Raw genomic sequence first — 121,896 nt, 5'->3', positions numbered from 1 at the left:
AAGATGGGCAACTTGATGACACCCTGTATCAAAGTTTCACAAAAATTAAAAAGAGGGCTGAGGGTAGGGCTTAGCAGTAGATCATTTGCCTAGTGTGCACAATGCCCTAAGTTTAATCCCTGGTACTAATAAAAACAACAATAAAAAAACTTTCAGACCGACCCCATAGCCCCAAACAGCATTCTGATTTGATTCAGTCCCTTCTGTTGCTCAGTGTCCAGGTTCTGCTGCTGGATAAGGAAAGGCCTTGAATCCTGAACTCAAGGTAGAGGGCATTCTTTTCTTCTCTGGTTGATAAAGTATGGTAAATAGCTTGACTCTGCTTTTCATCACCAGCCTCCTCTAGCGCCGCCCCCCTGTCCTTCAGCCCGCGCCCTGTGTCTCCCGCGCCTTGTCTTTCTCTCGGATGTTGCTTCCTTTCGTTTCTGATTAGAAGGCACTTGGGCTGGCCATGCAGAAGTTTATTTCTCGACACTTGTCTTTAAAATCTTCATGTATATGTGTGTTATTATATGGGGGGCATGGGTGGGTTGAAGTGTGAATGTGGGGGTTCAGGACAACCTCAGGGTCAGTCCTCATCTTGTACCTTGTTGAGATGGCTTTTGGGGATTCTCCTGTCCCCACTTCCCATCTGGTTGGAGTGCATAGGAGTTACAGACACATGTGCTACAGTGTCTGGCTTTCCCATGGCTTCTGGGGATTCGAACTCAGGTCATCAAGCTTGTGTGGCAAGGGCATTACCCACTGAGGCATCTCTCCAACCCTCCACCCTATCACTTTTTGAGACAGAACTTCACTGTGTAGCCCAGCTGTCTCAAGCTTGCTGTCTTCCTGCCCCAGCCCCTAAGTCCTGGGGTTACGCATGCTCCATGACACTGGTCTTTGCTTTTCTATTGGACATCTCTTGGAGTTTAGTCAGGACTGGATAACAGCCTTGTAAAAACAGCTATTATTTATGGAGTACTTACCATGAATCCAATGCTGTGCAGAGTCCTGGATTTCTCTGTAACATGGACAGTTTGATGTATGGCTATTTCTTTTCCTTGGGGCCCAGGTCTCCATCTAAACCCTGTACTTGACATCATGCACTGTAGTGATCTCAAACCTAACAGATGCTGACACCGAGAAGCAGTGTGAAGGAGCTGAAGCAGCCTGGTGGCCTCAGTGGTGCCTCGTGCCTTCTGAAAGCCAGAGGACTTGCTTCTGCAGCAGGATGTCTCCATTTTCTACCCGAGACACTCGTGATTCCTCCAGACCGGGGCCTCTGTAATGTGGCTTGTACCTTCAGCACCACACAGACACAAAACATGTGTGGGCACTGGCTTGGCAGAGCTAGTTTTGATAGTAGGGAAGTGAGTGTATAGTGTTCCTGGCCCTTCCCGGTACATCTAGGGTCCCTTCCCCACATGGCTGGGAGGGCAGGGTATTTAGGACAGTGCTTGGCACTTTGTTAGCACTCAGTATGTGCTGACTCTCTTTGTTCTAGAAGATTTTGGGTCATGGGTAATCAGGCCAGTAGACACCAGTTTTTTCAGCTCCGCTTGAATCTAGGCCCTGTCCAGAAAACACGAGATGCATCTCTGTTGGGCCCTGTCCAATCCTGTGAATCATACCAACTTTCAAGTTTGAGCTCAGAGGGGACTGGAATTTGAGGCCAAAGAAGGCAAAATATTTCCCTTTCTCGCTCTTGTTAAGTTCTTCAGTGATGGGTAATGGAAACAGATGGTTGTGGGTTCAAATCCAGGTTCTGTCCTTACCCACTCACCTATCTGCCTGTTGGCATCACAGAGGGTTGTTGAGATGGGTAGATGGGCCAGAATCCCCAGCTCTGGGTGGTCATGTTAGTTACACAGTCTGGCAGCGGCCATGCCCTTTGTGTGTTAGAGAAATAGTCTCCTTTGCAGGGCTGTAGCGATTAGAGACTAAGGCATGGAGGTAGAAGCAGATTGCCTGGCAGCGCAGGAGGGAAAGGTCTGGAGCCACTTTACCAGAGCCTTTCAGGGTCTTGGCAATTTAGGTGGCCAAGTGGTCCCACGTTTGATTTATGAACTTCATCCCTCTCAGAGAGCCAGATGAGTCCTGCTCAACGGCTAGAGCACGTTTGAAAGGTTTGTTTCACAGAGGAGGTTCCGAGTAGCACCCAAACCCATCCCACCGCCTTTCCAACCATTGAAGCCCCTGGCTGGCGCTGAACAGTGTTGCTTCAGCTGCTAGTACTTAATGTGCCTTTACTTGGAACATTTTCAGCTCCTGGGAGCAATATGGTGCCGTAAGTGCTCCCTGCTCACCCCCTTGCCTTTCTGTGACTAGTAGGAGCTGTGTGCATGAAGACTCCGGCCCAATTTACCAACCTTCAAGGTTCACCAAGTTGTGGGCCCAGGGCCCGTGGAGTGAGGGCGGATGGTGGGGCGGAAAACTAGGAATTTTGCCGGGAAGGGGTCCAGCATGGTCTTGGCTGGCGCCGCGTTAGCCACAGCCCAGGACCCCAGGGTGGGAGAGGGAACGGAAAGGCACTTGCACCTGGAATGGTTTGCAAAATCCTCTTGGGCATGAGGAAGCCGAGGCAGTGGCTGGAAGGAGCCTTCGGGGCTCCCCTCAGGTGCGGGGGGCCCGGTTGGGGAGCGGCCCCACGGCGCAGGCTGGCTGTCGGTCGTGGTGCGCCGCCGGAGGCACCCCGCCTGGCGGGTGTTGGGGGGCGTGGTGCGGCGGCCCGCCGGGGCGGAGAGGGGCCGGGGCGGCGGCGCGGGCTCCCGGGAAGTGGGGCCTCGCCAAGCCCCGACGCCTTGGGCGCAGGCCCTCCCTCCCTCCTCCCCGCGCCCGGCGGGACCCTGCGCCTGTGTCGGGAGAGGCCGGCGTCCGGCAGATGCACGCGGGGCGGGGGCCGGGGGAGAGGCGGGGAGAGAGAACCCACAACAAAACTTGGCGTCGCCGCGCGCACGGCGCGACTTGAATGACAGCAGCCCGCGCCCGCGGAGCGCAGCCGACCCCCGGGAGCCTGTTCCGCCCACGGCGCGGCGCTCAGCAGCAGGTAGGGGTGAGGGCGGACGGGTGGACCGAGGGACCACGGGCCATGGGCCGCGCCCCCGCAGCCCACTCTGACTTCCCGCAGTGTGCCCACGGCCGCTGCCGGGAACGGTCGCCCCATCCCGCCCTGTCCCCTGGACCCTGCGCAGGAGCACGGTGGGGCGCACACACACACACACACACACACACACACACACACACACACACACAGACACACACACACGGGGCAGGGGAGTGGGGGCGACCCCTGCGAGATCGGGGGCAGGGGGCGCTTTTTCAACTCGATGTTCAGAGGCTGGTTCCCAGCCTTCCAACTCCTCCCGCTGCGCACATCTGGAAAGAATCTGCGCGGGTGGGGAGGGGAGGTGGAGGTACACGGGCGGGTGACAGGGACTGTGGGGGCAGGTGGAACTGGGAAGGGGTCTGGATCTCTGCACTGAGAACTTGGGCCCAGGGCATCCCGCGACTTTCCACGTCAGTTCAGCAAGGGGCACCACCGAGTCCAACAACGACCTCTTCACAGACAGAAACAAGCACAGGAGGCAAAAATCAATCTCTAGGGTGTGTGGACAGGTGAGGGGCATAGATGAGCAAGGGACTTGGCTTCATGTGCCTCGGTGCGGTCTAGCACAGCTCTGTACAATCTGGCCACAACCCCGCCGTCTGTCCAGGCTGCGGCTTCCAGCGGGACAGAAAGGAGCAAGGGGAAAAGCACAGTCGTCTCAGGTTGTGTGTGTCACAGAACCACCATCAGCCTGGGCGGGATGGGGGCGGGGGGGGGGGGCGAGGCATGGCACAGGGCCTGGGGATGTTCGAGTTGAAATACCTGACCTGCAGTCAGGTGGAAGAAGGGGGGGGGGTCGGCTTGGGGCTCCCGAGCTGGGGCCTGGGTTGGGGAGGCAGCTGCAGCCTAAACTGCTGGAGTGTGCAGCAAGGGCTAGTGCCCTGGCTAGGATGCAGGTGCCCAAGAGGTGGCAGGATGGGCATTGGCAACCAGAGCGTTTGCTGGGGAAGGTGAAACTGCGCTCTGCCAGGCACGAAGAGGCACCGGGGGTGTGAACTGGGAGGACCCCTGGCTGGGCCTTTCCACCGCTCTTCCTTTTTCCCTGTGAAAACCAAAATGATCAGATCCCGGGCTCACAGGGCACACACCCCTGGGGAGGGGCTGGGCCGCACTGGGAAACTCATCTATGGCTGGTCTGGGGCTTCTGCATCCTTCTGTATACTCTTGGAGCCCTGGGCCCAGTCGTCTGTGTGCAAGGTAAGAAGTGTCAGATTCACTGACTTTGTGCACCGTGAAAGGGTACTCTTTGTCCCTTCTGTCTGAATCCCGGGTAGGAAGTGGCACCACTAGGCTTGATGGAGTCATACAGAGACTGCTGATCATGACCTACTGGAACCCCCGTGGCTCTCTATCACCAATCCCCTGCCATGGTGACTTGGCAACCCTTGGCAACCCATGTCTCCATCGCTAATTTCTATTCCCCCTTTATCCTGGTTAAACACATCTGCCTCTTTCCTGTCCCAAATTTACACCCTTCCCATGCTTCCCATCTGCCTGGAGGGCTTGCCTTTCCCTCTGTTCACTTGGGGAACTCCTACTCAGCCTTCAAGACCGGCTCAGGGCTATGGGCAGAAGCAAAACATTAGTTCTAGTCTTAAATTTATTTTATCCATCCATCCATCCATCCATCCATCCATCCATCCATCCATCCATCCATCCATCATCTTGTGTGTTTGCATGCACATGCTATAGAGCATGTGTGGAAGTCAGAGGACAACTTGCTAGAATTGGTTGTCTCCTTCTACCCTACCATGTGGGTCCTGGGGTTCCAACTCTCGTCATCAGACTTGGAGGCAGGAGCCTTTACTGGCTGAGCCATCAAGCCCTTGTTTTTCTTCTTCTTTTTTTTAAAGACCCCTCCCCCTAAACGGGGTTTCCCTGTGTAGCCCTGGCTGTCCTGGAACTCCTTCTATAGACCAGGCTGACCTTGAACTCGGACCTACCTGGCTCTGCCTCCTGAGTGCTGGGATTAAAGGCACCTGCCTCTGCCTCCTGGGCATGCGTCACCACTGCCCAGCTATGACTTATTTTTAATTATGTGTCTGTGTGTGCAGGTGGGGCCAGAGGTATCAGAACTCCTGGAGCTGGGTTACAGGTGGTTGTCAGCCATCCCAGTGAGTGCTGGGCTCAGGTCTTCTGCAAGTGGAGTACTGCTCTTAACAAACAGGTGAGCCATCTCCCCAGCTCCTGACTTGTTTAACATACTGTTTCAAGGCAAGGAATCCCAACAGTTGATGGCGCAGGCCTTTCTCTTCTGCCTTTCCATAAATTCATTCAACACCCAGAATCAGGGGAGGCTCAGCCTAACCTTGAAGGACAAAGCTAAGACCTCTGGGGGAGGGCTGCTGGGAAGTCTAAGATTTTGGGGGTGGGCAGCTGTGGGGGGGGCATTTGCACTTGGCTTTCCAGCTTGCAGATTAGGAGCATAGCTTATGCCTGTTCCTGGGCTTTTTCCTGCTCCAGCAAGCGATAGCTCAAAAGAGAGTGGGGACTCAGTGACTATGCGCTGAACCTGAGGGCAGGAGGTGATGCTGGGCTCTGAGCATCAGCTCCCAGCCATACCCATTCTTTCTACCTGGATCTGGAATCTGGTCCTCGCTTTGCATCCCTGCACCAGCACTTCTGCCTCTATCCCTTGCACAGCCTTGCTCACTGCATCAGCTCTTTATCCTCCAGAGACAAGGCTGGTGCTCCACGGCCTGCCCTGCCCCGGGCTGTGGCCATTGTGTCAGCTTGTGTCATTCTCGTCCCACCTGCCATGGACAGTCCAGTGAGCTTTGTGGAGTTTTCCACATGGACTGTCTGGACCCCAGGCCTGCACACACACCGACTCTCTTTTGTTCTTGCCAGATGCTTGGCCATCCAAATGCCTAGTCTGGGCTTCATTTGCTCTAGGAAGACATCGATGACAAGGTTATGCTTCCTCTGAGCTCCTGTGAACTCTCCACCTTACTCTCACATCTGGGTGACTCAGTTTACCTGACTTTAAAGTTTATCATCAGACTCGAAAGCAGCACTGTCTAACAAATTTGACGTGAGCCACAAACGCAATGTTCTAGAAGCCATGTAAGAAAGATAAGAGGCCAGAGAGATGTCTCAGTGAGTAAGAGCACCAGCTGTGCCAGTCCGACAACCTGAGTTCGATCCCCAGATGCACACATCTGTAATCCCAGCACTCCTATGGCAAGGTGGGAGGCAGAATTGTCTGGAAGCTTGATGTCCAGCTAGCATGGAGTATGTAGGGCAGGCTGCAAACAAGAATGGAAGGAGAATATGGCTCCTGACCTCCACACGCTCTCACCCTGGCATGCTCTCACTCTCGCTCTGTCTGTCTCTGTCTCTCTCTTTCTCTGTCTCTGTCTCTGTCTTTCTCTCTCTCTCTGTGTCTCTCTGTCTCTCTGTCTCTGTCTCTCTCTCTCTCTCTCTCTCTCTCTCACACACACACACACACACACATGACTTTTAGTTTTTATATTTATTTTTTGGTTTTTCAAGACTGGGTTTTTCTGTGTAGTCCTGGCTGTCCTGGAACTCACTCTGTAGACCAGGCTGGCCTCAAACTCACAGAGATATGCCTACCCTTACCTCCCAAGGGCTGAGATTAAAGACATGTGCCACCACTGCCTGGCCAATTTTTATTTTTTTAAAGACAGGGTCTTACTGTATATCCCTGCCTGTCCTGGAACTCTCGCTCTGTAGCCCAGGCTGGCCTTGACCTCACGGAACCCTGCCTGCCTCTGCCTACAGAGTGCTGGGATTAAAGGCGTGCACCACCATGCCTAGAACAAATAATTTTTTAAAAGTAAAATAAGACAGGTAAACTTAATTTTGTTTAACCCAATATATTAAGTGTTATTTAACCATTATAAAATTAACGAGGAGTTCTATATCATTAGTATTAATGAGGTGTTTTACATTCTTTTCTGTGGTGCCCTTAAAATCTATACACACACAGTGTGTTCTTTGGAGCATGTCTCAGCGTGGACTAGTGCCATACCTTAAGTGCTCCATAGGCACATATGGCAGTGAGTAGCTGCTGGAGTAGACAGGGCATCGGGAACCTCTTAGCCAGGAGCCTGCCCCAGGCTTCCATGCAGGACTCCAATACTTGGTGTGCCCCCACAAGAGCATCATGGGAAATGCAGAAGCCCTGAAGCTCAGCTCAGCCCCTTAACAGCTGTTACACTAGCTGATCCCAGTGGGCCTCTGCTCTCTGATCTCTAAAGCAGTGAAGAAAACATTTTCAGTTTGGTTCAGAATGTTGATATAAATTATGTATTTGTACAGATAAGCCTGTGGATTTTTATGGAGACAAGCCAAAGGTGAGGGAAGAAAGCCAGCCTGTCCAGTGAGTACCTTGTATATGCTAGGACCAGCTCCTTCCCTGCATCTGCTCCCTGGCCTCCTGCTCTGAGTAAATTTGAGGCTCACTTCCCACTGCCCCCCACCTCCCACCCCCACCCCCCATCCCCAGCTGCTCTGGCCAGAAGACTGTGGAATCAGCTATGGGAGAGGTGGGGCTAATGACCTGCAGAGATATGGCAGGGGAATGGAGGGCCAGGCTGCTGCCCATGTCACTCATTTCTGCTCACTAAGAGCTGGGCGTCTGCAGGGCTCTCTGGCTCTGCAGGACTAGTGGGCTGGGGCTCAAGTCTGCTTAGGCCACGTGGACTGCATGGTCAAGGGACTTGGCTGTTGCCCTCTTCTTCCTACCCTTTCCCTGGGATATCTTGTCTTCCTAGGGACCCTTTATACTGCCGCCTGGGTCTGAGTGGGTAGTGTTTATGGTATCACCTACTCCAGACAGGATAGGCATGTGATCTACCTCACCTCTGTCTTCAGGGTCCAGGGCTGGGTACAAGATGAGGCATCCTAGGCAATAAGAGCACAAAGCAGTACCTAAAATAGTGCAGCATCTTCTACAGCTCATCTAGAGCAGATGGGTTGGGACCAACCAGACCAAGAAGTCTAAGTGGGTTCTAGACATGGTGTCTTAGTGTTTTACTGCTGTGAAGAGACACCATGACTATGGCAGCTCTTATAAAGGAAAACATTTAATTGCCATGGCTTACAGTTTCAGAAGTTTAGTCTATTATCGTCATGACAGCACATGGTGGCCTGCAGGCAGACATGGTGCTGGAGAAGGAGCTGAGAGTTCTTTGTCTTGATCAACAGGCAGCAGGAAGTGAGCTGTGTCACTGGGTATAGCTTGAGCATCTATGAGATCTCAAAGCCCACCCCCACAGTGATACACTTCCTCCTAGGCCATACCCACTCCAACAAGGCCATGCCTCCTAATAGTGCTGCTCTCTGTGGGCCAAGCATTCAAACACATGAGTCTATGGGGCAAAACCTATTCAAACCACCACATATGTGATGGGGTGGAGAGGGGATGCTAGAGTGGGTAATGAGGGGGCTGGGAAGTGGACCATGCTATGGAGCAGGGCAGTGGCTCTCAATCTGTGGGTTGAGACCTCTTTAGGGGGTCAAACAACCCTTTCACAAGGGTCACGTATCAGATATCCTGCATATCAGATATTTTACATTATGATTCGTAACAGTAGCAAAATTACAGTCATGAAGTAGCAACAGAAAAAAATTTATGGTTGAGGGTCACCACAGCATGAGGAACTGTATTAAAGGTCAGAGCATTAGAAAGGTTGAGAACCACTGGAGTATTGGAAGGGAGAAATTCATTCATTTACTCATTTATTTAAATTTATTCATTTATTGAGCATTTAGTGTGTGTACCTCATTGACCTATGGAGTGCCCATGGAGGACACTTCCATTATCATCTCATCAGGTGAGAAACTGAAATTTAGGCTGTTTCAAAGCTTGCCCAGAGTCACACACTGGTGAGAGCCAGAGCAGAGCTCACAGCTCTAGCCATTGGTCTCCACATCTCACCCTTCAGCGTCACTGCCGACGACTTCCCAGGTCCCCTAATCCTGCTGTGACAAGCTCTGGTCAGACCCTTCTAGCTGCTGCTGTCTGGTTGCATTTCCTGAGGGAGTGGTAGGCGAGTCCCAGCCTGGCTTGTGTGCTGTAGACTACTCCATTCTGGAGTGGACCTCAGAGCCTGGACACCCGTCTGTACACCTCTCAGCCACTCAGTGGAACACGCCACTGTGCGGAGTCCTCCAAGTAGCAACAACTGCTCCTGACACCTCATGGGCATCAGATGCTCTATGTCTGTTGTCATACTTGGTCCTGACAGGACTGTGAGTTCAGACAGCACCTGCCTGGTGCAGATGAGGAGGCCGAGGTGCAATGAGGGTGCAGTGAGTTGGGGGAGGTGAGGCTTTCACTGGGGTCTGTGGGTCCTGGGACTACTACCTCTCACTGACGCTGTTGCCTCTCAACACACCCCAGAGACACATCTGAGTCCTTGTGATGCTAAGCCCTGACCTTCGGGACCACTGGGACAATGGTAGCCAAGTATCATTCTTAGCCTGTATCCATCCCTACTGCGCTGGGGATTATCAGCAGGGGCAGTGGTCGAGGGAGCGTGTCAGGTCCTGGTGAGGATAGCTGGGTGACTGAACACCAGGAATGGGACTCCTCATAGGATGGCAGCAGCCTCAGTCACCTCTTTGCCTGGCTTTGGGGTCACTCAGACTGTACTCACATGCAGAGTTCTTCTCAGCTCAGGTACTGTGACTTTTGTTCACAACCCACGTCAACTATGGCTCAGCCTGGGCAACCTCCGACTCTACCCTCCCACACACGCTGTAACACTTGACTTACTTCTTGGAAAGGAAGTTGTTGACCGCACAGGAGAGGGGAAAGGGTGTTTGGGGCAGAAAGAATAGTACGGGCAAAGGCTGGGAGGGAGGGACCGCTAGGTAATCCAGTGTGGCTCAGCCGGTGCCAGGAGAGGGAGGGGAAGAGGGGCAGGGCCCAGTCCTGGGATCCTGCTGGGGAGGGACAAAGGCTTGCCACGCCTTTGTCTATGTCAGGACAGCGGGAGTTTAGCAAATTCCAGGTCCTGCCTTAACTTCCCTTCTGTGAAATAGGGGTGCACATTCCTCAGGGCCCTGGCTGGTGAGAGTTAGAGGTGGTTTTGCAGCCCTGACTCAGGGCTTCAGGGCATTTCCATCACTCCAGAGGATGTCCCTGATGAGAGAGGGTCACGGTCATCTAAGGCAGCCGCTGTCTTACACCTAGGAGGGCCCTCTCATGACTTCGGTCGCCATAACTGCATGCCCGATGCACGTGATCAGTGAATGTCCTGGCGCCGAGGTAGGCCTGAGCCGCTCCCCCCACAGGCACCATGGCCAGCAGCAGGGGCCTGCCGCCGCTGCTGCTGTTGCTGCTACAGCTGCTCCTGGGCCCTGTGCTGGCTGTGAGGACACCTGGGTTTGGCCAAAGCGGCACCCACAGCCTGAGCCCTGAGGAGAATGAATTTGTGGAGGAGGAGCAGCCTGTGCTAGTCCTGAGCCCCGAGGAGCCAGAGCCCGGCCCAGCCACCATCGACTGTCCCCGAGATTGTGCCTGCTCCCAGGAAGGTGTTGTGGACTGCGGTGGCATTGACCTGCGTGAGTTCCCAGGCGACCTGCCCGAGCACACCAACCATCTGTCCCTGCAGGTGAGGTTGATGCTGTTCCAGCAGTTGCCCCAGCTGCTGACGCCAAGCCTTCAACATGGCTGCACAGCTCCCTTCTTTCCCAGAACCTCCAATTTTCACAGCCCCCCCCCCCCTGCAGCCCCTGATTCAGGGTAGCAAGGCAGATCAGCCTCATGAGTCCTGGTTCCACACTTATGGTACCAGTGATGCCCTGTTACAGAGCCCTGAGATGCAGCCTGTTGGTTCATGGAGGAGTCTGGGCTGTTCAGCTTGTAGAGTGGAAATGCCTCACCATGGCCACAGAGTTGCCCAGCAGCTGAATACATAGGTACCATGAACACCATTACAGGACCAGGAAAGCCGGGACAAGGGGACCCAGCTCCAGGAGGCAGTGGGCTCAGAGCATAGTGTGAGAGTCCTGGCGCCTGTGAGGCCCTGCTGACTGGGTGGATGGATCCTGGGGCATCTAGGGCAGTCCTAGGGGAGGGGAGGAACTATTACATCTCTCCTGAGGAAAGTCAGCAAAGGCAGGACCACCCGTGGTCACTGGGCGGGGGGGGGGGGGGGGGTAGGCAGGCCAGTAAGAGGAAAGGACAAATTGAAGACACTTCCTAATAGGCTCATTTTTTCCCCACCCATTCACACACAGACTGTCTCATGTACCTGCTGTGGGCACCTCTGGTTCTTTGCGGGGTATTGGGTGTGTAGGAAGGACATGGTCCCACTCTAACTTAGGTGCTCATAGTACATGGGTGAGACAGACAGACAGGTGAGTAGACAACAAAGTCAAATAGAGATGTAAGGCTTAGCCAGGTAGCAGTGGCCCACACCTTCATCCCAGCACTCGGGAGGCAGAGGCAGGCAGCGCTCTGTGAGTTCAAGGCCAGCCTGGTCTACAGAGTGAGTTCCGGGACAGCAGGGCTACACAGAGAAACTCTGTCTTGAAAACCAGGAGGGAGAGAAGGGAAGAAGGGGAGAGAGAGAGAGAGAGAGAGAGAGAGAGAGAGAGAGAGAGAGAGAGGAGGAGAGGGGGAGAGAGGGAGAGGGAGAGAGAAGGAGAGGGAGAGGGGGAGAGAGAGGGAGAGAGGGGGAACGAGAGAGAGAGAGAGAGAGAGAGAGAGAGAGAGAGAGAGAGAGAGAGAATGAGAATGAGAACTTACACAATGGGCTCCAGATCAGACCCTTCATCCAGACCAGGAGAGCTTTCCAGAGCACATGGTCAGAAGCCTAGTATTCCAAGGGGAGTGGGGACTGCAGGGCCAAAGAAGGGAGCTCATGGCTTCTGTTTAGAGAACAGTCCCAGGTGCTGTCACTTGGTGCAGGTCTGAGCTGTGGGGGATAGCTGCATGTGGATCTTTAAGAGTGGGACTCACAAGCCGGGCGGTGGCGCATGCCTTTAATCCCAGCACTCGGGAGGCAGAGGCAGGCTCATCTCTGTGAGTTCGAGGCCAGCCTGGGCTACTGAGTGAGTTCTAGGAAAGGTACAAAGCTACACAGAGAAACCCTGTCTCGAAAAACAAACAAACAAAAAACAAAACAAACAACCAAGAGCGGGACTCACAGACGCTGGTGCCCACCGCTGAGCACTGTCTGCCTCAGGAGGGAATTCCAAGGCAGGTGCCCAAGAGAAGATGCTGCTAGGGCCAAGGGTAGGTACAGAACCCCTCCTGCACCCACCCCTGAATGGCTGCCGGACCCCCCATCTCCCCTCAGAACAACCAGCTGGAGAAGATCTACCCCGAGGAGCTGGCTCGGCTGCAGCGGCTGGAGACGCTCAACCTTCAGAACAACCGTCTAACTTCCCGAGGTGAGGAGCAGGACACTGGTCCAGGGGCCCGGGACACAGACCTCAGAGGCCTGAGAGGCACAGTGGCCACAGAGAGAACGCACTCTGCAGACCCCGGGGTGAAGGGGAGCCCAGGCTTGGGTTGGGCTGGCAGGGGGGCTCTCTGATGTGGACCTGAGCCTGCTGTGGGTGTCTGAGACCCAGGAGGCAGGGCCTGGGGCATTGAGATCACAAGCTCCCTGGGACCTTGCTTGTTAGGGACTCTCCAATTTGCAAGGGCCCGAAGAATCCAAGAGCAACATTCTTAAGGTTTTTTTTTTTCCCCCTGAAGATGAATATAATACATAATTGGGATAGAACTTTCAGAAAACAAAGTAGAAGGAGGAAAAAAAAACTATAATCCTGCCACTTTGAATTAATCAATATTAAGATTTTGGTATTCTCCCTTGCCCGTTTTAAAAGAAAGCAGCTTTATTGATATGTAATTTATGTGCCCTAAGTGACCCATTTTAAAAGTCCACTCCAATCTGATGTGTTTGGGTGAGTTTATGCAGTGTACAGCCGCCTCTGTGATCTGCAGCCATTCACCTTAGATTTTTAAACCCACAGCTGATCTGCAATCGCTGCAGCGGCCTGCTTTGTTTCACTTAGCAATTTGTTTCTCTTGTTGCTGATGCTAGAGCTCTGTCTGGCTGTCACGTCACACTCCAGAGCAGGGTATTCCATGGAGACACAGCCCACGGTTTATGTAACTGTTCTCTCTCCTTTGACTTGGGCCAGTCCCAGCATCTGGGGGTCCTGGAGCAGGAACTGGATGTCAGAGGCCAGCTCAGGGCTGGAGAGGGGCCAGTCTAACTGGTCTCCTCCCAAGCCAGCTGTCAGAGGGGACCAGGGCCGAGTCTTGCCCTGCACAGAGCCCATCCCAGCTGGGCTGCACCTGCCTGTAGGTGGGGCTGAGATTGAAGAGGGGCCTCTGACCCCCCTGCAGCCATGCCCAGGGGAGCACTCCTTCCTGCCTCAACGGGTTAGGCTAGGTCACTCAGTCCCCAGCAAGCACTTAGCTGCTTGCTTCTCTGCTTGGGCCACGTGAGGAGGAGAGAGAGGTCAGGACGGGACAAAGACTGGAACTGATTGGGAAGGGAGGGGGCTGCCTGGCAAGCGGGTGGTTCGCCTGCTCCCCTGTAGTATTTCCTTCATCTAGGGCTCTGACCTGTCCTTTAAAGGGCTCCCAGAGGAGGCGTTTGAGCATCTGACTAGCCTCAATTACCTGTACCTGGCTAACAACAAGGTGAGGGCCATGGGGGTGGGCGGGCTTCCCTGCCCTCTTGGCTCTGTCTTCCCTTGAGCTCTGTGGTTATTCTCCAGTGCCCTTTCCAGCCTGGCCTCTGGGTCCCTGTTGCCCTGGATGTTGAGAAGGGGGCACACACCATCCCCTGGAACCTAGAGCGTGTCTGATAATGAAGCAGCCAAGGCCTTCAGCATGGATGGGTGGAGGGAGAGCCCCGCCTGTCACACAGGTGCTCCGAAGGCTTCTTGGAGGAGATGATACTTGAGGAAAGCAATAAAGGGCAGATTCCAGCCTGGGTCCAGGGAAAGCCTGTGCCATTGAGGTGGCATGTTTCCATAGTCTCCAGTACTCAGGGCTGAGGTAGGGTCATTTAAGTCTGGGAATTTGAGACAAGCCTGGACACAAGGAGACATGTTTCAAAATGCATAGAGGTAAATAATAAACAGGAAGCTTGCCTTCCCTCCACCCAGAGCAACTTTTCAAATCACACTGTTTCTTCTGACCTCTAACCCTCTTCCCCATGAGCCCAGGAGCTCAGGAGTGTGGAGACAAATCCAGGGGGCTCTGACTGCCAAGCTAAGGGCTGTGGGAGCTGGGCGCATTTTGTTTTATCAAAAGATGGAACAGGTTTCTGCATTAGCAAAGTGGCTTTGGTGTCAGGGAAGAACAGGGAAGGGAAGCCGACTACCACCCAGTGGCAGGGCCCAGAGCTAGCCTCTACTGGTCTTTCTTTCTCTCTTTTCTTTCCAGCTAACATTGGCCCCCCGATTCCTGCCAAACGCCCTGATCAGTGTGGACTTTGCTGCCAATTATCTCACTAAGATCTATGGACTCACCTTTGGCCAAAAGCCAAATCTGAGGTCAGAAGTCAGAGGGGTGATCCTGGGTGTGTGGGAATGTACGTGTGTTGGGTGAGTGTGGAGGATTTGGGGGAAGCAGAAACAAAGAGACACAGGCAGGCCCTGAGAAGGGGCTTGCTGTGCTGTGGGCTATGCTCAGGGGTGGCAGAGGCACACTCAGGGCCTAGAGGAGCTCAGGATCCAGAGGGCTGAGACCTGAGGGATGAGGAGGTCTCCATCCAGTAAATGAGGAAAGAGAACTTATGCATGGGAGTGGTGGGGTCTGGGAGGAGAGAGCGGCTTCCATCAGGTGGGGCTGCCCTTCTGTGAACTTGCTTAAGGAGGTATGACCACTCCCAGAACTCCTCACACTGGACTTCAGATGAAGGAGTCTAGACTGGGGCCAGGAAGTTCTGTTTCTGCCACAAATTTATGTGGTGACTTTCCGGTGCTGAGCCTGCCCCTGCCCCTGCCCCTGCCCATGCCCCTGCCCCTGCCCCTGCCCCTGCCCCGAGAGGGCCTTCTGAAGCTTTTTCACACTGCATCCCTGGGTTAAGATGATGGAAAAGTGCCCTGGGCCCTGTTCTCAGCTTGAGTAAGACTTTGAAGGTACCCAGCAAAGCTGGCCTAGGGCTGGGAAGCCCAGGTGGGGTGAGGACTGTACCTCCATCCTGCAGGTCTGTGTACCTGCACAACAACAAGCTAGCAGATGCCGGGCTGCCGGACAACATGTTCAACGGCTCCAGCAACGTCGAGATCCTCATCCTGTCCAGCAACTTCCTGCGCCACGTGCCCAAACACCTGCCACCTGCCCTGTACAAGTTGCATCTCAAGGTGGGGAGCAGACTCTTGGCCAGACACAGAACTGCTGAGGGAGAAGCATGGCCCAGTTGAGTGTGCGGATGCCGAGTGAGTCTGTGACAGTACATTGCAGGAGTATTAGCTATCCGGGGGAGTAGGCAGACGTCTGGGCACCTTGACCGTCAGTGTGGGTTTGAGGGGGCTATCAGCACACCTAGATGCTGCAGGTCCGACTCCCCTCTTGGAACACCTCATCCCAGGCCTGGATCTTGCCCCTGCCTCTCACTTTGCCCCTCCCTCCCTTTCCTTTTAGAACAACAAGCTGGAGAAGATCCCCCCTGGGGCCTTCAGTGAGCTGAGCAACCTACGTGAGCTGTACTTGCAAAACAACTACCTGACCGACGAAGGCCTGGACAATGAGACCTTCTGGTGGGTCCCTGTGTCACCGCATCCTCCTCATCACCATGGCACCTGGCAGGCTCAGCTGCTCCCAGCTGGGTACAGTCACGTGTCTACTTTCCTTGGCTGCTTTCCCTGGAGAAGAAACTTTGGGGCTTGGGTCATTTGCCATTTCTGTCTCTGGGAAGAAGTCAAAATGTATAGATAAGGCCTGCTGAGATGGCAGATGTGGGATGTGGGCTCCTGCTTAGCATCTCAGTCTTCTCCTTTCTCCAGGAAGCTCTCCAGCCTGGAGTACCTGGACCTGTCCAGCAACAACCTGTCACGGGTCCCCGCTGGCCTTCCCCGCAGCCTGGTCCTGCTGCACCTGGAGAAGAACGTCATCCAGAGCGTAGACGCTGATGTGCTGACACCCATCCGCAGCCTCGAGTATCTGCTGCTGCACAGCAACCAGCTGCGGGCTGAGGGCATCCACCCGCTGGCATTCCAGGGCCTCAAGCGGCTGCACACAGTGCACCTCTACAACAATGCTCTGGAGCGTGTGCCCAGCGGCCTGCCCCGCCGAGTTCGCACCCTCATGATCCTGCACAACCAGATCACAGGCATCGGCCGTGAGGACTTCGCCACCACCTACTTCCTGGAAGAACTCAATCTCAGCTATAACCGCATCACCAGCCCACAGATGCACCGGGATGCCTTCCGCAAGCTGCGCCTCCTGCGCTCCCTTGACCTGTCTGGCAATCGCCTGCAAACCCTGCCTCCGGGCCTGCCTCGAAATGTACATGTGCTGAAGGTCAAGCGCAATGAGTTGGCTGCCCTGGCACGTGGGGCACTAGCTGGCATGGCCCAGCTACGGGAACTCTACCTCACAGGAAACCGACTGCGTAGCCGGGCCCTGGGACCCCGTGCCTGGGTCGACCTTGCTGGTCTTCAGGTACTAAAGGACTGGGCCACTTGGGAGCACAGGGAGGATGGTAGGTCTGCCCTGAGCCTACCTAGCTACTGGGATGAGGGACAGTTGTGCCAGGAGCCAGGTTCCTGTGGGTTAGCCAGACTGAGCTAATTCACAGTTAGAGACCTGCTGTGGAGGCTGACTTTAGGGTAAGAGGGTCGTGACCATGCAGTCCAACCTACCTATGGGGCCAAAGCAAAGGGCAGAGTGAACACAGGAGCCCGTGTTTAGAGTGGCCAGGCCTTGTCACCACAGGCAGACCCAGGCTTGAGAAGGGTGGTGGAGGTTAGAGACAGTCATGGCTGCAGGTCAGGGTCCCTAGTTCAAGGGGACTAGGGGGCAGTTTGGGCAGCATGGGCCCAGTGTCCTGAAGCTCAGAAGTAGGTGCTTGCTGAAGGCTGGACCTTGACATTGGAGGTCAGGGAGTTGTTGATCTTCCCAGTCAGCCGAGGGCCAGGATGGGACAGCTGCTCAAGGCACTCTGGGGCCAACCAATGGGCATGGCTACTATGGCTCTGTGGGGATATCCCCAAGGTCAAACCTCTCTGGGGACAAGAACCTCCCATGTGAGGAGAGCAGTGAGTAGGTGGAATTCATCGGAACACTGAAGAGGGGCTAAGCCTGCCGCAGCAGCTCTGTTCCTTCCCAGAGCTTTTCTTCATGACAGAAGCTGAGGACCCCCATCCTGTCCCTTCTCCCTCAGACCTCCTCGGGGCCTGCTCTAGCCTCTCGGGGCTCTGCTTAGACGCCAGCTCTGAGGTCTTTCTCTGCATTGTTTTCCTTTAGCAGCTGTATCTGCCGGGCCTTGGGGCCCGTGGGTTGTCAGCTGCCAGTTTTCTGGGTAGAAGGAGAGGCCCATGTTTTAGTCTGACGTGCTCACCACTGGCTGTGGTAGTGGGAATTGCCATCAGGACTAGGGTGTCTTCAAAGAATACTGGGGAGAAGCGGGGACAGAGGGAATCCAGGAGGAACCCCGAGTTGGACAGAGTGGGATGGTTGAGACAGCTGGTTCTGCCGTATGGCTGGGGCCTCACGCTGGCCACCCTGCTGAGGGCCACCCCAGAATCCAGCCCCTGTGCTGCCCTCACGCTGTTCCTCGGGAGCTCAGTCTTGGTCCCAAGCTTCCACACCTGCCCCCTCTTGTTACGCTTTCTAACTCACTAAGGGGGAAGGGCCACACCCACCCAGGGACCTTGTAAACTGCCTGGGCATACTTCTTGTCTCTGCTGCCTGCCTCAGGCAGCCTGACAGCTCCTTCCCCAACATCAGCTCTCTATTTAGGTTGCTTATGCCCCAGGCCAAGCCACCCTGTCTGTCTGTCTGTCTGTCTGTCTCTCTCTCTCTCTCTCTCTCTCTCTCTCTCTCTTTCTTTGAGACAGGGTTTCTCTGTGTAGCTTTGCGCCTTTCCTGCAACTCACTCTGTAGCCTAGGCTGGCCTCGAACTCACAGAGATCCACCTGCCTCTGCCTCCCAAGTGTTGGGATTAAAGGTGTGCACCACCACCGCCCAGCAACCACCCTGTTTCTCAACAGGACCTCAGCTTCCTGGGATCTCACCACTCCAGTACTTTACTCTCTCTCTCTCTCTCTCTCTCTCTCTCTCTCTCTCTCTCTCTCTCTCTCTCTCTCCTATATAGTCTTCTCTAGCTCCTGCTTCCTTGAGGTCCCAGGCCAGATTCCCTGCTATGGTTTTCAAGGCTCCCTCTGCTCCTGCTCAGGCACACACTCTACTGGATATACTCTGCCTACTTTGCCTACTGGAGACATCTACTCCTTTGTTCCTTCCTTCATTCTGGAAGAGTCCCCATGTTGTACTAGACACAGTTCCAGAATTGGGGATCCTGCGAGAACTAAGAGGGGGCACCACCCTTGTTAGGGTGTACCTAGAACTCAGCCTGAGTGTCATCTTGCCTAGGAAACATCCGTACCCGTTAGCAGAGTCAGGCAGGTCAGGCTGAGCCTCAGCCTGAGTGTCTGGTGAGCAAGCAGGGATTCTCTCTCACACTGAGGGTCTTTTGACAGGCAACTGCTCCTTCTTCCGAAAATCCACCCTTTGCTATTGTCCTGGAAACCATTTCCCGGCTTGAAGCTGGATAGGGCCTTTCCCTGCTCCCTCTTTACAGCCAACGCCTGCGGCTTGTTTTTTGAGCTCTGGTCCATCTCCACAGCCTGTCTGTCTTCCTGAGAGTGGAGATGGTGTCTCATTGAGTCCATGTCCCCAGCACCCATGGGCACCAACCATCTCTGGAATGAATGAGGGAATGGTAAAGACCAGAGTGGGGAGGGTCCCAATGGCTGTGAGACATCATGGGAAACAAGAAGCCCTGTGGGCAGAGGAGGTAACAGAGTTGGAAATTTGGGGCTCCGCTGCAGACCTGATGCTATGTGAGATCCGGGCAATGACCTGAATCCCAGCCTGCCAGGGCAATGAAGGAGCGCAAAGACCATGTAGTCCTGTCCCATGGCAGCACTAGTGTGGGTTTGGAGAAGGTTCATTGGCACTCTGAGGGACAAGGGTGACCACAGAGCCAGTGTGGGCCAGCTCCCCTACCCCATTTCCCTGGCTATGGCTCCTGGGCTCCAGGCCTGAGGTGGCCTGAGCCTGCCCATCCTGGGACTTGCTTGTGTCAGGATTTCTACAAACCTCGTACCTTCTCTCCAGGCCCCTGTATGTGTGACCTGCACACGTGGATCCTGGCGTATCTAGTCTGATGGAAGTGACAGGAAAATTAAAAAGGAAGTGCTATGACATGCAGGCCGCTTGGCCATGACTCCATGTGCAAAGGCAGAAAGGGCCGGGTAGGCTCTACATCAATGAGAACAAATACTTGGAGTCTGGCACAGCATGTGCTAGCCTCTTAGAGATGGATTAACCCAGCTAAGCAGTTTCCCCACCTGGAAAACATGGATTGTTACCCCCACCCCACTGGGGGTTCTCATTAGAAGTAAATAGACTACGGCTTGGTGGGAGTCTGTAAGCTGTTAAGTGCTGTGCACAGATGGGAGTCCTTGACTGCTCTGCTTGCCTCTGCAGCTGCTGGACATTGCTGGGAACCAGCTCACAGAGATCCCCCAGGGACTCCCCCCGTCGCTTGAGTACCTGTACCTGCAGAATAACAAGATCAGCTCTGTTCCTGCCGCCTCTTTTGACTCTACTCCCAACCTCAAGGGGATCTTTCTCAGGTAGGAAGTCCCTGAAGCCCCACTTGTACCCGCCCCTACATCTAACAATAGAGGGACAGTTGAGACATGGGGACATAGCTTGTAGGTAGCGTGTGAGCACAGCTCTGGCAGGCCTGCGATGGCTCATAGGTTTGCTAGTGGGCATCAGAAGCGTTCACGACTGGTGCAGGGTGTTGTTGAGGTGTAAGTGGTACCAGAGGAGGCCCAGAGAGCATCTTGCTAACCCGCAGCTATGAAGACACAGGTAACTGCTCTGTTCACAGCCAGCCAGGTGGGGCTCAGGGTCAGACCAAGAACGCAGATGCCTAGGTCCCACTGGGCTCTGGGTTAGGACTTCAGGGAACTCAGACCCCACAGACTATGACTTCTTCTCAACCCCTCCCATACCCCACCCCACCTGACCCCCCCAAATCAGAGAGCAGACAGAACAGAAGATAGCAGAAGGCCCAGGGTGGTGACACCGGGGTGGTGTGACTCGGACTTCTGAGCAGAGTTGGGCCTAAAGTCAGGACTGAGTACATCCCTTACCAGCTCAGTCATGGCCTTGCTGTGTGCCAGTCAGATCTTGGGGTTAGTACCAGAAGGCAGCAGAGGCAACTCCCATGGCTGCCCCCTGTGGGTGAAGTAAGAGTGGGCAGAGTGGAGACTTCTCTTGCCCTGTAGATGACAATCGTCTGCTGGTCCCTTCCTCCAAGCTGTCAGTGCCCCAGCAGGTCTGCTTGCCATGGTGTACCATGCTCCTTGGTCCCCCGCCTTTACAACGTGCTGCGCCGTTTCCCAGACACCCACTCCCTGCCCTCTTCCCTTCTGAGCTGGGCAGGCATGAGGGCATCAGCCGGGGCTCCTGACACTGACCCGTGGACCACCACTCAGATTCAACAAGCTGGCCGTGGGCTCCGTGGTGGAAAGCGCCTTCCGGAGGCTGAAACACCTGCAGGTCTTGGACATTGAAGGCAACTTTGAGTTTGGTGGCACTTCCAAGGACCGGGGCCACACAGACGAGGAAGAAGAAGAGGAGGAGGATGAGGATGAAGAAGACGAAACAGGATCATAACAAAGTGATGCAGATCTGACCCAGGTGGGAGGTCTGTGTGGTATGATGCTCGCCTCTCCCCACACTGGCCTTGACCCATCCTCACCCTGTCCTCTAGTCTGTCCCTTCACATTGAACATGTCAGTCTTGCCTGTAGGACTGCACCGTGGGAGAGGTTAGTGTGTGTGGCAGGGCACCCACGGAAGCCAGTTTGTGCCGAGGCATGAATGCTGTACTGGGAGCTACCCAGGGCTGGAGACACCTGAGTCTGGGGCCCAGGGGAGAGGCCTGAGCTAGAGCTGGGGTGTAGCCACTGTAAGCCTTGAGATAGGTATAACCACTGAGGGGCTGGAAGATCTGGTCCAGGGTAGTGAGAGAGAGGGCAGGCCTATGGGCCCCGTACACAGTTCACGTACAGGGACACACAGGCATCTACACATGTGTACATGCATACATACTTTACTCCAGGACACAGTAATAACATGTACATATCTGTGTGAACAAGTATGCATAGAGGTATGTCTATGGGCACCCATTCACACAGGCTTACATGTGGACACACATATACACACATACCTAGTACATGCATGGACTTCTCTAGAAGCAGGGGACTCAAGCTGCTTCAGTGCTAAGAGCCTGAGAGGGAGTGGGCTCTGCCAAGCCTAACTGCATGTGTTTACAGAGTCCCTGTGGATTCTGAGAGAATAGCTGAGGGAGAGATGTGGGGGTGAGGAGAATGACTGGGAAGTCGGGAACATACCTACCTGCTCTGGGGTGGTAAGAGCTGATGGCCGTAGAGGGGAGGCCACGTGAAACTCACGAAGGCCCACTCTGCTTGGTTCCCTTTTGACACAGGTGATGTGGCTGCTCATGGGATATGCTGTGGAGGGAGAGAGTGGGTAGGAATATGCTGTAGGGAATGGCAGGAGCCTGGTGATCGTCCCTCCGTGGAAGGAGGGCCAGGGAGCTGAGTGGCTGCAGTCCCAAGCAGGCTAGTGGCTTTGATGGCTGGATCTGAAGTCACATCAGCCTAAGATCATCTGTCCATGCAGGGGAAGACAGCGGACGTTTGGGTTAGGGAAGACAGGGAACAATGAAATAGGATATATTAACAGTCTCTGTCCTGGGGGGGTGGTTGGGAAGGGGGAGGGCAGGTGGGAGTGTTGGGAGCAGAGATGTGGGGAGGGTGTGGAAACCTGGGCAGGTGACAGGAGGGAGGCAGAGAGCAGTGGCCAGAGGGGATCTCTAAGGTTAGTCAGGACTTCAGAGAATGTGTTAGGGGTCATGAGGTGTGGCCATGCAAGGAGGCTGCTGGTCATGGCCACAGTTAGGATGTTGACTTGAAGTCGGGCCTGGAGCTGAGAGGAACTGGTAGTGGGGGTTGGGGGTGGTGGTGATGGAGGATCACAGCTGTGAGGCTGGATGATGAGGACAAGGTATCCACTAATGATAGAAAGCAGGATGCATGACAGGCATGTGAGCATGGAGGGGCAGGCCCAGCTCCCAGGGCCAGCTATGGAGGTAGTGTCCTTGCCCTAAGGTGCTGTCTTTAAAAGCCAGGGTCAGCAGGAAGGGGTGATTGCTATTCCATGAGGGCTCTCTGGCTCTCAGAGGAAGGGCTGTGGAGCTCTGGGCTTAGGGAGAATCTTCCCCCTTTGTGGAATGTTGGCCATAGTCAAGTGGGATGCTGGGAGAAGTCCCAGAGAGTTCTGGATTCAAGCTGGGCACCTCCTGGTTCGAGACCCCCCAGGGGCACCTCATCTTCCCACTCACAGTAGCCTGGCTTCCAAAACCTGCTCACTTTGAGTCATTTCACCCAGAGCTGCTGGTAGCTAGCCCTGACTCTCCAACATGTTCCACAGGACGATGGACCACCGGACTCCTTTCTGCAGCCCAGGCTTGTGCCCTATGAGCGCCCCCTTCTGACACACCCAGCGCTGAGCCCAAGGGGCATCCGAATGCCAGAGGCTGAACACAGTCTCCTGTCCCACCCCTTCCTGTAATGTGTTACACAAGCAGGCACGTGTGGACACCATCCCCCAGCCTGGCCACACAGACAGCCAGCTGCACATGACCCTCCAAGCTGTCTGTCTGCACAGTCTCACACCAACACATACACACACACACACACACACACAAAATACATACACTCTGACCTCTGAACCCACACTGGCCTGGTATACTCAGGCAGCTACTCTCTCCCCACTTCACACACACACAACAGTAACCTATGCCATCAAAAGCTCTTGCTTCTGGCCAGCTCTGGCCATAGCGGTTGGCCATGTGCCTTGTCCACTGTTCTCTCTCCCTTGGGGACTCGGGGTTGTCTCCTTCCTCCGTGGCCAGGTGCTTTCTACCCTCTGAGACTCACAAAAGCTGACTTTTGTCTTTTGCCTTCCCTCTGGGGATGCGAACCTTCTAACTTCTACCAGGGCCTTGCCCCTTGCCCAGGTGCTGAGGCAGCGCCACCCCAGGAGCTCCTTTGTGTGGTGCTCTGGCAGGTCACAGGCACTTTCTGAGGACAACCCCAAGAGGGAGGGGGGAGGGGAGGAGGCAGCTGTGCGTGGCAGAGGGCGGGGATGGCTGCACGGTCTTCAGTTCTGAGGGAAGTTCTGGGGTACCTTTGGTTTTGTTTAAGGAGAAAAAATATATATAAAGATAAAAATCTCAAAGCTGATTTTTCTTGTTCCAGAAAAACTAATATAAAGCATTACCCCTGCCCTGGCATCCATGTTGTATCTGTGTGTGCTTCCCTCCAGGTGCTGGGCTGGCATCTGATCTAACAAGCAATGCCCCTGACCAGCAAGAATGAGGACCAGTGCCAGGACTGAGGGGCCCCGACAGGGGCAGACAGAGGAGGGATGGGACAGGGCAGCAAGGCAGGAAGCCTTGGTGCAGACACTCTCGGTGGACGGAAGTCTGCTTTTAGGGTCTGACAGGGCACAGGCCTGCACATCACCCCTGCTCCCCCAAGCTGACCCAGGCAGAGGACCCAGCTGAGAGCCACCTCTGCACTGAGGTGGTGTGGCTGATAGTCTGTGCTGTCCAAGTAAGGAAGAGGCAGAAGGCAGGGCCAAGAGCTCGTGCAGAGCTGATGTGGGGACAGTCTCTTGAGGCATTCCCAGGGAAGAGCTGAAGGACATGTCCAATATGCCACCCCAATGTGGGCAGAGCTGGGCTTGGGTTGAAAGCTGAAGGGAGGCCAATTGGGTCTTAATGACTATATAGGGATCTTCCTGACTGGAAGTGTGTGGGTACAAGCCCGTCAAGTTCATCAAAATATAGACCCCTGCCTGTGGCTAGCTGGGCAAGGCCCTTGGATTCCTCAAAGGCCTTAAGAGGTGACTGGGGAAGGTCAAGTGAGCCCATCTACATGAAGGGGACAGCTGATCTCTCCCAGGTGGTTAGGAATCACCCGAGGAAAGACAGTTATGGTGGACCCAGGAGAGGAGTATGGAGAGGGGGAGGGAGGGTCCTGAGGCTGAGGCCCTTCCCAGAGTCTTTGCACTCATTGGAGGAAGGTAGAATTCACAGGTGAGGGTCTGTGCCCTCCTGGCCCTTGAGTGACCTTGGGGAGGCCTGTCTCCCTGGGTCTCAGAATCCTCATGGGCCTGGTATTCTACCCCTCCGGACCCCAGAGTTATACCCCCTACCCCACCTCTAAACCCAATCCCGGCTATAACAGAACGTGTGGCCAGCACCCTTCTCTGTCCCTTAGGCTTCTTGAGCCAGGCCCTTCTTTAAGGCAAAATGTTAACTAACCAACGGCAGGCTTCGGCTGAGATTCCATCCTTTCCTAGGGTCTGATTTCAGGGCCAAAGCCCAGACCAGGCTGATCAAGGTAAGGAGGTCTGTCCATAACAGCTCTGGAAAAGGCCCAGCTACAGTCAGGCCTATTGAGGTGGCCTGGGGTGGGTTTGTTTATACTCTGTCTCCCACATGTGTTAGCTTAGACAGGCCTGTCCTCACCGTGGCCACCAGGACTAGCTGATCTGTGCTCTGTCAGCTTGCATTAGCTAAACAAAGAAGTGCTGCCCAAGAGTGTGCTCTTGACTAGAGAGTGCGGGTCATGCCTTATAATGCAGCATTTGGGAAGGCGGGGGTGGGCTGCAGGAGGATCGCTACTAACAGTCTGCATAGTGGGTGGCTGTCCTGCCAGGTGGTAGTGGCCCACATCTTTAATCCCAGCACTTGGGAGGCAGAGCCAGGCGAATCTCTGTGAGTTTGAGGTCACCTGGGCTACAGAGCGAGATCCAGGACAGGCACCAAAGCTGTCTTTCTTTGAGAAACCCTGTCTCAAAAAACCATAAAACAAACAAACAAACAAACAAACCTGTCCCGAATTACAAAACAAAATGCCACCAGCAGTCTTGTTACATCCACAAGTCTTGAAAAAACAAAGACTTTTATTAGTCACATTGCAAACACAGAAAGGATTAGAAACTCTTATTCCACTTTACCACACAAGCCTTTGTGGAGTTTGGACCCCAAGGTACTGCTAGTCACATGGCCAGAGACTCTCAGGCTAGGCCTCCCTCCTTGTGGCCCATCTTGCCCACCTGTTCTATAGGAGGCTGGCAGGGCTGTACCCACAGGGCCTTCCAGCCTTAGTGGACATGAGTCTCCATATTAGATGAGAGATCTGGAGGACAGAAATGGACCAGGCTGTGGTACATGGAAGGCCTCAGGTCTTGGTCCGGGGATGGGCCAGCCCTTACTGGGACTGTTGTGCTAAACCCACAGTGGAATGGAACAGGGGTTGACCTGACCTGGACACAGCTGGGGCAGAAACAGGGACGCGGTTGTTATATCTCCATGAGTTGGAAGCAGCGGTGGCTGTGGGGACCCTGGAGAGGGCAGAGCCTCTTTGGCTGGTCCTCGCAGGCCGCCTTGTCCGCCAGAAAGGAGTGGCCAAGGCTCCAAAGACATAAATAACATGCTGGCCCTGGTGTTGTTTCCAATGAGCGGTTTTCTCTCTCAGGCCCCAAAACTGTTCCCCTATAGAGGCAAAGACCCCTCCCTGCCAGGTGCTTCTGTGGGCTCATGTGGTATGCACTGTCACAGCTAGGTCTTGGGCCACACGAGCCCATAGTTGCTGGCTGGGGCTCCTGCACACTGTTGCCTCTTTGCTGAGACACTATTTCTCATCAATGGCTGACTAGCCTGTCAGGGTGGAACTTGACCTGGGCTTTGCCAGCTCCTCAGGTGTATTCTGAGTTCGGCTCCTGCCCTTAGCCCCCAAACCCCAGGGTCTGGTCTGGCTCTGCAGCCCTGCGGGCTCACACATTGGTTTCCAGCTCACTAATCTCGATGGTGCAGTGGTCTAGGCTGGCGGTGGCCGGCTCCTCATCCTGCTCTACCTGGACTGGGATGTGGTGGGGACACGTGGGGCCAAGGGTTAGTTCTGAGGCCTCAGCCACACTCTTCACACAGCCATTCTGTTGGGCGGCCACGATCTCCTGCAGAGTCACTGGCTTGGCCTCACAGGGTAGCAGTTTCTGGGGAGGAAGTGGGCCTTGTTAGCACCAGGAGACTGAGGGTAGGTAATGCTGAGCAGTCTCGGGGGTTGGGAGCCACTGAAAGGGGTTTTCCTGTAAACACAGTTGGGTAGCCTTGGTGGGGCACAGGCCTCTCTGGGTACCAGTTTGCAAGCTGCCCTGCCTCCTATTTTGGTGATGAGGGACTCGCCCCACAGGGTCCAGTTGGGGAACAGTAGCTCCTCTACCTGAACCTCACCTTCCTTCCAGTGAAGTGAGTACAGCCACCTACACACCCCCGCAACCTCGGATTCCAGATAGTCCCCAGATGCCTCACAACTCCTGCAGGAGGGACTGGGCTTGTCCGAGGGAAGATGAGCTGTTTTTCCTACAACTTCACTGGCTAGATCTGGGCACTCTGTCAGGTCCTCCATGAAATCTGTAACCCCAGCTGGCTCCATCTCCTAAAGGCTTTCTGGTGGGGGGGAGAACACTGCTCTCACCTCAGTGCCCATGTCCTGAGCAAAATCCTTCCGGCAGATGTGGGCCATGATCCCCGCTGCCAGTGCGTCACCCAGCACATTAATCATGGTACGGAAGCGGTCCCTGGCAAGCCAAGGTGGGCAGTGAGCCGCAACTACCCCAACAGGGAACTGGTAGAGAAAGTGTGAGGCCACTGCGCAGAAACACAGGCAGTGACTGCAGGCAGGGGCGCACCCCACCCACCCTCAGGGGTGCCTAAGCAGCTGGGGAGACCCCTTCATGAACACATGTGTTTAGAGGGGCCAGACTAGGGGTCACGATCTAGTACTTCTTTAGAGAATTCAAGGGGACTCTGTCTTGACTTTTGAACTCTCGAGACCCCAAGTCACACAACTGAGCTGGTGTGGATTATTGGGGCACCCCACTGCGCCATACATGGCAATTCCCCCAGCCCCCTGCCTGGTGCCCTCAGCAAGGGGTGGGGCTGGGTAAGGACTGGAAGGGAGCACTTACAGAGCCCAGTCTACAGCAATGATGAGGTTGATGTCGTCGGTGGGCAGTCCCACAGAGGTGAGCACAATGACCATGGTGACGAGTCCCGCCTGTGGGATGCCAGCCGCCCCAATGCTGGCTGCAGTGGCTGTGATGCTGCAGAGGGAAAAGATGTGGTGAGGATACCGGCCACAGCCCTGGCTCCGAGGGGGACCAGGATGCTAGGGCCTCAGGGCCAGCCAAGGGGGTGGGGCCCGTCATCAATATCACATCAGGGGGTTCATAGAGAAGCATGTGCCTTCTCATAGTCCTTTGGCCCATGGGTCCCCATCCACATCCTTGAGGGAATTGGAATAAGCTAGGAAACTCTGCTGTAGGACAAAGACACGCAGATTCTGGTGGTCTGCCAGCCTCACTCACTCTGGGCCTGGGTCAGAACTGTGTGCTAGGACTGGCCTACATGAGGCCACCTCATGCCCTGCTGTATTGCAGCAGCCTGCGCTAGGCTTAACGCTAGCCTTTCTGGTCCTCAGGCCTGGGCCCTTGCCTCTCTGCTCACCCTGATCCCAGAGATCAGGCTTAGCCTGGCACTAGCCCTGCCTGTGGCTGTCTGGTACCCATGCCCTGGCTGACCCAAGGGCCCTCTGGAGTGTGGGATTAGTACATACCTGATAGTGATGATCTGGCCAAAGTCCAGCTCGTAGTTGTTGACCTGGGCGATAAAGATGGCAGCCACGGCCTCATAGAGTGCGGTGCCATCCATATTGATGGTGGCGCCCACAGGCAGCACAAAGCGAGCGATGCGCCGGTCAATGTGGTTATTCTCCAGGAGGCACTTGAAGGTGATGGGCAGTGTGGCTGAGCTATGGGCAGAGGGGCAGGTGTCTGCCCACCACCCTCCTCCAGGATGGTCTGGGCCTCTGATGTAAGTCACTACGGGAGGGCCAGCTCACTGGTGCCCTGACAGAAATGTGTGGCACACATGTGGGTCAGCTTAGGCTGGTAGGAGTGACCTCAGGAAGAGCACCACTCTGTATTAGGCCCTGGGTTGTCCTTTCCTCCATCTTCCCTGGGGAGGAAGGCCAAGAGTGTCTATAGCAGTGACCCACAGAGGCAATGGCAGAGTGGCTGGGCCTTGAGTCTGGCCTCCCATGGGGCCTCAGCAAGCCATGTAATCTGGGCACCTTGGTCTCTGTTGTACACAATGCCCGGGTCCCAGGGTGATTGCAAGATGAAGCTGTGTGGTGCTTAAAGGAGCGCCTCATGTTAAATCTCTGAGGAGGAGCTTCTGCTGCAGGGGTGGGGTACCTCTGCCAGGGGTGAAACATAGCATTGGCTGGGAGTCTGGGGCCCAGGCAGGAAAGGTGAAGGCTGTGAGAAGCACTATGCCTTTGGCCCAGAAAGACAGGCTTTGGTCCTCACAATTCCTTCCACGTGGGGCTTGCACACTTGATCTCTGGGGAATGTTACACCTCATAGGGCTACATGATCGTGCATGCCTGCTGCATGCACTTCCTCCCTCCTCTAACTATCCCAGGTCCTCTGTACTCAGCTGTGTTAAGTGGTCCCCAAGACCGGGCCTGGGGTCCCTGGTTCTTCGGCTTTATCCCCGTCGGTGGGTTATCCCAGCCCCAGAAGCAATCCTGTGCAGGTACAAATTATTCCAGTCCAGGTATGGGGACACTCAGGCCCAAGAAGGTTAGGTGAGAGCCCACTGTCACACTGGCAGGCTTAACAGAAGCATGACTCCAGCCTTGGCTGTCCAGAAATGCTGCCAAGGTTGAAGAAACGGGTTCTCCAGCCTGGACATCCCACATGGAGTAGACGACAGAGCCCCTGTGGTGTCAAGGGGCTCCCAGACAGGAGCACATGGGCTGTGAAGTAAGGACGGGCCCTCCATGAAGACTGAGAAAGCTTTGGGACCATGGGCAAAGGCAGGTCTCAAGAATGACTAAAGCAGGCAGAGCCTTGAACATTAAGTCCCCATATGGTGATATTACCACGGCAGTATTGCTACCCCCGGGACCTAAGGAGCCACGTTAGCACTTCCTGTGGTTCTGTGGTGTAGATGAATGGTAGCTGGATAGATGGACAGAGTTCTGCTCAGCCTACCCCAGCCCACTCAGGTCTCCATCCCGAGCTACCTGGAGGAGGTGGCCAACGCGATGAGCAGAGCTTGGAGGACTCCACGGATGAAGACAATGGGGTTCTTCCTGGTGATGAGGAAGTAGAGCAGGGGCAGGATGAGGAGGCCGTGGACCACCAACCCGCACACCACGGTCACAGCATAGAAGCCCAGCTTTTTCCCCACTGCCTTGGGGTCATCCATCTCCAGGATCTTCCCGGCGATCAGGAAGACAATGCCAAAGGGGAAATACCTGGGGTGGCAGAGTGGCCTCAGGTTCACTTCCAGGTCCCACACCACCTGGCACCTTGTCACCATGTGATCTCATCTCAAGCCCCTCATGGCTCCTAAAGACTGTAACTGAGGTGCCAGCTGAGAGCTTGGCCTGTGCTGTCACTGGTTCCCCTCAGGTGCCCCAACCCTACACAGCCTGGTTCCTCTTTGTTAGCTCCGTCCATGCCTCTGGGGACTTCAAGAAGCTGCCTTTTAGCTCAGCAATGCCACATCTCCTAGGTGACCATGGGCAGTCCTCTGCATGCCCTTCTGACTAGAAGGCTCCTAAGGTCTGAACTCTTAACCAGAATGGTTACTGGTTCTCACTTCCACTGTGTGCTTTCTCCAAAAGCTGGTCTAAGAAGGCTCCACAACATGGGGAAACTGAGGCCAGGAGAGCAGAAGACTAGGCTTGGTTGTGCTGGGAACCCTGCACATCCAGCTAGCTCTTTTGGCACCAGGTCCAGGCTGAGCCTCCTTGAAGTTTCTGAGCTCCTAAGAGAGCACTGAGAATGGGCCAGTGATGTGTCCAGCACAGGAAGAGGGAGGGGGAAAGAGGACCCTCCCTGCAGGGAACTTACCACCCTGCCACGGCCACGATCTTCATGACGGACTCATTAAGGCATTGGCAGAAGCTGACCAGGGGAGTCCCGCTGTCACCCATGCGGCCTAGCATGATGCCTGCAGGGTCACACAGAGAGTCACAGGTGTGCCAGACCATCGTGCAGGTAGCAAAGCAAGGGCAGATGGGCACACAATGCAGAGTTCAGCCTTTGCTGACACCCCCGCAGCCTCTAGAATCAGTTCGTTCTCCACGCAGCAGTAGACATTCATCCCCTTGTGATAAAATGCTCCTGAACACGTTCTGACGTCCAGTCTGCTTTGACAGTAACCATTTCCCCAGCTTCAGCTGCACTTACCTGACTCCACTGCACCACCCTGCTCTGCCCTTCCTCCCTGGACCCTGGGCCTAGGTAGCAGGTTCTCTGGTGCCTCAGAGTGCTCCCCCAGTTTTCAATGTCTGGACATCTGGCTGTCAGTTCTCTTGGCAAGAACACATGGGGGGACTGTTCCTTGGGGTCAGCTCTGTGACAGTACACCATGCTGCTATTCTGGGAAGCTCCACACTCTGAGACTGTCCTCCAAAAGCTCTGCGTGCTACACAGCAGCTCGGTGACTTGCCCAGCAAGGGAAAGGGTGGACACTGAACCTTGGCATGTGGGACTCCAGAGAAGGGTTCTGTCACCATAGTCCACACACAAGTCACCTTGTGGTGATGGAGTGAAGAAGAGCCTGCCTGTGTAGGCAGGAGAAGCCAGGATTTGAGGTGACCCTGGGCCAGGCCTACTCAGATGGCCTGTGGCATCCTGGCAAATGAGGCAGCTTGAGCTTTCCAGCTCTGTCTGCCTTCTGGCTGTTTCTGCCCCTCCTCACCTTCATTTGGATATCTCCAGGATGAGACTGAACTAATTCAGATCTCGTGTACATGGGACATAGGTGTGACCATGAGGCACCCAGAGGCAAGGTGACCTGAGTACCAGCCACGTCCCCATACCAGGAGAGAGCAGGAAAGGACACAGGGATGAAGGACCAGAGAGACTTGATTGTGCATAATCATATGCATAATCATTGTGCATAATGATATGGATATATAAAGGTGAGGGCACACTAAGTGTGTTCACAGGAGTGGGCACACTAAGTAAGCTGTACAGTTTAGGGGCCTCTTTAAGATCAGGAATGTGGGCTGAGTACACTTACACTTATAATCCCATTTGGCAGATGGAAGCAGGAGGGTCAGGAATTCAAGGCCATCCTCAGCTACAAAGGAGTTTGAGGCCTGCCCAGGCTGCATGAGGCATGGCCTCAAAACAAAACAACAAAGAAAAACAACCTAAACTATAGTCATTGTATACCTGTATGAAATTCCCAAAAGAAAAAACACAAGCAAACCTAAGAATATAAAACTATCTCCACCACACACACACCATCATAAGGTGCATGCCTTCAAAGGTTCACATACAAATAAGGACCCCAAGTCATGCCCTTAGGGGCTTAAGTAGATAAATCATTGTGGTTAGGGGGACTTTGGAGACCCAGAAAATACTTGCAAAGGGAAAGATATGGTCAGGGATGTTACTATGAGCCCCAAGAAACGTCACAAACAGCTCTGGAGACAGAGGTAGCTACAGAAAAGCCCCAATGTGGGTGAAAGTCTTCACAGACAGTGCCAACTCTTCATCAGCTATCCGCTCATGACTTCAGTAAAAAAGTACAAAGACAGGCTGCTGGGGGGGGGGCTGAGGGCTGGAGAGAGATGGGGGGCAGATCCTTGTGTGGGCAGAGCAGCCCTAGGACAGGAATTCTCAGCACGAAGAAGGGCTTGGAGCCACTGAGGTAGAACAGAAAAGAACACCTGGAAGAGTGGAAGGGGCGTCTCTGGGGACAGTGACAGCACGTACCCATGGTGGCCGAGAAGATGACAATGCCTAGCACGTTCATGCCATCGCTGGTGCCAGGCTCGGACTTGTAGACAATCTCAGGTGGGGGGGTCAGGTCCAGGGCAAAGTTCTGCACACGTGAGCCGTTATCTTCCTGGACCCCATAGATGAGGATCCGCTGAGGAGGGGCCTCCTCTGAAGCCCCCTTGGGAGACTTGATAACTGGAGTGGTCTTGGTGCGGTACTGTTGGGGAGCATGCCAACCAGGAGGGAATCAGTACCATGTTATTACAGGAAACATCTCGAAGGCACATTTGGATGCGCTTGTGTTATGTGGATGTCAATGGACTGTCGAGGGAGAGCCTGGTGAGCTGGGATGAACTCACCACAAAGAGAAGTCCTTCATCCAACTACACACTGCCCACAGCTCTCTCCAGCTGTCACCTGACTTGCTCCATCAATCTACCTCCTCTGCCAGAAGCTTCGTCCCCCATCTCACCCCTTCAACCAGGCCACTACCCATGCATCTGACAACCTGAGGCCCTGCTGTCCATTGGAAAAATCCAGAACCTTCTCAGAGAAAGCACCTAGGCCCGGGGCCTCGTTGATGAGAAGGCCAGAAACCCAAGGTCCTCCTCTGCCCACCAAGCCTTTCTAGGGCTCACTCCCTCATCCCTCAGATTCCAGGAGCCCAAACAAGGGGGCAGCTGTCCTTCAAAGAGCATAGCATCAAGACTCTAGGCTTCTTGGGGGAAGAGAGGAATCAGTTCAGAAAATAATGTACGGACCAACAGTGCCTGGCTTTGTGTCCCTCACCTATAAAAGGGGACCACCATTGCGTCTCCCTCACCAGATGAAATGGGGTGCTTCCCACAGCTCCTGGCCTGTGGAAAGCCCCATGTGCGGCTTACTGCTACCAACATCAGCCCGTACAGAACTGAACCAGACACACTTCTGCTCAGGGCCTTGGGGAAGAGAGGCACTAACAAGGAGGGAGGGTTTTGACTTGGGTCTCGAAAGATGAGTAGTTTGTCAGAAGGCAAAGGCTCTACAGTAGAGTACACACACTCTGCAACCTCCAGTAACTCCCCACCACCAGGGCAGAAGGCACACTGCCGCCTAGCTTCCAGGGCCCTGGACCATGGTGGCTGTGTTCCTGGATGAAGATCAAGATGTTGGCGACTTGCTTCGCCCTCACAGCTGCTCCTTGTGGGGTCCCTTACCAGGCCCTTAGCCACCTGCTTTGTGTCCCCAGCCCAACACTCAGCCTTGCCCAGGCAAAGGATTTAGGAAAACACTAGCTGGGTTGCAACCGGCAACCGGCAGACGGGAGAAGGGTAGAGGTCTGGAAGGGAGTGGGAGTGTGGGCAAAATGCTTAGGACATCCTGCGTGGGAGGACAGACAGACAGTACACAAGGGGGCTACCTGGGAGGACAGACAGACAGACAGTACACAAGGGGCTACCTGAGAGGACAGATAGACAGACAGTACACAAGGGGCTACCTGGGAGGACAGACAGACAGACAGTACACAAGGGGCTACCTGAGAGGACAGACAGATAGACAGACAGTACACAAGGGGCTACCTGGGAGGACAGACAGACAGTACACAAAGGGCTACCTGAGAGGACAGACAGACAGACAGTACACAAGGGGCTACCTGGGAGGACAGACAGACAGTACACAAAGGGCTACCTGAGAGGACAGACAGACAGACAGTACACAGGGGCTACCTGGGAGGACAGACAGATAGACAGTACACAAGGGGCTACCTGGGAGGACAGACAGACAGACAGACAGTACACAAGGGGCTACCTGGGAAGACAGACAGACACAGTACACAACGGGCTACCTGGGAGGATGCTCATGACGTGGTGAGCGTGGGGCAGGGAGCAGATGCAAACTGCTTGCCTGCAGATGCTAACATCCATTTCAAAACGTGGTCGAGAGATGCAAAGGCATCTGCTTCCTCTACTTCTAGACCCTGGACCTAACCATTTTCATGCGTTATCTGAGGGTGGAGTTTATATATATTTATTTTTTTCTTTAAGTTTATTTATTTGTATTTTTTTTTTATACCGAGTCTCAAATTGCCTAGGCTGCCCCAACTTCCCCAAGTTCTGAGGACTACAAGTATGTTATCAACCCTTGTTTATGTGCTGGGAATCAAACCCAGAGCTTTGTACATGCTAGGCACCACTCTGCTAACTGATCCACATTCCCCAGGGCCTGTTTCGTGTATTTTAATGTTTTCCTAATTTCCCACAGTGAATGTTATTATTATTCTTATGGGGAGACTGTTTTTAGAGAGAAATCAGGTTTAGAAGCTGGTCTGGCCTGAATTCACCCACTCTCTTGTCCTCGACTAGTGGTATAATCTTGAGCATTGATCTACTTCTGAGCCTCAGTTTTCCCATCCAGGAGATGGGCTGGTCTTACCTTAGTGTGGACACTTGTAAGGATGATTGGGAGGTGAGTGTGAACAACAATGTGCTGAGTCAGGTGCTCAGTCAAGGCATTCTCCTGCCCCACGGAGTTTCTTTATGAGTAATTAGAACCCAGGATAGGGGTGTGGCCATGGGAGGGGCTAAGATATGGATCCTACCCATGTACCCCCCCACCCCCGGCATCCACCTGCAGAAGAGAGGAAGGCTGCTGGCCTGTCACTTTCCAGCTAGGCCCAGAAAGCCCTCCCTTCCTTCCCCTCCGTAGCCAGGCTCTGCTCACCTGTTTGAATGTGGCCTCTACCAGGTTGGCCGGGAACATGTTCCTGGGAAGAGAAGAGAGGCCATAATTAAGGATTCCAGTGCTAGCACAGAAAGCCTTTTCGGGGGGGGGGGTGTCATCAGAACACACCTGTGGTAGTGGGCAGTGGAATCCTCTCATGAGCCCCACCGAGGTTTCTTCCCCATGCCACTGGTCCCCACTGACTCTTAGAATGTCCTAACCAAACATTGTTCTTTCCCAGTTCCAGGTCTTGCTCCCACTGCTCCCACGAACTGGCATGGCATTCTTACTTCCCTGACTGATTAACTGCTAGGCAAATCAGCAGTTTTCCCTAGCCAGGTGTCTAACTCCTAGGCAGACCTGTGGCCTTTCTGTATGTGGGTCACCTTGGCAACTCATAAATGTTTATCTCCCCATGAGATGGCCTCCTAAAGGCAAGTCTCCATTTGTTCCTTCTATCCTTTTGTTTATGTGTTTCTCGAGACAGGGTCTCACTGTATAGACTTGGCTGGCCTGGATCTCACTCTGTAGACCAGGCTGGCCTCAAACTCATAGAGATCCACCTGTTTCTGCCTCCTGAGTGCTGGGACTAAAGACGTGTGTCACCACACCTGGCTTCCCCTCTATCTTTGATAACCTTTGTGTAAGTGTGTGCCCAACTCAGACTGGACACACAAGTCAACCATTATTGCCGTCCCTTACTTGGGTCACAGATTGACCCTAGAACGTCCTCAGAGCTCCCAGTTTGAGGATGCTGTGTTAGGAGACATTAATAGGGCTCAGAATGTGCATAACCCACACACATGCACATCCTGCCTGGCTGTCAGTCACCTCTGGTCCCTGTGCAGTGCCTCGAGCCCAGGAGTGTGACAGCAGGAGTTACTGTGCTGCCTGGACAGACCAATGGCAGGAAAGCCAGTGTGTTCCCCAGAAGTGTTTGACAGGCAGTTGGTTGACTCTGGGGACATGAAACTCACGCCAGTGGAGAGCTGACCTCGTCTTATAAATATTTATTATAAGGCTGAAGGTGGAGGGACTTTTGTCCTGCTAGATATGAAAATATACTAGACAAGTATAATTGTTATCAATGCAATGCACTATATACACAACAATATGGCAACCCACACCATGGAACCCGGAGCACGGGGCAGAACCTCCAATGGCTAAGCATTTCACTGTGTGTGTGTGTGTGTGTGTGTGTGTGTGTGTGTGTGTGTGTGTGCAGGTGAGTGCCATGGCATGTGTGGAGGTCAGGGAACAACTTGTAGGAGTCAGTTCTCTCCTTCCACCTTTTGTGGGTTCTAGGGATCAAACAGGTTGTCAGGCTTGTGTGGCAAGCACTTGATGAGCTAGCTTGCCCCCTTTATCTATCTATCTATCTATCTATCTATCTATCTATCTATCTATCTATCTATCATCTATCTATCTGCCTATCATCTATCATCTATCTACCTATTTATCATTTATCTAATTATCTATCATCTATCTAATTATCCATATAATTAATTATCTATCATTCATCTATCTAAGTACCTATCTATCTAACTATAGACAGGGTCTCACCATGTACCGCAGTCTGTTCCCAAACCTGTCATCTTCTCAAGCGCTCAGATTACAGGCATGTGCTACTGTGCCGGGCCCAACAAGTACTTCATATTTGGGAAAGCTGTTTCACAAGGCAGTGAGGAATTAAAGGATTCGCCATGAGAACTGACTAGCTGACCAGCCATTATGAAAAGCTGTTCACTCTGTTATTTAACGTCTTTCACCAGAACAAATTCCATTTGACTTCAAGACATAATTTTTTCAAATGAAACAGTAAAAATCTAGAGGACAATAGGTTAATAGTTTATAACTTCCTAAACATGGAAGGACTCGCTAAGAACAAAGTGGACAGCTCAACTGACTTTACTCATTGAAAAGAAGACATTCCTCAGTTCACTAAGCCATCTTGGCTGGGGACCCGGAACAGAAAAGGATATTCATGGACAAATTAGTGATACCCAAATGGAGTTCTGTAACAAACTGAAATGGTGGCACAAGCCTGCAGCCCTGGCACTGGAGGCGGGAGCAGGAAGATCAGGAGTTCACGTCATCCTCAGCTACCTGATGAGTTCAAATCCAGTCTGGGCTGCCTGAGCCCCTGCCCCCAAAGACCGAACAGACCAGGTCTATAGTTTAGTTCAGGGTGGCCCAGTTCCATTTCTTCATTTGAAAGTTCCTGCAGTTATAGAAGATGCTAACATCCGGGGCACTGGTGAGGATAGGTAGGATTTCTTTTCTTTGCTACCCTCTGAAAACCTATAACTATACCAAAATGATGGTCTGAGGGAAAACCAACGTGCTTTGTAAGGCTACAATGTAAATGAAATTATAAAACAAATGATAGACAAGTTGGGGCACCTCAATGGCTCAAGTAATCGCCCAGAATCTAAAAACAATTTCAACAATTCCTGCTTTTCTTCCATCCCCACCAGCTGTCTTCTCTCCCGGGAATCTCAAATCCCTAGAGGGTAGGGCGTGTTCTTTTTTCCTGCTTGCCCCTGGAACAGAGCCGACACATAGTAGGCACAGAAAACATTTGCTGCTCAAAGAAACGGGTCACAAAACAGTGACCCTTCAACATAGAAAGACAGAGATACACCACCAATTCACTTCACCAAAGAAGATGTGCAAATTGCCAAAAACTTTTTTTTAATGTTTTGTAAAATGATGGTGCACTCACTGGGGAGGTGAAGGAGATGGATGCTTTCAGGTGGCCCCTGCAGTGACTTTTCTCTAAGAGGTTGAGCAAGACCCTCGCACCTTGGCCCTTCAGGCCCCTTCTAGGAAGGTTACAGCTTGGAGATGCTAACAGCTCTTGTTCCGGCTTCCTGGAATGGGCTGTGATAACACACTCCCGCTCTCTGCCTGGCTCGCCCTCAGCTCACTTGTCCTGGCAACTCTCTTCTTTCAAGTTTTGCTTCACACACGAGAGAGGCTGCGCACGTGGACATGAGTGTGCTTGTTTCCAAAGCCTCCTCCCCAGCCTCTGTGGCCAGAAGCAGCTGCTGCAGTGTTTGTACTCCGGCTAAGATTCGGGCTCCATGGACACATCTGGCCAGAGGAGGAGGGTGGAGGAGCAACCGAGGCAGAGGCTGTCGGGGAGTATTCTATGACCTGCCATCACTCCCCTCCCCCAGGGGTCTCAGTTTTGTTACCAGGGAGGGGAGAAGCAGAGGTCAGGAGCTGGGATCCCATTGAGTAGGAAGCTGATGTCTGCCATCAAATTACACCATTGCCAGTACGAAAATGTTGGTTAGGAGCCCCAGGAGGCTCAAGGGACTTAGGAGGGGGTCAGCCTTAAAGAATAGGCTCTAGTCGGGTGTTGGTGGTGCACGCCTTTAATCCCAGCACTGGGGAGGCAGAACCAGGAGGATCTCTGTGAGTTCGAGGCCAGCCTGGGCTACAGAGCAAGATCCAGGACAGGCTCCAAAGCTATACAGAGAAACCCTGTCTCGGAAAACCCAAAAAAGAAAAAAAAGAACAGGCTCTAGCCCAAAAGGAACTCAAGAGCCAAGTGTCTACACTTCTTCAAGACTTCTTTAGCATGAGGACACTTTACAAGGGGGAGCACCAGTGTGCATCCCCCTCCTTCCTTGCTCATGGAGGCCTGTTAGGGAAAGAGACCCACAAGGGCTGGCTGGTCAAACCCTGATTCCCATCCTATCGTGTCCTTAATGGGATAGCCCCAAAGATGAAAGGAAGTCACTAAACACCATCCCTAAAGAATGGCTTTAGTCTAGCACAGGGGTTCTCAACCTTCCTAATGCTGCAACCCTCTAGTACAGTTCTTCATGGTGTGGTGATCCCCAACCATGAAATTATTTCATTGCTACTTCACAACTGTAATTTTGCTGCTGTTATGAATCGTGATGTAAATATTTTTGGAGATAGAGGTTTGCCGAAGGGATTGTGACTGACCCACAGGTTGAAAACCACTGGTCTAGAACCCTTGTGTCCTTTCCTCCAATTTTCTTCACTCTTCCTGGAATGCAGAGGAGTCAGCTAGAGCTTGAGCAGGCTTCTTGGACCCTGAAACATACTAATGATGAGGTCCAGGAGCTAAACACAATCAAGTACACAGGCAGCCAAGCATAAGCTCCTGGGGACAAGGAATGGCCCACTTCTGAGACAAAGCTTTCCCTCACCGAAGCCTCCAGGGCCTTGAGTCTCCCTTAACTAGCAGCCAATGCAGTTCTCGGCTGAGATACAGACTCATCTTAGTCACCAACAAACTTGCCCAGCAGACTCAATTAAGACCCGTGCTTTTGAGCCAGGTGGTGCATGCCTTTAATCCCAGCACTCAGGGGGCAGAGGCAGGCAGAGCTCTATGAATTTGAGGCCAGCCTGGTCTACAGAGCGAGTTTCAGGACAGCCAGGGCTACACAGAGAAACCCTGTGTCAAAAAACCAAACCAAATCAAACAAAACAAAAACATATTTTTGATTGTTAATTGGGAAAATGTCACATTTTCTGTTGGTTCTGAATTCTTGCAGGGGAACTCCTCCTTTATCCCATGAGGCCTGTGCCCTGGCAGCAGCTCCCTAAAAGCATAGACAGAATGTGGCTGGGGATATGAACAGTCATACCTGCAACTCTCAGTGTCTAGCCTGGGCTCCCTGCCAAGGCTACCCTCCGTATCTGCTCTGTGTAAGTTCTCACTGAGATGGTTGCAAACACACTCCCAACCTGGGACCCCCTCCACCAAGGGATTGCTCCTTTTCAAGACCGGCTCCTGAGCGGCTCATCCAGTCCTCAGGATGCTACAGAGGAGCTACAAATGGAGCCAAGTTATTACTTAATCTCTATGGTGTTTTAATAAGGTGGAAAAAGCAGCAGCCAGCTCTGATTAGTGCTCTGCGCGGACTTCCTGAGGCCGCCCTGGGAGCCGACGTCAAGGTTCTGACTTGGAGCCCTGGGAAATGAATTAATGACTTGGCAGGTCAGCCAGGGACATGGTCTGTAGTGATCTGGAATCATCTTAGAGACACGAGTACACCTCTTTCCTCGTTTCCCTGTGTGACCAGCCTCTTGTCTTTCTGACATTTCACATTGTCCCTTGTGTCCCCAGGTCCCCGGGGTCTCCATCCTGGTCATATGTGTTCTTATTCTGTCAGCATCATTTAGCAGATGCCTGCTCTGGGCTGTGGTAAAGCAGCTCTGGGCCCCTCACTTACTCCCAGAGCTTCAGACAGCGATGTCCATGCACCTTCCTCCTCTGACTGTTGGGGATGGTGGTTGGTCCTGATGCAGGGACTCATATTTGATCACTAGTTCTGGGCATAGTGCTTTCACCCAGAGACTTCAAGATGGGCTGCCTCCCCGGGCATCCCGTGCCTCGAGTCACATCCCGTCTGCTCTCCTTGCCCCTGTTCACCAGTCTCGACAACACCAGCTACTCATTTCTCCCCCCCCCCCTTTTTTTTGGTGGTAGGGATTAAACCTGCAGCCTCATGATTCGAGACCTGTGCCCTGCCACTGAGCTCCACCCCGGCCAGCATTCCATGTTTGAGGCCTGAAAGCCAAGCCAGACCTGGCATTTACAGTGTTTGAGGTTGAGCTCTGCCAATGTTGCCCCATAAGCCACCTCCAGAAGTTTCTGTTCACGCCCCACAGCCTCTCGCTAGCTGTGGGCCTTGTGTGTGCAGCTACAGAGCCAGGTCACAGTGGCTTCTGGTGGGCAGGAGAGGTGGTAAGACCTCAGGTGTCGAAGGTGGTGGTTCAGCACCCTGCAATCCCCCCAGTTTCACAAAGATGTGGTGTCACTGATACCCAACCACACAGCTTTGCAGAGCCTCAAAGCAGAAGGATTGACTTCACCGTTTGAGAAGCCACCAAGAGCAGACCAAGGCCGGAACATTTGACTCTGACACATGTGTGGAACCCAGAGCCTGGCAGCCCTAAGCACGGGAAGGCGAGTGGGGAGGGCTGGGCTCCCTGCACATCAGCTGTGCTTCTCATCCTGTGGAAAAGCTGTTTTGAATCACAGGGTCTGAGAAATGACGGATCACAGGAGCATAACCCTAGAAATAACAGCTCTTAGAAGGAGGCCTCTCAAAATTCCTCTTTCCTTGGCCTCCAGTACACCTGCTTCTCCTCCTGCTCTGCCCCACAGAGTTGCTGGAGACCAAGTCCTCTGGGTACAGGCTTTTCCTGAGTAGCAGAGGCTGCTCTGGAGACTTAGACCCCAGCTGCTGTGTCGGCTAGACAACTTTGTGTGTGAAGTACCGAGCTACATGCTTCTCTAGGCTCCTGGATAGGCCTGTGAAGACGCCACCACCAGGGGTGGACGGGTGACGGGAAGGAATAAAGAAATCTGAGGGTACCATAGTGTCATGTAGTGAGACAGGCTGGGCAGAAAAACCTCAGCCCAGCGAAGACAAAAGAACAACACAGCAGGAAATTGGCCCAGAGCTGGAACCTCAGCAAAGCGAAGAACGGAGGCATGTGCACTAAGGCCTCGCAGAGAGGCAGGGACAGCATGAAGGCAGCAATATACAGGACGGACAGACAAGATTGCTTAAGACAAGATTGCCTGAGGCTGGTGTGGCTGGAGTCAGGGAAGAGGGGAGCTCAGAGGCCCTGAGTGAGTCCGTGGAGAGGGAAGGAGGCATTGTGACAGCTGTAGGCCACAGACACTGAGGGGACAGCTTGCAAGCAAGCCACAGACACCGAGGGGGTGGCTTGTAGGTGAGCCATGAACATTGGGAGTGGCTTGTAGGTGAGCATGGACACCGCGGGGGTTGCTTACTAAGCTGCTGTGCTGAAGATACAACAGATTGGAGCAGAGAGAAAGCAGGAGAGCCACTGGACACTCAAACAGAAGGTGGTGGTGAGAACGGCGAACACGGCATTGAAGGGCCCCGGTCTGGTCTGGCTTTGAAGGGAGCTGACAGCATTCAGGGGAATGGATGCGCCGGAGAGTGGGCGGGGCTGAGGGCGGTGGGCGGGGCTGAGGCCTTTCGCTTGGGCGTGTTAGCTCGGAGATGTTACAGACAAGGGTGTGCTAGAACCAGGAGTTCACACTAGAGGTTGACAGGTTGAACCAAAATTGGAGCTCACTGGTGTCTTGGGACATTAAACGCCATGGTGTGGGGTGTCATGTCACCTGGCTTACAGAAGCCTCATGCTTGGGTTCCATCCCTTCAACCGTCCCGGTAAGAAGCAATGAGGAACGTTGCCATTCTGAGAAAACAGAACCGGCAGCGAAGCACAGAGACCACGAGCAGCTGCAGAACTGTCTCAGCCAAGCCATCCCAGACCCGTCACCCAGACCTTTGCCTCCTGCAGACTCTGAGTGGGCTCAGCCCGAATCAGCAGACCCTTCCAGCTGGCTGCAAACCCCAGTTTGACATTTCAAGCCCATCACTTCGGGGTGGCTTGTTCCTCAGCTGAAACTCACCGACACACAGGATGGATATTCCCACAGAGAGGGAGAGATGCTGAGTGTGGCCATCAGTTCCCATGAGGGAGGGAAGAATGTTCCTTCCTAACTCTGGGACCCTGGCTGTGTCTCCCAGGATTTGAGGAATGTAGAGGCTTGTGCCTGACTCATATCCAAAGACCCTGGGAAAGGCTTGCACGTCTAGCAAAGATAAATATACTTCCCATGGGCCAGCTCTTACAGAATGGACCCTAACCAAGAGGGCAGCCCGGTGGTAACCCAGGCTTAGGGGTTGACCAGAGATATTGCCTGAAGGGAGCATTCTAAATGCCCAGATGGAACAGGGATCATTTTAGCAGGAGAGCCCAATGTGAGGAGGGCTAGAACCTATGGAAACACTGGAAGAAACACAACCAGGGAATGCCTACAGCAGTGCACACATGCCCAGGAAAGTGGGTTCCTGGGTACCCTCCTATCAGAGTGGAGTAGGTGTGGCAAACAAACAAGAAACTTCCCACTGTGTTTTCCCAAACCAGAACCAGATCCACAAGGAAAGGGCGGGATTTGTGTCAAATTGATGAATGGGGGGCTTTGGTATCAGATTGGCCTGGACTTACATCTTAGACTGATTAGGTGAGGAGGGCCTGGGAGGAGTCCATAGAGCAAGTCAGCCAGTTGAGCCCACCAGGCTGTGGGGGTCTGAATGAAAATGACCCCGCAGGCTCATAGGAAGTGGCTCTATTTGAAAGGATTAGGATGTGTGGCCTTGTTGGAATCGGTGCAGCCCGACTGGAGGAAGTGTGTCACTGGGGATTGAGCTCTGAGGTTTCAGAAGCTGAAGCCAGCCCCAGTATCACTGTCTGTCCATCCAGATGTAGAACTCTCAGCTACCTCTCCAGCACCATGTCTGCCTGCATGCCACCATGCTTCCCACCATGACAATAATGGACTAAAACTTCTGAACTGTAAGCCAGCCCCAATGAACGGTTTCCCTTTATAAGGGTTGCCCACGGGCCGGGCGGTGGTGGCACACGCCTTTAATCCCAGCACTCAGGAGGCAGAGGCAGGTGGATCTCTGTGAGTTTGAGGCCAGCCTGGGCTACCAAGTGAGTTCTAGGAAAGGCTCAAAGCTACACAGAGAAACCTGTCTCGAAAAACAAACAAACAAACAAACCAAAAAACAAACAAACAAACAAAAAAGAGTTGCCACGGTTATGGTGTCTTTTCACAGCAATAAAATCCTAAGACACAGGCCATTTCCAATGTGATTGTGTGCAGGGGCTGTCCAGTCCTGACACACTCATATGTCCTGGGCTAAGCCCTCCATCCTCAGGGCCACATGCCTTACCTTAATTTCAAAATCTCCATCTTCAGCTTGGATCCACCCAAGAAGTTCAAATTCTCAAGTGGCAGATTTGTGGCTGCTGCAGACCTTCTTCTGGCTTGGCCACCACATGTTATCCACTCAGACGCTTGGCCACAGCCAGCAGCCCCCACCTCGCCCATCCTTACTCTCGTGCTCCTGACTCCTGATGGAGTTACTGCTAATCATGCCAATCTTCCCAATCCCATCCAATGGCTACCACCCTGTGCCAATCCCAATTCTGCCTTCCTCTTCTGCCCTGCTTGATTCTGTTCCATACATAGCATCTCTGGTGGCTAGAGAGAGCCTTCTACATTAAACCACGCCACTCTTGTGTTTGAAAATTATGTTCTGGGCTGGGGCTGTGCTCAACGGCACAGCATTTGCCCAGCATGCAGAAGACCCTGGGCTAAATCACCACCACTGCAGAAAAAAATCAAACCTGCTTCCTGTGGCCTTTAGAAGTGGGTCTGCATGCCATGGTCTTTCTCTCCTAGAGCAGGGGCAGGGTGGAGGCTGAGCCTCCTGATCCGGGCCTGGGCCCAAAGCTGGCATTGGTGAGGGCCAGGAGGGTAATTGACAGGCAGGGAGCAGGCTCTGGTCCATGGCGCTGTGGCTAAGGTAATGGTTCCACAAAGGCGCTGTCCTGGCTGCCAGGCAGCCTGGATGGAATCCTGGCACCTCACTTCGTTGCTAGATAAACCAGGAAAGCTACACTGCTTCTTTGAGTCTTGTTTTCTCATTTAGGGCAAAGGGACCAGTAGAGAAGAGGAGGGACCCATAACTACTGGCCTCCTGCCTTGCAGGCTGGGTGGCCACAACAGCTGTGGGATCAGTCAGCTCACAGCCCTTCTCAGCCCGGTCTTACCTCACCTGTCCCCACCCCAACCCCATGGAGATGGCAGAGCAGAGCCTAGCAGGCCTCCCGGGGACTGGGGACAGAGACGTGTTCACCACTGATTGTCAGTGTACTAGAGCTTGACAGGTTCATCCTGCTCCATGTGGCCACATATAATCTAGAGCTGACCTGAGTCCCACATTCCGTGTACCCTCTGGAGGCCACACAGGGGACCTGTGCCAGGCCTGGGGATTCCAAGAGCATATGGACAGAAAGTTACCGGACAAGGTCCAGCAGGGCATCAGCTGAGCTCATGACTGGCTTCCCACTCTGTTCCGTTGTCTCCTTCTGTGCTGCGCCACCAGGGTGGATGATGGAAACCATGATGATGCCCACAACGACAGCCAGAAAGGTAGTCCACAGGTAGTATGCCACAGTGAGGATGCCCAAGCGGCTGGAGGTCTTGGCATCCAGGGAGGCAAGGCCGGACATCAAGCTGGAAGGTAAGGTGGGTCAGGTTTGTGAGAGGCACAAGACCTTGGCCATAGAGTCCAGTATGCTCACTGTGGCTCCCTTGCCACTAAGCCCTGTATCCTCATGTGCTTCAGGAAGTCTCCCTCTGGGTCACCCAGTCCTGAGGCTCCTAACCTCCCTTGCTCCGCTCTTTCCCTGTCTCTCTCTCTCTCTGAAACCCGGATCTCCGGTCTAGTACGTCACACCTCTGGGTCCTTACCTATGCTGTTCCCTCTGCACGGTCCCTCTCACAAGCCCCCTATCCTTGTCCAACTCCTCAAGAGACAGGGCCGGGCCATGTCACTTCCTCGGTGAAGTCCTTTCACACTGCCAATGGCAGGAGTCTGTCCTGGGGCTCTCTCAGCCTCTTCTCTCATGACCCTGGCTGTCATGGTGTGTTTACCTGCCTAATGCGACCACAAGATTGAGAGCACATGCAAGGGACACAGCTGACTTTTTTGTGGGTCTCCAATGCCCAGAGCACCGGCTGACAGGGAGTGAGTGGATGGCCACTGCAGGCGTACTGAAGGAATTAATGAGTGAGGGAGACAGTGACCTAGCCTGCCAGCTGGCCATACGACCCTGACAAGCAAGTCTTTCTTCCATCTAGTGGTCCACGATCCCCCCTCTCCACGTGAGAACACAGAGGCATATCTTCCAGAGTGTATCTCAGCTAGACCACCCCCTTGCCTGGCCAGTGTTGAAGGTGTCTCTGCTTTGGGGGAGGGAGTCGAGAGATTAATTAAGGAAATGCCTGCGCTTTGTTATGATGCCAAAAGGATTTTCCTCCAAAGCCCGTTCATTCTTTCAGATAAAGGAAGTATTTGTCTGGTTTTAATCATGTAAACAAGAGCAGATAATCCCCGCCCCCCATCCCCCCCTCCACACACACACACCGCCCCCCCTGCTCCTCATGTTCTCCTCAATGTCAGCTCCATACCCAGAAGCAGCCAGTGCCCACCTCGTAGGACAGGCCTTATCCCTGAGACCTGGGCAGCTCTGCTTGGCCCTGGGCATGGACTGGGCCTCTCATTAGTCCCAGGGCAAAGGTCCCCTCTCTTGGAGGCCTCTCATGGTGTCTAACCTCCTCTCCTGTGCTTTCTCCTGTCCCCACCCCATTTCTTTGAGTTGTTATAAGGTGTCCCTGACAGGGTAGGCTGGGGTCTGAACCAGGTGCATGCTCTGCCAAGGCAGGACCAGAGCATGACTCCATGGCATCAGGCAGAAAGGAAGAGAAGGGAGGGAAAGAGGGAAGGAGGGAGGGAGGGAGGGAGGGAGGGAGGGAGGGAGGGAGGAAGGAAGGAAGGGAGGGAGGGAGGAAGGAAGGAAGGAAGGAAGGAAGGAAGGAAAGACAGAAGGAAGGGGGTGCACAATCTCTTTTCTCCTCCTCTGCCAGGATGCCATATGCTAGTGATGGGCTTAGGGTTGGTCTCAGACATAAATCGCAAAGGCCAGTAATGGGATTGTCAGCCAGAGGAAACGAGGTTGCCATGACCATCATCCAAGGAAGATTACCTCTGCCCTCCCTCTGCAGACCTGTGGTGAACTCCACCTGCTGCAGGTCAAAGGGTAGCCGGTTCCTGAGAGAGGATAGGCCCTAATTCACCTACATTCGTGTCCTGCTAGGTCAGAACTCAGGCCAGCTCTAGGCTTGTCCGATTCAGTGTCTGGATCCTGCCCCTGACCTCAGGAAGCAGTTACTCTGGCAGGAAGCAAGGAAGTTGGACAAATCTGTACTGTAGGGAAGGTGAAGGACAATTTCTATTAGAGGAGTGAGCACTAGCTGAGATAGTAGGGAAGGCTTCCTGGAGGTGGCTGCATTGGAGTCAGTTCCACCAAGATGGGGAGGGTTTGGAGATGGGGCCAACAGGAGTGGGTGGCAGAGGGCACGGGAGACTTTCAAGTGTGGGGACACAGTGCTGCTCAGCGAGGTCAGGGTCTGTGTGAAGTGTGGCAACAGGGCAGAGAAAACAGATTGTAGGTGGCCTTGAGTGAGTCAGAGGGACTGGGAGGCACCAAGGGTTGCCGAGGAGAGGAAGCAGCCATTGCTTCCCAGGTACTGTGTCTAAAAGCATCTGCCTGGGGTGGAAGGGGATAGAATAAACGATTCCCAGGATTGGGGGTTCCCCTGGAGCCACTGAAACCGGCAGAAGCAACATTTTGGACTTCAGACAAAAAGACGTCTATGCACTGCTGTGCTGGGCAGCCGCCATACGGACAGACCTGTGCCTGGAAAGACTGACCTACTGAAACAGAAAGTGGAGACGAGATTCAGCTTCAGGGAGCCCCAGAGCATCTTGGGAAACAGATCCCTCTCTGACTTGCAGTCTAGACTTACAGCTTGAAGGATTGTGGACAGGGGCATGATGAGAATGAGTTTCCTGAGGACAAAGGTTCCTGAGGAAGGGGCCCAGTGGGGTGTTACCAACTGGGATATCTAGATGGGGGATGCCTGGAGGAGATACAAATGCAGTCCCAACTTGAGGGCACTGTGGCCCAACCCCAGAGGGCACCATCGTCTGAAAAGATGTGAGGAGACTTCCACACAGGGCCATGCAGCCCTGCTCAGAATTTATCCACCCCACCTCACCCACGATCCAGCCAATGGGACTGGTGAGCTGACGTGAGGCAGGTGACATTAGCTGTTAACAATAGCCAAGGAAGTAGGCAGCTCACTAGGCTGGCGCTGGCAGTGCCCAAGGCAACTGCAGGCCATGGCAGTGGCCAACAGGACTGGGAGGAAAGTGCCAGAACACAGAGCCTGTGTGAGAACAGTGCCAGTCCTTAGATGGGTGGGCACAGGACTGGAGTGCAAGTTTCTACCACTTGGTATTTGGAGGTTCCTCCCGCTGATGAGTTTTTTCATAGCTGAGATCTAGCCCAGTGATTCTCCATCTTCCTAACGCTGCGACAGTTAAGACAGTTCCTCATGTGGTGGTGACCCCAACCATAAAATTCTTTTCTTTCCTTTTTTTTTATTTTATTTTAAATTTATTTATTTTTATTTTATGTGCATTAGTGTTTTGCCTGCATTTGTGTGAGGATGCCAGATCTCCTGGAACTGGAGCTACAGACAGTTGTGAGCTGCCATCTGGGTGCTGGGAGTTGAACCCGGGTCCTTTGGAAGAACAGTCAGTGCTCTTAACTACTCTCTCCGGCCCCCATAAAATAATTTTCATGGCTACTTCATGACTGTTGTTATGAATCACAATGTAAATATCTCATATGAAGGGCATCTGATATATGACACCTGTGAAAAGGTTGTTTGACCCAAAGGGGTTGTGACCCACGGGTTGAGAACTTCGGCGTTAGAGCCCCACTGCTAAAGTGTTTTTTTCGGAGAACAGACAAGCTAGGGCGTATTGGTACTCCGGAGAGTGTTAAGCCTGTGGATGCATGTGCACGTGTGGCTGAAGAGCAGTCCGTGGAGGGAGAAGGGTCACTGGTATTTGCTTTCCCTGTTTCTTTGTGTTCTCTCACATCCAGCATGTCTGGTGCGGTGGAAGACACAGCCCCAGACTTTCTGCCTGGCAGCCACAGATGCTGCAGTTTGCCAGGAACTTTCCAACCCCCCAAAGGCTTGAGTATCTGCCTGATTCCACCATTCAACAGCCTTGTAAGTCAGTGTCACCCTGAGGAATCCCGATGTCTGACCCATCTGTCCTTTAGATTTGCTGATAGTTATCTTTATTTTTCATTTTGAGAGGTTGGCCTTAAATTCTGCAGTCTCCTTCCTCAATCTCCTAAGTGCTAGAATTATAGGTCTGTGCCCCTTAACCTTGATTAATTTTTAAAAGTTCAAAAAGGCCATGCCAGCCTGGACCACAAAGTGAGAACCTGTCTCAATGAAAAAAAAAAAAGTAAAAGGAAATATGGAATCTATTTAATAATACTTCAACCCAGATATCCAACCTATTGCTATGAATAATCAATGTGAAATTTTTTTATGTTACTCTGGTTTTAAATTTTAATTAAAATGAATTGACGAATCAATATATTCACTAGGTGCATTTCAAGGGCTTGATAGGCTAGTGGCTACCGTATTGGGCAGTCTGGGTCTGAGCTGCACATAATGACAGTGGAGCTCAGGCTGAAGACATGCCCGGTCGGGCTTCTCAGGAAGTAAGTTCTAGACTCAAGGCTGGAATAGGGGTTCCTGACCCCGCTCTCCAGTGTTTCTTGGTGGAAGGGAAGGTACTGGTCTAAGGCCCAGTTTGGGATGATAATGGCTGTCAGCTGATCCAGCCCACATAATCCTTCTTAGCTCAGCTCTCAGAGTTCTGACTTGTCCATAGCTGTAGCCTGTAGATTTGTGGTGGTGAGCCTGCCAACCGAGGAAGTAATCAAATGGAGCCTCAATGACCAGCTCTTGGGATGCTAGACCAAAGCCTACAGAAGGAATAGTGGGTCCCATAGAGACGACCTCAGCGCTTCCTCCTGTCTTTAGGGTAGGGACAATGACTGTGTTATCTGTCCCACTCAGGTTTAGCTGCGTGCTCTTAGGAGTGCCTGGGGTCAGTAAAAGGCCCTCGGGAGTCCAGAGGCCCACATCTCCCTCCCAAGCCATCTGGTTCACTACTGAGTGCCCAGGGATTGGGGATCAAGAGATTGAGGTGATTACAGACATTAGCTTATGGAGATGGTAGGAAGCTGGCCTGGCACCCAGCCTGTTTCAATCTGTAGGAATGGGGGAAGGGAGACCCTGACTGCCAGGCTCCTGATGAAGGGGAAGGCTGCCTAAGCACCTCATCTGGCTTCCACATCAGTTTCCAGGTTGGCACTGTGAACCCCATTGTGGACCAGATAACTCTGAGCAAGTGACACTATGGTGGGCCGGACTGGAGGAGATTCCCGAGGCCCTGTCCACTCACTTCACCCATGCACCTTGCTGCAGAGTACCTGACCTTAGGCTCTGAGTGCCCTGCCTTAGCCTTCCTTCTCAGGTGACCCACAGAACAGTGTAAAACCATTTTGAGCAGACCTTCCTCACTCTCCTCCATCTCTCCACCCACTCCGTGCCTCATCTCCACTGTACCAAGGTCACCTCAGACATCGTGTCCTCTGGAGGCCTTCCCCGACAGTGGCCACCTCAGCCATCTTCCTTAGGAAGTATCCTGTGCCTCTCAGTTTGTTGAAGGACACTGTGGCAGTATGCTCATCCCAATTCCCCAAGACCAGACCCTGAGTCTAGCACAGGGTTGCCGTGGAGGAGTACGAAGTGAGGGAAATGGACTAGGTCTGAATCTTTGCACTTGGGGCCCAGGCAGGAGGACAAAGAGTTTGATTGCTAGCCCAAGCTATTCAGCAAGCACCAGGCATTCTGAATCTCTCCCAGGGTAGGCCTTAGTAGGTCCGCAGAGCACAGGGCCTGGCTAGACCTGAGAGTCGGTTTGCTGACGTGAGATGTTAAACCTGGTGATACTCTGGCCCAGAGTGTAAGGATGACCTGGGATTCTGGTGACTTTGAGTATCCAGTGTAGGTTCCCTGAGAACTGGTCACCTGAGCTAACTTTGATCCCCTGGCCAAGCTGAGGTGAGTTCCCTGGTACTGTGTGTTTTGGACATTGAGGGACTTGGCACTAGGATTTCAGGGACTAGATGGGGTGTCAGCAACCACATGGAGTTGAACAACAGTTGCAGACAGTAGACAGGGTCTTCAGGGTTCTGCTTGCAGCCCTTCCCTTTCTAGTCGTTTTTATCAATGGCTTGGCCCAGGACACTGACAGCATGTGGATCAGATTTGTAGAGGACCGCAAGCTGGAGGGAACAGCTGACGTGTTGGATGAAGGACCCCAGCGAGCTAGCATCGCTGGCCAAACCTGACACCATGGAACTGAACACAGACAAGTACTGGGCTGCACTTGGCTTTGAGCACCAGACAGTGGGAACGCAAAGAGATGGGTAGGAGGAAGGCTGAGCTGCTGCGGTGGCACTCGGGAAGGGGACATTGGCAGTTTGTTTGCTGGTAATCTGATGAGTCACCTGGGACTTGGGGCCATTAGCCTGAGGGCTCAAGGCTGCCACAGACCTGCCCTGAGGTTGAGTCCCCCTGGTAAAGGGCCAGGGAGGGTACTGTGTCCCTCAGACAGCAACTAGGGTTGACAAGCAGTCAAAGAGACAAAAGCTTTAGGGGAAGTATCCCGGAGCCTGAAGGACAGCAGACTGGGATACTGGAGCTGATAGGGAGCTATGGGTCCTTAGCTCAAAGCCTGTAGTAACTTCCATCAGAGCCATCCCGCCTTGCAATGAACCTCTCTGAGACATTGCAAACAACTCAGTGAAGTCACAGAATCGGCACTCAGGTGTCCAGCACAGCATTCAGGCACAACTCCTGCTACCAGCAAATCTGAGGAGCTAGAATAAACCTGAGTCCCTGGGCTGAGTCCTTGGCTCTGACCTTCGCTGACTTCTCAGGCTATGGGCAGTCCACCCTGCAGGTGAGGAGGTGTGTGTGTGAAGGGGTGTGGGCCATGATGGAGAGGGTCTCCCATCAGCCTTTCGAACCCACCCCCAGCAGATGTCAGGCACAGTCTCTGACAGCAAATGCCACGTTAGCGCCGGATTCCTCTTCCCAGATGGCTCTGCCACACCCCTTCTCCCCCAAGCAATCCTGTCTAGGACTTGGGGCAGGATGTCTTGATGCCAGTCACTAAAATATGGGCCATCTGGTCCCAGCACTCCTTCCAAAGTGCAGAACCTCCCCCCCCCCAAAAAAAAGCCTCTGCTTAGGCCACTCTGGGGCAGCAGCAACGGGGGCCGGTTTGTCCTTTAGGAAGTACTTTTCCTGGATGAAATCTACCTCTAGGGGAGAAGATCGCCTATGGACCCAGCTGCCCTTTGCAGCTGCACAGACCAGTCCTCTCTGATTGCCAGGTGGGCTCCTGTGGAGCTGTTTCTCTCACACGGCACAGAAGGCGTAGGAGGGCACAGTCTCCATCATGAGTAGTGACTTCCTAGACACACCTGCCAGGCTGGCCAGAACCAGGCTGTGCCTAGAAAGACCACTCCCGAGGGAAGAGAAGGCCCTGTGCATTCGGGAGCATGTCCCCTTCCACTCCTCCAGTAGGACTAAGGGTGTCTGTCCCCAAGCTCAGGCTGGGCTGTCTGAATGAGGCTCTGCTGGGCACAGTGAGCCTCTGCAGGAGGACAAAGAGAACACTTTCAAAAACCCCTACCTCCCCAGCCCTGTATCCGTGCTACCACACCAACCTTGTTGGGTACTTGCTCTGAGTACCTGGGGCCCTCAGGAACCTTGTTTAGTAGGTAGCAAGACCTGCAGTGTAACAACAGATCTCTGGGTCACCACTGTGATTGAGAGAGATCAAAAGCAGTTGGTAGCCCATGAGGGAGCTGGATCCACCCTCCCGGAGGTGGCTGCCCAGTAGATCCTGGGAAGGTGAGCAGCAAGTAGACCAGGTGTGTCTGAGATGGACAGAGACTTCCAGAATCTCTAAGCGGAAGGTCTGCCCTACCACAGACCTAGCTGGCCTGACTTTCCTCTTGACCAACAAGGGTCTCAGCTGACAAGGCAAGGACCACAAAAGACTCCCAGCTCCCACCGAAGGAATGGCGGGGCTGTGCCCAGGAAGACTACCCTGACTTCAGGGCCGAGTCCAAAAGATCAGGCCATACCAGCTTTGACACTTAGACTGTGGCCACCTCCAGCCTGCAGCCTGTCATAGAGCCCAGAGAAACTGCTCTGCATACTGGCTCCCAAACCAGACTTCAAGACTGCTTGGCCCAGGCCCATCTCCAAGGAGTCAGAACGTGGGTGTGTGGAGAAGACTGCCAAACTCAAGTGCCTCAGCAAAGGGGAGAATGGGCGGGGAGGCTTTTCTGACCAAACATGATTTCCTGATTCTAAGAAATATCCGTTGAAAATCTTACGAGAAACAAGAAGAAAAACGATCCGCATGTGGGCATATGAATGCACCCACACTCACTACAGACCCACACGAGGCTCCCACATAAACACACACACACATGACTTCTCTCCGAGGCAGAGCTGACAAACACTCTGCCATGCTCAGCCTCAGTGAATCACAAACACATGGCTTCGCTTTCCTTGAATGATGCCTGGTTTGAAAAGCTGGAGGAGGGGAGAGGAGGATTTGTGGGGGGAAAAAAAACCAACACAAAAACCCAGGGAAGAATTGGAGGCTCCGGCCGGATCCAGATGTTGGGCTAACCACATCCCTGGTTTTTGGGTTGCTCTTGTCTGTGGATGTGTGAAAGCAAGGCGTAGTTAACATCCCAAGGTTAGCTCTGGCGAGGCCACTATGGGCCACATATACACACCCCATCTGCTAGACCCTGCCTTGTCAGTTGGCACATACGCTGTGTCTGCTTCGTGGCAGAGGCTAAGAGTGCTGTCAGTGGCATAGCTTGAGGTAACTCTAGAGGGCCAGGTGCAGAACCACCCCAGGGGTGGGGCTGGGAGCATCGCAGGAACTGGGGATGGGGGCGAGGGCTCCGCGGCAGCCCCCAGGAGCAGAGTCTAACAAGAGCCCGAAGGCACGGGCGCAGGCTGGAAACTCTGAGACATTTTGTTGAATGAAAACCAAAACAAGCAGGAGGCAGATTGGTTTTTGTGGAAGAAACAGGAAGGTATCCTCCAAGAACTTAAAGGAACTGAAAGCTGTGGGTGTTTTTGTTTCTTTCTTTCTTCCTTTTTCTGTCCGTCTATGAATTTAAAAGGAAAGCGATATGTGCAGCAACAAGCATCCTTATTGGGAGAAAGTGGGAAAAGATGGCTTCTAGGTCCCAGCGGCCTATGTGAAAGGAATGGATAAAACTGCAGAGGAGAGCTGAATGGCTAAGCACTTGGCCTCCACCTAAGCCCCACCCCTCCCAGGGTGAGGGCCCTGAGGTAAGTTAAGGATAATGCTGTAGCAGAAGCTGCCCACCAGACCATCGTTGTCAAGTGATGCAGAAGTTTTCCATTTTGTATGAGGTGCCAACACTCATAGGCGGGAACCCTGTTGCCACTCCCACTTAGAGAAAAATCTCCCCTGGCACATGTGAGGCAAGAAGGGGCTTGCTGCCCAGGGGGAGGGGGACCCTTTGTGGTTTGATGGAAGATCTGTAGAGCTGTACAAAGGTGCACCGATTCGCATCAGAGGCTCAAGGGACCCCTGCAAGGAAAGACTGATGATGGGGGAATGTCTTTCTGCACACTGAGAATATGTGTTGCTCTGATTGGTTGATAAATAGAGCCATTTGGCCTATGGCAAGACAGCTTAGAGGCTGGCGGGAAATTCAAAGAGAAAGACAGGAAGAAGGTGGGGACAGACGCCAGCGAGCTGCCCAAGGAGCAACATGTAATGGGACGCAGGTAAAGCCACGGAACATGTGGTGACACATAGATGAATAGTTATGGGCTAATTTAAGATATAGAGCTAGCAGGCCAAAAGCTTGAGTCATGGCCATGCAGTTATAATTAATGTAAGCCTCTGTGTGTTTACTTTGGGGAAGGGGGACACTGTAAGGATTATGTCCTTAATTACGTCACTACCCTGTGACGGTGTCCCAGCCTCAAAAGCGGGCGTGCTGTGCTCTTTTCCCATACTCTCTCCTTCTGTATTCTCTCCCTCTGCTCGGCGATCTCTCTCTCTCTCTCTCTCTCTCTCTCTCTCTCTCTCTCTCTCTCTCCTCCCCCCAATAAAGCAACCATGGCTCGTGACTCTTCCATCACCAATACATCCAGCACTCTCCTCCGTCGTTGGCATGCCAGCCACAAGCGCCGCCATTTAACCAACAGACACAAGTGGAAGAGATTTGTCCCAACACAGGACACAGGAAATCTTCCAGTTATAGACTAAAGCTCCGAACCCTCTTCCTTTACACTGAGGTTAGTGGCAGTGTACCCAGAGAGCCCACGAGGTCAGTTGGCAGGAAAGGCCCTCAAGGAAAACCTGGGAAGGAAAGGGGAAAAAGGCTCAACCTTAGGGCGCTCATCTCAGGGCATGCTGAGGAGCCTGAGGAACAGTGAAGAATGAGTGTTTGGGGGGATTTATGGAATAGGTGACAGTATCCCTGTGCCTGGAGCAGGGACGTATGCCTTCTGTACTTCATGGGTCCTGCAATCCATGGAGACACCATGCAGAAAGACCCAGAGCCTCAGGGCTAATGGCTGGCCAGACATTTAACCCCTCTGAGCTACCAGGAAGTTTCTACTGAGTGAAATAAGCTGGCCTTGGCCTCTGGTGTGGAAGTCTCAAGAAAAAGACAATGGGCTTCAGCTTGAACTGAATCAGAAGAATCAAAAGTTTAATGCTAGCCTGGGATTCATGCCTCCAAAATAATCATCAAAAGGCAATATAAATAAAAGACAACTCCTAACCTCCCTCAGGACTCAGGTCTAATGTTGGCCATGAAACTTCTCCTGAACTCTACCCGGTCGATTTCCCGTGGGGCTCTTTACTATTTAGTAGGAATTATTAGGCACCTACTATGTGCTAGAGCCTGCCTGGGCAATGAGAGTCACCCATTGCTCTGTGTGTCCTGTCCCTATGGTAACGCTGCTGCACTACTGCAGAAGAAATTTCTGGAAGAGTGGAGTCTGAGAAGCTCTATTCAATCCCAACCTCATTGAGGGGACAGCCTGAGTGGAGAGGACTTGGAAACACAAAAGCCAGGACTTGGTCTGTTCTGGAAGATAAAGAGGGAGAGGGAGGAACAGGTCGAGGCTCCCAAAGGTGACCTCCCAGGCCCCTGCCCTGTGCAGTCCTCTTGTCTGAGTGTGACCTGCTTCTAACACACATGACAAAGGGGATGGGATGTAACACTCATGACCATGTAACATGCGACACACATGAACATATCACATGTGACTTTGCCTTAGAAGGTGAGAGATAGGGCCTCTGGCCAGCCTTGAGAAAGCCGAAGCCATGTAATGAACCAGCTGCGAAGGGGGCGGGAAGCAGGGAGCTGCAGATGGCTGAGGACAGAGGGCAGCCATCCAGAAGCTGGCCCTTGGGGCTGGGTTCGTACCTCAGTTGGAGAGTGCTTACCTAGCATGCCTGAAGCCCTGGGTTTAATCCCCAGCACTTGGTGTGGTGGTGAAGGCCTATAATCTCAGTGCATAGGAAGTGAGGGCAAAAGGGTCAGAAGTTCAAAGTCACCCTAGGTTACATATTAAATTTGAGGTCAGCCTGAACTACAGAAGACCTTGTCTCAAAGCAATAACACACACACACACACACACACACACACACACACACACACACACACACCCCACAAACAAAAGCAACAGAAGCGGGGCCTTCAGGCCAATAGCTGCATGGAACCAACTTCTACCCTTGGCTTGAGGGAGCTTGGAAGTGGATTTTTCCACAGGGGAGCCCCCAGATGGGAAGAGGCCCAGCTGGCCCTGCACTGAGACCCTGTGAGACACGAGTTACAAAGATGAGAGACTTCGTCGGGCTTGGACTTCGGATGTAACAGACAAAGGAGGCTGAAGACCCCAACGTGCTCTCAGCTGCCAGAGAAGTTGCTCGATTTGCGACCCATCAACTTCGATAGAACAAGGGGTGTCCCCAGGAGCGGGGAACTGAGAAGGTGGCTGGCCTGTGGGATTGCGAGAGCAGAGGGAAACAAGAAACAGAGGTTCTGAGAATTCATGAAACCTGAGAAGGAGTGGCTCAGGGAGCCAGGACTGAGTCACGGTGACACCGGAGAGACATGCGGGTGTGCCACTTGGGAGGTTCAGAGCTGTATGACCGGCTGTGTCAGTCACTCTGTCAAAGAGAACTGCCCAGGGGAGGTGACGTGTGTGCTGTAGGTGCTATGACCCCTGACAGCAGGAACAGAGGTAAAGGCTTCATGAAACGCCTGGGCCTCAGAAACAAGTGTGCAGCGCCCATCATGCACCGGGCTGTGCCTGACCATATGCCTTCCCACAGCAGCCCCATGAGCAGGGTGATCTCCCCATCTTGAAGATGCTGCTCAGGCTCCCATGCCCATCCAGGGCCAGTGAGAGGGCAGAGGGACTGAAAGTGGTTGGCACCAAGACTGGCGACCTAAGTTTTATCTCTGGAACCTACTTTATCTCTGGGGCTCCTACAAGGTGTCCTCTGACCTCCACAAATACTCACTGGCATGTGCTTCAACCCCCCCCCCCCAAAATAAATAACTGTTGAGAGCACACACATCTAGGGAGGGATCCCAAAGGTCCTGCTTTTTCCTGGAACCATGTGCAGGATCCCAGCTTCACCCACCCCTCCCTCACTGTGATTCCCACAACCATAGGCAGCTGCATCGCCTGGGCTAGGTTGGAGTAGATCTGGACAAAGGAGATCCAAGAGTTAAACGATAGAGACTGTGGAAGAATGGCTGAGATGGATGCCGACCAAGCCCCACTGGCCTCGACTTACCCTCACTGGACCCCCCTGCTCTATCCCCTCCCTCTGCTGAGGATCTCCAAGGCAGTCACCATCATGCCTCTCTCTAGTCTCTTGCATCAACAAGAGTACCAGGTAGAAGTCAGTGTGAACTTGCACACAACCCTGTGGGTTTTTTTGTTTGTTTGTTTTTTTAACTTTTTTTTTTTTTAGTTTTCTGAGACAGGGTTTCTCTGTGTAGCTTTTGGAGCCTGTCCTGGAACTCGCTTTGTAGACCAGGCTGGCCACAGAGATCCTCTTGGCTCTGCCTCCTGAGTGCTGGGATTAGAGGCGTGCGCCACCACTGTCCGGCATACAACTCTGTTAATGGAAGAGGCTTCCCATGAATCACTGGGATAAGTGGCCATCCAGGGGCTTTGGATGTTATCACCATGGGGCTTTACAAAAGCACCCGGATCCCAGAATGAGCCGTGCCAGATGTGACTGAGAATTCATTTACCTGGTGGTTCTGACACATCCAGGGTTACAGATGTGACAGGAGGAAGACACAGGCTGTCACCCATAGCTACCAACAAATAAGGAGCCAGGAGGATTTCACAGACAGGAGCGTGAGCATGAATGGAGGTGAGACTTTAAAGAAGAGCGGGTCTCTGGCAGTGTACATGAAGGTGGGAAGTCACAATGACATGTGGCATGCTTAGCAATGACTAGGTGGCCAGCTTGGTTCCAGGGCCTGGTTTGGGACCAGTCGGCAGGTCATCCCGGAGACGAAGTGGGAGCCGACAATAAGACTTGGCATCTCATTGGAGTTGGCTGTGTCCTCTGATTTCCTGAGGCAGATGCTACAGAAAGCCACTGGCAACAGCCCTCCAGCCAGGCTCTTCAGCTACCCAGCTGGGAGGCTGAACCCCAACACAATCAGTTTTAAAAAATCAAAAACATCAGAACACTTGTGAGGCTTCGAAAGCTTGCCTTGCCTTGAGTCCCTTGACAGTTCTGGTGGAGTTAAGTCCAGGCTGAGGCCTGGTATCTGAGGCCAGGCTCCTCGTTGTGCCTGGAACCACCTGAGTGGTACCCGTACCAGAGTAATGCTCCTCAGGGCAGGAAGGCTAGCCCAAGGCTGACTGCTCATGGGACAGTGGTGGATGGAGAGGAAAGGCTCAGGAACGAGAGGAATGCATCATTCTGGGGTTTGGATATGGCTCAGTGGTAACAACTTGTTTAGCATTTGTGAGACCCTCCAGATGAGGAAAAAAATAATACGTCATTTTCCCCACAAAGGTTGAATTCTTTCTTGGTAGGAAATGTTAAGGCATGGCCATTTCTCGGTGGCATGCTGCTCTGTGCCAGCCCTAACTGTATAATAAACAACGGAAACAAGAACACACTGGCTTTTCTCAAGACAGCATTCCAGTCCCAGTCTCAGGAGTGTTCTGGTCTAGTGAAGAAAGGAAGGAGCGAGAGAGCTGGACCAGTCACCAGGAGCACAGGCTGGGGGAAGGGGTCTTACCCCAGGCCATAGGACAACAGGGAGCAGGACTAGACTAGCCTAAGGCCACAGACTTCCAAATAGGATTTTTCTTGAGCTAAGTGACAAGGCCAGGGTGGGTAATCCCACCTGACTCCAGGGTCTGCTGTGTGTGGTGTCTGTGTTCTGACTAACTGCCCAGGCAGCCAGGACAGCAGAGGTACAGCAAAGGAGCAGAAATCCACCCAGAAAGGAAGCCTGTCTCAGTTCCTTAGCTGCTGGGGAACTATGTCTCCCTGGCCAGCCTTGCCCAGAGCCTGCAAACAACTTGAGCTCAGAGACTAAGTTCTGGGTCTGCAGTACCCATCAGGACAGAGTACCTGGCAGGCATGCGCAGGAATGCCGATCTAGCTGCTGACTCATTAGACAAGTATTCTAAGATTGCAGTCCTTGGGAAGATAGATAGACAAAGCGATAAGTGAACACACACACAGACTAACAAGGAACAGTAGGTGTCTGGAGGGAGGGCAGAGCAGAATGTATCTACCCAGGTGGGGAGGGCTCGGTGGAGGGAGCCTTCCTAAGGAGGCAACTCTATGTTGTTGAGATACAAAGGAGAATTGGAACAGCAGGTGTAGAGGCCCCAAGCCAGGGACCAGAGGCTCACAGGACTGGTAATGGTGGGACATGAGATGTTTCCTGAGACCGTTCTGGTCACTGGGTGGGAGAAGAGATGGCTATGGAATTGAGGTGTGGGGACCAGCAGGGTGCCTAAGGGTCTGGATGAGAAACAGAGAGCTCTGTGCCTGTATGGAGGGGTGTTCTGTGTCTGTGCCTGTGTGGAGGGGTGTTCTATGTCAGAGACAGTCAGTTCAAGCTGTTGACAGTCTGGTGTTGGGCGAGGAAGGAGCCATAGGGTTGGGCAGCTGCATCTGCCACTTACTGATAGCAGAAAGTCAGGGGACACTCAGCGCCGGGTAAACTCTCTAGTTGGTAACATTGAACTTCAATTCTGTGAACCATCCATGGCAGAGGCATCAAGTAGTTGGTTAATAGCCTGTAGGATTCTTGGAGAGACGGGGTGCTCTGTTCTTGGGGGTGCTGAGATTATAAGTGGTTATTTTTATTTGAAATGTCCCTCCAAGCTCACGTATTGAAGGTTTGGTTCCAATGCAGCAGTGTTCAGTGGTGGGGTCTTCGGGAGGTATGTCATGGGGCTCTGAGCTCATTCACTGATGGGTTCTTAACTTATTGGGGTGTCAGGACAACTAACTGGTGGTGTGCTCTCGAGGATCTATTGGGACAAAGGCTCCTCCCTTCCTCTCCCTTTGCCCTTCGGGTGCCACAGACTAAGCCGCTCTGCTCCACACATGCTCTCTCTCCACCATGATGCTCTGCTCACTCCGGGCCCAGCGACCATGGACCCAAACCTCTGAAAAGGTCAGGGAAAAACCCTTCCTTTCCTCAAGTTGATTTTCTTGGGAGGTGTGTCACAGTGATGGCACACCTAAAGCTCACATAAAAGGAGGCAATAATTGGTGTGGGTTGAGGAATCAGGGAAGGATTCTGAAGGGAGGTGGCAGAAACAGCTGACTGATATGCTGGCTGGAAGCATTGTCTCCACCTCACAAGGACGAGCCAGCTCAGCATAGCAGAGGGCTAGGGACGTTGGCACAGGGGGCAGAGCTCCATGCCCTCCCCCGCCCCACCTCTCACCTGGAGACCACCAGTCAGAGCCCTGTGCCCTCCCTGCCCCGCCTCTCACCTGGAGACCACCAGTGGTAGGATCAGCATCTTCAGCATCCTCATCAAGAGTTCACCAGGGAACTGGAAGTAACTAATCTCCTAGAAAAACAGCAAGATCAGGGTCAGAGCAGGTGCTACAGACTGCAAAATGCGTGTCTCCTTACCATCTCCAGTGCACTGTCTGGTCTGCATGCTCCTGTCTGGCATCTGGACAGCAGGAGGCAGCGAGAAGAAACTGATTTGGAGCCAAACAACTTGGATCCTGGTGAGCCCCTCCTTCATAACCAGCATGATGACCTTAGCCCTCTGAGTTTCTTTATCTCCAACAGGAGGATAATAATTACTTCATCGAGTCACTGGGAGGCTCAATTGAGAGACTGTGTGTGAGCAACTGGTGTGAGCACTCCAGCATCACACCTGGTGCATCTCTCCCCATTAGCTCCATTCACCCACCCATCCCTGGTGTAAAGTCTGCTCCATTCACCCACCCATCCCTGGTGAAAAGTCTGCTCCATTCACCCACCCATCCCTGGTGAAAAGTCTGCTCCATTCACTCATCCATCCCCTGGTGTAAAGTCTGCTCCATTCACCCACCCATCCCTGGTGAAAAGTCTGCTCCATTCACTCATCCATCCCCTGGTGTAAAGTCTGCTCCATTCACTCACCCATCCCTGGTGAAAAGTCTGCTCCATCTACCAGATTGTAAGTGAGGAAGGCAGGGATGCACGATGTCTCTACAACCCACGCTAGGCCAGGCATCACTCTGGGGACCCCCCTAATCAAGGTTCCCGTCCCACAAAAGGTCCCAGTCTAGTTAATGAGGAGAATGGCCAATAAACCACAGCCTTCTCCCAAAGCAGTAAGACTCCCTCTAGCTTACCCCGGGGAAATCCTGGCTTTGGAGGCAAAGATCCCATTCAGTGTAAAAGAGCCTCCTTGGGCCTTTCATAGCCACCGTCTCCTTGTCCAGACAGCTTGTAACCATCCTGGTAGAAATGAAGACATTCTAAAAAGACACACATGTCCTTCCTTTTCACTATCATACCATTGAGGCAATATACCCCAAGGAATTGGAATTTCCCCAGGAGCCTCATGTTGGGAGAAAAGGGCTGACGTCTAGTGCCAGCCAGAAAAAGAACTTCTCTCCCTGGAGAGATTTTGTACAGTTCTGATGACTTTTCAGACCATCTTGAAGAAGAAAAAGGAGGCCAGACAAGGATGGGTTGTTGATGGTGGGAACAGCAGGACCGCTTAGCTGCAGGTACCTCTTGACCTCTCTTTATTCTTAAACTTTCATGGCAGGACCGTGAAGATGGCTCCAGAGGCCACTGGCCTCTCTGTTCCTCTTCCCGCGGGGCCACATAGGGTGAGCCTTCGGTTTCTGCCTTTTACTGTCTGTCCCTTTAACTGATCTGTCGAGGGTGACGCTGAGCCTAGCGTATGAGGGCTGCCAGAACCTGGGCTTAGCCCCTACCAGCTCTGGCCACAAGCTCCCTCCCAGTGGCAGTCCCAGGAATGAAACCCAACTGAAGGACTGCTGTAAACAGTTGAGCATGCCTTCCAGATGACAATGAAATTCTGTCCTTTACTTGTTCTACAAAATGATTTGTGGATTGTCTGGAATTCTAACACAACTGGGGGCCTGTTTCTAGAACGTTGACTTCAGGTCTTCTGTTTTTGGCAATCCTTGACTGGGACCCTTATTCCAGAGAGAGGATGTGGGGGACAGGCTGAAGGATCTGCAGGCACCATCCAAGGTACATTTTCGTGCCTGAAACTATCTTAAAACCTAGTGCCAAGCCAGTTGTGGTGATGCACACCTTTAATCCCAGGACTTGAGAGCACAGACAGGCAGACCTCTATGAGTCTATATAGTAAGTTCCAGGCCAGGCAGGGCTTCATATTGAGGCCTTGTCTCAAAGAAAAAATAAGTAAAAACAAAGCCAGATATAATGGCTTGTTAATGACCCGATGTCTTGAAAAGCCCCAAGCCATAGGATTGTGGTGCTAGATAGATCCCACCCAGCCCACTCACATCATCGACAGGAAGCTGACCTGGGAGAGGAGGGGACTTGCCACCGAGTGACACGGAAGAGAGAGATCTGGGCTTCCTAAGTCCATTATTTCCAATGTGCCAGAAAAATCCCACAAAAATACACCCACTATGTATCTTTGTGTGTATGTAGTACTGGAGATTAAACTTGCATAGCTGACTGTTTCATCTATTTTTTGCATTAATTATGTGCATGTACCTGTGCATGCTTCCGTGTGTGTGTGTGTGTGTGTGTGTGTGTGTGTGTGTGTGTGTGTGTGTGTGTGTGGCGGTCAGAGAACAACTTGAAGTCACTTCTCCCCTTCCACATGGGCTCTGGGAATAAAACTCACATGGTCAGGGGAGCACTTTGACCTGCCCAGCCATCTCACAGCAGCAGGTTAACAGTATCTTAATCATCAAATGCTGCTCACTGCTGAGCCAAGCGGCATCCTTGCCACCATGTCCCGTTACTTAGACAACTTACATTTTGTCCCTGAAATTAATAATTGACTGTCCTTTATTGGCTTTGTTTTCTTTGAGCCTCTCATTAATTTCTTCCAAATGTTTTTATCTATGAAAACATCTAAGCAAGCATTCCGTACGACAGAAGCACATCCGTTCCCTTTTATCTCATCTGGACTTCAGGCCGGCAACTTTTCACCTTCCTGTTCTGGTGTGTGTGTGTGTGTGTGTGTCAGGAGAGTCATGTCTCAAGGCCCAGCTGCTGTCCTGGCCTCTTGGCTTCCGTTATGGGATTGATCCTGCACAGGATCAGTGTTTCTGGAGATGTTTGTTTCTGTTCTTATTTAGGTGGAACATCTTATTTGGTAGCTTCCTGAGAAAAGATGCAGAAGGTGACTTCTGAGTCCTTCAGCTAATTGTCTCAGCCCTACTCTTCTCTTACAGTCTGGTTATATTTGAGATTCCTACCGGAAAACAATTTCCTTTTCTGGTTTTTTTATTTATTTTATTAGTATTGTGTATGTGCGTGTGCATGGTGCATGTGTGGGCACACAGACCAGAAAACAGCTTTGTAGAGTTAGTTCTTTCCTTCCACCTTTGTGTGGGCTCCAGAGATCAAACTGGTTGCCAGGCATAGGCAGCAACCCCCACCTGCTGGGCCATCCCTTGGCCTTCCTCTTCCAGTTCTAAAGGGATGCTTTTCCTTAAACCGCCAGTCCGTTCCGATGTCTTACAGGAGCTTTGTTCCCTTAGTATCTCCCCCCCCCTTAGTATCCCCCCCAGTACCATTCAAGGCTTGTCTGTTTTCCCTCATTTTCCTGTAATTTCACAGGATGTGCCATTGTTGGGGAAGACGTTCCTTCCTTTTCTTTCTCGTCTGTACTTTTACTCTGGGATGCTTTCTTATATTCACTGCACATGTTCTCTCCTCCACTTTCCTGTTGGATGTTCTTTTTCATATTTCATCATTTGGTTTATTTTGTGTCAGATTTCTACACCTCCTTCCCAGACACCGACATTTGATATTGATTCTTGTCTTCTAAAATTCAAATACTCTTTTTCATTCTTGATGGTTCCCTCATTTTTTAAAAAGTAGTTTGTTTATTTTATGTGCATTGGTGTTTGACCTGTGTTGTGTGTCTGTGGGAAGGTGTCAGACCCCTGGAACTGGAGTTACAGACAGTTGTGATCTGCCATGTGGGAGCTGGGAATTGAACTCAGGACTTCTGGAAGAACAGCCAGTGCTCTTAACCTCTGAGCCATCTCACCAGCCCTGTTCCTTCTTTACAACATCTGTGTTGGTTATTATTATTATTTTTTTTTTTGTCAACTTGACACAAGCCGAGGTCATTTAGGAAGAAAAACCTCAGTTGAGAATGAAGGAGCCGTAACAGGCCGGGGCCTGGCAAACATGGCTCCGGCAGGCCTTGTCCTTCTCTTCCTTACTCCCTCTGCTTTGCTAAAAACCGTTAGATTACACTAAAGCTAGCCCTCAATTTGGCCCCTTCCTCCTCCTGAAGCTAACCACCAAGGTCCAGCTATCAAAGTACTGAAGTCCAGCAATCAAAAAACCCCTTTTGGCCATCCTAATTAACCTGTCCAATCAAAATTAAACACCTCAAGGGTTTCCCCTTTATAAACCGCCATTTTCCTATGGGCCACATCTGTCTCCTCTCTATCCACTCTGGGACAAATGCCCCCAGTTCCCTTCCCCTGCTCCCTCATCCTCTATCTTCTTTCTTTGTCTCTTATCCCTGCCCTCTGTCCCTCTGGAGCAAATAAATCTCCTTTGTGCAGAGAACTTGGCCTTGGGAGTCCTGTGGCAACTCCAGTCCTTTCAGAGAAAATGCCTCCATAAGGTTGGCCTGAGCCAAGTCTGTGAGGGCTCTTCTTGATGAGTGATTGGTATGGGAGGGCCCAGCCCACTGTGGGTGGCGCTACTGCTGGGCAGGTGGGCGTGGGCTATATAAGAAGGCCTGCTGAACAAGCCATGAGGAGCAAGCCAGTAAGCAGCACCCCTCCATGGTCTCGGCTTCAGTTTTTGCTTCCGGGTTCCTGACCTGAGTTTCCGCCCTGTTGCTTTGGTTGTGGTGTTTATCACAGCAACAGGAACCGGACTAAGACAGTGTCCAATGCGCTGCTGCTGCTGCTGCTGCTGTTTGATATTTGTGGTGCGGGGCTGAGACCATGACTTTATGTACACTAAGCACACAGTAACGTTGAGCTATACCACTACCCCTACATCCCAGTTCTTTAAAATTGCATTTATTTATTTACTTGTGTGTATTTGTGTGGGCATACATGTGCTACATACAGCATGCATGTGGAGGTCAAAGGACAACTTTCAGGAGCCAGTTCTCTCCTTCCTTTGTATGAGTCCTGGGGATTGAACTCAAGTCATCAGGCTTGACAGCAAGCACCTGCACCTGCTGAGCCCTCTTGACAGCCCCATTCTGTGTTATGATAACTAGCTCTCATGTCTCCAAAGATCTTAAGAAATGAATTTTCTGAGAAAGGGTCTCACTATGTAGCTCTGGAAGGCCTGGAACTTAATATACAGACCAGGCTGGTCTTGAACTCACAGAGATTCACCTGCCTATGCTTCCCAAGTACTGGGATGCAAGGTATGCACCACCACTCCCAGCCCTTAAGAAAGGATTTTAAGAGTCTTCAGAGGGGGTTGGAGAGATGGCTCAGCGGTTAAGAGCACTGGCTGCTCTTCCACAAGACCCAGGTTCAATTCCCAGCATCCACATGGCAGTTCACGACTGTCTGTAACTTCTGTTCCAGGGGAGTCAACACTCTCACACAGACAGACATGCAGGCGTGCAGGCAAGACATCAATGTACATAAGAAATACAAATAAATAATTTTTTAAAAAGAGTCTTCAGAGACCCTCTTTTCTCTTCATTTAGTCTCTGGTTTTGACATTTGCAGCGTTCTCATATTTCTAGTGACTTCTGCTCATAGGTAAGTATGGAGTACAACGCTTCTGGGCTTGTCACTGAGGGTCCCTCAGGGCAGAATGATATGTATAACCTGCAGGGAGGAGACAAAAGCCCGTTTTCTCAAAGAATTCATGTCTCTTGTGAGGCTCCAACAAGAAGCCTGTGCCTAAGCCCGGCTGGCACTGTCCCAGGGCTCTGCTGGGGAGGCTGCCCATAGAATGCCAGTGTCTACAGACTGCTTCAAGCATGCACCTCACCAATGCCCCTTTCTCACCTCACACAGGAGGGCCTGATGTCCCTGAGGCAAGCTTCTCTGAGCCCTGGGCAGACCAGAGTTAGGCACAGTGGAGAGAAGAGTCCTCTGACCATGTGGCTTGGAAGAGCTCTGGGGCCAAAGTACCTGCTGTCAACTCCATACTTCACCCCTGCTTTGCCATTCCAGCTCAGCGCCCTTTGGAATCCTGTGAGAAAAGCCACTCAGTGTCTGCTCTTATGGGCTAGGATGCCAGCCTCCTGGGCTCTACTAGAAGGGACTAGCCAGCTCCATCCACTTCCCATACCGTCTAACCGAAGTTCTTTCTCAATGACTCGATGTTCTCTTTGGTTTGTGTAGTTTATGTCCTTGAAAATATTCCATCAGGGCTGATGAGATGGCTCAGCAGGTAAAGGGGCTTGCTGCCAAGCCAGAAATCTTTTAATTTCAGTTCCTAGAGGAGATAACCGACTCCTGCAATTTTTCCTCTGACTTCCACATGTGCACTGTGGAGTGTGTGTGTGTGTGTGTGTGTGTGTGTGTGTGTGTGTGTGTTTGCAAGTGCATTCCCATGCACACACATATACACACAAAATAAATGCAATGATTTTTTTTTTTAAATTTCATCAAATTCCTAGGAAGGAAAGCAAACGGATGTAATTATAAATCTTCAGGACTTAAGTGGAAGTCTCAAAATGTCTCTATTTCTTTAATGAATTATTTGTATCCAAAGATAAAGTCACATTAATTTTGTGAGTTTCACTTCACAAATAGAAGATTCTACCATTTTCCAAATCGTTTATGATTTCTGCCTCTTGCATAAGCTGAAACAATTGGAAGGGTTTGCTGTCTGAGTCACAGGCAAAGAGACCAAACAGAAAAACCCTGGCATCTAGAAGACAATGCTCAAGAAGCCACTTCCTGCCAAATAACTGTTCTCACACTCCATCCATGCCTCCTTCAATGTGTCTGGCAGGTTAGTCCAGACCTGAATGCATCAGTGCACCCAAGCAGACGGGGAGGGCAGTTCTGATGCAGGAGGCCCCAGACAGTTGGACTTTTACTAACTGACATTCCAATTTGTTTTCACAAAAATAATCTTCCTGCAGGAAATAGATAGTTGCTGCTTTGGAACCTGAGTGCAGATTAAAGAGTGCTGGGGGTGTCCCAGGAGGGAGGGTGTATTTCAGCTCTCAGGTGGAAAAGAGACAGCCAGAGGCGGCTGTTCATAGTGCAGAGCCACAAGTGGAGAGGGTACTGGTGCTCAGTTGCCTTCTTTTATCCAACCTGCCCCCCCCAACACCTTTGGGATGGTGCTGCCCACATTCCAGGTGCACTGTCTCTCTTCAGTTAAACCTTTTAGACAGCCTCCTATACTTCCCCAGGTGTGTGTTACCATGGCGATTCTAAGTCAGAGTGGTCAAGATTAGCATCACAGGGAGACAGGAGAGGGGGTGAAATGGCGTCCAGTAAGTGCCCACTGTCCACCAGACACTGCAGATCTTTACCCCCTTAACGATTCTGGGAGATACACATGCTCCCTTTCCTCCACAGATGAGGAGAGTGAGGCCAAAGAGGAGCAAGGCCTTAGCCCAGCCGTTGTAGGGTGAGTCTGCTCTCTTTAGTCCATTTCTTAATCTGTTTATCTCCTTGAACACAGGATTTAGCTCTACTCCACTTCCTGGTGCCCCTCATTCTCAATCTGTACATTTTGTATTTTTGTTTGCTCAGCTTGCTCCTCTTCATTATAAAGTCTTCATTAGAGTTACCACTAGTAACCACACAACAGAGTCTATACTAGGTAGGCTGTTTTAAGATTTCCTCTGCCAATGGAATCAAGTCTACTGCTTTTCTAACCTAAAGTACCAAAGTCTAAATTCCTCCATAAACATGGTCAGGCCTGTCACAGCAATACCCCAGTCCCTGGTACCAACTCTCTCTTAGGGTTTTTATTGCTGTGAAGAGACACCATAACCATGGCAACTCTTGTTTTGTTTTGTTTTGTTTTTTTGAGACAGGATTTCTCTGTAGCTTTTGGAGCCTTTCCTGGACTAGCTCTGTAGACCAGGCTGGCCTCGAACTCACAGAGATCCACCTGCCTCTGCCTCCCAAGTGCTGGGATTACAGGCATGCACCACCACCGCCCGGCTCCATGGCAACTCTCATAAAGGAAAACATTTAATTGGGGCTGGCTTACAGTTTCAGAGGTTTAGTCCATTATCATCATGGTGGGGAGCATGGCAGCATGCAGACAGACATGATGCTGACTACATCTTGATCACAAGTCAACAGGAAGTGGTCTGAAGCATTGGGTGTGGCTTGGGCATACATGAGACCTCAAAGCCCACCCTCACAGTGACACACTTCCCCCGACAAGGCCACACCTACTCCAGCAAAGCCACACCTCCTAATAGTGCCACTCACTATGAGCTTATGGAGGCCAATTACATTCAAACCACCACATTCCACTCCCTGCCCCATCAGCTTGTAACAATCTGTGCTTTGGGAGTCATTGCTTCTTCCTAAGTAGCTTCAGGTGGTGAGCAGGGTTGCTTGGTGACCAGGGGGACACCATTCCTTTAATGGGAGGTTTGAGACTGAGTCTGAAGCCTGGCTCCAGCCTCAGGACTGTGTGAGGTATCAGAAGGATGAGGAATCTATGAGGTCTGGACTCTTCAGGAGCCTGCCGACAGAATCTCCTGAAGACAGGCTCCTCAGAGCCCCCCTCCCGAAGTCTCCATGGTGCGGTCATAACCAACATCCCGCTAAGTGGGTCTAGCGAGAACTCCTCACCCTTAAGCCCCTCAAGAGCTGATCCAATCTCTCTTTCCCTCTTCTCAATATTTGATCCCTTGTCTGCACTGGGCAAGGACCTCATTCCTCATGTCTCCTCTCTTAGTTATTTCCTGCCCGCTGGCCCATCCCTCTGTGCCTGGGTTGTGAACCCCAGCTGGCTCTCTGTGGAGCTTCGGCTTGTCTCTCCAGCACGTCTTGACACCTGTCTCCATGGTCCTGAGCTGTGTCTTCCCTGTTGAATAGGCATCTGTGATGTCTTCTGTAACATCACCAGTGTCTTCCCTGGAGGATGCATTTACGTGGCCAATCTACTTCACCTGTCTCCCACTTCCCATCAGCCACACTCCCTGAAGTTTCCTCTGTGGGACACCGTTCTCACACCTTCCCCTTCAGCCCAATGTCACTTGCTACCCTTGCAGTTACCCTGTCTGGCCCACTACCACCCCACCACCCCATGTTCCACCCAGCCCAGGGATGGCTCCAAAGATCTGCTCCATCCTTCTTCCTCCCCATGGCTTTACACAGTTGTCTGTGATGATGGGAAACTTAGAGCTCTTGGTCCCTGAACTCCAGCCCCTTAGTCTCACTGTATATTCTAACACCCCTCCCCCGCAAAAAAGGCTCAACTCATTGCTCCCAAGTTTCATACGCCCTTGTACCTTATCCTGCTGATCCTGCTGCATAGAAAACCCATCCTGGCCCCCTGGTCATGAAGGACCTGTTGGGGGTATTCTCTGAAGACCCCTGGTCTCCCCACCCTTGCTCTCAACCCTGTGCTTTTTCAGTGGTATGTTTTTGCGCCCAACCGTGCTGGCTTTGTGGCTCTGTTTCCGCTTTGCCAACCATTCCTGACATCTCATACTGGTGGGTCTTTTTCACACCCATAATCTAGATGGGAACATTGAGGCCCAGAGAAGCAACCTAGCTCACCTACTGTAATGACACTGGGAGCCCCAGCCCTTCAGACCCACACACCCTGGGGGGCCTGACCTGTGGTGAGAGGCGCTGGGTCCTGAGGAAGAAGCCAAGGAGGCAGCCCACGATGACAGACAGCACCGACAGGATGAGGAGTCCATTGTGTCTACACACTGCCCGTCCTCTAGCCAGAACAGCGCCCAGCACCATGCTGAGCCCGGCCGGTTGGCACCATTCCATGCACTGTAGGATGTGGCCCAGGTCTGGGCTGGAGGCACAAGCCTCTCGACTCAAAGATGAACAGAGTCCTAAGCACCTATCGCCAGCCTTGCAGCCATGGTCTGTGCGGCCACCCAGAAGGAAGCCACAATCCTATTACCAGCTGCATCATTAGGAGCTGGGAGCAGATTAGGGCCTGGGAAATTAGAGCAGGCCACGTGGTCGGCGTGTCCAGTCCTCAAAGCCAGATGCTCCTCTTGAAAGGGCAGAGGACGAGACACCATGAGAGGAAGCACAGGTACATCTCCCCACCTCATTCCAGAAAGATGTGAAAACACGGCAGTGAGATACCAGTCACTGCCAACCTCTGAAGTGTTGGATGGGCATCCGACGGCTGTCCTAGAAGCATGTGGTTGTATTAGCATGGTCCCTGCCAACGCCAGTGCTCAGGAGTGAGTGCCGTGAATGTGTCTCTTTGCCAGTGCACATAGAGGCATCTGTGGAAGGAGCGAACGCTGTGTGCCAGGCTTGCCCCCAGGTGCTCCTGCCAGTCATGGGGACTCAACCCCACCACTTTGGGACTGAGTTCCAGTCTACACATCATTGAGAGAGGGACTGAGACCCTGAGAGCCTGAGTCTCCCCACACGGTCATTGAGCTGGCACTTGGCAGGGTGGGGTCAGGTGGCACCGTGAGGAATTCAGTCTTGAATTTAGTTACCCCGACTTCAGCCTGCTGTTAACAGGAAATGATAACTGCTTTCAGGATGCTTCAAGCCCAAGACCACTCACCTCACACCCCTCAGGGACTACTGTCTATCTATTTATTTATTTTAAAAGTATTTTTATTTATTCATATATATATAATATGTATCTAGATTGTATCTGAATAAAAAAAGAAGTAAAAAGGAGGACAGACCACTCCTAGGCAAAGGTCTGTTGTAAATGTGAGGGAGAAAATAGCCAGAAGCATCTGGAAGAACCCAGAGTGAACATGGCCATGTGAGGAGAAAGGAGGAAGGAGAGCAAGAGAGAGCCACTGGCCAAGAGACTGCGCAGCCAAACTGGCTGAGTTATACAGGAGCCAGAGGAGCTGGGGGAAGGGGCAGCCCCACCCCTGGGCTGGAGAGTTCAGGGTAGGGAGCGGGATATGTCAGTCAGGAGGACGACTCTGCATGGCAGGGATGGAGGGATGCTGGGAGAACCAGGCCAGGGTCTGCTTTGATCCGTTAATAGGCATGGCTGCCATTTGTCCTATTTTGAGACCTCACACCATCCACCCACAACAGCAACTCCTCCTGGACCCTCCCCAGCACAAGCCCCTCCCACCTTAACAGCTTCTTTAAATAACCCAGAGAGCAATTAATGTTACCTGGATGAGCATGGACAACCTACCAGCTGCCATACTCCCGGGGTGGGGGTCATTCTCCTTCCCTCAGCAAGCGGTGGAAATCGTTAGTCCCTCCCCCTCCATGCTGGAATTGATGACCATCGGGTCTTGTGAGGACGACCACAGCTGCTGTGGCCGCAATCACGTCCAGAAGAGGGAGTCACGACACCCCACCCCCATCCTTCAGCTCTTACATTCTTTCTGCCCCCTCTCCTAGGACGTTCCCTGAGCCTTGAGAGGTTGGTCTAAACGCCCCCTTTAGGGTGAAGCATCCAACAGTCACTCAGTCTCAGCATTTTGAACAGTTATACCTGGACTGCTGCCCACAACCAAGAGAAGCCTCTCGGCCTGAGGCTGACAATGGGAACGAGCATGACATTTTAGAAGGCAGTTTAACAACAGGGCTGTCTAGCAAAACAACAATAACAGGTCCTCATCCCAACAGGGTCTATGACCTCTCCAGCCACAGGCCTGCGACCGGGTTTAAGGCACCAAGGACTCCTAGTTTTAAAGATGGCAAAGCCCAGGTCTCTGCGTTTGAGACCCAGGTCTGCTACTTGCTAGCTGCGTGATCCTGTGAAACCATTTCATCTCAATCCTCTTCAGTCTCCCCACTCATAAAACAGAGATGATCATAGCATCCAGCGGAGGGAACGTGAGTGAGGGGAACAGCAAACTCAAGCGTGCTGAGCAGCAGCCATGGCTGGAACTATCACCGCACAGCATCTCAGAGGGAGATTCCCTCCTGCTCTTGTCTGTGGCCCGGCCTGCCCTTTAAGCCAGAGGGAATTAACCTGCCTGTGTCACTGCGCTTCTGTAATCTCGTTAGAGCCAGTCAGGTGGCAGCAAGGAGCAGGCTGTGGTGGAGGTGGGGGTGTGACAGGGGTGGGGTATGGGGTGGCTGCCTCCTCATGACAAGAGAGCAGAAAGGAGAGGGTGAGGAACTGTGGGGGTGGGGCCAAGGAGGCTGGGCACCGGCCCAGACGTCATGGCAATGAGGAGACAGATTCTGGTCCCAACTGAATCAGCTTGTGGCTTTGCCCTCAGTCCTGTCCTTTTCAAAGAGAAGGGAATGAGCCCATGTGCACAGAGCGGCTCAAAGCGGCTACCCTACCCTACTCCTGACAACTTCTCCATGGCAGCAGAGGAGGCGGAGTGCCCAGCAGTCTGAGACATTTCTTTCTCCGACCATGAAAGCTCAAAGCTCCCTGCTATACCTTCAACTCCAACAAATGCCTCCTTTTGGAGTTCACCAGGTGGTTAACTGTTGCTTGGAAAATCCTGGGTAGACTTAGGGTAAGTGTCAAGCAACATCTATGTCCATCCTTAGCTGTGCTACTGGGTGGGTATGGCTTGCTTTCTACTCTAGCTCTAAGACTTTGGTTTCCAGAATGTCCTCCACAATTGCCACTGACCCCATCCCTCCACATTCTAACCCTCCTGGGCACCTGCCTGTTCACCACATTCCAGGACTCTTCAGTGCTTCCACTGTCTGCAGCAAGCAGATGTTCTTGCTATCTCTCTGGGTCCTGTGGACAGAACAGTGTGTCAGACACATTCTGGCCTCAGAGAACCTCCTAGAAAAGGGAGTGCATCACACTGAAGTATGAATAGATAACGTGCCTTACTGTAGACAGCTTTGAATGAAATCTCCTGTGTTAGAACCCTTCAGCAGGTCACTTGGACCTACAGAATCAATTAATATGACTAAATACAAAATTGTTTACGTAATTATACAAAACAAGTTTAGAAAACTCTGGTAAGACAAAGTTAATCTGGTTCTTCATTCTGGTCCAGCTTGCTGAAGTTGAAGTCATAGCTGGAGGTGCAGCTTGGTTGATAGTGCATGCCCAGCATGCAGGAGGCCCTGGGGTCCATCCCCAGCCCTGCATAAACCAGGCATAGTGGTGCACACCTGTAGTCCCAGTACTTGGGAAGTTGAGGCAGGAGGATTAGGAATTCGAGATCACCCCTAACTACTTAGGAAGTCAGAGCCCAACCTTGGTTGCATAAGATGCTGTTAAAAAAAAAAAAAAAAAAAGCCTGGCTTCATTGCTAACATTGCTGTGTGAACTTGGGGAGAACACAATGGTCCCCATTGGGCTTGCGTCTTAGTTAGGGTTTCTGTTGCTGGAGATACCATGACCTCGGCAGCACTTATAAAGGGCAACATGTAATTGTAAGTTTCAGAGGTTTAGCTCTTTATCATCATGGTGGGACATGGTGGCGTGCAGGCAGACATGGTGCTGGAGAAGGAGCTGAGAGTTCTACGTCTTGATCCCCAAGCAAGACAACAGGAAGTGGTCTAAGATACTGGGCATGAGTTGAACATATATGAGACCTCAAAGCCCACCTCCACAGTGACACACTTCCTCCAACAAGGCCATACCTACTCCAACAAAGCCATACCTCCCTATGAGCCCATGGGGGCCAATTACATTCCAACAAGCACAGCTTGTGATGTGGGCTCCCTGCAAGGATTCATAAAAAGTGCTTAGGTCACTGTGCGTCACCCAGGTACTCCTAGGCAACCGTGCAATAGAGGAAGTCTGCAAAGCTGGTAGTTGGTTTCCAGCCTTGTTGTGGGGAACCTGGGAACGTTCTGAGGTTCTGGGGCTTGGGGCACACACGTGGACACACTTCAGGACATCTGAAGCCTTAGGGCTTGCCCTAGTTTACTTCCATCATTATAAAAACATGTGACTGACAGTGACTTTTGGGAAGGAAAGGGTTCATTGTGTTGACTCCTTCCTCACAGTCCATCACTGAGGGAATTCAAGCAAGGCAGGAACCTGGAGGAGGCACTCCACTTACTGGCCTGCTTCTCTGGCTCATGTTCAGCTTCCTTTATTAACTACTTCCTAGGACCACCTGCTCAGAGGTGGCACCGCCCACAGTGGGCTGGACTCTCCCACGTCAATCATTAATCAAAACAATGCCTCCCAGACCTGCCTACGGGACAATCTGATGGATGCATTTTCTCAACTGAGGATGCAGCTTCCCCAATGACTATAGCTTGTGTCAAGTTGACAAAAAACCAAGCCAAACCGGAACTAACCAGCACAGGGTCTCTCTTTCCCCACCTCTGCACACACCCTCTTCCTGCCTGTTATATGGAAGGCCTCCTTCCTCAGCCTCTCGAATCTTCCCGCGCTGCTTCCTCTGCCTAGAATGCCCTTCACAGTCACTGCAGTCCCAGGTCACATGGCACTCTTCCTTGACGAATCCCTCTCTTTGCATCCCCAGCTCAGGTCAGGCACGAGCCCCAGTTTCTTGACAAGTAGCTGTGATGAGGCACAATAACTGTGATATCCCAGAATCTGAATCACCTCTGTGGAGGAGTCCCTCAGCTGCACGCTGTGTTGGCAGTGGGTATCTAGGGGGCTGCAGGTATTAAGACGTTGAAACAGAGGTCATGAGCCAGGCTGGAGCCCCAGGGCAGCACAGCTCTGTCAGGGTATGACCTTGCTTGCTGAGGAGTAGGAAGGGGCAGAACAGGCTTGCCTAACGTAGGGTCTGTTTGGTTTGACCTCAGTAAACCAGAGAGGGTGGAGGGAAGAGCCTGTTCTGAAAGAGGCAGAGCTGGAGAGCCAGCAGCTTCGGGGGGCTGGGGCCTGGCCCCTTCCAGCAGGTGTCAAGATGCATTAGCTGAGCTGTCTGGCCCCTAGTTGGGTTGGGGTGATGACAGCTCTGGGTTTGTTGGCAGCTCTCCAGAGACATACCAGAGGCGCCTGCCTCTCCCCAGCTCACCTCTCTAGCTTGCCAGGGGCTGAGCCCTTCCGGGAAGGTTGCTGTGAGCTGCCAATCCCGCCAGTGTGAATTCCTGGTATCCTTCATCACTGGTGACCCGGCTAACCTCTGTGGAGGGCCCTACCCTCCTCCCTGGCCTCACCAGATGGAGGAAAGTGACTTAGGAAGGCTCATGCCTGCACCTGCCGGCTCCTTCCTACCGTTTCTATCTAGTCCGAACCAGTGAGATCAGCAGCTGTTCCATGCTGAGCATGATGTACCAGCCACTGTGGGCACACTAACTCCATCACCTGGACTTACCAGGAAGTGCTGTGCCTCAGGGGAGCCAGTGGGCCAGCTGACCCCTGAAAGGACTCACTGGACCAGAAAGGTATCTGGTCACAAGGCCTGTGTCATCCAATCTCACTTTTTAAGTAAAATAAAATAGAGAATGCAATTGCTTGGTCAAACTAATCATATTCCAGGGGTCCAGTGACCTTGGGGCCACGATGCTGCACTGTGAAATCCCGCGCCATGCTCACAGAGAGTTCTAGCAAACAATTCTACAGAGGCAATGAGCTAAATTCAAATCTGAACTCCTCGTGGATGCTGCATGGTGTTTCTGAAGTTAAGGAGTCTCTCTGAGCCTTCCTCCTCCCCATTTATAAAAGCCCATGTTTTTACCTTGTATCACACTGCCTCTCTCCCTGGAGTATGTCAGTTGAAGTACAGAGTTAATAAACCCCCAGGGCAAGTTTTTAAGTTAGTCAGGACTCTTGGTATCATCAAGTCACAGAAAATTGAATCAACCTAGCAAAGGTAAAAAGGAAATTTATATGTAGGGCAGATGACAGGATCTGTGGGGCTCGGAGCCAGGAGTACATGTGCAGAATCAGCCTAGTGTGTCTGTGCTCACAAAGCAGGAAGACAACTGGGAAGGTGTTAAAACAGCTTGCCTGCTTCCACAGCCCCAGCGAGGCATCGGTTTCATTTGCTACCTAATGCCATTCTCTTGTTGTGTTCTTGTTTTGTTCTGAGATAGAAACTCCTGTAGCCCAGGCTAGCCTCAAACTTGCAATCCTCCTGCCTCTGCCTCCCAAATGCTGAGATTACAGGCACACACTGCCAGGCCTGCAGTGCCAGTATCAAGTGCAAATGTACATACAGCTGCTTGCTTGGCATGGCAATCCTTTAATTTCAGCACCCAGGAGGCCGAGGCAGAAATATCCTCTTGAGCTTGAGGCCAGCCTGGTCTACATAGTGAGTTCCAGGCCAGCTGGGGCTACACAGTGAGCTTGTCAAAACAAAAACAAACAAGTAAAAAACAGAAAGCAAACACAAAACAAAACGACAGAAGACCTGTTTACGTCCTGTTCAGAATCTCCCACATCAAATCACGGTCTTTGAGCGTTGTGTCCACACGTGTGTGTGCATTTTACCTTTTAGCAGAAGAGTGAGACACTGCACAAAACTGCATCTTTTCCACGTGTCAATAAGACCTACTCCGCAGGTGCTCCCTGACTGTGGCTACCGAGGAGTCGGGAAGGACCGAGAGGAGCCAGTGTGCTCGCCTTCCTTGTAAGTGGCCCGTCACTATGGGGAAGGCAAGTGAACAAAAGAGACATGAGGTTCTCGGCTGAGTTTCACAGAATGCTTCCTGTCTTTGGTGAGTGCAAAGCAAGCTCCACCTGAAGAAAACAAGATTCCTGCAGGCTGTGGGTGCCTCCTGCTTGCTCACGTGCAGACATATAACATGCTTCCCTCAACCTTGCTAGAATCTCGCTGCACTCCCTTGCTTCCCCAGCTCACACCCATGGGGCGTGACACACACCATGTGTGAGTGGAAAGGCTGAAGCAGCGCTGGGTGTGCGTGGCAAATATCTCCTCTGCTCACAGGCAGGCTCACTGACCCGTCACACATTGCTTATAGAACGTAAGTTCAAAGGTAAGATTAAGATGGTTTTAGAGCCGGGCGGTGGTGGCGCACGCCTGTAATCCCAGCACTCGGGAGGCAGAGGCAGGAGGATCTCTGGGAGTTCGAGGCCAGCCTGGGCTACAGAGCTAGAACAGGACAGGCTCCAAAGCTACAGAGAAACCCTGTCTTGAAAAACAAAACAAACAAACAAAAAAGATGGTTTTAGAAATGAAGATAGCAGAGCATTAATGCAAACACCATGCCCTTCTGAGTACAAGGCCTCTGCAGCCGCACAAACCCCACCGCAGTGAAACCATCCCTGTTTATAAGGTGGGGCAGGTGGGGGATGGCAGAACCCACGGTCAGGGTGGAGACCAGTCCTGAGAGCATCTGCACCAAGTGCTGCCTGAGGGGAATGCTCTCCCTCTCCAGCCCTTCCTTCTGCACACCAGAAAACTCATTTATTCTGTTTTGTTTTGTTTTCTTTTCATTGGACACAGGGTCTCACTTTATCGTCCAGGCTGGCCTGGAACTTTCAGTGGGCTCACAGGTGGCCTGTGCCACCATGTCTGGCCCACTCATTCATTCTTCACTCAGCACATGCACCGTGGGCAGCTAGGAGGAGCACAGACCAGGCTCGACCCAGGCTTCTTCACTGTGATAATTAGGATGGGTACCCTGCGCCTTCGGCTGAGTTGTCTCAGCTGTAGTGTGGAAATAGTGACGTCCTAGCATAGAGGTGAACTCACCACACATGTGATGCTCAAAGCAGTTGTGATCATAGTGAGCACTGTCTGTACACACGTAACTGTTGTCATCTTATTGCTCCGTCAGCCATAGTCTAGACATGGGGACACGGTAATGCAGATGAGATGGTCCCCAACGTATGATAGTTAGCTTAGAGATTCTTAACATTATAGTGACTTTTTCAGGATGTAAGTTGAGAAGCCTCCAGACACATCCTAGTATGCTTTACAATGGGCTTATCAGGGTATTGTGTGCATTTAAATCTTTATATTAGGTTTAGTGTATGGTGTGTGTGTGTGTGTGTGTGTGTGTGTGTGTGTGTGTGCTTGCGTGTGTGCATTCACATGGCCATCAGAGGACAACCTGCCACTCCTGTCATTAAGCCATGAAGAAAGTGTTTTTACTTGCTGAACCATCTTGCCTCCTATGTATATGTTCTAAAATTTTTAATTACATTTTAATGAATGTGTGTGTGTGAACACTTGTCTAGTGTGCAAGAAGTCCTGAGTTCAATCTCTAAATAAAATCTAGGAATGCCATCTGTGAGATGCAGGCCTTTCAGGGAGTGGTGGCCCATTTAGTAATCCGGAGACTGAGGCAAGAGGATCACTACAAGCTTATGGCCAACCTCATTTACACAGCAAGTTCCAGGCCAGCCTGGACTACAGAGTGAGACACTGTCTCAAAAAAGCAAGACAGCGCTGGAGAGACAGCCCAGTCGTTAAAGGCTGGGCTCACAACCCAAACAAAACAAAACAAAGAATGTAAGTCTTAGCCATCTCGTGTGATTATCTCAAATATTTATTTCTTCCCTCCCCAAGCAGCCAGTATCCCAAATTTTGAACATTGCTGTAAACATTTAAATACTAACTTACGTGTGCTGGTCTCTCTAGGTTACGTAGTAGTGAGTTGCCAGGTCACAGGTGATACAGATGTTTGACATTACCTGACCATGGAAACTTTGCAGATCAGTTTTGCCAAGTTACCAGTTTGACATATTTGTTCACTATGTATGGAAGATCCCATGAAGCCACATACTCACCAACATTTGGCATTGATTAATCATTAACTTTTTCTAGTTAGCACAGTGTGAAACCATATTCCATGCTGTACATTTGCATTTCCCTTATTGTTAAATTTGAATACATTTTAATATATTACTGGGCCATCTGTGTCTCATGGTTGGTGAAATGCTATTGATTTCTTTGAACTCTTTGTTGTTGTTGTTTTCTCAAGGCAAGGTTTCTCTGTGTAGTCCTGGCTGTTCTAGAACTCGCTCTATAGACCAGGCTGGTCTCGAACTCACAGAGATCCGCCTGCCTCTGCCTCCTGAGGGTTGGGTGCAAGGAGTGGTGTCATCTTGTCAATTTTAGTGGTGTCATCTTTTCCTACTGATACATGATCTGAATATTAATTTTCACTTATATGTGTATCTTTATCTTAGGATGCCTTTAGTTCATGGAAGTTACAACTTTTAATACAAGTGAATTCGTCAATTCTTTGTGATTTGTCTGCCCAGGTCTCTTTAGAAAACTGTAGTTCAGTGGAAGAGCTTTGCCTGGCATAATGAGACTTGAGGTTTGATCTTTAACCCAGTCTTCCCCAACAATGAGGTTATTCTGCTGGACACACTTCTAAGAATTTTCATAACTTTATATTTTATGTGTCTCTTCCACCAACCTTGTTAGATTGGTGTAAATCTAACACTGTTTTTCCTTAAGGTTACTTAATCGTCTCAGTACCACATGCAGAAAATCTATCTTTTCACCTTAAATGAAAATGGCTGCCCTGAAATAAAATCAAGGTGTATCATTTGGGTCTGTCTCACTGGCTGGTTGTCTATATCACTGTTCATATTCTGTCTTGATTACAAGTTTACAGTCATTTTAAATACTTTACCTTTTTAAGATTTATTTTTATTTTTTAATTATGTGTGTCTTGGTGGAGGGGAATATGCCCATGAGTGCAGGTACCCAGGGAGGCCAGAGAGGAATGCAGGATTCTCTGGAGCTGGAGTTACAGCCACCCTGTGTGGGTGCTGAGAACTGAACTTGGGTCCTCTGTAAAAGCAGCATGTACTCTTAACTTCGGTGGCTTTATCTCTTGACTTTTAATAATTTAATATGTTTATTTTTAGGGGATGGAGAGATGGTTGGAACTGGAGAGAAGGATCAGTGATTAGAAGCACTGGATATTCATCCAGAGGACCTGTGTTCAATCCCAGCACCCATATGGTGGCTCACAGCTGTAACTCCAGTTCCAGGAGATCAGACACACTTTTGGGACTTCCATGAGTACCAAGCATACTTGGTATGCTTGAGAGATGATTCAGTGGTTATGAGTAATTTTCCAGAGGATTCAGGTTCAATTTCTGGCCTCCATTTGGTGGTTCACAGCTTTCTATAGCTCTAGGTCCAGAAGATCCGATGTTCTCTTTGGTCTCCACAGGCACCAAGCATACATGTAGTACACAGATATACATGCAGGCAAAATACCTATACACATAAAAATAAATAATTAGATTTTAAATCTTTAAACACTTATATACTTTAATAATACTAATAATTTTAATTTTTTTTTTTTTTTAGACAGAGTTTCTCTGTGCAGCCTTGGCTGTCCTGGAACTCACTTTGTAAACCAGGCTGGCCTTGAACTCAGAGATCCACCTGACACTTCCTCCCAAGTGCTGGGATTAAAGGCGTGCACCACCATATCCAGCTTAATAATTTCTGTAAAAGATTTATTCTGCCAGGCCATGGTGGCACATGCCTTTAATCCCAGCACTCAGGAAGCTGAGACAGGCAGAGCTCTATGAGTTTGAGGCCAGCCTGGTTTACAGAATGAGTTCCAGGAGGGCCAAGACTATCCAGAGAAACCGTGAAGCAAAAAAACAAAACAAAGATTTATTTTACTTTTAATTATGTATATGTGTGTATATAAGTGTGGTGATCTGAATGAGAATGTGTTGTGGGATATTTTGATCACACTCTGACATTCCTGAGACTGACAATAAAGTTTACCTTGAATCAGAGGGCGGAGCTAGCTACGAGCTGACCAAAATTAGCCATAGAGGTTTTGGAGGACCCAGGACACATAGAGAGACACAGGTAGTAGGGAGGGGCTTAGGAGATTCTTGGCCTTTTTGGATGAAGGAAGGAGAGAGAGAAAAGATCACTGGTCACTTCTCTGCCACTTCTCTGATATCTGAGTTTTTATTGATAAAGGAATAATTAGACAAACACTTGTTCTGGCACCCAACATGGGACACAAGATCACAAGCCAGCCACCGCCACCAGCTTTGCAGCCTCTGGAGTCACCATCAAACACCACAGGCAGCTGGGTCCCAAAGGCCACTAGAGTTAGCCACTCACCACTGGCTGGCTCTGTCATTCAGGCATCCCCTGTGTCCTCTCTTCCTGCCACACAAGCTTCTTCCAGACCTTCCCTGCGTCTGCTCTTCAGGTGGCTTGCGCCCTCTCCCCAGGGGTTGCAGGCTTCCTCTGGACCCCTTCCTCGGGATGCTGCCACACCAGGTGATGCCGCCACCACCACACACTTTCAGTGCCCAGCTACATGTCAGCAGCTGCAGCTGCCCTCAGCCAGGCCATGTACTCTCTGTGTTCTCTGCCCAGCCATGTGGTGCAGTGACAGCCAGCCTCACACTTGGAGTCATCATCAGTAGATCTGGTGAGACACCTGGGAATTCTTAAGGGAGAATTAGTTTTATTAAGAAGAAGAAGAAGAAGAAGAAGAAGAAGAAGAAGAAGAAGAAGAAGGAGAAAAAGAAAAAGATTTTACACATGTTAAGAATGGGAAACAATATTATGACACAGGAAATTAGGTCTCTTTATGGTTCCATAATGGATGGTTTGAAATGGAAAAATTAAATGAAGGGATAATCAGCTTAGCTGGGACTGACATTATGTCAATTATAATCATTATCAGTTTGGTAATTCATGTTTTATCTTTTAAAAAAGTGGTTTGATATCTGTGTCAAATATGAAAAACTGACTGATAAGATACATTCCTTCAAAACACCTACTAATGAAACTAAGAAAAATATTCACACAAAGATTGAGGAGTTTAGAGCAGAACCTACCACACCATTGCACTATGAAACTGAAGAGGAGTGGCCCAGGGTTATTAGAAAACCAACCATAACTTATCCAGTTACCATACAAGAATGACCACCAGATGATAGGCACCACCAAGGCTACACAAAAGTTAACTGGGATCCTGTAGAAATGTTAGATTTGAAAAAATTTAAAGAAGGAGTCATTTCATATGGTATGCAGTCACCTTTTGTGACGTTCATGGGCAACTTGGAACAGAATTATTCCCTAAGACTGGAAAGATTTACTACAGCAGTATTGGAAGCTGGTTCTCAGTTACAATGGAGAACATAGTGGAGAAAGGAAGCTAGGGTCATAAAACAACGAGGTAGGGCTAGAGTATTGATATTTCCCAAGATCGGCTCCTTGGTGAAAGCCAGTATGATGATTTGCAGAGACAGGTTACATTTGATGATCATACCTTGGCCCTATGCCATAGAGCAGCTTTGAATGCTTGGGACATAATTGAAGAATCAGGAAAGAGGACTGAGTCATTTACTAAAAATATACAAGGCCCCAAAGAAGCCTTCATAGACTTCTTTTTTTACAAAGATAGACTTCAGTTGTAAATAGGATGATAGCAGATCCAGAAGTCAGATAAATATTAATTGAATCTTTGGCTTTTGAAAATGCTAACTCAGAATGCAAAAGGGTGATTAGGGCTTTAAAGGTAAGATCAGCACCAATAGAAGAATAGGTTAGAAATACAGCTGATGTTGAGTCTCACACTTATGATGATACTTGGATAGGAGAAGTGATTTCTAAAAATTTTAACAAAAATCAAAAGGTTAGATGTTTTAATTGTGGTAAGTAAAGTCATCTGAAAAGGGACCATAGGCAAGGCATTCCTAGAAACAATGTTTTTCTAGAGATAATCCAAACAGAAGGCCCTAACCTTCTGGAGTATGCAGAAGATGTGACAAAGGCCAGCCTTGGACTAATGAATGAAGATCAACATGGGATAGGCAAGGTAACTCTTTGCCATCAGGAAACACTTTAGGGGGCCTCTCACAGGCCCCTATGTCAAATTTGGTTCAGTCTTTCACTGTCAGCTTTGAGGAAAACTCTCCCAGAGCAGTTTAAATATTTAATGACAAAACAGCTTCAGTAGATGAATCAAAATTTTCAGCAGAGACCATAAAACAAGTATTTTGGCAAACTTGAATAAATGATCAGAGACCAAAGCTAAAAATGCATATAAGTGGCATTGAAATTAAGGGTTTGGTAGACAGAGGTGCACATGTAACAATTTCACTAAAATCTTGGCATCCAGATTGGCCCCTTCAGGAGGTAATGTCCAACTTCTTGGGATTGGAACTTTATCTCAAACGAAGTACAAGATGAATCAAATGCATAGAGTCAAAAGGATAGACAGAAAAAATTAAAACCAGATGTGGCCAACATAGCAATGAATTTATGTGATTTGTTGAAGCAATAGAAAACACAGATTAACATTCGTCCAATCTCAGAAGCAAACCAAAAAATAAAGAATGCTTCTGAGAGAAATATTAAAAGGTATTATAAAGAATAATAATAGACTGTTCAGGTTGTACATAAGCAGAAGATAACAGCTGCTGATCTTTCAAATGCACCAACAGCCCTACCTTTAAAATGGTTTACTGACAAACCTGTATGGGTGGAACAGTGGCCTTTGATATCAGAAAAATTACAGACATTATAATATAACAGCTGGTACAGAAACAGTTAAATGTTCAACATATTGAAGAATCAACCAGTCCTTGGAATTCTTCTATTTTTTTTTCATTAAAAAAATATGGAAAATGGAGAATGTTAACAGATTTAAGAGCTAATAATAAGGTGATTCAGCCAAGGGGCTTTTTACAGGCTGAAATTCCTTGTCTTCTTTATTACCTAAAGGGAGGTATATTATAGTGATTGATTTAAAAGACTGCTTCTTTACTATACCTCTACAAGATCAGGATAGAGAAAAATTTGCCTGCACAGTGCCTATTAATAATTATTCCCAGCCTGTTAGAAAATATCAATGGAAAGTTCTCCACACTGGCTGTTAAACAGCCCCACCTTGTGTCAATATTTTGTACAATAGCCATTGGAAATAGTTTGTAAACAATTTCCTCAACCTATAATTTACCATTATATGGGTGATATCTTACCAGGTGATTCAGACAGCTTAGAAAAAAAATGTCTGAAGAGGTAAAGAAAATTTTGTCTTGTTAGGGAATACAAATTACTACTGAAAGAATACAAAGAAGGGATTCTGTTAAGAACCTAGGATATGAGATATGTTTACAAAAAATTCAGCCACAGAGTATACAAATCAGGAAAGATCAATTATGAACTCTTAATGAATTTCAAAAATTGCTGGGAGATATTAATTGGCAATGGCCCACAATTAGACTGACAACTCAAGAATTTATTTTAAACATTACAAGGTGATAAGGGCTTAAATAGTCCAAGAAAATTATCAACTGAGGCTGAAAATTTGCTGTGGTAAAAAGAAATTACAGGATGCACATGTGGATTGCTTGGATCCAGAACTTGACTGCGTTCTGACATATTTCCTTCTACACATTATCTCTCAGGAATTCTTATGCAGAGAGAAGATAATATTTTAGAATGGATATTTTTGCCACACAGAGTAAAAAATTAAAGAACTGTGTAGAAAAGTTTTCTGAATTGATTCTGAAAGGAAAATTAATACTTCATCAATTAGCAGGAATATACCCAGCAGAAATTGTGGTGCCTTTTACTAATGCTGAAACGACCTCATTATGGGCAGAAATTGAACATTGGCAAAGAGCTTGCAGTAATTTTTTGGAAGATATTGGCAACAAATATCCCAAGAGACTTCAGTTCATAAAGAGAACTAATTGGAAACTTCCTCATATTGTATGGGGAACACCAATTTCTGGAGCTCCTACATTCTATACTGATGCAAATAACTCAGGAAAGGCAGATTATAAATCAGGAAATTTAAGTAAAGTGGCTTAAAGCCCTTATGAGTCTGTTTAAAACTTGAATTATGTGGTATTCTCATGATATTATTAGATTTTTCCAGAACTCTTAATATAGTTACTGACTCTCAATATGAAGAGAGAGTTGTTTTGCATATTGAAACTGCTGAACTTATTCCAGATGATACAGAATTAACTTTGGTATTTATATAATTACAAGAAATAATTAGAAATAGAAATCATCCTTTGTATATAACACATATTAGATCCCATATGGGTCTACCAGGCCCTCTAGCACAAGGTAATGATGAAATTGATCAGCTATTGGTAGGAGATGTACTAGAAGCCTCAGAATTTCATAAGAAACACCATGTTAAGAGCAAAGGTTTGAAGAATGAAGAAAGATTTTTCTATCACTTGGCAACAAGCCAAGGAAATTATAAGGAAATGTCCTATTTGTTCTTTGTATAACCAAACTTCACTACCTGCAGGAAGTAACCCCAAGGGTACTCAAAGAAATAAAATTTTGCAAATTGATGTATTTGATTTTGCAGTGTTTGGAAAATTAAAGTATGTGCACCATACCACAGATACATATTCAGGATTTCAATAAGTAACTGCTTTAAGTTCTGAAAAGGCTGGTTCTGTAATTACACATTTATTAGAAGTGATGGCCATCATGAGGATACTTTTACAAAAGGTATTAAAATTGACAAAGCTCCAGCTTATGTCTCTAGTAAAATGAAACAGTTTTTTTGCATATCACAACATAAAGCACATTACAGATATAACACACAATCCTACAGGACAAGCAGTTATAAAAAGATCTAGATACACTTTAAAAGATACGCTAAATATACAGAAAGGGATATAATAAAGACACACACACCCCCAGAGATAGATTACACAATGCTTTATTAACTTTAAATTCTTTAAATGCTAATGAGAAAGGATCAGCTGTGGAGAGACATTGGATAATAGAAAAAAACTGCTGAATTAAATCAGCCTGTATACTTTAAAAATGTATTCACCTCAGAATGGAAACCAGGATATGTGTTACATTGAGGAAGAGGTTTTGCTTTTGCTTTTGTTTCCACAGGAGAAGAAAAGCTATGGATACCGTCAAAATTGATAAAGATTAGATTCAAATAGGAGAGACCTCTTGGTTAGGAGAGGAGATAATTCATCAAACAGCATGGCCATTAAATCTAAGCTATCTTATAAGACTAACAAATGCTTTTCATTTGATCAGATATAACCTGCCAAAAAGGGAAACTCCCCAAAGTTAGGGTTGGTGCAGGATTTTGTTTTTGTCTTTGTAGGAGAATGAAGGCATCTAACTAAGGAATCTGAAGACCATTGGAAAAATGAGACATATGAAGAAAAAAGGATGAATCATCCAGAGAAAATGTCCCAAGAAAAAGAATAAATTGGCCTATTGGTATAGCACATTTCCAACAGGATAAAATTTCATAAATCTTCCAAAATGTTTGTTTCTGCTGTTCTCTACAGACATAAAAGACAAATGGTCTTTTATGTAATTCCAATTAAATTAAAAATTAAAGCAGGTGGGCTGGAGAGATGGTTCAGGGATTAAGAGCACTGGCTGCTCTTCTAGAGGACCCATGTTCAATTCCCAGCACCCACATGGCAGCTCACACCTGTCTGTAACTTCAGTTTCAGGGCTTCTGACACCTTCAGGCATACATGCAGGGAAAATACCAATATAAAATAAAAATAAATTTTAAAAAATCAAAGCTGGCTTTGAAGTTGGAGCATGGCTCTATCTTTCTCTAAACTCAAGCATGCTTGTTAAAGGAAAATCCAAAATCTCTGTCCCATGTCAGAAAAGCCACCTGATATAGAACAGAAGAAAACCAAAATTAAGGGACTATTCTATTGTCACTAATCTTATAATCCTTTGGTTTTATTTGATTTTTTAAAACTCTTAAGGTATAATTTTATTATCTCAAAAATTATAATATGTAAACTTTCTATAATGATATTAATGGTCATATAGAGTATGCATTCTAGAAATAGACTTCAACTACCTTCCTGTACATGATTTTTGGCTTGAGTCTGAGTCAGGTAACTAGGAATTAAACTTGTGTATTCCAGATGTATTTAACAGACTGTGGTCTTTTAACCGCTCCAAGATCCACTGTGGCATATGACATTTAAAATGTTTAAGTTTTCTACAGTGACCCATGGCCATTCCTGGCAGTGATCTTTGAGGTCTCTAAGATGATGGGGCCCCACAACAACAAATCCACCTGGATTGTAGAAATGCTACTAAGCTGACAAACACCACCCAGAGTTTGGACTACAAACTGCTCAGGACAATTTCAATGTAGTAATATGATGTGGTCCAGCTCACAGACTACTCAAGCCAGGACTTCAGATAAGCCCTACACTTTCCCATCACATAGAGACTAAACAAAAATAATACAATTGGCTTTCCCAGGACCTGATCTAATATGATCCCAATTTTCTCGGGTCCCCTAAAAATGCTATTGCCCCCAAACAACAGGAAGCAATCTAGAGAACACAATGCCCACATTCCCAAAAGATGGGTGGATGGTTTTTGGTCATTCTGTGGGTTATGGATGTTTGTTATCATTTGGGGAGTTGGTTACAAGTTGTTATTGGTCATGGTCAAGAAAAAAGCTAAACAAAGGAGATTAGATTCAGAGATCTCTTTCTGAAGGGAAAAAGGAGGGCTATAGTATAGAAATGATGGTATAAAAGGGTATATTATTGAATCTACTTTAAACTTAAAAGAAATAATTAATGTCAAATATTTTACATTGGTATGGATTTTTGTATATTGATATAAATTCAAGGTTATTTTTGTTAGAACATACTCTCTCTATATATACATATATATATGTATGTATATATATGTATATATATATATATATATATATATATATATATATGTATGTGTGTGTGTGTGTGTGTGTGTGTGTGTGTGTTCCTACTCTTGTTTAAGATATTTTTGTATATTGATACAAGTTTAAGGATATTTTTTGTTATACTATATATATGTTTCTATTCTTGTTTAAAGTATTGTATCTATGCAGCTCATTTTTAAAAAATGTAATGTATAATGAAGAAATACAGATTAGTAGTTAGTCATCTATAATAATCAAACTTGTAGTTATGTTAGGTATGTTTTTAAGGTTAAACAGATATATCTTAGATAAATGATCTTCAAACACTTCAGAGACCTTCAGAATGTGGCATTTAAGATATTTCAATAACCTAAGACTTTTCATGACAGTGAGAACATCTGATCCTGGCAGCACCAATTTATTTCAAAAAAGGATGTTGGGCAAAGTTAGCCACTGGACAAGAAACTGCCCTTGCCTCGACTTCTGACAGTATGCTGTCTAAATTGGACAAGCAGGAAACAAAAGAAAATGACTGCCAGACTTTTCCAATACAAGGTGGAAAAGTCCTTTAAAATTCCTGCTTCACAGAAAAATCTGTCAGATATTTTAGGCACATAGACCAAAGATGGATGCCCAACATTGCAGAGGATCCTTGAGTGACTGTCCAGGCAGCCAGCTGCTTTTGCCATTTCTATAGTTTTGGAAGTTATTTGATCCACACCTCCTGTTTACTTAGGTAATATTATATCCTTCTTGGGTCTCTGATGGAGTTGAAGATGAGATAGTTAATAGAGTTTTCCTTGTTACCAAATTCAATAAAGGAACTCACAAAAGAGATATAAAATGTATAAGGTTGTTGTAGATGTATCCGGCTTGTTAAATAAGAAACACAGAACCAATTGCAGAGTTAAAAACCACGAGGTCAGAGCAAGAGCGGAAAACCTTACCCTTCACTGCTTCTGCTGTTCTTCCTCTCCGCAAGAGAGCTACCTCTCTGTGCCCTATCTTTTTTTTATAGATTTTCTGTTCTGTTTTCTCATTGGTTGTAAACCCAGCCACACGACCTCCTCGTCACTGCCTGTTTGTACAGACCTCCAGGTCTTCTATGGTTGGTATTGAGATTAAAGGTGTGTGTCTGCCATGCTGGCTGTGTCCTTGAACACACAGAGATCTACCTAGCTCTGCCTCCCAAGTGCTGGGAGTAAAGGCGTGCACCACTACTGCCCAGCTTCTGCTCTGGCTTGCCTTGACCTCAACATTAACATACAAATAAAATCACATTTCAATACAAATAAAATATCACTATAGGTTGTGATACATAAAAGCTTAAATTGTTTAAGAAAATGTTTTGAGGTCTAGAAAAGGTGGTTTTGGGTTGGTATACAAGATAGGTTAGATAACAGAGTAGTTTATCTGAATTTGCCAAATACAATTGGACTGGACATTGTGAATGTAATCCTTATTTGATAATTGTTCTTACTGAAAATAGTTTTACTATGTTAGAGTTAAAGCTTTTCCTTTTTATTTAGACAAAAAGGAGGAAATGTTGAGGGGTATCGATCACATGGTGAACCCCGAGTTTGCATTTGTACTCATTAAATAAAGTTAACCTGTGTCAGGAGGCTAAGTTAGTAACTAGTTAACAGAAAGTAATCACAGAGCATCAGAGGGAATTTGGAAGAGATGGAGAGGTGCACTGAAAGGAGTTAGGAGAGATTTGGAGTGGCATGGTTTTTTGTTGTTGTTGTTGTTTGGGGGAGTGGAAGGATACCATGAAGACATGAGAAGTCAGACGTACAGAATAAAAGAAATATAAAAAGCCACATGGTAAAATGTAGATTAATAAAGGCAGGTTAAGTTATAGGAGCTAGTGAGTCAAGCCTAAGCTAAGGCCAAGCTTTCATAATGAATAATAAGTCTCCATGTCGTTTTTTTTGTGATCTGGTGACCTAAACAATAATCTTTCTACAGTGGGGAAATTTCAAGGATGAGTTGGAAATTTAATGCAATGAAAACTCCATGGAATCTTCAAAAGTAACCCTAGCAAAGACGCCTCGTAATAGAGGACACAGAGTCTGAACTGGCCATCTTCTGTAACCAGGCAAGTGGAGGGCTTAGGACATCAACCAAGGCACAGAACATTCAACCTACAGTTTGTCCCACCTGCAAGAGTGTTCTGGGATCACAGCCTAGCAGAATGATCATCAAAGAGACCAGAGAAACTTCATCCAGCAACTGATGGGGGTGGATGCAGAGTCCCACAGCCAAACATCAGGTGAAGCTCACAGAGGCATCAAATCTCCTGGAGCTGTAGTTACAGGGGGTGCCTGATGTGGGTGCTGGGAACACAGATGATCTGCCAGAGCAGCACACACTCCTAACTGCCGAGCCAATCCATCTGAGAGACTTTTTAAGGCCAGTTCCTCCACTGTGTCTGTTGCCATCTCCTCCTCCTTTCTTTGTATTGATCTTCAATAAAAGTTCCAAAACATTTTAGAAAAAAAAATTTGTCAAAACTGTGACTTTAATTGTAACTGCATGTAATTTGTTTATCAATTTGCACAACTGGACATCTCTTTCAGTGCAGACTTGTCTCTTTGTTATCAATTTAAAAAATTATTTTTTCATTTGGGATGGCCCTTCAACATATGTGAAGATGCTTAGCTTCATTCAAACTAAGACAAACAGGTTGGAATTAGAGTTGGCTACTTTCCAGCAATTTACCTGTGACTTTGTGATGAAATAAAGCCTTCTGTGTTGTTGGAGAGATAGTAAGCCCTCTCTGAGCTATAATTTGACAATTTCTATAAAATTTGCAAGTTATTCAGTCCTTTGATAGAACACCCTACTTCAAGGATGATCTTTTTTTTTGAGACGGGGTCTCACTGCCTGGATCTCATCACTGTGTAGACCAGGCTAGCCTCAAACTCACAGAGATCTGCTGGCCTCTGCTCTCTGTGCCTGGCTCTTGATCCTAACTTGTACAGGCAGGAAATGACCCAAGCAGAAGGCTAGTTCCTGATGAAAACAGCAGAAGAAAACAGCCACGTTCACAAGGAGGGACTGGCTAAATAGTCAAGCAAGGAAATGATAGGAAAGCCTCAACAGTGAACTTCAGGCGTCCACAGATAGAAAAAGGAAGAGTCGCCAGCACACATTAGGAAAGAAGAACACAGGGCTGGAGAGATGGCTCAGCCGTTAAAGGCTAGGCTCACAGCCAAAAATATAAGAAAGGAGAACATAGCCATAAATGTTTGTGTTACCGATGTTTACAAAAGAGGCATGGAAAGTTCCAGAAGAAAGCAATTGAACTTGTTTATTAGACTAGAGAAGCATGGGGCAGCGCCACGGGGAAATACAAGTTGCCAGCTGTCCCTTCACTGCCTCTGACCCCAGCAGGTGGGAGTGGAGTTCTGCAGGCATGTTTTAGTGTGTTCCTGGGGAGTTGGGGGGTGCTCTGTCGTTCAGGGCAGGCCAAGACTCTAAAGGCTGAGCCCACTGCATGCTGCTTTGTAGTGATGTTGGGACCCCCAGGGGCTGGCTGTATGTAGTTTGGCCTTCCCATCAGAGAGGAATAAAAGAGACACACAGCATCCCACCCACTGGCTGCACCCTAGTTCTGTGATCTTTCCCATCAGACCCTAGCTTCCTTGCCTGTGCAGTAGGGATGGACGCCTGTCTCCTCAGGCTGCTGGGAGGTCCCAGCTCTGTGGTGACATGATACGCAGCATACAGCACGTGTTAGTTATTGCTTGGATTTCCAGTGTGATTATTGCATCAGCTGTTTCCATGCTGCCCCTTCGGTGTATTAAGCAATAGATACAAACGTTTATAAGTCACGGATTGGTGGCCTACACCCTTGTTTTGATTGGCATTCCAAGTAATTTGCAAAAACAAAACAAAACAAAGCAAAAAACCTAATTTAGTTGCCAACATTTAAAACTGGGGATTTTACATAAAACACTGGCATTGTGGATTCACTGGAAACATCTGCATGATTGTGGGCAGCTGCAGGTTCCCAGAATTGACCTCCCTGTCACCTGTGGCCTTCTTGCCAGTCTCCCGGACCCCTGGCTCAGACCTCCAGTTTGTAAGTTGCCTTTACCTACTTTATCTCATTTCACCCTTATGCCTGAGGTAGCTGTTAACATCCTTTGGGAAGACCATGTGACCTAGGCAGGGTGAGAATAATGACCACAGCAGTCACATGCACCAGGCTTATTCCAGGGACTTTGCAGGGTTTAGTTAATTTAATCTCAAAAATAATTTTACTAGAAAATGTCATTATTCTTATTTCATAGATGAGGAAGTTGAGGCACAGAGGAAGACAGTTTGAATAGCTAGAAAGCTCAAAATAGGGAGCTGGGGGGGGCAGCACTAAGAATGTGGGCTTAGCTTGCACAAGGTCATGGGTTTGATCTTTAGCAGAAAGGGACGGGGAGGGTACTCATAATAGGTGTAAGTCTGTGAGCCTTAGTCCACACTGGTTCTGTGGTCTTCAGGAGAGTCTTCCCCTCTTTTTTCCCCTCTTTCTTTTGAAATGTCATATTTGGTTTTTGTTTTGTTTTGTGTTTGTTTGTTTTTGAGACAGGATTTCTCTGTGTAGCCCTGGCTATCCTGGAACTCGCTCTGTAGACCAAGCTGGCCTCAAACTCCTGCCTCGGCCTTCCCAGTGCTGAAATTAAAGGTGTGTGCCACCACTGCCTGTGGAATGTCACCCTCTTAACTAAACAAGGTAAAGCAATTGAAAATGGACAGCTCGGCTGCTGCAGCATCTTAGCAAAAGCTGTAGAAAGAGCATAGGAAGGCTCTCAGCCTGTGGGTCTCGACCCCTTTGGGACTCGCATATCAGATATCCTGAATATCAGATATTCATTGTTATTATTATTATTATTATTATTATTATTATTATTATTATTCATACATTATGACTAGTAGTGAAATTACAGTTATGAAGTAGCAACGAAATAATTTTGTGGTTGGGGATCACCACAACATGAGGATGGTGTTAAAGGGTTGCATCATTAGAGAGGTTGAGAACCACTGGCATGGAGGCTATAAGGAAGCAGGATTCGTCTCTGGAGATGGTTAGGAAGCCAGGACAAGCCTATAACTGGACACTTCTGATAAGCCATGTCTAGAATGCTAAAACTGTTGCCGGATATGGCATAGCAGTCACCCAGACTGGTCAGGACAGCGCTTGTTTGGTGCCCTGTAGTTGGCACAGTGAGCTTGCTGTCCTCTTGCATTTGTCTCTCTTTTAGGGTCACAAAGCATCCTCCTGTGACACTGGTGTCCTGAGCCACCACATTTTGTATGGTAGTGGGCCTTGCTGGAGGGCAGGCCAGTTTCTGAGTCAAGGTCTGTTTGTCCTTCTTACAAGATGAACTTACAGCAGGAGTTCAGGGTCAGACAGCACAAAGCTAAGGGCATTTCTGTGGCTGATGGAGAGTCCACCTGTCTTGATTGAGTGACCACTGATTGACCAAGGTAGCAAAGAGGTTCTTCTAGAATTCAGTTCTTAACTTGTCTAAGAACCAGAGATCCACTCAGCACACAGCCAGACAGTCCTGATTTCTAAATAAAGTATGCTCTGTGGTTTAAATCTTCAATCAAAGAACTTGCCAGCCCTCACCATTGCCTAGGTCAAATTTAAAAGCCCACTAGGGCCCTGGTTCTGGCTCAAGTTTTTTTGTCAACACAGCTGTATGGTTTTCAGTCAGAACCCCAGCATCCTTCAGGCTCATATAGCACCACTTCTGTTTGATAGTTAGCTAGATAAAATCACTCCGTAACACACCGTTCAAAACATTACATCATATGTGATAGATATACCAATTATGATAGATATACCAATTGTATTAGGCAAATAGAATATAAATTTTATCCTGGCTGGTCACATCAATGTACTCTACTTTTCCAGATTCAAGGCCTTTGTCCTAATTTAGACAGAGCTGTTGCAGAGGTTCACAGTTCCCTTATTTGCAAGTTGGACTATGTTCCTGCAGTCAGACTGTGGGATACCACTCCTATTCTACTCCTTGATGGCTATGTGACCTCAGGAGAGCTGCACAACCCGTTAGTTGGGACGCTTGTGAAGTGACAGTGACCACTTGGATGCCTGTTAAGCTCCCATACATCAGGGACAAGTGCAAGGTTCTCTAAGATGGGAAGGTGAGGACTGCTCTGTGCTTCTTGATGTTCTGGCTTGCCAGACAAGGTAAATTCAAGAGAGGACCCATTTGAAATCCTCTTAATGTTTATAGGGAACCTAGCCGGTCTCAGGTCCCTAGTAGACTTCCGAGGTTGCAAATGTGGTGATCACTATCACCAGGGAGGTAGATTTCAAAGAAACTAATGACCATAGAGCAAGGATGAGGCTGAGGGCTTGGGGACACTATTAGGAGGTGTGGCTTTGTTGGAGTGGGAATGGCCTTCTTGGAGGAAGTGGAAGTTGGGGGCAGGCTTTGAGGGTCTCCTATGCTCAAGATATGCCCAGTGTCTCAGTTCACCTTCTATTGCCTGTGGGTCAAGATGTAGGACTCGCAGCTCCTTCTCTAGTACCATGTCTGCCTGCAGGCCGCCATGTTGCACCATGATGATAATGAACTATACCACTGAAAATGTAAGCCAATTATTTTTTTTTCCTCTATAAGAGTTGCTGTCATGGTATCTCTCCACAGCAATAGAAGCCCTCACTAAGACAGCAGATAAGGAACACGGGAGGGGAAGCTGGAGGCTGGAGAGAGGACCAAGGTTGGGTTCCCAACACCCGTATGGTGACTCACAACTGCCTGTAACCGCAGTTCCAAAGGCTCCAGTCCCCTCTTCTGGCCTCTGTGGGCACTGCATGCACATGGTGCACAGCTACACAAATAGACAACAATGCTCATGCACATATAAATAAATAAATATTTCTTAAAAATCCAAGGGCTAGGGATGTAGCTCCATTGGCAGTGTGCTCACCAGTTGGTACATAACGTCCTGGGTCTGACCCCTGGCACTACATAAATGGGGCTTAGTAGTGCACACCTACACTCTCAGCACTTGAGAGGTAAAGGCAGCAAGTCAGGGTTCAAGGGCAGCCTTGGCTGCAGAGTGAGTTTGAGGCCATCCTGGACTACTTGATACCATGTCTCCAACAAAACAAAACAAAATCTCAAAAAAAACCCTTTAAATACAGGATTTGTGAGTCTGACTCACTTCCAAGGAAGTTACTTTTCTTCGTAGACACAACCAGTGATCTTCTGTCTTTATAACATTCATAAAGTATAACAACAAAAAGCCAATCAAGCCATCTCAGAACACTTATTGCTTTGTTACTCGGTTTGTATTTCAGTTTTGTCACTGAGCCATGGTACACGTAGGAGACTCTGGAAGATTTTATCATAAGAACCCAAGACAAATTGCAATTTGCAAGGATCCCCTTCAGAAATAGTCCTACTTTTCTAGGTCATGCTCACAGGGATGGAGCAAAGATTCTGAGTTTTAATGTGCCTGAGCAAAATAATTTCTCCCAGCTGGCACAGCTCAGTGTCCAGTGTCTGTGGTCCCAGCACAAGGGAGATTGAGAGGCTCACTGTGACCAAGGTGTTTGAGACCAGCCTGAGAAGCAAAGATGGGTCTCAAAAAAAAAAAAAAAAAAAAAAGGAAATGAAATTTAAACAATAAAAAATTTCTCTCACCTGGGTAGTGTTGGCACACACCTTTAACCCCAGCACTTGGGAGGCAGAGGCAGGCGGATCTCTGTGAGTTGGAGGCCAGCCTGGTCTATAGAGCAAGATTCAGTACAGGCACCAAAAAAACTACACAGAGAAACCTGGTCTCAAAAAACAAAACAAAACAAAAAAATTTCTCTCACTGTTTTCTTCTTCATACTCGTGGAGATTAGACAAGAATTGCTATCTATGGGGGCTGGAGCGATGGCTCAGAGGTTAAGAGCACTGGCTGCTCTTCCAGAAGTCCTGAGTTCAATTCCCAGCAACCACATGGTGACTGACAACCACCTGTAATGAGATCTGGTGCCCTCTTCTGGCCTGCGGGCATGCGTGCAGACAGAACATTGTATACATATAAATAATAAATAAATTAATAAATGAATGAATGAATGAATGAATAAATAAATAAATAAATAAACAAACAAACAAACAAACAAATAAATAAATAAATAAATAAGAGAACTGCTATCTATACAGAGACAGCTGGGAATATTAGCCTACAGAATGTTTTTTTTTAAATTACGATTTTTATTTTATGTGTATGAGTATTTGCCTACATGTATGGCTGTACACTGTGTGTGCCTGGTACCTGTGGAGGCCAGAAGAGGGCAGATCCCCTGGAACTGGAGTTACAGATGGTTGTGAGTCATCATGTGGATGCTGGGAATTGAACCCAGGTCCTCTGTAAAAACAGCCAGTGCTCTTAACCACTGAGAAATCTCTGTAGTCCCCGCTTACAAAATTTATATAACAATAAAAATCATAAAAAGTTAAGTATCTGGCTCATCAGAAGACAGAAATGTTACCAAATATTTTTATATTTTTCTCACAAATAGTTCATTAATTTTTTTAGGTTTGGAGTTTGGAGTTCGGTTTGGTTTGGTGCTAGGAATTGAACCTAGAGTCTTCCTCATGCTCAGCAACTGCTTTACCCCGAGCTGCTTCCCAGCTCCAGCCCACTGTTTTTAATTAGCAAATAAAATCATATGTATTTATCCAAGGATGTTTAGTCTTATTATTTACTACTCACTGCTGTTGTTAAGTATCCCCATTGCTGTTTTACATAATAAGAGATGTAATGTTGCATTTCAAGCAAGGACCTTGTGCTGGTTAGTTCTATGTCAACTTGACACAAGCTAGAGTCGTCAGAGAGGAGGCAGCCTCTCTTGAGGAAATGCCTGTAAGGCGTATTTTAAATTAGTGGTTGATGTGCGAGGGCCCAGGCATTGTGATAGGGCCACCTCCGGGCTGGTGGCCTGTCTGCTATAAGAAAGCAGGCTGAGCAAGCCATGAGGAATAGTAAGCAGCATCCCTCCATGGTCTCTGAATCAGCTCCTGCCTCCAGGTTCCTGCTTGATTTGACTTCCTGCCTTGGCTTCCTTCAGGATGTGTAAGTCAAATAAACCCTTTCCTCCTAAGTTGCTTTTGGTCATGGTGTTTCATCACAGCAAGGGAAACCCTACCAACGATGACACACCGTTTTCATATTTCTTTTCCTTTCCTTTTTTTTTTTAGTTGTTTGGTTTTTCGAGACAGGGTTTCTCTGTGTAGCTTTGCGCCTTTCCTGGAACTCACTCTGTAGCCCAGGCTGGCCTCAAACTCAACAGACATCCGCCTGCTCCTGCCTCCCGAGTGCTGGGATTAGAGGCATGCACTGCAGCCGCCACTACCACCACCATCACCACCACCTGGCCGTTTTCATATTTCTGAGTTAGAGTGGTTATACATAGAGAGTATATGGTGCAATAACAGCACACCACATAAGCTGAAATTGCTATCACCTCGTGAAGGTACAAACAGCCATTATGTCACAGCGCAACATGTGACTCTTGTGTTTGTGATGATGCCCCCTGCTGGTCATAGAAGACAGCACACAGCTCTGCACGGGGAACGATACTCAAGCATGATAACAGGTGATGCTGTTGCCGGTTCTTTTGCCACAGCACTCTGCTTCCTGTTTTTTCAGAGTGAGTGCCCTCTACTTTAAGACAATTGGTTGGCTGTACAGCAGCATGCCATGTGAGGGGGCCAGCATCTCCAGGAGTTCCCCTCAAGCCTTGGGTGGCTGCCCCATAGACACCCATCCTCCCAGGCCAGAGAGCTCAGGGACATCCGGTTGCTTCTGCAACATGAAACTGCAAGCCACCCCTGGGCCCTAAAGTCTAATCACTTGAAATTCTGTCTGCACGTCTCAGAAAGCACCCTGTGATCTCAAATTCCTTAGCAACTCTTTGAAGATAACTTCAGAACTCACCAGACTCCTATGTAGGATGGATGTGGAGAATATGAATTATGATTCTCCCTGGGGAAGCCACACCCGTGTCAGGGTATGTCTTCTTGCCCTGGGCCGTTCTCTTTCTACCAGTCCCTGGCTTAAATAATAAACTCCAACTCTGCTCCCTCCTGGCTCATCCTGAAAGTCTTTCTGTGGCAAAGCCAAGGATTTGACATTACTTGAGCGGAGTTCTCTGAAAAGGACTCTTCAGCTGTTTCCTAAGGAGTAGGGATAATGTGGAGCTGTGTCTCTGACTGGTGCCCTGCCTTTGTTGACGTAGGACAGTAGAACTCTGATCTCCAGTCCCTGCCACCCACAGCCTGGGAGGCACAGCTCTGCTGTAGTAGTCTGCCAAGAACAGTCAGGACTTGGGCACTGGCCGTCAGCATTCCACCCGCCCCCCCACCTCCAGCTAAAGGCCAGCTGGAGGCAGCTAAATATGTTTCCAAGCAATCGCAGAAAGACGGTGTTTCTAGTCACATGCACATGCGCACACACAGACACACACAGACACATGCGCATGCACACACGCACACAGACACACAGACACACACACACACACACACACACACACACACACACACACACACACTGGAGTTTTCTAGTGAAGTAGACTTTCTGACAGACACAATGTGTTCTAATTTCACAAAGACTGTAGTGAAAAATCAGAAGCAATAGCCAGATGCAATGTAATGGTCCACCCTGTAATCATAGCACATAGAAAATCAGGAGTTTGAGACCAGCTTGGGCTACATAGTGAAAGTCTACATAGTGTCTCAAACCTAGTTGTGAGTTCTTGGGAACAGTGTGAGCCCTGCCAGCCATGCTGAAGTTGGCTGGCTGTGGACAGGAGAGGGTGGCTACCCCTGGCCTCCGGCTACCATAGAGCTAAGAGCGTTGTAGAAGCTTGTTTTCTTACTATTTATTGCTTGTAAAATTGATTGCCAACCATCCTCATGCTCCCTGCATGTCCCTGGATCTCTTGGTTGTTTAGATTATGGGTAAACAGGCTGTGGGTGGATACAGAGAGAGAGACAGAAGGCAGCAGAGACAGAGGAAGAGGGCCCCTAGGTGGTCCGTGAGAGGCTCTTCTGGCCCACCACGCTGGGACCCCATCTTCCTTCTCCTCAAGTCTGAGAGGCAACCATGTGCCTTCCAAGGCAGGGAGAAGCCTGTTTCCTGAGCATTGTAGAAAGTTCTCTGCATCTGGCTTAAAAAAAAAAAAATTCCAAACATCCTTTTCAAGCTCTGTTTAGGTCTTTTTATAGCTGTGTTTGGACAAGCTGAACAAATGACATGTAATGTCCAACTTGGGGCCTTTGGTTGATCACTGTGTGTTCTGTCTGAGTAAAATCTGAAAGTGCACTTTGGTGAATGTTCTAGAAGTCTCAAGACTGCCCTGGTTCCATCCCCGCTTTCTCACCCGCTCCATCTACAGTAAAAGTCTCCTCATTTCCTCAGCCCACTGTACCATTTCTGGAGCCTTCCTCACGCCCATTGCTTTGTGTGGCCCCTCCTATCGATCCAGCTGTGACCCTGGTGGCCCTCTAAGAATCGGCATGCTTGTAATCCCAGGATCCAGGATGGAATGAATGCCTTAGGTAGGGTTTTCCATTGCTGTGATAAACACCATGACAGGCTTGCTCCTCAGCCCGATTTCTTATACAACCCAGGACCACCTTCCCATGCTCAGTGGGATGGGCCCTCACATATCAATCTTTGTCCATATCAACCAGGAATCAAGAAAATGGAGAGGCTTGCCTATAGGTCAATATGATGGGGAGATTTTCTCAACTGAGGTTCTCTCTTCCCAAACTACTCTAGCCTGCACCAGATTGAAATAAAAATTAGTCAGCATATAGAGGCAAGAGGATCAGCTGTTCAAGGTCACCCTTGACAGCATAGCAAGTTCAAGGCCAGTCTGGAATGCATGAAATCCTGTCTCAACTCGAACCCCCCTGAAGAAAGACACTTTTATAGGGTCTTCATGGACACCTCAGAGAATGAAATGTTTGTCTCCTCTGCGCACCCACACTGCCATTCACTTCCCAACACAGATGGGTCACACTGGACATCTGCTCACTGTGTCTCCACAACAGGACGGCAGCTCCCTCAGAGCAGGAACCATGTCTCACATTCACTTGGCTGTAGGCCACTGTCTCCTGGGCTGTTTACATATTCAGAAGTAGAGACTTAATTTCCTCCCCTATAAAATAGAAGGAGGGTTGGCGAGATGGCCCAGGGGCTAAAGGACTTGTTGAACAAGATGGAGGACCTAAGTTCAGATCTCTAGAACCCCCGTAAAATCCGAATACAGTAGCACACGTCTGTAACTCAGCACGCCCTACAGAGAGGTTGGAGGACAGTTGGGAGGTGGACACAGGAGAATCTCAAAACCTGGAGGGTCAACTCTCCTGGTACGCCACCCTTCCGCAAAGTGGAAGGCAAGGCTCAACACCCAAGGTTGTCCTCTGACCTTCACAAGTGCACCCCCACACATGGACATTTTCTCACACGCATACATCATACATGCGCACATACAAAAGTAAATTAAATAGGTAGGAAACACTGCAGCGGAGATATGGAGGAATTTAGGGGACTGTCAGTGCTGTGCAAATTTCCAGTTGGAGAGAACTAGTGTGGAAGCTTTTAACTACATTAGAAACAAATCGTGATGGTACAGTTCTGTATCCCTAGTTGATGAAAGAGGTGCGGGAAAGAAACCAAACTAGCCACTCTGTGGGTAAAAAGGAAAAAGTTTATCCTAAACCGCCAAGGCTGTCTCCCTGGAAAACTGAGAGAAGCGACTCGGGGTGGGGGTGGGGTGGAAGGCGGGGTGGGGGGGGGGTTTCCAGGATCTTGAGGGGAACTAGTACCTGGGAGGAGGGGACCTGTGACCTAGGATGGAGGGCTTTGAAGTGTGTAACAGGTACTTGTTGAGTCTAGTTGAAGGAGCCTAGAAACTAGTGTAGACCTTGATGTGCTAATAGGCACCACAGGCATACGTTAATGGTCCCTTTTGCCAGAGGTGAGGACACTGCTTCCTTTTAGCGGGTAAAAGCTATTTTCCTAAGTCCTGGTGGGGTGCTGGCTTTTGTCTAAATGCCAGACTTTGGGGAAAGGGTTATCTTGGGATTAGACAACAGCAATTTGCCTTCCATAAATCAGCTGGCCTGCCTCCCTACAGATTTGGGGCTTTACCTCCACACACGTGTAAGCCACTTCCTTGTGAACATCAACCTCTCTGGACACACAAGCACACACTCTGTTGGTTCTGTTTCTCGGGGCATCCTGACTAATCTAATACCTTCCTGTCAATGAGTCAACATCGCATCAACCAATGGCAGACTGCCTGGGCTTCATTTGATTGGACATTTGTTATCTTTTGAGAGGCAAGCAAGTCATTAAAAAACAGGAAGCCTGTTCAACACCTAACAGAATGTCACCCCGATTGCCCCAGCAGCCCCACCCCATCTGTCTGTGACTGACCCTTTCCTCTCCCTGCTCCGCTGAAGCATACAGACCCTGCAGTGGTCAACTTACGCTAACCCTCAGCTTCCAACTTCCCATTCCCAGTTTCTGCCCTATTTCCAGATGTGCAGAACACTTCCTGTCACACACTCACATAGTACACACTGCAGGCTCACTGGCCAGAGTGTCCTGTGTTAGGACCGACCACATGCTCCCAGGCTTCAGGATGCCCAGGGTCTAGGAAACCTCAGGTTGGAAACCTATGGCTGTGCCCATGGTTGGCAATGCCCTGGGGCACATTAGCTTGGGAGAGGAGAGACAGTGTGCAGAGGAAGGACCTTCATAACGCCCCCTCCCCTTCACCTCCAGGAAAGCCCAATTGTTCCTCCTGGATTTCAATCAGGATTGGCAAAAGATCAAGATCACTGATTCGTTGGATCAAACTGTCATCATGTTAGCCACGTGTCAGCACAAGACGACATGAGTGAACAATGTGACCCATGCTCCACCTGCTGGAGCTCTGAATAACAGTGACAAGGAAGGACAGAAAGAAGCTGACAGTTAACCAGCATGTCCTCTGCCCCAGGCACAGTGTAAGCAAGCCTCTGTAGGTAGTTCCAGTGAGCACTTGTCCAACACCCTGGGAACCGTGTGTTGTTACGTCCCCATTTTACAGTAAAGGCAATGGGGTGCAGAGAGTTGGTGACTGGGCAAGACCACTGCTTAGAAGTGATTGGAGTCAGAATTAAACCCATACAGTATCACTCCATGGCCTTTGAGCCTCCTTGCTGAACAAGAGTCTCTATGTAAGGAACCTCTGAGCACACAGCCAAGAACAATCCCTTACACACAGGACAGGAGTAAGCACGACACTTAGTGTTCCTTCCCCCGGGGGCGTTTCCTGTGGAAGTGCATTCGGGATACCATCCTTCTGCAAGCTCTGAGCATGTTTTCTGCTTTCTGCATTAGGAAGCTTGAGGCGTCCAACCTCCCTTCAGCTGTGACTGATGGCACAGGGGCATTGTGAGCACACTCAGTAGTCCCACTGCTTCTGAACTGCCTGGATGATATCAATGGAAGATGCTTAAAGAGAACTTAAATGCACAAGGACTAAACAGACTCCCACAATCACTCACCAAGATTCTGGTGTGTATAAACATCAGCTTGATGAGATACTGCTGGCAGTCCATTGCCCGGGATTTCTGTTTACCAGCTAAAGTGGTGCCACCTAGTGGCCAGACTGCAAACTCTCTTTGCCGTGGACTTGGATCGCCCCTTTGAAATTGCATCGTAATTACTTTTATTTAAATTAGGAAGGGTGATACAGTTTAAAGTTAAAGACACAACACCAGAATTTATTAGTATTTTATACCACATGATTTTCTATTTCAACAATTTGAATTTGAGTCAATTGCTAATGCATGTGAGGGCCATGATTTGGGTGGGTACCATGCATTTGAGCTTGATGGGACTTGAGGAAGGAGGATCTAGGAGGTTGGAAGTGCCATGCAGTCTGGGTTTGGAAACAGTTTTCTAAAAAGCATACACAGAAATGGACAGCGGAAGCAACCACAGATTATATGTAAAAGAACAGGGGGAGGGGCTGCAGAGATGGCTCAGGGGTAAGAGGGCTTGCTGCTCTCCTGGAGGGCCTTCTCACAACCACCAGTAACTCCAGTTCCAGAGGATCACATGCCTTATTCTGGACTCCATGAACATGCACACACACTCCTCACATACACACTCACACACACTCACAAATACACATCCACACACTCATATACACACTCATCATGAAAATAATTCTCTTTTTGTTTTGTTTTTATTTTTTCAAGACAGGGTTTCTCTGTGTAGCCCTAGCTGTCCTGGAACTCTCTGTAGACCAGGCTGGCCTCAAACTCAGAGATCCACCTGCCTCTGCCTCCTGAGTGTTAGGATTAAAGGCGTGTGCCGCCACTGCCCGTCTCTTTTCTTTTTTTTTAAATGAGCAGGACTGCATTCCAATACAACGTTATATAAAAACATGGCAATGGAGCAGAATGGTCTGACAGTCATAGTTAATCCCCAGTGAGGCCATTGTAAGGCTTTAGTGTTGCTGAGAGTGAGCTGGGGACCCACTGACAGGTTTTGGGGTAAAGACTGTACCTGCTCTGACATTTCATTCACTTTTCATTCATTTTGGGTGCCGGGAAGTGAACAGATGGTTGGAAGGCCAGGAAGGGAAGTTGGGAGTCCAGATCCACTACTTCCTATCTGAGTGGAAGTGGGAAAGTCATTCAGCATCTCAGGGCTTCAGTTTCCTCCATTGTAAACTGGGAAAATAATAATACCCACATCACAGAGTTAAGGTGAAGAGGAAATGGATTAATACGTGTAAAGCACATGGAAAGTGCCTGGCACACAGTGCTTTCATCGATGCACTAACTTAGATGAGCCGTTGAGATGGCTTGAACTGGTCGGAGGAATAGAAGGTGACTTGAGGGGCTGGAGAGATGCGTCCTCACTGGTTGTTCTTTCACGGAACCTGCTTGATTCCCAGCACCCACACGGCAGCTTACACCTGCCTGTAACCCAGCCCCACGGGATCCAATGCCCTCTTCTAGACGTTATGGACACTGTATACACATGGTGCATAGACATACATGTAGACAAAACCTGAACATGTGTAAAAATAATTAAAGTTGGTGAGAACTCTTTTTTTTTTTTTTTAAAGAGACTTGTCTCTGGACATGTTCCCATGGAACAGCAGACAGAACTTCCTAAAGTATTGTTTTTGAGGTGAAAACAGGAATTCAAGACGCTAACATTTTTTCTCTTTTGCCTGAGACACTGGGAAAATGGAGGCACTTTGCTTGTTTTGTTTTTTAAGCCATGGGAAAATCAAGACAGTAGGGTCTGTCAGTCTGGTTCAAAGCAACACGCACAGGGAGCTCAAGGAAGTGAGACGGGACCATTGAGATGACTGCAGCGGCGTGGCCAGAGAGGAAGGCTGGAAACCAGAAAGTCTGTCATCTGAACAATCACTGAAAGGAGGCAGGGAGGCAGGGAGGCAGGGAGATGCGGTCAGTGGTACTGGATTTTGATAGGTTAAGTAAGTACTCATCATTGGGAGCTGGCCTCACAAGCTTGTAGCCCCAGATACTTGGGAGGCTGAGGGAGGAGGATTCACAAGTTCAAGGCCTACCTGTGCTACAGACTGAGTTCTAGGCTAGCCTAGAAAACTTGGTAAGAACCTGTCTCAAAATTAAAAAGTAGGAGAGAACTCACCTAACATGAGGAAGGCTGTGGGTTTAATCCTCAGTACTGTGTCAGGGATCAAGATGTCAGGAACCAAACATGAACCATGGAAAAGTACTAGCTAGGCCAGAGAACAAGGTATAAGACCACTGTCCTTCCCCAGAGCAGTAACACCTGTTTACTAACCAGAGGCTCCCAAAGATAAGAAGACATTCCACAGTCAGGTGCCGTGACAACCAAACGTAAAGAGCATTCCATGGTCAGGTAGCCTGGCAACAGAACAAATGGCCCCTGACTAGTGACCTTAGCCGACATCTTGCAGTTGTACGACCTGCACGTCTCCCACATTCTGCACCCCTTCCACGTCCCTTCCCCTTCCTTCCTTCCTGCCCCCTCCCCTCTTATGCTATATAAGCCTTGTGGAGGAAAATAAAATTTGCAGCTTGATCAGAATCCTGTCTTGCTGTTGTCTCTCATGCCCCCTGTTCCTTTCATTCCCTCCCACAGGTGGGTCACCCCCGTTGAAACCCCGCTGGCCGGGACAGTACTGAAAGCAAAATCAGCCTTGGCTTTAGCAACAAAGGGAAGGGCTGGGGGGTGGGGCGGGGAGTGTTCGGGTATGAAAGCTTAGTGGGATCAGGCTGTATAGAGGGTAGAAGGGCTGGGGACATAGAGTGTTTGCCTAGCAAGTGTGAGAGCCTGGGTTTGATCCTTAGCACTGGGGGGACGGGGGGGGGGGGCAGAGGATGTGGTGGTGGAAGCAGAGGTTGGCACACGTGGAGCGGAGACTTCCGGGATGGGTGGCTGAAAGAGAAAGGTTAAAAATGAGGCCAGAGCTGGGACAAAGCATGAGACCCAGACTGAGCTTCAAATGATAATGAAGCAAATGATTGCCAAGGGTCTGGCTAAGGCCTCGGAACTGAGAGAGGAGATCAGGAGAGTCCAATGGTTGCTGATGCAAAAGGCTCTGGGATGGTTAAGGTCTGTGGAGGGCCAGCTGCCTCCTGAGTTCCTGGTCTATATCTCTGAGGGATGCTGGGGAGTTGCACACCTTCTCAGTGACACCAGAGGCGCGCTGCCATTTCTGCATGCTGTGATTTTAAGTCCATCTGGTATCTGTAGATGGTGCCACCTTCCACATTTATTTCTATGCAATTGGCACAGATCAGGGGCTTGGGAACACTGGAGGAACTGGATAAAGGTGAGCTACCAGAAGGCAGCAGTTCCAATCAGCTTGACAGGACAGCGATCTTTTTCTGTAGCGTGTTACAGAACACGCTCCTCCTGTCCTCCCTTCCCTTCCCCAGCTCCTTTCTTCCTAGACACGTGGATGGATTCCTAAAAAGACTTCAGAACTCAACCATGTGTAACACAGAAGCACAGATGGTAATCCATCCGGATCCAGATCTAATATAATAATTCACGAAGGCCACTAATTGTTTAAAGTCGCAATGCCTGGGGTCTTTTAGAGGAGGGTGTCCAGAACAGGTCAGACATCCATAGCTTCATATGGTTGACCCCAGAACTTTTAGAAAGTCTATTCATTAGGTGCCCAAAGTTCAGCCCCACTGCCTCCACAGTCCGTCTACTCCATTTCCTGCCTTTTAATACAAGGTCAGTTGCTGAAGAGCCAAGAAAACAAAGTTCACATGGACGAAAGGTTAATACTCCGTGGCACCAAAGAAAGAATATTTTTACATTTGGAAAGTTTTATGGGCAAATGGGACTGTTGGGAGTCTCAGAAATCCAGGTCTACATGAAGTGCACCCTCAATAATCACTCCCCTTGAGGATTCCCCCGTGTCTGATTAGGGAAGCATCCTGGGACCCTGCAAGGGTCAAATGAAATAACTATAGGTACAGCACTTAGCAAACAGAGGTGGGCAGTTGATAGTTTTTAGTTACTTGCCTCTTACTACTTGAAATGTGTTTTTAAGTCACAAAACGACCAATATTAGTTGTTCGTATGAGATAGCCTAATTAAACTGATAAATATTTCAAAGTGATTCTCACACGTTAGTACCCATGAGTCATGTGGGGATCTTGTTAATCTGTGGAGTTCACATAAGTAGATGTGGAGTGAGAGAGGCCTGGGGTTTTCTATTTGTTTAAGACTGGGTCTTACTCAGTAGCCTTGGCTAGCCTAGAACTCCCTTTTGTTGTTGTTGTTGTTTGAGACAGGGTTTCTCTGTGTAGCCCTGACTGTCCTGGAACTTACTCTGTAGCCCAGGCTGGCCTCATACTCAGAGATCTGCCTGCCTCTTGCCTCCCAAGTGCTGGGATTAAAGGCATGTGTCACACCACCCGGCCTGGAACTCACTATTAAAACCAGACTAGCCTTGGCCTTGCTTTGACAACATTTCAGTTTTTGCCTCCCAGGTGCTAGGATTGTGGGTGTCCCAACCCTTTCCAGGGTAAAGGTCTGCAGCTGGAGCAAGTTCCCAGGTGACTCCAACCCACCAATTGCACTGGTCAGCCACCAGGCTAGACATTAGAATTATCCACTATAAAATATGGACTTTGCCTCTAGGGTGCAGGACTATCCTCCAAGCCACACTGCTGCTGTCTTCAGGAGTCTGGCTGGGTCTGTTCACAAAATACCACCATAGCTGCTCTAATTAACTGTTGACACTCCTTCATGGAAGGAGGGGGCAGGGAGGGTCAGAAGACCCTCATCTCAGAATATAGACTCTCTTCCAACCAGTTGTAAACAAGTCTGCCCTAATTGCAGAGAGGGCTGGAGTACACAGGTGGGGACGGACCAGTGGAAGGGGCTCTGTCTACACAGCCAATGGGAAGCCACTATCCATGCTGGGGGCAAACTTTCTAGTGTGGCTGCTCTAGTGTCACTCAGGCCCCTTCCTGTAAACCCTCACCCATCTCTCTGTCAGTAATCCTAATCAACTAACTTACTGGTTCCCAAAGGGAACATTGGTGGGATCATAGTTTGTTTTGTCTTTGGGACCATAGGAAGAGAGGGTAGACATTGTTTGTCTCCCCCTAGGAAGGGAGTTGAGCAACAACACCCTGGTTCTAGATCTACTGAATCTGAATTTCCGTGGTGCAGTGCAGGCATCTATAATGTTAGTAGGCAGCCCAGATAATTCTAGTCCTCTGAAGCTGAGAACTGCTGGCCTGAGGCCTGGAATGCTTTCTAATTCTGATCTCTGGATAATTCCAGTTCGTTCATTAGCTGCTATTTGTTGAGCTTTTACTCCCTGCCAGCCACTGACCATGGTGAGGCCAAACAAAAGGCCTAGCAGAGGGTGGGGGTGGGGCAGAAATCCAGGCATGTGACCTGGGAGCCCAGGATGATTGGTTCCAGGAAGGAACGCTGAGCAGAGTGGTGCACCAGTGATCCCAGAGCTGGGGAGGCAGAGACAGCTGGATCCCTGGGTTCTCCCCGGCTAGTCTGCTTGGCAATCCCGGGGCCAGTGAGAGATCGTGCCTCAAAAGAACCCCAAGGTTCTGAGAAAGGCTTTCTGAGGTGGACCACTGGCCTCCACATTCATGCACATATATGTGCACATACAAACAGAAAAGAAAGAGCAGGAAGGTGTCTCTGTAGGAAGTGAAGGTGGGATGGAGCTAAAGGATCTATTAGCTTAGACACAAAAGGAACCCAGTTCTCTACACACTGGGGTAGTCTTGAGTTCACTCGGGGAGGAGAAGGTGGGTGACAGAGGAAATGATGATGAGGTCATGAAGGGCACTAAGCTCAGAGACTGAGCCTCGTTCTCAGTGTTAGGATTCTAAGAAAATTAAATGCTGAGGGCGTGGTGATGCAAGTCTTTAATCCCAGTACTCAGAGGCCAGCCTGGTCTACATAGCAAGTTCTAGGACATCCAGGACTACATAGAGAGATCCTGTCTCAAAAAAAAAAAAATCAAAAGAAAGTTAAATATAGCCCTGGCTGTCCTGGAACTCACTCTACAGCCGAGGCTGACCTTGAACTCAGAAGTCCTCTGAGAAGTCCTCTGCCTCTGCCTCTCAAGTGCTGGGATTAAAGGCATTCACCACCACCACCCAGCTCAATACAGATACTTTATTCTTCAGGTTTTTTTTCTCTAAATAGTGAACTTTCTTGATCCTTACACAGAGAAATGTGGTCTCCCTAGACTCCCAGCTCATGTTATCTTTAACGTGGTACATGATCATGCTAAGTAAAAGATACACAGTATTTGCCCACAGAAAGGCCAAGGGTAGGCAGGGTGGTGGTGCACGTCTTTAATCCCAGCACTTGGGAAGCAGAGGCAGGCAGATCTCTGTGAATTCGAGGCCAGCCTGGGCTGCAGAGTGAGTTCCAGGAAAGGCGCAAACCCTGTCTTGGGGGGAAAAAAAAAAGGAAGGAAGGAAGGAAGGAAGGCCAAGGGTAGACCCAGAATCATAAAGGCAAACAAGGTCCCTGCCTTGGAGAAACTCAAAATTTACTGTAAGAGGTGGATAATCAAATAACTCACAATATAGCTACGCTTTGCATACACCACAGCCGAAGTGTGGGGGAAGCACTGCAGAATCACAGAGGGGAGGCTTCACTCTTGCAAGATGAAGGGTAAGAATGGAGGGGAATGTCAGAGTGACTGCTGGTTCTGAAATGGGGGATGAAGGCTGAGAGTGCATCAGGCAGTGATGCATGGAAAGGAGGTTCTAGACTACCAGACAGCTATATAAAAAAAAGGTACGGAGCAAGAACAAGGGGTAGGTGGGAATGATGGGGTGATCCGTACTTCCTCAGCAGAGTATTCCTGCTGACAGGAGGTGCTGTGGGCCACAGGAATACATCATAAGAACTCAGCTGATTATGGCAAAGTCACTACCTGGAGGGATCAGGGAATTCCTCCAGAGGAAGCCAAATTCCAAAGAGTTTTTGGTGTTATTTGGCTTGTTATATATCAGCTGTCTTCTGTTATGAAAATTATGTGTGCCTTCATAGTTTTCCCAATTGACTTTTCCCTAACAAGGGCTAACTGTATGGACTGATCACTCTCTGGACATTCACATTCCAGGTATTTGGAGAACAGCCTCAGGAAAGGCTTTCTCTGGGATCAGATATCTCCCTTGGCCACTTTCAAGGACTACAGTAAAAACAGTCCACATGCTACTCTCCTGATTTAAGATAAATTCCACAAGAAGACACCGCCTAGGTCAGGTGGACGTTAAATAATAGCCTTACACAATTTAGCTTGGACCCTCCTTTCTTACAGCCTTTTTAACTTTATAGACTTCTAACTCCTTACCTAACCACTTGTAGGAATATTTAGATAGCCTTCTGTGCTGACAGCTATGCTCAGCCAGAACTCCAGTTCAAACCTCCCTGTAATTATCATCATTGGCAGCATCCTGCCAGGTCCATCCCTGGATGGAGGAAAGTACCTTCCTTATCAGAGATACCTCTGTACTCTCTAAGAACAGACTTAAGCATCCAGGCTACCCGTATGAGAAGGCCTGAGGATGTGCCAATTAAGCTTAACTTCCTCCTTTCCCAAACCTCTAGTTCCAGATCTCCCTTTAACTATCACCAGAGGCATCTCCCTGTACACAGGTTGCCTAGCGAATGAGCACACTCTCCCCCACCCTACAGAAAAATGACAGATAGCTTGGTCAGATATGAGCCACAGGAAAAAAGAAGACAGTTTTATTTTCTCCCATTGACCTAGCAACTTATAGATTCTTAACATTTTCTACTAACCACATTTAAGACTATAGTTGAGCACGTAAGAGCCCTCTTCTTAGACATTACCTGAATTTAGCCTTTAGTTAATTCATTTCCCCATTGGTCACTTCCCTTTGGGGTTGCAAATGATAATTAATGGTTATTGCCTCCCTATGTGATTCTTATCACCCCTCCATTTGACTCTGGAAGCCTTGCTTTACACTGCCAAGGGATTATACCAGGACTTCCAGGGCACGGGGACACAGAGAAGAGAAAAGAGAACGGAAGGACTAGATGGGTAAGAACTGGAGAGGAACAAACTGAGATGGGGAAGAACTAGATTGAAGGGTTAGAAGAGAGTACTAGAAGAACAAGATGGAAGATTAAAAAAAAAAGAGCCAAATGAGGAAAGAGAAGGAGATGGGAGAAGAGATGATATGGGAAAGAACAAGACGGATGAGAACCTAGAAGGGGCAGAACTAGATGAAGGAATTAAGATAAGAACCCAGAGGGGACTGCAGATAAATGTAGAGAGAAATCAGGCAAGAAAAGAGCTAAAAATGAGAGCAGAATAGAAACTTGCAACTGACAGAGAATAATAAATGTATGGACTAAGGAGTTTTGTGTACATAGATTCATTTCTTTTCATCAAAGATTAATTATCAGCTGGTTGTAGATTCTTCCCAGACCCTGGGAGGGGACTATCGAGGGGCTGGACCCCCTTAGTCCTTGTTAAAGAGAGCCAGAGAAGCAGGCAGGGCCAGAACACCAAGGACTTGGATGCCAACCTTGGTTAGATTTGTTCTTCTAGCCATACACCTACAGATGTTCAAACCCCGAGTTTAGTCATTTGATAAAGGGGTCCCATCCATTGACTCTTGAGACTGCAGCCACTTCCTTCTACCAGGACCTTTATTTCGTCCTGATCCCCTGATCTCTGTATCTCCACACAGGTCTGGATGTCGGTTCCCCACAGGTTTCAAGGCTCTGACAACTACTAGGATTTGGAGACAATTGACGTTTTTCAGAAAAGATTTTATATTCTCCCCCATGACATTATATACTGCACACAAGAGATTCTGATGCTTTGCACTTAGGCCAGATGGATCTGTTCCCTCCTCAGGGGAGAATTAGATATTCAGTGGTTTTGAATTTTCATGCTTTTTAAAAACAATTACATTGTATTATTTTGTGTGTGGAGGTCAGAGGACATCCTTCACAAGTCAGTTCTCTTTTCCACCATGTGTGTCTCAGGGATGAACTCAGGTTATCAGATCAGTGGCAAGATCCTTCACTCACTGAGCTATCTCACCAGTCTGACATTGAACAAATTCTCCTGCCTCCACCTCCCCAGGGCTGGGATTACAGGCATGTACCACTACATCTGGTTGGCTTATGTGATGCTGGGTATCGAACCCATGTCTTCATGCATGCTAGGCAAGCACTCTACTCACTGTGCTACATCCCCGGTTCCCATTATTTTTTTAATTTTGTGCTTAGTTCTTCAGTAGATGAGTGGGGAGCTGGTTAGTGAACTTCCTGTTCAACTCAAGGTCTCCAAATAAGGACAGAGCTGAGACACAAACTTGGGTCCCCAGAACTCCAAATCCAGTGCTCTTTTGGGTGTGTTCCAACTGCTAGCTCTGCCTACCTACTTATGAAACAGACAAAATGCACTTGACTGCCTCAAATCTACAGGGTCCTGACAAAGAGCTGGAGCAAAATGAAGGTTGTGTTCCCAGAACGGAATTCTGTTGTGCTTCAAGTCGGAATAATTCTGTGTGTTCTGCTACCTCGCCCTCTCTTTTTTCCTATAAAATTAATGGTAGCAGAACCTATTAATTCTTCAGTTACAGATGAGACAGAGACCAGGGAGTGGGATGTATGTTGCTTGTCTATGGTGGTTTAGTGATGGATGAGGGATGTTCGAGTTAAGGACTCTTCCAGGCAGAGTTGGAAATTTCAGGACCCTCTCCTACAGCAGACTGAGCCTAGAAGACACTCAGAGCCAGAGGACAAGGGTTTCCTCTTGGTAGGGAGCCTGTTTTTTGTTTGTTTGTTTGTTTGTTTTGTTTTGTTTTGTTTTTCCTTTGAAAAATTCGAGCTTTTCCCTCCCTTCTGTTTGCTTTAATACAGGGTCTCATGTAGCCCAGGATGGCTTGAAACTCGCTATGTAGCTGAATGTAGCCTAGAACTCTTAACTTTCTGCCACTGCCGCTCCTGCAGATTATAGATAGGCATGTATGTACTCCCAATGCGCGACTATATAGTTTCTAAAACACTGCTCAGCGGAGCGGGCAGGGCAGTTGAGCAGAATTCCGAAGCCACTCACTTTGAAGACTTCAAGCTTGGGGAACGCCACCTGGACCTAGTATGAGCGAAACATTACCAAATTATATTGGTGAAATAAGTATGCCTATTGTTCGGTAAATCTGGAACCGTGGGGAGAATGTTGATCGTGTTCTTTCCTTAGAAGACATAGAAGTTTGAAATGTTCTCGGTCTCTGGTGACCAAGCCTTGATAGATGCCAGGTTTCAGCGTTTCTTTTCTCTGGCTCTGATTTCTATCTAGTTCTGTGAAGGGAAAGGAGGACAGCTTCAGAATTGTACTCCCAGTTGCCCCGGGACAAGAAGCCGGACTTACCGTTTAGAGACCGCTTCCGGCCACAGTGGGCGTGGCCCGCTCGTGGGCGTGGCCGGGATGTGGGCGGGTTCTGGGAGAGGGCCGAGTGTGGGCGGGGCCGCCTCCTGTCTGTGCCCGGAAGTGCCCTTGTGGGCCGAGATGAGCTGGACGTTAAGTCCCTGACACGGTGTCCCCGGCCTTGAGGGCAGCGGCCTTCCTGCTTGGGGAACTCCCTCAGCCGCCGCGTTCCCGAGCCGCCGTTGCCGCCCGGGACGATGATGCCGCGCCTGCTGCTGCGCGCCTGGCCCCGGGGCCCCGCGCATGTTTTGGGAGCCTCTAGTCGGCCCATGAGTGCCAGCTCCGGGCTCGACGAGTACCTACAGCACAGCATCGTGCCCACCATGCACTACCAGGATAGCCTGCCAAGGTGAGCCCAGCCTCCTGGCACTTAGGACTTGCACTGAGCTCCTCGTCGTCCGCCAACCCCGCGACCTCCCGCCCTATAGGCAGCCGCGTTCCAGACTCAGAAACCTTAAGCTCCCCTCCGTAACCCTCCCATCTACAAGTTTCATCTTGAGTCCTACAGACTCCCTGTCCATTTGATTTTCGGACAGCTATCCTGAGCCTCTCACACTTAACCACTTCCAACGCGGGTAGCCAGTGGCTAGCGCCGGCCATCCTCAGGTCAGTTTCCACCCTTCACTTTCTTTGCCACTTGCTGAGACCTCTCAGCCCACTCCTCTTCCAGTATCCTGCTCTGTTAGTGCCTCATCCGTTGCTGCAAGCACCCCTTTATCAAGTTCCACTCCCCATCTTAACGTCTGGGATCAGCTCTAAGCTAGAAACTTTTCATCCCCTCCACCTTCCTCAGCACCCCTTCGGGTGGCCCCCGGCACCTCACCCGGACTATCTGACCTCCCAAAACAGCCCTAAGAAATGTCCCTCTCCCCTATGGCCAATACTTCCTTAAATCTGGCGTCTAGTTTCCTTTTTGATCTCTCAGCTTTGATCTGGGTTGCCAGATCTCCAATAATAGAAAGTACCTTCACTCTGAACCAAGCCTAAACTGTCTTTTCCGGGCTCACTGTTTATTTCCCAAACCAAACTCTAAACCTGTCTCAGAATCCCTTCTCACTATCCTTCTGGTCCAGCCTCCAGGGATCCTCCTGTCCAGGAGCTGGAGGTCAGGGCTTCCTGCTCCATCCAGGGAAAGACAGACATTGTACCAAGGAACTATTCCCAGCCGAAGGGTTTGCATTTTCCTCCACATCCAGCAGTTATTTAACCCAGTGTCATCTGCCCACCCTGCCTTCTCAGCAAGAACATTTATTTCTCAGCAAGAACGTGAGTGTGCAGACATGTAAGGCAAACTGCAGTGAGGTTATCCGAATTCAGCAGGGGGAAAGAAAAGGGGTTTTGTAATTATGGGGGAGAGGGTGTAACCTAGCCGCTCCTGACAGCCTGAGTGAGCTGCACCAGTATGTAGGGGAAAGGTGAGGACTTGGGAAAGCCTGTTTATATTTGCTGAGTCAGATGGTTCTGACTTTGAGGCAAGCCTCAGCCTTACCCAGGTTTAAGATCAGATGGACTGTTGGCAGTTTAGAATTGGGAACCTGTAAGAATGAATATTCAAGATAATTTAGTCCCATCCACAGCACAAACATCTGTAAGATCTGGAAGTAGAAACAGTATTACTAGTCAGGTGTAGTGGTCAGTGCCTTTAATCCTAGCACCCAGAAGGTGGAGGCAGGCTGAGTTCAAGGCCAGCCTGTTCTATATAATGAGTTCCAGGACAGCCAGAGGTACATAGTGAGACCCTGCCTTGAAAGCAAAAAAACCACTCCCCCCCCCTGCAAAAAAAAAAATGCATTACTACTGTACTCCCCCCATGGAGCAGCCAAATTTCCCCGTGCATCATCTAGAAGTGGGAGTTAGATACTTTCTGCATCAGCAGTTCTGGGCTAGTAAAATATATTCTCTTGGATACTCATATTGATGTCACACTTGGCAAGGAGCCCTGACCTTGGTGTTCAGTAGAACTTAGTTTCAGTGTCTGCCACTAGAGTTATAGTTTCGCACATTTAAAGAGCTACAGTCATCTGTGAGGTGAATGGCAACACACAGCTCTTTGGACTATTAGGAGGTACTTGAGATAAGATGCCAGGGATGGGGACAAATCATTGTCACTTCCTGATCTGTTCCTCTTATCACTGCTTCCTTTTAGCCACATTGGCTTTGGACTCTTACTTGTAGGAGCCCTTGAATTATCATTGGCTTGTTTTGTTTTTTAAGTTGTGGGTTTTGTTGTTCCTGTATATGCTAAGATGTCTATAACTGGGGTCTAGAGAAACGGGACCCAAGTTCACCTCCTAGCACCCACATGCAGCATCTCCCAACTGCCTGTAACTCCAGATCCAGAGAGAGTAATTAGAATTAAACACACCAGTACAAAGCCCTTGTGCAGAGCCTGGGTGAGTTGGCACTCAGTAGGCATCCACAAGCACTGTAACTGGTAAACAGACATCAGATGCATGTCTAAAGTGTACCAGAAGAGAACTGTTGCATTGTGTGAGCGTCAGTGTCTGCATAAGTGAGGGAAGCCTTACAGAAGTGATGACACTGAGCTGGAATCAGACATTTCCCAGGTGAGAGGAGGGCCAGAGCTGCACACCAGGAAAGGGCGCTCAGTATTTACACAGAGGTTGAGAGGCTTGCAGCAGGTGTTAGCACAAAGCTTCACCATTCAGACCTTGTTGGGATGGGGCTGGAATGTTTAGCAGGGAGAGAACTCATGGGGAGTCATAGTTGATCTATAGTGGATCCATAATAAATGCCAGTTTTCTGTTGCTTTTCTTTTAATCACCTCCAGTGATAGCACATGCTCAAAACAGAATGGGCAGAAAGGCAGAGTTTACCTGGCCACTAGGGTAACAGGTAGAAACTAATTTGTGAGCCCCAAAGACATGTCTTTTAGGCCAGTATGTAAACAGGCATTTCCTGTCCAACTGCTTGGTCCCAGATAACTGACTCAGATGCTGAATATGAATTATAAATGCTCGGCCAATAGCTTGGGCTTGTTACTAGCTAACTCTTACACTTAAATTAACCCATAATTCTTATCTATGTTTAGTCATGTGGCTTGGTACCTTTTCTCAGTACAGTATTCTCATCTTGCTTCTCTGCATTTTCTGGCAACTCTCTGACTTCACCCTTCTCCTTCCCATCATCCTTAGTTTGGTTGCCCTGCCTATACCTCTGCCTGGTTACTGGCCAATCAGCCTTTTATTAAACCAATTCTAGTGACAAATCTTTACATTGACCAAGAGGATTATTCCACAGCACCAGTCCTCTTGACTTCCAGAATAACTTTATTCCCAAATGACTCTTGTGAACACTATACCACTATCCCAATTCTAACTAGGTTCTGGAGACAGGGAAGGCATTTTAGCTGTCTTCTTGCAGGAAGAATGCCAAAGTCTCTGCTGTTGGGAGGCAGACTGGGTATGAAAGCAGGTGACTCAGTAGCTTACACAGGAGGTAAATCCGCTTAGCATTTTCCCTACACCTTTATTAGGGCAACTAATAACAACTATTTAGATGGGGGTAGGGTGGAACAGGAAAACATGTGGTTAAGATGAAATTGCTGTGAGTGCCTCTCCAGACCCTGGCTCTCCCTCTTTTGAGGCCTGGTGAGTCACACATAGGAGCCAAAGGGACTGCTGTATACTGGCAGCCACTTCTGGGGTTTCTGAGCAGCGTGGGAGAAACCAGGGTGGTTCATAGAGATCAGGTGCTCTCTGCCTTGACCTTGTTGTTGGAAGACTGGTTGGTGAACACTCTGTAAAAAGAAGATTGTTATAAGGGTCTCTGTACATGTTGCAGAAATCCAGTTAAACTGGTCCAAGTAGCTTGAGATCTGTGAGCACACACAGGCTTCCCGAATCCTCATGGATGCTGTTGTGCCTTCCTGCTGATCTCTTCGTGTGTGTGACTTCATTCTCAAGCAGGTTTTCCCTCAGGGTTGTCGGAAGGGAGCCGGCACACGAGACACAGCTCACACCCACATCTCTTGGTGACCTCAGCTAATGAAGATTGCCCGTTGCTAGAAATTCCAAGACGTTGTGTCTCACTGGCTTTCACTGGGTCTCCTAAGGTCTGGCCAGGAGGCCAAAAGCCCACATTTGGGGTGGGTCTTCCCACCTCACTGAACCCAACTAAGAAAATTCCTCACAGATGTGCCTGCAGGCCAGCCCAACTCAGACAATTCCTCATTGAAATTACCCCCTGTGATTGTAGAATGTGTCAAGTTGACAGATAATTAAAAACAGTCATTATACCAGATAGTAGTCTAGGCTGGCTGGTCTGCTAGTCCCAAGCATCTGGTCTCCAGCTACATCTAGTGCAGGAATTATACCTGTGCTGCCACACCTGGCTTCTTCTTTTTGTAAGTGGGTTCTGGGGCTCAAACTCTGGTCCTCAAGCTTGTTAGGAAGCACTTTACTTATTGAGCCATCTTGCCATCCCAGAATTCACTGTTTGCACATATATAATTTTTAGCGTGTTCATAGCATTGTCCACCCATCACCACTGTCAAATTCATTTCCTCATCCTTTCCTATCAAACCCTGTCATTAATTCGACACCTCTCACCCTGCCTGACATCACTTTAACCCTTGACCTTCCTTCTGGAGGGAGACTTAATGTTTGAACTCAGGGTTGTCAGATGGCAGCATCCGTACATTTTCCAGCATGCCATACTGTCTCTAATGAGAATAAACAGAGTCGACAGGATCATGCTGCTCCAGTTTCACCCCTATTTCCTGCTTGGAGGAATCTGGAAAGGTTGAACTGGTCCAATTAGAATAATCAACTGTTAGAACATAGACAGTCCTGAGAAGACAGGGATGTTTAGGGTGAGGGGAGAGGAGGGAAGAAACACAGATTACGGTGTCAGAACCCATGGGCTAAGGAGAGGGTTTCTAACTGTTCCATTAATGGTCTCACAATCTGATGAGGGGGAAAATCAGTAAGAAAGTAAGAACTGCCATTAAATTGAAAAATAGAACTTCTTATTTGTGTGTGTGTGTGTGTGTGTGTGTGTGTGTGTGTACGTGTGTGTACTCAAGAGCACGCATGTGTTGTATGGGCATTCCCGTGCTGTGGTGGATGTGTGGAGGTCAGAGGATAAATTGCAGGCTTTCTTTCACCATGTGGGTCCATGGGGATACAACTCATGACATTGGGCTTGGTGGTGAATGCCTTTACTCACTGAGCTCCCTTGCTGGCTCCTGCCACTGAATTTAATAGAAGAAAAACCGGGAGAGTGGGTTCTTCTTCCTGGGAGCAGGCTAATATTGAGAGAGTAACTGTTACAATAGCATTTGAACTGGCACAGTGACTCACCTCTGTAACTTCAGCACTTGGGAGGCTGAGGCAGGGGGATTGTCATGAGTTCTAGGCCAACCTGGGTTTTATAGCATGACCTTGTCCCCCAAACAACAACGAAGCAAGTTTGGCCTTCGATGGCCCATGTGCTGCTACCTCTGTCCTGTTGTGGTCACAAGATGGCCTTCAAGAGTCTAGTTTTCTGCCAGGTGAGGTGGCCCACACCTTTAATCCCAGCACTTGGGAGGCAGAGGCAGGTGGATCTCTGTGAGTTCTAGGCTACCTAGAGCTACATGGTGAGACCCTGACTCTAAATAATAAGTAAGGAAAGTCTAGCCTTCTCAGACTCCCCAGCCTCCAGAGCATGAGAAGTTTCTATTTGTAAATGACGTCACCTTGTATTGTTGTGACAGCCTAAAACAGACTAAGGCTGGGTAGGAGAGAAAGTAATAAGCTAATTCACCCAACATAAGTTTATCAAAAGCCTTCTCTGTGTTGACTCATGTACCAGTAGTGATCAGAGAAGAAATTCCACAGGAAGAATTACGAGTGGAAAGGGCCTTCTCTATAAGAATTTTCATGGATTCATACTCATTGATGTCCTGCTGCCAGCTGGATGCCAAGCTGGATGCAGCTGGAAACTGCAGGGAGTGTTTATACAGAACCCAACAGGTGCTACAACTGAAGGTCTGTTCCAGGAGCTCTCCTGGGGTGAGCCTAAACAAGCCTCTCCTCCCCTAAGTCATTTTGCTTAGGACTTTCATCAGAGCAACAGAAAACCCCTGAATTAGTAACTCAAAACAAAGTCATTACTCTGAAAATGTCCTTATTTCAGAAAAAGTTCACTCAGGCCAGAACTGATCATTGACAAGTTTTTTTGTTTTTTGTTTTTTTTTCGAGACAGAGTTTCTCTGTATTGTTTTGGTGCCTGTCCTGGATCTCACTCTGTAGACCAGGCTGCCCTCGAACTCACAGATATCCGCATTGCTCTGCCTCTGGAGTGCTGGGATTAAAGACATGCACCACTACCGCCCGGCAAGAAGTTTTTATTAAGAGCTGTTTTTAACAAATGGTTGCCGTCTCTGATTTAGGGTTTTCCTTAAAAAGAAGGAAAAACTTTCCTTAATCCCCTTGGTGTTAGAGTCTAAGAAATGTAAGTAATAAAATTTATAATTATGAGATTGCTGAGGTGGTATTTGGAACTTCCTGTATAAGTCAATGGGGCTTAAGTGTCCTGAATGGTTGGTTACTTGGAGTATGTAAGTTCATAATGGCTATAAATAATTTGTACTTACTTTTATTATCAAGTTGTAGGTAAACATGCATTCAAAAATAAATGGATGCAATATAGTATATCATAAACTGAGCTATGCTTTGTGGATAATGGGTCAATGGGTCAGTTTTCCCGAATGACTGATACAGTTCAGTATTTTTCATGTAACTGTTAATTTCATCATGGTAGAAGAAAAGTAAGTTATTATTGTGTTAATATCAGGGTGTGTACTTTACAGTAAAACTATAGAAATGGCAGAGAAGAGGCCATGCTGTCTGCTGTTCATTTCGCCATTGGACCAGTGTGCTCACCACCATCACCACCACTGGGGAATCTGCTGCAGTGGGTGCCCTTGCTGGTGTTTGAGCACATGGGTCTGCCTGGTGATTCCTGATCGGATGTTAGTGTTGGGCATCACCTAGTGGTCAGCTTCTATCTTTCAATTGTAGCCTCCATATTGAGCTGAGATAGGGATTCTATCTGTCACTTTGGTTGTCCTGGAACACTCTCATATAGACCAGATTAGCCTTGAACTCAAAGATCTGCCTACCTCTGCCTCCCAGGTACTGGGATTAAAAGCATGCACCACCACGCCCAGCTTTGTTTCACTCTTATGTGATTCTCTTTTGTAAAATGCACAAGAATGTCTTACAAATAGACCTTTTTCCCTTGCATCCTGGGTGGTGAGGAACGTCTGTTCAGTCGAAGGGTAGGACTTTGTGCTGTACAGGGTTAGCAATTACTGAAGCTGTGGCCGGGAAACAAGAATGCTTGCAGTAGCCTCTGTTTTCCCATATTGAATCTATTATTATCGTTAAAATATTTTATAATAATTTTACTTAGAATAGATTTAACCGTTGATGCAACAGTAATTCATCAGTTCTGATTGTTATTACTCATTTTTTTTTTTTTTTTTTTTTACTGTGGAGCAAAGAATCAACCTAGGACCTCATGCATGCTAGGGAAGTGCTCTACCACTAACCTATGTCCAAGCCCGTCCATCAGTTCTGACTTGTTACTGGCTTTTCCTTTTCGTTTGTTTGTTTGTTTGTTTTTGGGGGAATGAATTACCCAGCAGTTAGTTTACTAGTTTGATTTGTAAAGCTTCTTGGCATCTTCCCATACTGTGAGCCTCACACTGACCTTGCTCTCCCCGCAGGCTGCCCATCCCCAAACTTGAAGACACCATGAGGCGATACCTCAGTGCACAGAAACCTCTCCTGGATGATAGCCAATTCAGGTAAACACTGAGAATCCTGGAGACCATTGCTAGCAGGCAGGGTTCAAGGGAGGCAAATAGTGGTCACAGACCAAACTTCAAGGGCTGTCTGTGGCCTGACAAGGCCTCCAGAACCTAGAACTGGTTTATATTTGTGCAAGTTCGGGAATTGGGTCTCCATTCACAAAGGACTAATCAAGCTGGGGTGAGAGCCCTCTAACTAGACTCACCAGGATGGTTTATAAGACTAGTGGCATGTTTGTGCTTTGTCTTGGCAGGCATATCTGCAAGGCTGGCTAGTACTGGTCATATTCAAGAGGCCTGTATGCCGGGGAGGAAGGTCCATAAAAGATTATATGGCAGACCAGAGCCTGCTTCTGAAGATGTTAACCAGACTAGACACTGTGCCCCAAACATGCCCTTTTAGAACTTCAGAATGTAACCTTATATGGAAATCAGGTTGTTGAAGATGTAATTAGTTTAAATGAGGTTCTCCTGGGATTGGGCAAGTCCCTAATCCAACACAACTGATGTCTTGTAAGAAGAGAGCCAATGACAGCCATGAAGAACTCAGGTAGAGACTGGAGTGTTGTGTCCACAGGCCAGGAACACCGAGGATTGTTCCAAACACCAGAAGCCAAGAGAAGGGCATGGAACAGATTCTGTTCCATGGTCTGCACAGAGAACACCATCTTGTTGTCATGTGGTTTTGTGCTTCGAGCCTCCATGATTCCCAGAGAATAAAACCTTGGGGTTTTGTGTTGGTTTGTTTTTGTTGTTGTTTGAGTAAAGATCTTGGTACGTAGCATTGGAAGTCCTGAACTCACTGTGTAGACCAGGCTGGCCTTGAACTCACAGAGGTCTGCCTGCCTCTGCCTCCAGAGTGCTGGGATCAGAGGTATACCCCAACAGGAATGGTAAAGTCCTATTGTTTTAAGCTATATTGTGTTTGTGGTACTTGTTAGAGTATTCTTAAGAAACCAGCATAGCACGGACTCTGAAGAGAACATTGGGCATTATCAGAATGTGGATTGCATCAAAGCCTGTAG

The 121,896-nt window shown here is 49.4% G+C and overlaps 3 protein-coding genes across 7 annotated transcripts in view; 2 read left to right on the top strand and 1 right to left on the bottom strand.

Moving 5' to 3' along the window:
- The first annotated feature begins 2,725 nt into the window (after positions 1-2,725).
- On the top strand, positions 2,726-23,571 carry Podn (podocan). 5 transcript variants are annotated; one of them, XM_036179970.1, is made up of 13 exons: positions 2,726-3,028; positions 5,143-5,255; positions 7,376-7,410; positions 10,358-10,677; positions 12,370-12,463; positions 13,666-13,730; positions 14,481-14,590; positions 15,247-15,403; positions 15,684-15,799; positions 16,046-16,703; positions 19,755-19,903; positions 20,777-20,981; positions 22,799-23,571. In XM_036179970.1, exons 4-12 carry the CDS (start codon positions 10,363-10,365, stop codon positions 20,955-20,957), a joined length of 1,845 nt encoding a protein of 614 aa, XP_036035863.1. In that variant the 5' UTR covers positions 2,726-3,028; positions 5,143-5,255; positions 7,376-7,410; positions 10,358-10,362; the 3' UTR covers positions 20,958-20,981; positions 22,799-23,571. The 5 variants fall into 5 exon arrangements, with proteins under 5 accessions (XP_036035863.1, XP_036035861.1, XP_036035862.1 ...); XM_036179968.1 differs by having other exon boundaries at positions 7,376-7,436; XM_036179969.1 differs by having other exon boundaries at positions 7,376-7,436; positions 20,777-20,988.
- A 1,788-nt stretch (positions 23,572-25,359) lies between these two features.
- On the bottom strand, positions 25,360-70,295 carry Slc1a7 (solute carrier family 1 member 7). Its single transcript, XM_036179101.1, has 11 exons — positions 70,131-70,295; positions 60,666-60,745; positions 44,859-45,074; positions 34,952-34,994; positions 32,246-32,468; positions 30,368-30,467; positions 29,533-29,766; positions 28,057-28,251; positions 27,410-27,544; positions 26,917-27,019; positions 25,360-26,434 (listed from the first exon to the last, which is right to left on the bottom strand). The coding sequence occupies exons 1-11, from the start codon at positions 70,293-70,295 to the stop codon at positions 26,216-26,218; spliced, it is 1,713 nt and encodes a 570-aa protein (XP_036034994.1). The 3' UTR covers positions 25,360-26,215.
- A 42,804-nt stretch (positions 70,296-113,099) lies between these two features.
- The window catches only part of Cpt2 (carnitine palmitoyltransferase 2), an 18,052-nt gene continuing 9,255 nt past the window's right edge, over positions 113,100-121,896 (top strand). The window contains exons 1-2 of the mRNA XM_036178477.1: positions 113,100-113,398; positions 120,788-120,868. Coding sequence (XP_036034370.1) covers positions 113,247-113,398; positions 120,788-120,868 — 233 coding nt within the window. The 5' untranslated portion in view covers positions 113,100-113,246. The remainder of the gene's footprint in view (positions 113,399-120,787; positions 120,869-121,896) is intronic.

The sequence above is a fragment of the Onychomys torridus genome, chromosome 2, assembly GCF_903995425.1.
Source record: "Onychomys torridus chromosome 2, mOncTor1.1, whole genome shotgun sequence".
NCBI lineage: Eukaryota > Metazoa > Chordata > Mammalia > Rodentia > Cricetidae > Onychomys > Onychomys torridus.
This window is presented reverse-complemented; position numbering and strand designations above follow the sequence as displayed.

Excerpts from the sequence above, each read along its gene's own strand:
- Slc1a7 (XM_036179101.1), bottom strand. The coding sequence starts at position 70,295 with ATGGAATGGTGCCAACCGGCCGGGCTCAGCATGGTGCTGGGCGCTGTT. Across the intron at positions 27,020-27,409 it reads ATTGCTGTAGACTGGGCTCT|GGACCGCTTCCGTACCATGA; the intron begins GTAAGTGCTCCC and ends TTGGCTTGCCAG. Across the intron at positions 26,435-26,916 it reads CTCAGGACATGGGCACTGAG|AAACTGCTACCCTGTGAGGC; the intron begins GTGAGAGCAGTG and ends CTTCCTCCCCAG.
- Podn (XM_036179970.1), top strand. The coding sequence starts at position 10,363 with ATGGCCAGCAGCAGGGGCCTGCCGCCGCTGCTGCTGTTGCTGCTACAG. Across the intron at positions 13,731-14,480 it reads TGTACCTGGCTAACAACAAG|CTAACATTGGCCCCCCGATT; the intron begins GTGAGGGCCATG and ends TTTTCTTTCCAG. Across the intron at positions 15,800-16,045 it reads CTGGACAATGAGACCTTCTG|GAAGCTCTCCAGCCTGGAGT; the intron begins GTGGGTCCCTGT and ends TCCTTTCTCCAG.